We start from the raw sequence: 141,695 nt of genomic DNA, 5'->3' as shown, positions 1-141,695 counted from the left end.
CATGGGGGGCGCGGGCGGAGGCAGCCCTCTTCAAGCTGAACTTCTAGCTCTGAAGACTGGCCTTGATCTCTTATGGGAGCTGGGAGAGCGTCATGTCATTTGTGAGGTGGATTGCTTGGAGATTTTTCAGGTTCTTCACCAACAGAGGGAGCACTTTCATGAGCTAGCCTCAAAATTTTTAGAGATCAAACATAGCTTGGGTAGAGATTGGAACGCTCAACTTATGCATATCTCTAGGGACGCCAATATAGCAGCAGATTGCCTGGCTCACTTGGGTTCTAATTGTCAGTGTCAGCTCACTCACGTGCTGGAACCTTCAGATTAGCTTCATCCCATCTTGGCTAGGGATGTGTTAGCCTTATAGCTTTTCTTTATCTTGTTTTAATTTTCCGATGTACAAAAAAAAATATATGAGACGGATGTGGTTTACATGCCAAGAAACCACACAAGTCCATTATGAAAATAAAGAAATCTGCAAGGGTGATGGGCCAAGTTCTCAAGCCCAAATAGACAAGTCAAAATGATTCTCTTACTTATTTTTTTGTGTAGACAAAATGAAATCTTCGTTATGTTTAATTTTTAACAAATTTCCTTTTTTTTAAGCATTTTTTTAAATAATTTTTTTTGTAACATACGGAAGAAATATTACATTTTTTTAATGAAACATAGTCATAATTTATATTTTTTCATAATTTTAAAAATTATTTATTTTTTCAGGTCAAATATTGAAAGAAAGTACATAAAGATACTAAGATAACACACTTTAGTATCTATTTAATTTTTTTTACCAAAGACTGAGGATTCTGATGGCGTGCAGACAGGGGAAAGAAGGGCCTTAATCGTGAGTTGAAGGTAGGCGTGGTGTATAAATGTTCAGAAGAGGTTGTCCTTCAATGATTAATTAAGAAGTTGAGGCTCGTAAAGATGCTTAACGAGTCTCCGTCGGTTTTGGTTTTGAGTGGTAGGCTGAGCAGATTATTTTTCCTTTCATGCGGCTTATGTTATTTTTTTGAGCTTTTTCTCAAGTTTCATATTAATAATATATTTAGCTTTCAAAAACAATCTATTTAACTACATTTCTTATTTTAAATTTACAACGTAAATTATATTCAAAATAAAAAGTAATAATGATTTATAATTTTAATTAAAATATTTTTTCAGTGTATTGCACACATATTGCACGAGTTAAAATACTAGTTTTAATATTATTATAAGAGTAAATTAGGAAATTGAATCTGAGATACTTTTTCCACGTGTGTTTTTTTTTTTTGAAAGTAAACCTGAACTTGAACTGAAAAAAAGGGACACCTTCTCTTACTCTCCTTTGGAGTGGTGTTTGGATGCCTTATTTTGCTTTAGGCAAGGTTTGTGCTAAGGGACCCCCCCTATTTGTTAGTTTTGTGTGCGGAGAGACTTGTTGATAAGACCATTTCTTTTGAAGTTGAGCAGCATTCATGGATTCCCATCTATATTTCTAGAAACGGTCTTGCGTTTCTCATTTATTCTTTGCAGATGACATGTTGTTGTTCTCAAAGGCAAAGGTTTCACAAGCTCATGTGATTCAAGGTGTCCTTCGTGTGTTCTACTTGGCTTTGATGTTTGAAGTGAATGTGGAGAAATTAGCTTTGGCCTCAGCTCTTTCATATGTTCTATTGCTTTTACGTCTAATCTTGAGAAGTAGTAGGGTTTTCCACTTTTTCATCGCTTCCAGTTTGTCGTGGATAGAATGGTCGATGCCTAGTTTCTTAGAAATGCAGGTGGGATTACTCATATTAATTCAGTTATCCTTACCATGTCATGAAAGTGCACTAGCATCCTAAAACTCCTTACTTCTAAATGTGGCATATTTCTCTCTTGGTGGAATTACTAATGCGCAACTGATGAAAGGATATTTAATGAAGAGGTTTTCCTCAACTTACTACTATCAAATCCCTTTCAAGACTCAATCGTAGTATAGTATCGGGTTTTGTCGTCTCCACAGGGATTGTGTTGCTACGTATTAATTTCACCAGCTAAACATTGTTTGAACAGTTTAAACATAATATGTGTTTTATTTAAATTGAGGAAAAACTATAATTAAAGCGATAAAAGAAGTTTCACGGAGGCAAACAAAGAAGAAAATGTATTTGGAAAATGAGTTCATTGATTTACAACTTATTCTCAACCAATATACTCTTATAAGATGAACTTAACATTTAAGATGCCGATAAGAGTTATTCACCTACTAATTTCTTAGCTAAGTGAATCTACCAATTAAGAACCTAGCCTTAATTCCTTAAGTCCTAGTGATCATAAAGGAGCATTATAGCACATACATACTCGATAAGACATTCCCAAGCTCTGTTCCTAACCTAAGAAGTTCATGTCCTAGTGGATAGAATCTCTGACTGTCACTCAAGAAATCCTAATAGTTCCTACTAGATAATCATATCCTAGAGAGGTGAGTATCCCGACTAGTCACTCGGTTTAGACCTCTTTTCCAACTCATGATATTCATACCTAAGAGTTAATGTCTCCTATTGTCACCTAGAAAACCTCAACCCTACCTAAGACATGTCTTTCTTAAGATGACTGATGCAAGAGTGGTTTCTCTCATTAACTAAACTCACACCAACTTTTCAATTGTCATGCAAATCCTAAAAATCATCTTATTGGTAAAAGATACATGAACGCGCAAAGAGAATCAATAACCTAAGACATAGGAATTTTTCCCCTTTCTATGAACTAAGCCTACATCAATTCATATCAATTTTCCAATCTATTTATGAATTAATATAAACTCTTTAGAACACCAATTAACCAATTGAAGCATTAATCATAGAGAGAAACACCAAATAATGAAAATTCATACTTATAATTGCATAAAAGTATATTGAACAAGAAAGAAAATCAAATAAAGTCATCCCAAATACTAAAAGATAGTCAAAACAATAAAATAGGTAAAAAGAAAAGCAAAACCCAAAATAGAACGGAGTCATGGACATCCGGAGAAGCTGTCACCTCCTCCATGGCCCTGACACCGGCCCTCAAGGGCCTAGCCTTCCTCTCCACCAAGAAATTGCCTCCAAGTCTTCCAAAGGTTTTTTATTTGATTTTGGAGAAAAGAAAAATGAAAAAGATCCCAAAAAGTATGTCAAAAACGGAATTTATAGTAATTTTTTCGTTCTGGTCCGTCAGGTTCTTTCGCGGCGGTTTGATTTTCGCTACATTAAACAGCAGGTGAAATCTGGTGCTATTGCAGCGGTTTCGTCCGTTGGGAAAGATGCCAGGTACGAATTTCTCCTTATTTCTTGGATTTTTTCTATTTTTCTCCACATCACCTCCTAAAATAAAGCAAATAAAAATATATAAGAGATAAAAATAAGATAACACCTTAAAATAAACTTATCTCATCCTAAATTAAAGTAAATAAATCCTAATAATAATTAAATAGAATATAAAGCTAATTTAAATCCTAATAAAATCTAGAAAAATAATATAAAATGTAGAAAAATACTAAAACTAAATAAAAATATTAAAATGCATGAAATAAGCCTAAAGTGTCCTAAAATGACTAAAATATCTTAATTAATATATTAAAATGCAAGCAAATAAACTAGAAAAATAGCCTTAAATCCCGGGTCATCAGCAACCCAAGTTGATTTTTGTTTATGATCCTTTTTTGCAAGATGTAAGACCCAAGATTTTAGAATTAAATAAATAATTAATTTCCAACTCACGCATAGGATTATGTGTAAGCGTGAGAGGAACTTGACTCGTGTCTAATGTTTGGATTAGCGTTATGAAGAAGAAAGTTCAGGAAATGGTTAAGAATAGTTATATAGTCGCTATAGGTTATAACACGAGCTTTATTCACTTCCGCCTTAGGGCGAAAGCGTTAGTAAAAGGCTAATCCGCTCTTAAAGCACTGTAGAAGCGGAATTCAAAAATATTCAGAGGATTATAAGAATTTCTCTTATTCCTTTCCCCGACAAGCGTTTCGATACGAAACCCTGGAATGTACGAACGTCCGATTCTAGTTCTCGGAGGTTTGCCGAAACTAAAGCCCTGATAGCTCAAGGAACCTAGAATAAACGGTTGATGAAGACTTTTTCTATTCGGAGCTTCAAACGAAGATTCCACACGCATACACCCATTTCCTTCGATGTTTCTAATCTTTCTTCAGAAGGAAGTTTTCTCTTCCGACATCTACTACAAAAAGCAACTTTTCGGGTTAAACCGATTAACACCGTTAGCGAGTCGTTTGCTTAAATTCCAAGAAACCTGTTTCGAGTTCTGGAATTCTGTCGTCAGAACCTATCTTAGAATTCACAGTGGAATGCGCAGGAAAAATCAGAATCTCGAAATTTTCATTTTCCCGCATTTTCCATCACCTATAAATAGGTGGAAAAAAATAAAAAACTCCACCATTGCCATTGTTGAAGCCGCGAGCTTGGAGGAGAAGGGAGGAGAAAAGATTTTCGTCATTTCTTGCCTGATCGTCTCACTGACAGTTGCTATACGCGCCTCGAGGTACTGATGCTTTTCCTTACCTCTGATCATAAATTCTGTCGCTTTTCTCTATGTCTTTCTGTGCTCAAAGTTTTGAGCTTTTTGTAAAACTGTCCAAATAACTCGATCTCTCTATCTAAACTTATTCTCTGCGTGCCCAAGAGCATGTTTAGCGGATTACATTTCACCGAATCTCGCCGAATTGCCGCCGAGTTTCAATTCTGCTTGAAAAACCCATTTTTGACCAAAGCTTCGCCCTTTAGACTTAAAACTCTCGACTGAGCTTAGCGCTAGTAGGATTAGTCGTCACAATCGTCGTTGATGTCGACCCCATCTAATTTGTTTTTCGAAATTCTGATTTTGAGTTTCCGAGCTAAAAATCTTGACCAAAATACCCTTGTTCTAGTTTTCAATCCGATAATTTTTCTAAGAGTTTCCCTGGCCTAGATATCGCCTAAGAATACCTAGGAATTAAATTAGATCGTAGAAAAAGTTCGGAAACCCTATTTTTGAGAGTGGCCGAAACCTATTTGTTAGGGTACCGTGTACAAAAATAATTTTTGGGTCTCTATGACCTGAGCTATAGCGTAGCTCTTTCGATTGTCGAAATTTTGGCTCTGGTTTCGTGTCATTCCGAGTTCTGTAGCTCGAGTTATGCTCGTTTTAGCGAACGAAGTCTCCGTTGTCCATTCGTGCCCAAATGTGAACTCTGAAGCTTTAAAAGCTTTCTTTACGATTTCGATTAGTATTATTAGATCGTGTTGCTCCTAGTGAGGCTTGTATTGATGATTGTGTTTCCTTGTTCTAGGTTCACAACTTCCATGCACAACTTCTACTCACGAAGGTAAGGGTAACTCAGTTTTAGAGCGTCTTTGAGTCTTGCATGTTTAAATCGCCCCGCATGCGTTTGAGATGAAGATGTTTATATTGATTGGCAGATGATTATGATTAATATGTTGAACAGGGAAAATGTTTTCTAGAGGCTTTGGCCGAGTGAACTTATTGAGACATGTGTCTCTGTTTTCTGAGAGGCTTCGGCCGTTTACTGGTTTCTGTCACTACTGCTTTCTAGGGGATAAGACATGGTTATTGTTGATACCTTGATTGTTGTTATGTTGAAATAGTGAGCTGAGTTAGTATGCATTTTGATGAGACGTATGTTTGTTGATAATATGAATAACATGTGATTATGTTGAATTGATTATTGAATTTGAGATTGTTGTTTGAGTGACCACTGAGTTGGATGAGATGTTTTAGTTTGCTTGAAGTGGCGATGAGGTGGGTTTGTCCCACGGAATTGTCCCGTCTTTCGAGGCGTTATAAAGTGGCAATGAGGTGGGTGTGGTCCCGCGGGATTGTCCCATCTTTCGAGATGTTCTAAAGTGGCGATGAGGTGGGTGTGATCCCACGCGATTGTCCCGTCCGTAGTGGCGCTAAGTGGAGATGAGGTGGGTGTGGTCCCGCGTGATTGTCCCGTCTTGCGAGACGTTATCAAGTGGTAGTAGAGTGGATATTTTCACATGACTATCCCGTCCTTCGAGGCGTTACTTAGTGACAGTGGAGTGGATATTTTCACAGGACTGTCCCGTCTTGCGAGACGTTTTCAAGTGGTAGTGGAGTGGATATTTCACATGACTATCCCGTCTTTCGAGACGTTACTTAGTGGTAGTGGAGTGAATATTTTCACATGACTATCCTGTCCTTCGAGGCGTTACTTAGTGACAGTGGAATGGATATTTTCGCAGAACTGTCCCATCTTTCGAGACGTTATCAAGTGGTAGTGGAGTGGATATTTTCACATGACTATCCCGCCCTTCGAGGCGTTACTTAGTGATAATGGAGTGTATATTTTCACAGGACTGTCCCGTCTTGCGAGACGTTATTGTTTGATTGATATTGTTGAGGATTGTCGATACCTGATTTGATTTATATTGTTGAGGATTATTGATATCTGATTTGTTGTTATATTGTTGAGGATTATTGATATCTGATTTGATGTTATATTGTTGAGGATTATTGATATCTGATTGTATGTTATATTGTTGAGGATTATTGATATCTGATTTATTGTTATATTGTTGAGGATTATTGATATCTGATTTGTCGTTATATTGTTAAGGATTATTGATATCTGATTTGATGTTATATTGTTGAAGTTATTGTTATCTGAATTAACCTATGCTGTTAAGTTATTGATTTATGATTTAGTTTATGTTGTTAAGTTTTGTTGGTATCTGTTTTAAAACCATATCGTTGATTTTGCTGATATGTTTAATTCTGTTAAATATATGATTCAATTTCATGATCGATAGGATGAGTTGTCATCTATCCTGAGTTAAATTGGTAGCTTACTTACCATGGCATGTATTAGATTTGAATAACATGCTTTTCTCTTTATTATGTGGTAATTGCATGGAGTTAACCCTTTCTATTTGCTACTTGTTGTTTGGGCGCTTAACGCTATTAGGCGATGGAGAGCCTTCCGCTGAAGTTTAGCTGTTCGAGTTGGAGACCGTGACCGTGGGCGGTCGAGTAAAGGTGGATGAAGCAGTTGCTTCTCCATTTTGGTGGACTATGTCTGAGTTTCTTCCTCCATCTGAAAACTCTGTTGTTTAAACCTTATTTTCGCCACTTGTCTAAGTGAGCGTACTTATTTTGGAACCCCGTTTATGGTGTTGTGAACTACTCTAGGTATTATTATGTAGGGAAACAGGTTATTTAAATAAATTTATGAGATGTTTCCAACCTTTTAGCTGAAGTGTTTAGTTGCTTTTCAGAAAAAAATTCCCTTGGATTTTAGGGATTTCAGAATAGTCCTTAGACTTTGTTAGGTTACTAATGTGATTCCTCAGTTGAGAAATAGAAATTGGGGCGTTACACAAGACATAAAGGCTTGGAACACTAGCCTTATATTTCCCATGTTTCTGATTAGTTTGTTGAAATGATATTTTGTCCATTCCCCTCTCGGTTCGGAGAGTCCAAGATGTTTTATGTCTGGTTTGCCACCTACGGAGCTTCCATGTGCCTTTATGTTTTGTGGCATTTGTGCAAAGACGTGTTACCCGTGAGGACTATTTTACATCTTCGCGGCCTGGTGGCAAATTCTATTTGCCCAACTTTTGCTGGTGTTGAGGAAACCATCCTTCATGCACTTGTCTCTTTTCCTTGAAGCTTCGGTGATATGACATTGCAAATTTTTGCTACTGTCATCCCTCCGGAAAGTTGAATCGACACAAATGGTTTTGAGGGCACACGTGCAGCAGACTTCTACGCCTCTTCCTCCATGGTCCAAGAGTCCAATGGTATGGGCAAAGGTCAACATAGATGCAACTTTCATTGATGGAAGATGTGCGAGTTATGGGATGGCAGTGCATGACGAAAATGGAGCTCTTTTGGCCGCAACATCTTCCTTTTGTGGTTAAGTTGTCGAGGTATTGTGTTTAAGGTGGGCAAAGAACATTTGCCATGGCCTGGGTTTTTTTAGAGTTTTATTTGAGACAGATTGTCAAATTCCCCGTGAAAGTCAAGAATCAACCCTCCTTCCCATTTCCATACTATTGTAAGGGATTGTTGACTTAGCTCTAGTGCATTTCTTGAGATTTATGTTTTCTTTGTTAGGAGAAAGTGTAAGTAACCAATTGATTTATATCTTAGACTATCTACTCTTATCTTAATAATGTTTGGATAACGGAAGGACCTTTTGAGCTTGGAGCTTTACCGGCTCAAAACCTTAATAATGTTCTAGTTTCATCTTTAATAATTTCAGTTTCTCACCTTAAAAATAAAAGAAGAACTATTTGGTAAGTGTAGAATTCAATAAATAACATGTTTTAAAATGTCATAGATGTATATTTTTTCTAATGAGAATTATAGTTTTTCCAAGAGACATGCTACAAATTCTTTATTTCTTAGTTGGTCGAGCAAAGTATAGTCTCTCATATTTGATATGTTTTAAGTTTGAGCTTCACTACTTTGATGTGAGATAAATCATACATGTATGTCTATTGTAAATGTTATTTGGATCTTACGGTTAAGGTTTTCCTATCTTGAATTGAAACATCATCTCTCACCCTACTTTTATTAACCAACAAATGTCTCCTATGTTATTGAATGAAAATTTAATAAAAGGATCAATTTTTTGTCAAAAAAGTTAGAGGACTTAAATCAAGCTACAAAATGTGGGAGACCAAAACCACTCAAACATCATGCTAGGGGACTTAAAGTATAATTAAGCATAAATGTTTCAACAAATTGATTATATAATTTTCAAATTAATTTATTAAAACAGCAAAAATGCTGTTTTTTTAGTACCACTGAAAAGGTAGCTCAGATTCTTTGTTCCAGCGTCGCCACCATTCCAATTCCGATGGCTCTCCTTTCCTCCGCCACACACCGCATCCCTTTCCTCTTCTCCCAAAACCCTAATCCTAAACCCTTCTCTGCCTCCTCTCTTCATTTATGATAGCACCTTTGCAAGTGTACAAAGTTGCCCGTAGTAATAAGTTATCGATCCCTCGAGGATTGTGATTCAATACTAATTATATTAACTTATAGTATTTAGATTATGAAAATAAAAACCAATTTTAAGGATTTTGAAGATTGTAACAATCACTAATAAAAAGTAAAAGCGAAAATCAAATAGTTTATGAAATCAGATGAGAAAGATAGTACTTGGATCCTGTTTCACATATTCGGCTTATGCCTTTATTCTAACAATGTTCATATGAATTTAATAAACTCCTCTACGGCGATTTAGCCTATGTTCTAAGATGTTGATAACTCACACGCCCTAGACTTTCAATTCAATTACTAAGTCTGTTTTACGAGCACCTAGACCAGGGAATTGAAGATTAAGTTCTATTTAAAATAGCCAACGCAATTAGGTTCTACTCTTGAATCAAGCAGTAGGAACGCCTAATCTAATTGTTTCCTTGTTTCTCTAATTCCTAATCAACTTCCGTTCTCATAAGAATCAGTAAATTACTCGCATGGATTCAAGTATAATCAAGATAAATTGAAACAACTACGTAGATTAATAAATAAAATTCATATGAAGCAAAGATTCGAATCAAAACATAATCCTAAAAAGGATCCGCATCCCAAGTACTAAAAGAAGTTTAGCCAAGCATGACCATAATCAAGAATTAAAGAGAAAGAAAATAGCACCTAAAATCTCCAGGAGAAACCTTGCAAAAGCTCTCAAAACCCTAAGAAGTCTGTGCTCAATTCCAATCACCAAAAACCTCCTAAAAAATAAAATAACGTTCAATATATATATATGATCCTCCCTCGTTATCTCCCTTCTGTTTCTTTAATTATTTCCGTCTGCAATCACTGACTCTTTATTCAAACCAATCACAAAAGGAATTTGTCACGTGTCAAGTTCTGGTTGGACCAAGGTTTAAATGGTGGAATCTAGTGCTTCTCGCACAACAGTCTTACGCTGGGCCTGTGCCAAGATCGCGCCACATGGCGTGGAGGGAAACATCAGCCAACAATTTCCTGCATGTGTATGGGAGCTCACGTGGACCACCAGCACCGGATCAGATCATTTTTCCTGATTTCTTCTTTTCTTTTTATTCCGAAAATCCTAAATAAAATAACAAGATAAATCAAAATCAAATACTAAAAAGATAATAATTCAAAAATAAACAACTTAAATCCTAACTAAATCTATAATTTAAAAAGTACTAATTAATGATAAGATAAAAACTACTAAAATCTACTAAATCATAATAAAAAATCCTAAAATCCTAAAATAATTAAAAATCCGAAAATTACTTAAAAATATCATAAAAACTAATTAAAACTCAGAAAATAAATTAAAAATAAAATAAAAGACCCACAAAAATACCCTTATATCCCCGGGTCAACAATTTACAACCCTCTCTTTCTCCCCACACTCTCAGATTCCCTTCATCGCCTCCGCCGCCGGCGACGCCGACAAGGCCTCCGCCAATATCTCCAATGAGTGGGGCAAAAGCTCCAGCCTGAGCCTGAGCCCGAAGCATCGTCAACCCCGAAGCTTCCCGATGTGGTCCCTCCCAAGGATGAGGACGAATGGGGAGGAGTAGCAACGAGAGCAGGCACCGGTGGCTACGTCGACGTCGGTGGCTACGTCGACGCCGGTAATGGAACTCCAGCTACTCCTACCGAAGCTCCGATGGTGACCTCTATGGGCTGAAGCGGGCTCTGGTAGACACTGTGTTCGGGACTAAGCTCGGGTTTCGAAAACTTAAAAAGGACTTTTTAGAGAGTGCTTATTTATAAAATAATTTATTAAAAAATAAACTTTTTGACACACAACCTCTCATTCATTTTTTGAACTCAACTTCTCATTCATTAATCATGAATAAAGACGGTACATCATTCATTAAAAAATTAAACTTAAAAAAAAGTAATTTATAAATAATCATCATGAGATATATTTTAAAATTTATATCGAATTATTACATTGAAAAAATAAATTAATATGACGTTCTATAAAGTAATTATTTAAAATAAAATTTCATAAAAATTAATTAAAATTACAAAGAACTTCACTCATAATAACTATTTAAGAAATATTTAGAAATGTATCTCAAGTTATTATATACATTGCATACATAAACTAAATCATTACTAATTTAGTATATTAAAAATCATATTAATTTAAAACATTTATAATATATTTTTTATGACATTTAACTTTTTTTTTTTGGTGTTAATTGAGGTTTTCTCATATGTTTATAATCGTGAGACTAATCATCCGCCCTACTATCAGCGCAATAAGTGGCAATAGGCTGACCAAAGAGTCTTCATGACATTTTTCTTTCTACTTTTTTATATTTTAAATAAAATATATTCAATATTATGATAAAAAATTTAATGGTAGTAAAACTATTATTTAATGCTAGATATGTTTTTCAAATGAATTTTTTTGAATTAATTTCATTATAATTATAGTTAAAATTTTTTAGTGAATTAAGTACATTATTAAATAGACTCAATGAGCTTCAAAATAATTTTAATTTTTTTGAAAATCCAAATATTATTGATGATAGTAGAAGGGGTCACAAACCTAGTACATGGACTAACCAACCTGCTAAATCAACAATTGTGTGAGATAACATAAATAAGCCTAAGTAGGCGAAAAGATTAGATTCCTATCCTATAACCATTACAAGAGAAACTGAAGTTGTTGCAAGCCTAATTGCGCCACAAACAACATTGCACAAGAGAAACTCCAAAGTCCTTTTGACTAACCCTCAAGTAGATAAAAATTTCATGCGATCAAAGCCACTCATTTGGCATTAATTGTAGAGGTTCCTATTGGGGGCCTTCATATGAATTTCAACATACAACATGCAAGTCCAATAGAAAGTGCACTCATTTTGAAGACATGAGATACAAAACAAATACTACTAATGAAGTTCCACGTATAAATAAATGATAGTAAAAGGTAACGGAAAAACAATTTGCCTATGATAATACAATTACAATTTAATTGTAAGGATGGGTTGGAGTACTCCTTATATTCCCTTTAATGCATTACTTTAACTTATCAAAAAGATATAAAAAAATAAACAATTTAATTTTGACTGTCAAACAAAAAGTTGACAATAGTTAGTAGTGCAAAGTTCTCCAGCTTCTCATAGATAGTCAGTCTCACACTTCATTCTGATTTGAGTCTTCCAATTCAGCATTTTATGGTAGCTGCAAGCAGCCCATTAAACATTTAAGAAACATATGCACATAACAGAAGACCGCACATAAGATATCACAATTTATTTCTTAAACAAATAAAAATGATAGCATAATACTTAACAGGTATTCATTTTTAAAAAAAGAAAAATAATAATACTTAACAAGTATTTCCCTCAAAATATACAACCACATCGGAAGGCATTCACAAGCATAAGAATTCAAAGTCAAATTAAATCTTTAGGAAAACATAGAAGAGATTTTGTACCCGGAATTGAAAACTTGTTATTGTAGCTCTCAATAGATTATCTCAGACTATCAACCTCAACTCCTTCACAAAATCATCACGAGAAATATGCTTTGCCTGGACCATAACGACTGACATATTAGAAAGATCTCATTAATGAAGATAGACATGTAAAATTCATAGCTATTTTATATACCTTGTATAGTTCGTAATGTGCCTTGATAAGACTCATATCACTAGGAGGAGCCTTGTCAATGATAGCAGAAACAAGTATGGAAAAGGGTAGCCAAGGAGATGTTGGAACTTTTTTGGTGCTTGCAACCCCATTAGTAGCTATTCCCTAAGGTGTGTTCCACAATAAAAAAAAAAGTTATTCAAATATGCATTAATTAAAGCTGAACATTGTTGGAGTTAAACCTAGAAGAAAATTATAAAAAAGAGAAAACTCCTACAAGTTTTACATGAACACTTGAAGATGTTTATCAAGCAACCAACCTCACATTACACAAAAGATGGAACAAAATTAGTTAGTAAAACAGTTGCGAGTTAAAGAGCTACATTCCTTACGAATGATCAGAAGAATTAGATGTACCAAATCATAGAGAATAAATGTTTAATGATCATATGCTTAAAAGATGGCAGTACATTTGTTAGTTCCACGGTGGAACTTCACCAATGAATTCTTCCACAAAATAAAGGTATATCGAACTAACTACTTATATTTTTTTATAATAAAACAACAACGTCGGATAAATTTAAACTGGAAAAATCATATTTAAAATACAAGGTAAAATCATACTTAAATGAAAACAACGGTTAAAAATCCATAACAACATTGCCTTAACATAGAAAACTTTGAAAAACAAAAGATAGAAAACTCATATAAAGTAACTTACATTATCCACTAAAGAGTTTGATAGGTCACTAGAACCATAACTAGCCGAATTGGACCCAGAGGAATTAGCACCAAAGTCATTATTCACTACCAGAGTTCCACAAAAATGACCTGCAACAAAGCAGCATGTATTAGTGATCAAGAAGAAACTTTTTCTTGAAAGGAATAACACTAAATAGAAGGTTGGTTATTTCATTGAAACATAGTGAAGCCATCAATTGTTAAATATAAGAGATCTCAACCACAACGAGATAACAATTTATGGATGAAACCCTATTTTCTAATATCAAAATATTCTATTAACTTTCCATCCAAATGGAAACAATTGATCATAAATATCAATTAGTTTGTCTTTGATAAACCCACATGTGGTACTAATTGTATAATATCAACTTTTACAACTTATTTCTGCAAGGAAGACATATGTCAATAGCAAACAGACAAAAAAAGGAAATAAAAAAAATTGAGGTACAATGTATTTTACCTTCAGCATCCCCAGAGACCTTAAAACTAATAACAAATTCTGGATAAATATGAGTGTTTATATTCATATTCCGTACAACATAGTATCTTGGGCATTTGATGTCATCCACTCCAGTATCATATTCAGGGTTGCTGGGTTGAAACTGACTAGTAGCGGTGCCAATGTCCGGACGAAGAACTTCCATGTTCCCCATTATTAGGTGACAAAAAATCAAATGACGAACACCATTTTCGTCAATATCACAATAACGAGCACTGCAAGCATGGAAAATTTTAATCTTATTGTTAGCATTTAAATTTTTTTTATTATCAAAGTTGGTCATTTGAAAACTAACCTGACATAAGGGCAAGTAACAGATGAAAGATGAATACCAACACCGTATGAGCATTTGGTTGCACGTAGTCTACAATGCCCAAGTCCACATTTCATCATTGTAGATAATTCTCCTTTAGAAAAGGGAAGCCAAGCATATCGAACATTTGCATCCCCATGTAATTCTTTTGTGATTTTTACTTGAGTCGAGAATAGCTCCATCCGTTGTTGCATTGATGCACCTGAACAACGGTATGCCTCCACTATCTCGAAATCAATATTGCCAAAACTACTCATTCCATTAAGGAATATCTTATGTACACAATCCAAATCCAATTTTCCTTGTACATATTCAGCATAAGGAACTGAACCTACTTTATTATGCAGAATGGATTCACCAACATTTTGACAACTCAATCCTATCATCCTTATTCCAATTTCCACTTGAGTATCCTTAACTAACACGTTGGGATCCTCACTACACTCCCTCAACTCAGATTCATCATCCCCATTCACTTCAATTTTTATACATAAGTTCATACCCTCACGTTCGCATAAGTTATAAGATTTACCATCAAAAGCAACACAAGCTTCAGGGAAAAAGCAGCTCCCTGCCTCATCAATCCATGCTATTGGTTGTTGCAAACCAGTTTGCAAGTCCACCTGACACATTTGTAAAAAATCTAGTACAAGTTCACGTCCATTTAACTCTATTTCCACCGCTGCATTTTTTATTTCAAAATCATTCTTAACCAAGTTAACAACATCTCTAGGATAATCCAACCATTCGCAATTATTGTAGAACATCACACGTTTAGGTCTTCCACTATTCTTATAGTTCAAATAACACTTAAGAAAGGATTGTCCACTAAGAGAACCAACAATTGTCCTTTTGCTTTCATAATCTTCCAACCTCATTTTTTCGACAGCCTTGCTTGTGGGTGATGCAAGTGATGGTTGTTGATACAGTGTTGGACGTGAAGCTCGCCTTAGATGTGCAACACAACCAGTAGCTTGCTTCTGCTTCAATTCAACTCTTGCTTCCATTTACCTATACTGGATGAATATCTATAAACATACACAAATATAAAGCTCAGATGTAGCAAGCAAATAGAGCTGTGAGCCTTGAGCCGGTTTAAAGGCATTGTGGCGCGCAACAATAGTGTAGAAAATTAATCACATCAAGATTAAGAATATCACACAATCCTTGTATGTTAAAGCTTACGCCAGTGGAATAAGACTAACAAACCGACTATTGAGAATATTTGAACTAAATCATGTATAAAGTTGACATAATACATAATGAGTAGTCAATTAATAAAAGCAATCCCGTATGACTAAGCAAGTATCTGAAACACTCTTGCATGGATAAAATATTGCAAAAGTATCTCCAAAAATATTTGAAAACATAATGTCCAAAAAGAGTACTTAATACATCTAAGTTTTATGTTAACTTTAATTTTACTTTAAGGACTCATTCGGGCCAGGATATATGATAAGAGAGTTGGATAAGGAGAAGGGATAAAAAAAAAACATGTTCTAACAAACTAACAAAGTGAGCTCAAGATTTAAAAAAATGAAACAGACACCAAACTTTTGCAAACACACAAGAAATCACTCAAAGAATGGAAAGAGAATGAAATGTGAAAAAAATGATAGAAAACTTCGAAGTTGTACATACCTGAGCCTCGAAACACAACAAACAACACGCAGAATGCACCTTGAAACCTTACAAGTTGCACCACTGATTTTCTCTCTTATAAGGATTGTTTGAAATTTTCCATCAAATTGGGGGAGCACAGCGCCGCACAGGGTCTTATTTATAAAAAAACAAAAAACAAAATGTAAGGAGGGGATATCAATGAATTAGCAGGATCTGGAAGCACCGAGCGAGGCTGAAAAGGTAGATAGTTGATGCTTGAAAAGGAAGAAGGTCGATGGAGGTCTATGGCTCAGCTAACAGTTTAAGGAAAAGCTTCTTGTTATGAGAACAAAAGATCGGAATGGTTTCAAAATTAATATGATTGGACAACAATTCATTAAACAAAGGTAACTAATTAACTATAGTAACTAATGATGTTGCATATTTTAATAATTGAATGCTTCTTGAAAAAGAATTATTAAGAAATTTAAATATAATTTAATTTTTATCGCAAATTTATGTTGCCTATTTTAGTAGTAATATTTTTTTTGAAAATTATTTTAGTAGTAATTGAATGCTTTAAAGTATTTCCACTAACTATATGTTTCTATATATCTTTGAATTCATTTGTTTCTTTAAAAAAAAAAAGAATTCATTTGTTACACGTTAGAAAATATACTTTATTAGTAAGTTATACTATTTTAGACTTATCAAAAAATATAAAAATATATTTTTCGTTTATTTTTATTTTATTTCTTTGAAAAGGATTATGAAATTTTAAGTTTCACAATGTTATATTTATTATTAAATATATTCTTAAGTAACGGCTTCATTGAGTTATTTATTTTTAAATCGAGTAAAAGAGTTAGGTTAAATTTAAATTTAAAATTAATTTCCTATTCAAAAAAAATTAAAATTAATTTCTTATTTAATTTTTAGAATAATTCATAAATACCATCAAAAATATTATAATTTTTCTAATTTACTTGTTTAATTTTGAATTTTAAATTATAAAAGTTTAATTTTAGTTTGCTTCCTCCAGAAATAATTTGATATTTACTAATAAATATATTATATATTAAGCAGAAATTAAATTCATTAATTAATTAATTACTAAAAATTATACTAAAAATTCGAAAACAAGTTGAAAGAAAAAAATTATTAATTATATATAAGATAGTGAATTTTTTTGGGTAATTTGGTTTGACACTACTTCACACCTAAAAAGAAGCAAACTACGTTTGAGTCAAATTTAGAGATGGGAGACCACACAATGCAAGAAAAACAAAGACGTACCACAAAACCAGAACCAACCCTAACCATACAAATTTGGGTGATCTAACTCTTAATTGCTCTGAAATCAAAGTCTTGATAAAAATATAAAATAATTAATATATAGTCAAAATCATAATTTATAAGTAAGGAATGAATTTTTAAGATTAAGTAGTTACCTAAGTAATAAAAATTATAAAAATTTATTTAATTATTTATATTTTTTCGTTTCTTGGGAAAGCTAATTATTTAGATTTTACAATTTTACTAAGCTATAAATTAGAATCTTTTAGAATTATTCTAAAAATTAAAATTTCTTACTTTATTTTATTTCCTATATATAAGATTTTTAACATTTGAAGTTTAATATTATTATTAAATATAATTTTAAGTAAAACTTTCCTACAATAATTTATTCATAAATCCAATAGAGGAATTTATTTGAAAATTTAAACTAAATTATGATATAATAAATTAATACTTAATTTTATTTTTTTTGAAATAAAAATGATACTTAATTTTTTTTGAAATAAAAATGATACTTAATTTAATATTTTAATAAGTATTTAATTTAATTTATAAATATGAATAACAGTTTATGACATTATTTCTACTTTAGTAACTTATAGTGTTGAATATATTTATTAATGATTTAATTCTAAATTGCAGTTATTTCCTCAAAATTTTAGTTTTGAAAATTTTAAGTACCATAATATGATATTTATTCATAAATATATTATTATGAAGAATTTAAATTAATTAATTAATTGCATAATTAAATAAATGATTTAGATTAAAATTTAAATAAGGGTAAATAAATTTATTTTTTATTTTAAGGTTTAATATAATTTATAAATAATTGATTTTTTTATATAGTTACTTCTACTTTAGTCAGTTATATTTTATATTTGTATAATTTAGAGTTTTTAAATAATACTTTATTCTTTGCTAAGAATGAGATTGAAAATTTGAAGTTCAATAATTTTATATTAATTACTAAATATATAATTTAATAAAATTACAAAAAAATTATTTCATTCCAAACTTAAGGAAATTAATTATTTTAAAATTTATTTAATTTGTTTATAATCAAATTATAAGTAAATTAGTATTTCCAATTTAATTTTTTAACTAAACATAAGTAATAGGAAATTTTATTCAAGTATTTATATTTCAGTAAGCTATAATTTACACTTAGTTAAAATTAAATATTTAGAGTATCAATTTTTTAACTTTAGTTTATTTCCTCTAGTTATGAATTTATAAACTTGAATTTTATTAATATTATATAAATTACTAATTATATTCAATAAAATTTTTGTTGTCAAAAAAATTATATGAATTACTTACTATATTTTTAGGTAACATTTTAAGAAATTAATTTATTTCTAACTCTGAAAAATCAATTATTTTAAATTAATTTATGATATCATCGAATGATACGTAAATTATATTTTTATATTTGAATTTTAAAAAAATTTAAAATAATAGGAAATTTTAATTAATTATTGATATTTAGAGTTATATTTTATTTAAAAAAAACAAACAATTTTATTGAATAAGAGGAACCACATGAGAACCTCATGAAGTAGGGAAAAAACAACACAAACCCCCTTGAATATCCAACCAAAGAATGAGCTTCATTAAAACCTTACTAGGAAAAACCTAGTGAAGGAAAAAGAGTTTGTAGTTTTTCCTTTATGAAAAGAAATTGAAAACCATGAAGAACAACATGATGAAGATGATGGAATGATGTATGAAGAAGTGCATGAATATTTATGGATTTTCTAAAAATTGTTACTTTTTTTGCAGAAAAACAATGGGGGATTAAATCTATTGACGGAAGGTGACACTAGGGAGGCAAAGTGTTATTTTTAAAGTTTAGGGACCCCGTTTGCACATATTGTGAGGATCAAAACTTCTATTAAACCTATTTTTTAAAGCAAAACGTTATCAAAGAATAATTGCAAAAATATGTACATAACACGCAAACATCAAAGAAACTGCCAACCTCAGCTACAAAGAGAAAACAGCAAAACAAAACCCCCACTAGACAATCCCCCAAAGAAAAACAATCTCATGTCAACTTATGATGATTCTATCTTATCTGAGCATCTAGACCCCTAAGAATCAGCGCCTCGAGCCCTTAGTTATTGATCTCAATTATTTGCTTACCAACCAAACTGTCTTCGCCCTAGTAGGTAATCCCATCGTCACTTGGAACTAGCTCAAGAAGATCTAGCAGTAGCTTATCCTTCTTGTTGCGGCTCTCTTTTGGACAACCACGTTTTGAACCCTTTTTCCCAAAAAAAATTTGTGTAAGACAGGTGTCTTACTTTTTCGAAAGCAATCATGTTCGAGTCGGGAACATCCACATCATGGTGAGATTTCCCAACGAGGTTTTTTCCATCCACAAGACTCAAACTTGAGATCTTGCTTAAGGGGAATCAAACATGTACCACTTAAACCAACCACACGTTAGTAACCTTTTACAAATAACATTAAGAAGTTATATAAATTTATATTTTAAATTTAAATATTTAAAAAAAGTTAATATATTGCCCATGCATTGCACGGACTACAATACTTAAGGTGAGCTAAATCATACATCTATGTCTCTGGTAAATGTTATTTCAATCTTGCAGTTTTCCTATCTTAAATTAAAAAATCACCATCTCCTCACCCTATTTTTCTTTTACCAACAAATTCATCTATATTAGATCAGTCTCATGCCTTACTTCCAAAATTTAGTTTCTTTGATTTTTTTTTGGCAAAAAACACTTTTGGCCCCTGATGTTTTAAGTTTGTGCAAATTATGCTCCTACTCTATTTTTGTCGATGTTTCTACCCCTCATGTTTTCAAACAGTGCACCGTCTACCCATTTGTCAGTCAGACACGTTAAAAAACTAATGCAATGAGCTGATTTGGCTTATTTATTTATTTTTTGGACCTGCCACGTGGAAATTACAAGTGAAATTGGATAAAGGGGGCATGAGAGATTCAAACTCAAGACCTGTAAGTAGCAAAACATACATTTAACCAGTTCAGTTACATACATAATTGATATATACATCAAGCAAATTTAATTTATATCATTTCTTTGATCATCATCAACTTCATATACTCATCTTCATCTCTCAAATCCACTCAGGAACCTCTCATGAGAAAGTCTGACTGACAGAGGGGTAGACGGTGCACTGCTTGAAAACATGAGGGGTAGAAACGTCGACAAAAATAGAGTAGGGGCAGAATTTGCACAAACTTAAAACATTAGGGGCAAAAAATGCTTTTTAGCCATTTTTTTTTGTCGAGAGAAGTGACAATCAAGCTGTCGATTTATTTTTTCCTTGAATGATAACTCAAGTGGTAAGAATTAGGGGACATGTGAAGTAGGCGGGAGAGGTCCGGGATCAATTTATCTTTATGATGTACCCAAAAAAAAACCGTAGGTTTAGATAAAATATTAAATGAAAAATTAATAAAGGACCAATTTTTCATTAATAAAAGTTAGAGAACTTAAATCAAGCTAAGAAATGTGGGAGACCAAAACCACTCAAACATCATGCTAGGGGACTTAAAGTATAATTAGGCATAAATATTTCAACAAGTTTTATTATATAATTTTCAAATTAATTTATTAAAACAGCAAAAATGCTGTTTTTTTAGTACCACTGAAAAGGTAGCTCAGATTCTTTGTTCCAGCGTCGCCACCATTCGAATTCCGATGGCTCTACTTTCCTCCGCCACACACCGCATCCCTTTCATCTTCTCCCAAAACCCTAATCCTAAACCCTTTTCTGTCTCCTCTCTTCATTTTCAATCTTCTCTTTCTCCCAACCCTCTCAGATTCCCTTCTATTCGCTTCATCGCCCCCGCCGCCGGCGACGCCGACAAGGCATCCGCTGACATCTCCGATGAGTGGGGCGAAAGCTCCGAGCCTGAGCCCGAAGCATCGTCTGCCCCCAAGCTTCCTGATGTGGACCCTCCCAAGGATGAGGACGAATGGGGAGGAGTAGCAGCAGGAGCAGACACCGGCGGTGGCTACGTTGACGCCGGTAATGGAACTCCAGCTACTCCTACCGAAGCTCCGGCGGAGGATGGAGTGGATGGTAACCTCTATGGGCTGAAGCGGGCTCTGGTAGACACTGTGTTCGGGACTGAGCTCGGGTTTCGAGCTGGGTCGGAGGTTCGAGCTGAGGTGTCTGAGTTGGTGACTCAGTTGGAAGCGGCGAACCCCACACTGGCACCGGTGGAGGAGCCTGCCCTTCTCAATGGAAATTGGGTTTTGCTGTAAGTCTGAATGCGTTTTGCAAATTGTGAATTTTTTTTTTTTGCTTATAGTATCATAACATGAATATCTCTGATTTTGTAAATCATTTTATTTTCACATGAATTGATTTTCCAACTAAACTTAAGAGTATAGTTGAAGTGTGACACTTTGATTGACATCGTAGCTAAGAATTGTTGTATAAATGAATGGAGAGGTCAAGAATTAATGGTAAGATGGTTCTGTCTGTTTGAGTCTTCCCTGCTAGATTAGCCAAATTGCTTGTTTCTGAGCTCATATTGGTTTACTCTGTCAAAAACAAGTATAGTCGTTGGTATTGATGCATAACTCAAAAGGTTTTGGGTGTTATTCTTAATCGAAATCCTTACTGTTTCTTGGTCTATCAAACTGATGACAGGTACACCGCATCTTCTGAACTGCTGCCTCTTCTAGCAGCAGGAGCATTACCTTTGGTGAAGGTAGACAAGATTTTGCAAACAATTGATACTAGCAGCGCAACTATTATAAACTCTATTACGTTGTCTAGCCCTTTTGCCTCTCTCTCTTTTAGCGCATCTGCCTCATTTGAAGCTCGAAGCCCAACAAGAATACAGGTATTTCTCATGAAAACTTTTGTATTTTGCTGATTCAAATTTTAAATAGGCAAAAGGTTTGCAGGGTTTAGACCAAAGACATAAAAAGAGTGTAAACCTCATTGTTGAAAGTTTTTTATCGCAAAAAATGCATACCTCAACTGAAATCTTTGTCAGCTAAATGGATCAAATAACAGTGTATTGTTCTATCATAAATTTTATGTAAGAGTAAAATATTTGACTATATTGCATTGATTTTCCTTTTGAATTCATGGCTGTAAAATTCCTGAGTCTGTAAATTTTGTGGAGAATTCGTAAACTTAACTCGTGGGCCTGACTCATAAACTTATCATCACAAGCAAAGAGAATACAATACCACTAACATGACAAATATTAAACACCAACGTAGTCAAAATTGAGATCCTATGTAAGATTAGGAGGGGAGTGAAAATTGTAAATTGTGGGATCACAACACGGGTTGTAAGATCCTTCAAAATTCTTATAAATGCATATAAAATAGAATAAATAAGAAGTAGGACCCCTGAGTCACAAAACTTGGATAGACTCGCATAAATAACACAATCCATAATAATGTCATACGTAAAGCACCAACAGTAGCTTAAAAACTTCAAATAGGAAACATTTGACAAGGCATAAAACATAAATCCCCTTACTGGTTGAACCTTCATCAGGATTCTTAGCATTCTCTCCTATCACATTTCCAGCTCTCCCGGTGGAAAACCATGCTTGCCCAAGCTTACCACTGTCTGAGCAAACTTTTCCTGACTTTCCTTTAAATCCCCTTGCCCTCCCATAGCTTCCCCCCTCCCCCCCTCCTGCTGTGCTTGTCACCACCTCTATGTCTTTTGTGAATTGACCTGGACTTTGTCTCTCATGTTGAAGTACCAGTGAAAACCACCGATTAATATTTGGAAGAGGTTCCATAATCAAAGTCTGAGATTTCACTACACTAAAGTTTTCATCCTGACCTGTAAGAAAACCTATGATATTATCCTGCTCCCTATATAGCATTTCTCGCAGCATCACGAATACATTGAACTTCACAGTTAGATGATGGCCTGTAGTTTTCAAGTTCTTCTAAAAGAACTAGATCAGTGTAATAATCTGTCGCTGAAAGATTGACTTGCTTGAAGTCTTGATGTAACTCTGAAATGCTGATCAAATCTCCTTGACAGAACCGCTCCTTCGAATCTTTCCATACTTCTAAACATTCTCCATGTAGACTATACTTTGGGCTATTGATGGACTGACATAGTGAATGATTCATGAGTGCACAAGGTTGTTGCACCTTTCATCCAAACTCCGGATCCAAACACCTTTGGAAGGGGAGAGGAAATGCTCTATGTGGACATCGCAGGGCAAGGCCAGAGGTGGTGACACCCGAATGTTACATTAACAAGTTTGACAACCATGTTTAAATTTCTTGCAAAGGCAGTCATGCATAACATTCATTGCAAAAGCCTTACGTTGGCTGCTGTGACAAATAGTTTTCCCTATTTGTGTCAGACTTGGCAAGTTAGATGGCTGGTCCTCTTGGGTTTTGTTTTTTCAATTATCATTAAGTGTTTAAGGGCATGCCTTAAATCACCTATTCTACCCCCAAATAAAAGCACTGCACTTTTATTATGCTTGCCATATTTCATGTATAGTATATGCTGGTAATTCCAAGAGTTCATCCTATTGCATTTGTAATTGAGTAGTTAAATGAAAAGGTTGCTATTGTTGAGTTTATCCTGTTGCATTTGTACCAATTATGCACTTTTGGATGACTAGAAAACTGTTGCTTTAACATTTCTAACTGAAAGCAGGTCACATTTAAAGAAGGTTCGTTCCAACCTCCGGAGATTAAGTCTAAAACTGAACTGCCCGGAAGCATAGATGTTTTTGGCCAAAGGATTAGCTTACTGCCTCTGCAACAAACCCTTGATCCTCTTCAGGGTGTGGTGGCAAACATATCACGTGTCATTTCTGGTCAGCCACCTCTTAAGATTCCCATTCCTGGCGAGAGGACAAGCTCCTGGCTTATTACTACATATCTTGATGAGGACTTGAGAATATCGAAGGGAGATGGCGGTCTTTTTGTCCTTGCCAGAGAAGGCAGTCCCCTTCTCGATCAGTAGGAAAGTATACTCTTATTATTCCTTTCATCTCCCTCCACTCCATTCCTGCCCCTCTGAAAATAATGTGAAAGGTATATTCAAGATGTCTCATCTGCTTTCTTTCTTCTTTTTTATTCATCTCAAGCTGTTGTATATTAATAGGGCACTTGCTTCTGTTATCAGGATGTAGTTCAATAAATAGTTGTTGGAGATACGCTCAGTCCCCTGTCAACTTTGTTGGGGGACATATGATAATTTAATGAAACTACTTTTGAGATGATAAAACTTATATGTTATCTCAGCATGCGCGTGATCTGGATTTTAATCCTGGGCTACAGGGCCTTCCTTGTTTCGAAATGCCTATTGTTCATAACATTTGAAGTTTGTTGGCTTACCGAAACACGCGAAGTTACTAAGCTGTGCATCGTTATTGACCATTTTAGTAATAATAATTCATTCTTCTGTCCTCTAAAAAATTAGGGGGTTGTGTTTTTAAAGATTTTTATCTCTTCTAAAGAAATAGTGTTGTCATATGTGATTGTGTTATTCCCTTAGATAGATGAATTAAGTGGTGATTATTTGTTGTGGATTATTTTGGTTTAGAATTATGTAGTCATATTCTACATTTCTAATCGATGAGATGCTGATTTGCTGATAAAAAGTTAGAGGACTAATATGGTTGGCATTTAGTCTTTGGAAAACTGAGTTAGAGTTTTGTTGGAATTGAAATTTTCGTCATCACTCGATCAATAAGGTTCTGTTGGAATTGAAATCTTCTATACCCCGAAATTTTGTTTCATTCCTCATCTCACTAATAAAATTTTGATGTCATTTAAAAATCTCCACATAAATTCATAATTGCTTCACTCGTGTCTTTTTGATTGGACGATATTATTTAGAGAGAGAGAAGCTGAGAAGGTCTTGATCTTTTTTATTGATGCTCAAGCTCCTTGCCCTATGGAGTGACAAATACGTTGATCAAATCAAGCTTAATCAATGATTAAGCTCTTTCGTTCTATAGCCTTGAAGGGTGATGTACTGTCTAGCCCAAGCCCAGTACAAGTCAATCATATCACTCACTCCTTCATGAATCATTGTGTGTTGATTAGATTTACCTTACTCGGTCTGCCACTAATGTAAAGGTTGGCTACCCTCGAGGAATAATAAACCAACAAAAGTCTAGGAATGGCCGAGCTTGATGAACACTCAGAGGTCCCTCATAACCATCCTTCTAACAGCGAGGCAAGATGATGAACACTCATTACAACAATGGGAGCAAAACACCTTGGAGGAATTGATGCAAATCATGCAATAGATGAAGCAGCTTTAACGGGAAAACTAGTATATGTACTACGTAAGAGAAGTGAAGAGATTCTTGACCAGAACAGGAGTAAGAAGGAACATGGCAACATAATTAATGCAAAAAAAAAACACCGAGGAAAGGAAGAACCCACACTTGGAAGAAGATCAAAGCAAAGCTACCTTTGTCCACCCAGCACTACAGTAGTTTGTTTACTAGCCTGATGGATTTAATGTCTTCAGTGTATTTTTACAAGCATTGCCAAAGAAGGGGGCAATAGACAGAAGAAAGCAATGAGATATGCTTACGCAAAAGCAGAGAAAAAAACTATAATTTTTTGAAAGAAAATTATGACAGAAATGCACAATCTTCACTACAATTGATCAACATGCAGGAAGATTATCTGCGATATCAAGTTATTAACTAGTTCTTTCAACAAAAATTGAAAACAAATGCATAAACACCAGATATCCAAAGAAAGCTTGACAGACTATACATACAAAGTCGAAAGAGATGACAGCTAAGCTTCTGTCACCATCAGCTTCCGCCACACACACACACACACATTACTCAACCACCTCCCGTCGAGATCAAAAACTGTTCACCCAAAGGAAGCTACTTGAGGACAGCTAATTATGCATCCACTGCATGATGTCCTTCCTAATAACACCCTCTGACCAATTCTGTCTGTAATTTGATCTAACCACTTCAGGAGCATAGAAGCTGAGGTGCCTGCCTTGGACGGTAGTCCCAGCAGGATTTGGTGGTCTCATCATCCTTGCAATGGTAGGAAAAACCTTTGGCCTCAATGAGGCAAACAAGTGCCTATCAGAGTCTTTCTTGAACAATCCAGAGTAACCAGTGGGCTTGTGGCCGGAAGAGCCAGTTGCCTGCTTTGTTATGTTCCCTCTTGAACTATGGGGTTGTCCAGAAGGAGGACCTCGAATGTGTGCTGACGGCTTTGCTCGATCAAGCCATCGCAGAATGAAGTTTCCAAGATTCCGGCCCACTTCTATGTCTCTTTCTTGAATGCTCTGATGAACCTTGATCGCTACATCAAATACAGCACGGGTTCGTCTGTGAAACACCAAATCAGGAAAGACAGATAAACGAATTGGATATTGGCACTGCTGATTAGCTACCAACTAAAACCAATAAAATATAAAGTGGGTAGGGGTTTGTCAAAACAGTTTCCAAATGCTCAAATCCAGTGGATTAATTCATTGCAAAGCACCAGAGAGAGAAAATGCAAAACAAGTAACTCAAAAACATGTATCACAGAGATTGTTTCAAGTTGGATAAACAGGGGGAGTCCATAATCATTGGTGGGTGATCAGCATCATAATTCAGAATATCCACAGAAACCAATGCAAAAAATAGTTGATTTCATGATTTTAGGTTCGCAAAGGAATACAGCTAAATTATTGGCTCTAAAATTTTCATACTACATCTCATATTTGACTTTAAAATGTTGGATCTTGGAAGTGAAAACACTACAATTCTTTACTTAACATTTCCTGTTCTAAGCTATTTCAGTATGTTTGGATAGGTAGTCCAAAGCTCCAACCGTAAGTTTGCTCCTACCAGACATGATTTTGGTGAATTTTTTTATGTTTTATTACTTAAAATCAACATTGATTTTATCTCAAAATCTTAGTTGAGAAGAAGTAATAAAATGAAACTTGAGTAATTTGGCTTGAAAATTTGATTCAAAATTCTATTACAATCTTTCCTTAACATGGAAAGCTTGGAAGTGTGAGAGGATGAACAAAATCTGACTCACTATCATGGAAGTCAAAGAAGCTGTAAATCACATGGATAATGATAAAGCACTGAGCCTTGATGATATTCCTATTGAAGTATAAAGAGACTAGCATATGGTTTTTATTGACTTGAATAAAACATTCGATCGCCTGTATGGAAAATGTTGCTATAGAAAAGAAAGGCGTTCATGTGGCGTATATTCGGGACATGTATGAGAACTCATGGGGGCCTAACTAATGACATCTCTACATGGATAGGTTTACATTAAGGCTCAGCCTTCTGTTTAATCTGGTCTTGCACATCCATAGGTTTTATTTTTCAATATGCAATAATCAAACTCAAGCATGCATCTGATATTTTTAATCAAAACTAATTTTACAATAACAGCATAAGAAAATCTAAGCTTATAAATTATTGCAAAATTAATTTCCTACAAGAGCAAGAGTCAAAACAAAATAATCACTAAAAAATGCTGGCAAATAACTGAAAGCATTAATTAAAACCGTGACAGAAATACATAAATAAATCTGAATCCCTATTTCACCTTCGTTAATCACATTTTTCATCATCGATCAACAAACGAAAGACGAACCTGTGAAGAAATTGGCGAACCCTAGGGTACTTAGGGGTTATAACCCTACGCTGAATCCTCAGAGCAAGCTTGTAGGTTCGCTTCAGACCCAAAAAATACGCAGTTCCAAGCGTTATCTCCCACAGCACCATTGAACCCTCTCTGCAATTTTTGTTTTCTCTCTAATTGGATCGCATTAAAAGTGACATGATATTGTAGCTATGATATATAATTTTCTTTTCCTGTCGAACAAGTTTTCTGTGTTGTGAATTTTGGTCCGCGCTCCAGAATTTTCGTTCGCGGTGACGCCGCTATGTTTCTCTCACCGTTGGATTTGGAGTTTCTCTTCATCTTAAACCCTTCCTTTACTCTTATGGGCCTTTCAACTTTGCGGCCCAGCCCGTTGTGAAATCTGTGATTTGACGTTTTTTGGTATTTGGTTTGTGTGCTTGCGCATATTCTTCTATACCTTATTCATATTCTTTGTCCCCAAAATGAAAGTCATTAACGTCAACAATTTTTTTTAGTGAGATGTTATGAGATTAATCTATTTGAGATTTAGCGATCACGTTAAGTGGAGAATTGGAGATGTCTTTTTCAATAAACAATTTCTCAGCGCACGGCCTTGAGATTGAATTTAGACTAAATATTTAAGGAGTTTAGTTGTTTACTAATTGTGTTATCTTATTGGTAACATATCTTTTACTTACGCGTAGATATAATGAAATTGAGATTTTATGACAATGACAGGAACCAAATATTAGAACTTGAATGTTTTTACGTGAATACAAAAAAGAGCTAGATATTTTATGTATGTGATGGTTTTTTTTTTTTTGTCAAAGGATCATAGATTGATATTCAAAGGATGCTCAGCGGCACTTACAAGAGATACACTTACATCAGTGAGACTACTCTCAAGGACTGAAATTACAATGCATTACAGATAACACCATTAAAATCAAGGCATTTACAGTCAAGTTGACACAAGTAATCAACAAACTAACACCTACAGAGATCCAAAATTTTAAAGATCACCAATGAATCAAACTGACTTTCTGAGCAGTATTAATGTTCCATTTTAAACAACTGCTCAACTTCTTGCAACTCGACTCTGCCGGGGCTGCATCGCACTGAACGATCTTCAAGGCAGCTTAGATCGTGGCTCCAACAGCACTTGTAGGGAGTCAATCCAAAGACATTGAGATCCTAAAAAATAGAACAATTGTAGATCTACATATCTGAAGCATGTATGCACCAAACACAACCAGAACAGAGAGGGAGACAAGGATGGTGAGGGTGGATGCAAGGATGGTTACAGAGGCGACGTCGGCAGAGGCCAGGCGGCGGCGGCGCTTTAGCGGCGGTCAAGGGTGGGCGGAGGCGGAGGCAGGGACAGAGGGTGGAAGCCACCGAAGTGGCCACAAAAATGGAGAAACCCTACTTAAAAGGAAGACAAACCCACTAAATGGGTAGAAAATCCACCTAGTGTGGAAGAAGACCCACCTATTGTGGGAGAAACACCTACCTAAAAGGAAGAAAAACCTCCATGAAGGAGGAGGAACCTCCCAAAGGGGAGAAGCCCCAATGGGGGGTGGCACTGTTGTTGGGAACTTTCTCTCTAGCGGCTAGGGTTTTTTAAAATTTTAAGTGTAAGCAAAACTCTTGACCAAAAAATGTGATGGTTTAAGTAATGACAAAATTTATGATGTTTAATTTACTATGACTTTTTGTTTTGTTTTATATAGACCACATGTATCTTCTGTTTTTTTTGGTGAATAAACTCATTTAACTTACACTAGGCAATTTAGCGCATGATGGAATGCAGTTAGGGGTGTCAATTTGGATCATATGATCCTAGGTTCAGCCCACCAAATTCTTTATTATAGCCTTCACTTTTTAGCTCATTTTTAGTGGGGAATTTTTAGCATTCACCCTTTTAAAGCCCATTGAAGATGTGGGTTTTTTTTTTTAAAGTAGATGTGGGGTTAGAATAATGCTAAAGCCCTATCATTTTAATAGTTGATAAAAAATAAGAACATTATTCAAGTTTCAACCACTACAGTACTGTTGTTCCAAGCAGCCAAATACTGTACTTCTGTGCTTTGAAAAAACGCTCTGCTAGGGTTCCAAAACAGAGCACTGTTTCTTCTTCCCTTGGGGGCTCCTCCCCCTTGGGGAGCTTCTCCTCCACTAGGGAGGTTTTCTCTCCTGCTTGGTAGGCTTTCTCCCCACATTAGGTGGGTTTTCTTCCACATTAGGTGGATTTAATACCCAAATAAGTGGGTTTTTTGTTTTGGGTATTTTACCCTTTACTTGGCCACCACCTTCCTCCGCCCACCGCCGCCCTTCCTGCCTCCTTGGCCGCCTCCGCCTCCTCCTTCTGACATCGAAGCTTGCTGTAGATCCAGTGTGGAAACGACGCAGCCACCGCTCCTCCGTCACTGATGTCGTGAGCACCACCGTTGCCCAGGCCACCGTCGTTCGCCAGGCTCTGTCGTAACCCAGATCTGAGGCCTTTATCCCTCCTTTCTCCTTCTGGCATGGATTTGGACTGAAAGGTGAGAGCTTTTGTGTCATGGCAGGGTGTTGAAGTTGGGTTTTGGTCGATGTGGCACTCAGTAAGTGATTCCCACGTCCTCTGATTCGTTTCTTCACCGCTCACGACGGCTGGGTCCTTCCTCTCCCCTTGGCCCTTGCTCACGGCCACCACCTTCTCCGCCGGTCCAGTTGCTCCCGCCTCGTCACAGCAGCGTTCAACCCTCTGACCTTGTTCCTATGGTTACAGAAGCTTCCTTTCTCCTGTCTTTATTTTCAGAGATGCTAGTTAGTCCCCATTGATGCCGCTGAAGCCTCGTCTGTGCTCCTCCAATAGCCGCACAAGTTCAACTCCGGCAGAGCCGAAGAGTTTGCAACATGGGAGTGCTATTTAAATTTGAAGATGAAATTTTTCCGCTCAGAAGACAACTGGTGTCTCTGTTAATCTGCCTTGAGTCTTGTAAGGGGCTTTTGTTATACTTTTAGGGTTTTTTACATCATGATTTCAGCTGGATGTTTCAGCTCTGTATGAGTGTGCATGCTTGTCCTTTAATTGCTTATCTTGCGCATTGCGATATCGCTCGCTGAGGTTTCGCCTCACATGTTGTAAGTGCCGTTAGGCAACCCTTTAGGTATTGAATGAACTTTAACCTTTGACCAAAAAAAAAATAAGAACATTGATAAAAACTCAAACCCAAAAAAAAAAACCTAAAAGTAGACCTAATTTATGAAATCCAACCCTAATACCCAAAATTGAAACCCTAAACCCATAAACATTTTAATGATTCATTCAGCGTCGTGCTGAGTCAGGGTAGTTAGGCACTTAGGCCCATATCCACATGAATCAGGCTCGGGTCTAGTCAGGTTCCAAAGGGGTGGGTCGAGCTCAGGTCGGGCACATGTTGTACTCAAAGTCGGCCTATGTAACACCCCGATTTCGGTGGCGTCACTTTAGTAACCAAAATAAACTTAATGCGGAAAAACGTGAATATTTTTTTTCCGATAATAACTAAGACAAGACTGAATTAAATAAAACCCAACAATAACAATAATCAGAACTAATATACAATATATAAACAGCCCCCGCTGTAGTAGTAACCTCGTCACGAGTAAACCTCCAGTGACGGAAAGAAAAGTGTAACGCCCGAAGGTAATATATACAAACCAAAAGAAAAGGGTGAAGTGCCCGCAACACCATCCCTCAAAACTGAGAATCAGCTGACCCAATGGCCTGAAAATAAGACCTCCTAAGTCCAACCAACTCTCTGTGATTCCCGTAAGGAAACCACACAAAAAGCTATAGGCGGATCTACCCTGTCCCCTAAGTAACAAATGAAGCAAGACTGTCAGAGCTAAAACTCTACTCCTACACTAATCCTAACTCGAGGAGCTCATACCAACACTCAAAACTATGTGCTAGCATGATCGTCGTCTGAATCAGAATCCAGAACGACCAAGTCTACTAACCCTATCCGTCCTCCCCTCGCAACCGCAGTACGCTCCGATGCTGGACTCACGGGCTTAGGGCCCGAACCCTGATCATCGATGATCGCAACAGAGGGTGCACTAGACCCTGCCGAAGGCACTCCCACTGGAATCTCCTCTGAGGGATCCTCCTCCTCTGAAGATGACGGTGGCGGCGGTGGTCCTCCGAATCCTGGTCCGCAGTGAACGCCCGGTGGCAAGTTGAAGCTGATAGAGCATCGCCTCAACACTCCTGACCTCAAGAGTCCTCCACTGTCCACGTGGTCCTCCATGATGCGCCCCGAATACGTCGCTCGATGGCTCGCGGGGTCAACCACCCACGACCCGGGGTCGTCCTGATCGATCATCTCATACCTAATCCCCCCCGAAGGGTGGACCATGGTGAACCAATCCGCAATATTCATCTGACAAAAGGCGTTGTCCGCCAAAACACACACAGAAGACGCGAGGGTCAACTCTAAAGAACTATGTAGATAATAAACCCAATAGGTACAAATAATAAATAGCCACTTAGGCTTATAACTAGAGATGTCATTCCTAGGGTTGCATGTTCCATATCGAACGTAAAGGACAACAATAACAAATAGCATGTTCCAAATAGGATTGACAAATAACAATCACACTCGACAACTAAATTAGTATGTATGTTGCATGATATGCAATGCAGGTTAACCCAGTCAACCAATATGCATTCCGGAACGGATGGACATCATCGGATCAGCCCTAACACCAGCCACGGTGGGACCATTTCGGCCCGTGATGCCTCTTACTCCAACATCATCATGTAGTCAGATCAGCATAAAACCCGAAGGCCTGCCATTTCGGTCTGCTACTAAGAGTCACCTAGCAGCGCTCTTACGCGGAAATCCTGGTCTTATAACCAATTTTGGAATCCGCCGTGGTCCGGTATCTCGCCGTGTTTAAACCACTTAATGAGTGCATGCAATGCAGTGATTAGCCAAACAACGTCTCCGACCTCACTCGACACGTCGCCACGTGTTCTAGCTAAATTAATGTCTCTAAAAGCTTACCCTAAGGTAAAGTCGATTCTGCGACAAAATACAATAATCATAAAATGAGTGCAACCACTCACGATGACTCTTCGGGTCATCAATACTCTCACGAAGTCTCACGCTTCAGTGAAGTTTCATGCTCTCACAAGGTCTCACGCCTCAGTGGAGTTCCATGCTTTCCACAAGGTCTCACGCCTCAGTGGAGTATCCCGCATTCACAAGGTCTCACGCCTCAGTGAAGCTTCTCGGCTCATCCCTTGGATGGCTAACAAACTGCTCAACGAGCGAAGGAGTACCAACATACTCAGAACTTACCAAACTCCTCAACACTTGGATCCGACGACACTCCTCGCTTTTCCAAAACTATGATTTGACTTCCAATGCCTTCCTTCGAGGTTGTTATCATTACTTAAAGATTTTGAGGCTATTTAAGGTCTTATGAATTTTCTTTATAAAATAGATTCCCTTTTGTCTTATCGCAAGTCTTATACATTTGCAGGATCTCCCAATCCCAAGTCGCTTCCAGAGGATGTCTCGATCCACTAAACAAAATTAAGGCCCGAACCTCGTTCGTCCTATCAAACTTTCTCAAAACTCTCAAAATAAAATCGGCATGACCTGCCCGCTATTCTCACCATTCAGAATCTCAGATTCCAGTACAGAGCATATTTAAATCATCACAATCAACAACATGTCATATATCAATAAATCGCATCATAAACACTTAGCACTTAGCATATAAAGCATGCACCACACATCCTAGATTACCCACATAGCACATAGCATGTAAGTCAATCTCAAAAACATTCAGTAGATGAATCATCTACATTGTCAGCCGAAGCCTCAGAAAACATTTTCCAATCACACACAATTCCAGTGCATAAACAGTAAACAATGTCGAAACATCGACCCTAAGCATTAACTAGAGATTCAGTGAGAAGTCCTCACCTGAAGGTTCTCCAGTATGATCGTCAAGCGCTTCCTCGCACTCAAAGTGTTGTTCCTCAGAGAAATCCTCAAAAGCACCTTTACAACAAAATCACAGAATACTATAAGAATCTATCGAAAACTAAGCTATCGATACTTACTAAGGTTACTCGAAGTAATCTATACTCTAAGGTACGATAATCTAGCGCGAAAGGACAAGTTTTCGGAAAAGGAAATTTTCCTCCTCCCCCTATAGGGCTCGGCCACTTTGGTTAATTGTGGGGTTCGATTTTTCTTCGATCAAACTTGGTTCCTATGCTTTCATAAGCCGTAACTAAGGGTATTCTGAACTCGGAAAAATTATCGGATCAAAAACTGTCGCAGGGGTATTTTGGTCATGATTTTTAACTTAGGATTTTCAAAACTGAAATCCCAAAAATAAAATTTTGCAGGGACGTCACCAACGACGTTTATGACAACTAATCCTACTAGCACTAAGCTAAGGCGATAGTTTTCAGCCTAAAGGTTGAAGCTTTACACCAAAAACTCCAAAAAATGGGTATTTTAGGTTCAAATTGATTCCGGCGGAATTCCGGCGACATAACGGAAAATCTAACCCGGCAGAAGTGATCTTGGGCACATATAGAAGAGGTTTAGAATCAGAAATGAAAGATTCAGGATAGTTTTGCAAAAACCCATAAACTATCCGCTCAGAAAACTCTACAGAAAAGCTATGGAAAAAGCGATCGGAGGTAAGAATTAGCGACTATACCTCGAAGCCTTGAAGTAGCAACTGATTGATCGACGATCAAGCAAACGATGAAGAAAATCTTCTCCTCCTTCTTCCTCTTTGTGGCCGCGGGTTTGGGTGGGGAAATGGGTAGTTTTTTTTGGTTTTTTTCTTCCTTTCTTTGCTATATATAGAAGGTGGAAATTCGCGGGAAAATGAAAGTTTCGCGAATCTGATTTTTCCGGCGTCATTCTCCATGAATTATTAGATATGTTTTGGCAAAAGAATTCCAAAACTATAAAGAGGTCTCTTTGTATTTTTGGCAACTAAAGCATAGTCGGTATAAAACTATTTTACCCGATAAGTTGCTTTTTGCATCGAATGTCGGAATGGAAAACTTCCTTCGGAAGAAAGATTGAAATCATCAAGAGAAATGGGTGTAAGCATGTAGAATATTCATTTGAAGCTCTGAATAGAAAAAGTCTTCATTGTCGAGAAATTCTAGGGTTTTGAAATACCAGGGATTCGGTTTCGGCAAACTTCCGATGATTGGAATCGGACGTTTGTAGATCCTAGAGTTTCGCCTCGAAACGATTGTGATATATGGAAGAAGAGAAGTTCTAACATTTCTCTGAAGATTTTTGGAATTAACTGCCATCGTGCCTAAAAGTGAAAATTAGCTATATACTAGGGTTTCTGACCTAGGTTTAAGCGTGTAACGATCGTGCTATAACTTTTATCGATCATAATGCAATCCTTGAACTTTTCCTGAACTTTCTCCTTCATAAATATATTTCATTTAATAAACTTTCGTTCAGGTTTCCCTTCACATTACATCAACCCTAATCGTGAATAAGAAGTTTATTCACTTAGCATAACCTTAAAAACTCGGGCCTTACATTACTACCCTCCAAAAAGAAAGTTTCGACCTCGAAACTTAAGAGTTAGTAAAAAGTTCTGGATACTGTTCTTGAATCTTCTCCTTCAGCTCCCATGTCGCATCACCAGTGTCTTTATTCCAAATGACCTTCACTAACTCAATCTCTTTCCCTCTCAACTGTTTTATCCTGGTGTCACCAATGCTAATTGGCGGTGTCTCGAAAGACAGATCATCCTTCAACTCAATGTCATCCAGCTCGATAACATGTGTCGGATCCGCAATATATTTCCTCAGTTGTGACACGTGGAATACATCATGAATATTTGATAGAAATGGAGGTAGTGCAATCTGGTAAGCGACTGGTCCAATTCGACGAGTGATCTGATACGGTCCAATAAACTTGGGCGTAAGCTTCTTTGACTTGATTGCTCGACCAACTCCCGTCGTCTGAGTAACTCTCAGAAATACATGATCTCCTTCTTCGAACTCCAGAGTTCTGCGCCTCTGATCTGCATAACTCTTCTGTCTACTCTGAGAAGTCCTCATCTTCTCTCTGATCTGCTTGATCTTCTCAGTGGTCTGTTGCAGAAGTTCCGGTCCTACCAACAGATTTTCTCCGTTTTGGTACCAACACAAAGGTGTTCTACACTTGCGGCCATACAAAGCCTCATACGGTGCCATACCAATGCTCGTATGAAAACTGTTGTTGTATGTGAACTCAATCAATGGCAGTAAGGTATCCCAACTGTCCCTGTTGTCTAGAACGCAAGCGCGTAGCAAATCCTCCAACGACTGGATTGTCCTTTCAGTATGTCCATCAGTCTGCGGATGATAAGCAGAACTTAGTCTCAGCCTTGTTCCCAAAGCCTCTTGAAGAGCTCCCCAAAAATGTGATGTAAACTTCGGGTCTCGATCGGATACAATACTTGTCGGTACTCCGTGAAGTCGTACAATCTCCGCTATATATATCTCTGATAGTTTCTCCACGTTGTACGTAGTCCTCACAGGTACGAAATGAGCCGACTTAGTCAGTCGATCCACGATTACCCAAATAGAATCGTATCCCTTCTGAGTTCTTGGCAAAGCCACGACGAAATCCATCGATATGCTATCCCATTTCCATTCTGGCACATCCAAGCTTTGTAGCATACCTGAAGACTTCTGATGCTCCACCTTCGCCTTCTGACATGTCAGACATGCAGCTACATACTCAGCCACTTGTCTTTTCATTCCTGGCCACCAAAAATTCACCTTCAAGTCCTGATACATCTTCTTCATTCCAGGATGAATGCTTAACTTGCTCTTGTGACCTTCATCCATAATCAATCTTCTCAAGTCAGGGTTGTTAGGTACACAAACCCTATCCTTGCACCGTAGGATATTGTCACTTCCTACCTTGAATTCTGGGTCTTTACCTTGACTTACCAAATTCCTTTTCCCGAGCAGAAACTCATCTTGTAACTGTTGGTCTCGGATTTCTTCCATCAATCCATTGGTAATTATGATCATCCCAAACTTCAGTTCTCCCTCGGACAATTTCACATCCAAGCTCAAATCTCGAAATTGCTCTAACAGCTGCAGCTCCTTCACCATCATCGACGAGATGTGCATCTTCCTGCTCAAGGCATCAGCAACAACATTCGCCTTTCCAGGATGATATTGCAGAGTGAACTCGTAATCTTTGAGAAATTCCATCCACCGGCGCTGCCTCATGTTCAGCTCCTTCTGCTCAAACAAGTACTTCAAGCTCTTATGATCACTGAATATGGTGAAATTGCATCCATATAAGTGATGTCTCCAAATCTTCAGCGCAAATACGATTGCAGCTAGTTCCAAGTCATGAGTCGGATAATTCTTCTCATGCACCTTCAGTTGTCTTGAAGCATAAGCAACCACCTTCCGATGTTGCATCAGCACACATCCCAAACCTTGATGCGAAGCATCACAGTATACCTCATAAGGTTCCTCCGGTTGCGGTAAGACGAGTACAGGTGACGTCGTCAACCGTTCCTTCATCGTTTGAAAGCTAGTCTCGCATGCTTCAGTCCATGCAAAAGGATGGTCCTTCCTCGTCAGTTGAGTCAAAGGTCCAACAATCTTCGCGAAATTCTCGATGAAACGGCGATAGTATCCCGCCAAACCGACAAAACTTCTGATCTCCGTCACTGTCTTCGGCCGTTCCCACGACAATACGGTCTCTACCTTTGCTGGATCCACAACTATCCCCTCCTTAGAGATCACATGGCCTAAGAATTTTACCTCTTTGAGCCAAAATTCGCACTTAGAAGGATTGGCATACAACTCCTTCTCCCTCAGCACTTGTAAAACTTGTCGCAAGTGCTCCTCATGGTCTTCAGCATTCTTTGAATAGATCAGAATATCGTCGATAAACACCACGACGAATCGATCCAAAAATGTATGGAAGGTCATATTCATGTAGGCCATGAATATTGCTGGTGCATTTGTCACCCCAAATGGCATCACTAAGTACTCATAGTGTCCATAACGGGTTCTGAATGCCGTCTTCTGGATGTCCTCGGTCTCGACCCTGATTTGATGATAACCCGACTTCAGGTCGATCTTCGAGAATATTGTAGCTCCTCGCAGTTGATCCATCAAATCATCAATCCTAGGTAACGGATACCTATTCTTGACGGTTACTTTGTTCAGTTGTCGGTAGTCGACACATAATCTCGACTTCCCGTCCTTTTTCTTCACCAATAAGACTGGCGCTCCCCAAGGTGAAACGCTTGGTCGTATGAATCCCTTCGACAGAAGATCTTCGAGTTGGGACTTCAATTCCACTAGCTCCGCAGGTGCCATACGATATGGTGCAATCGAAATCGGCCCTGTTCCCGGTACGATGTCTATAGCAAACTCAATGTCGCGCACAGGCGGCAATCCAGGTACATCGCCAGGAAAAACATCTGTGAAGTCTCTCACCACTGGAATACTGCCAACTTCCGGGTTCCCTTTGCTCTCCAAGCTTAGCAAAACAGAATACTCCTGAGATCCCTCGTTCAAAGAGACGCTGATGTGATTGGCAGATAGATACTCGGAAAGATCCGAATCAGGAAATACCACTCTCTTTCGGTTGCAGTCCAAAAGACAATGATAGCGGGACAACCAATCCATTCCTAGGATAACATCTAGGTTCTTAAGAGTTAGGCATACTAGGTTAGCATGGTAGATCCTATTGTTGTATGTTATCGGACAATACATGCATGCTGAATTAGCAAGTAGAGTCTTGGCAGGAGTAGCAACTATCAGATCGAAGCTCAAAGCAGTAATAGGAAGTCTTAATCTGATCGCACACTCTCTAGAGATAAAAGAATGCGTTGCACCGGAATCAAAAAGTACGGATAGAAGATTACCGTCAATCTCGCAGTCGCCTCTAATCAGTCCATCGACTCCCTCAGCATCTTCACCATCCATGGTGTAGACTCTCGCCTTCGCAGCAGGACGCTTTCCTCTAGCAGTGTTGACGGTTGGTTCCGCCTTTGGTAGCCTGCACTGTGCAGCAGTATGCCCCGGTTTTTGACAATTGAAGCATTGGGGTCTCGTGTCGGGACAATCACGAGCATAGTGCCCCGGCCTCCCACACTTGTAGCAAGTCAGCTCCCTGTTCTGAGTCTGACCTCCAGAACCACCAGCAGCACCCATCATCGGCCTGTAAGATCCCGAGGCAAACCCTCAACCAGCAGGACGCTGATACGGCCTCCTGTTCTGAAACCTTCCCCTGTTCTGATTATTCTGGGAGCCCGACCTCATCGGCCCTCCAGTTCCAGCCCGGTTCAACCTCCGGTTCTTCATCAGCTCCACTTCAGTGGCTTTCTCCACCAATGATTGGAATCGCATGATTCCCAGTGGCCTCACTGAGTCCTCAATATCCGGCCTCAGTCCATTAACGAAACGCTTGCACATGTAGCGCTCGTTCACGTGGTCATGAAAGAATTGGAAATGCTTCGCCAAGGATTCCAGCTTCGAAGCAAATTCCGGCACCGACATACCTCCCTGACGGAGGGTCAGAAACTGTGACTCCCGCTCGTCCCGAGCACTTGTTGGAAAGTATTTCTCCAAGAATGCGTCCCGGAAAGAGTTCCAGTTGATCTCTTCATGGTTAGCTTCCATGATCCCCCTGGTGCCCTTCCACCAGTATTCAGCATCTCCCAGCAGAAGATAAGTCGCCATGCCCACCTTGGCACCCTCTACAGTCTGCAGAACGCCGAAAATCTTCTCGATTTCCTGGATCCAGAGATCTGCTGCGTCTGGATCAGTACCTCCAGAGAACTTTGGTGGGTTTTGCCTCCTGAAATCATTGAGGCCTTTGTTCTGGTCCAGAGTGACTTCCCTCTGGCGCTGATGCTGTTCACGTGCTTCTTCAGTAGCACGCCTCATGGCATTATCATTTGCCTGTGCGGTAACGGCTTGGGCCATAGTGGCCATCATCTCCGCTAACTGATTAGTGTTCACCATGTTCTGTTAAAGGAAGCAAACAGTCAGTACTCATCATAAGATAGCATCTAGCATCACTATACAATATGAGTAAGCAATAACTTCAATCAATTTTTAAGCGAAAAATCGCTTGCAGACAATCAATTTTCACTCTTTGCAGAGTCACACAACCTAGCACAGAAGACCTATTCCCCAACAACTCCCGAAAGACTCGACCGTGCTCTGATACCACAATGTAACACCCCGATTTCGGTGGCGTCACTTTAGTAACCAAAATAAATTTAATGCGGAAAAACGTGAATATTTTTTTTTTCGATAATAACTAAGACAAGACTGAATTAAATAAAACCCAACAATAACAATAATCAGAACTAATATACAATATATAAACAGCCCCCGCTGTAGTAGTAACCTCGTCACGAGTAAACCTCCAGTGACGGAAAGAAAAGTGTAACGCCCGAAGGTAATATATACAAACCAAAAGAAAAGGGTGAAGTGCCCGCAACACCATCCCTCAAAACTGAGAATCAGCTGACCCAATGGCCTGAAAATAAGACCTCCTAAGTCCAACCAACTCTCTGTGATTCCCGTAAGGAAACCACACAAAAAGCTATAGGCGGATCTACCCTGTCCCCTAAGTAACAAATGAAGCAAGACTGTCAGAGCTAAAACTCTACTCCTACACTAATCCTAACTCGAGGAGCTCATACCAACACTCAAAACTATGTGCTAGCATGATCGTCGTCTGAATCAGAATCCAGAACGACCAAGTCTACTAACCCTATCCGTCCTCCCCTCGCAACCGCAGTACGCTCCGATGCTGGACTCACGGGCTTAGGGCCCGAACCCTGATCATCGATGATCGCAACAGAGGGTGCACTAGACCCTGCCGAAGGCACTCCCACTGGAATCTCCTCTGAGGGATCCTCCTCCTCTGAAGATGACGGTGGCGGCGGTGGTCCTCCGAATCCTGGTCCGCAGTGAACGCCCGGTGGCAAGTTGAAGCTGATAGAGCATCGCCTCAACACTCCTGACCTCAAGAGTCCTCCACTGTCCACGTGGTCCTCCATGATGCGCCCCGAATACGTCGCTCGATGGCTCGCGGGGTCAACCACCCACGACCCGGGGTCGTCCTGATCGATCATCTCATACCTAATCCCCCCCGAAGGGTGGACCATGGTGAACCAATCCGCAATATTCATCTGACAAAAGGCGTTGTCCGCCAAAACACACACAGAAGACGCGAGGGTCAACTCTAAAGAACTATGTAGATAATAAACCCAATAGGTACAAATAATAAATAGCCACTTAGGCTTATAACTAGAGATGTCATTCCTAGGGTTGCATGTTCCATATCGAACGTAAAGGACAACAATAACAAATAGCATGTTCCAAATAGGATTGACAAATAACAATCACACTCGACAACTAAATTAGTATGTATGTTGCATGATATGCAATGCAGGTTAACCCAGTCAACCAATATGCATTCCGGAACGGATGGACATCATCGGATCAGCCCTAACACCAGCCACGGTGGGACCATTTCGGCTCGTGATGCCTCTTACTCCAACATCATCATGTAGTCAGATCAGCATAAAACCCGAAGGCCTGCCATTTCGGTCTGCTACTAAGAGTCACCTAGCAGCGCTCTTACGCGGAAATCCTGGTCTTATAACCAATTTTGGAATCCGCCGTGGTCCGGTATCTCGCCGTGTTTAAACCACTTAATGAGTGCATGCAATGCAGTGATTAGCCAAACAACGTCTCCGACCTCACTCGACACGTCGCCACGTGTTCTAGCTAAATTAATGTCTCTAAAAGCTTACCCTAAGGTAAAGTCGATTCTGCGACAAAATACAATAATCATAAAATGAGTGCAACCACTCACGATGACTCTTCGGGTCATCAATACTCTCACGAAGTCTCACGCTTCAGTGAAGTTTCATGCTCTCACAAGGTCTCACGCCTCAGTGGAGTTCCATGCTTTCCACAAGGTCTCACGCCTCAGTGGAGTATCCCGCATTCACAAGGTCTCACGCCTCAGTGAAGCTTCTCGGCTCATCCCTTGGATGGCTAACAAACTGCTCAACGAGCGAAGGAGTACCAACATACTCAGAACTTACCAAACTCCTCAACACTTGGATCCGACGACACTCCTCGCTTTTCCAAAACTATGATTTGACTTCCAATGCCTTCCTTCGAGGTTGTTATCATTACTTAAAGATTTTGAGGTTATTTAAGGTCTTATGAATTTTCTTTATAAAATAGATTCCCTTTTGTCTTATCGCAAGTCTTATACATTTGCAGGATCTCCCAATCCCAAGTCGCTTCCAGAGGATGTCTCGATCCACTAAACAAAATTAAGGCCCGAACCTCGTTCGTCCTATCAAACTTTCTCAAAACTCTCAAAATAAAATCGGCATGACCTGCCCGCTATTCTCACCATTCAGAATCTCAGATTCCAGTACAGAGCATATTTAAATCATCACAATCAACAACATGTCATATATCAATAAATCGCATCATAAACACTTAGCACTTAGCATATAAAGCATGCACCACACATCCTAGATTACCCACATAGCACATAGCATGTAAGTCAATCTCAAAAACATTCAGTAGATGAATCATCTAAATTGTCAGCCGAAGCCTCAGAAAACATTTTCCAATCACACACAATTCCAGTGCATAAACAGTAAACAATGTCGAAACATCGACCCTAAGCATTAACTAGAGATTCAGTGAGAAGCCCTCACCTGAAGGTTCTCCAGTATGATCGTCAAGCGCTTCCTCGCACTCAAAGTGTTGTTCCTCAGAGAAATCCTCAAAAGCACCTTTACAACAAAATCACAGAATACTATAAGAATCTATCGAAAACTAAGCTATCGATACTTACTAAGGTTACTCGAAGTAATCTATACTCTAAGGTACGATAATCTAGCGCGAAAGGACAAGTTTTCGGAAAAGGAAATTTTCCTCCTCCCCCCTATAGGGCTCGGCCACTTTGGTTAATTGTGGGGTTCGATTTTTCTTCGATCAAACTTGGTTCCTATGCTTTCATAAGCCGTAACTAAGGGTATTCTGAACTCGGAAAAATTATCGGATCAAAAACTGTCGCAGGGGTATTTTGGTCATGATTTTTAACTTAGGATTTTCAAAACTGAAATCCCAAAAATAAAATTTTGCAGGGACGTCACCAACGACGTTTATGACAACTAATCCTACTAGCACTAAGCTAAGGCGATAGTTTTCAGCCTAAAGGTTGAAGCTTTACACCAAAAACTCCAAAAAATGGGTATTTTAGGTTCAAATTGATTCCGGCGGAATTCCGGCGACATAACGGAAAATCTAACCCGGCAGAAGTGATCTTGGGCACATATAGAAGAGGTTTAGAATCAGAAATGAAAGATTCAGGATAGTTTTGCAAAAACCCATAAACTATCCGCTCAGAAAACTCTACAGAAAAGCTATGGAAAAAGCGATCGGAGGTAAGGATTAGCGACTATACCTCGAAGCCTTGAAGTAGCAACTGATTGATCGACGATCAAGCAAACGATGAAGAAAATCTTCTCCTCCTTCTTCCTCTTTGTGGCCGCGGGTTTGGGTGGGGAAATGGGTAGTTTTTTTTTGGTTTTTTTCTTCCTTTCTTTGCTATATATAGAAGGTGGAAATTCGCGGGAAAATGAAAGTTTCGCGAATCTGATTTTTCCGGCGTCATTCTCCATGAATTATTAGATATGTTTTGGCAAAAGAATTCCAAAACTATAAAGAGGTCTCTTTGTATTTTTGGCAACTAAAGCATAGTCGGTATAAAACTATTTTACCCGATAAGTTGCTTTTTGCATCGAATGTCGGAATGGAAAACTTCATTCGGAAGAAAGATTGAAATCATCAAGAGAAATGGGTGTACGCGTGTAGAATATTAATTTGAAGCTCTGAATAGAAAAAGTCTTCATTGTCGAGAAATTCTAGGGTTTTGAAATACCAGGGATTCGGTTTCGGCAAACTTCCGATGATTGGAATCGGACGTTCGTAGATCCTAGAGTTTCGCCTCGAAACGATTGTGATATATGGAAGAAGAGAAGTTCTAACATTTCTCTGAAGATTTTTGGAATTAATTGCCATCGTGCCTAAAAGTGAAAATTAGCTATATACTAGGGTTTCTGACCTAGGTTTAAGCGTGTAACGATCGTGCTATAACTTTTATCGATCATAATGCAATCCTTGAACTTTTCCTGAACTTTCTCCTTCATAAATATATTTCATTTAATAAACTTTCGTTCAGGTTTCCCTTCACATTACATCAACCCTAATCGTGAATAAGAAGTTTATTCACTTAGCATAACCTTAAAAACTCGGGCCTTACAGCCTAATATTTCAAAACTAGCACAATTAAATGCCTCCCCTTGGTAAAATGCAATAATTTTAACATTTTGATTCTCGAGGTTGGAAAACAACTGTTAATGCAAAGCAACACGCCATTTAGGGTTCTTGATATGAATCGATGACAATGAAATAAAATGTAAGACGATTAGAACCCAACCTTGGGATATTATAACTGAGTACTGACACTTCTTCATGAAAAAGTTTACTAACATATCGTAAAGTTCATTTTTGGAATGATAGGTACACATGCAAAGCTTTGAAGATACATAAGTTAATTAACCTATAGGAAATATCGGTTAGAAGATAAGAATGGAGTAAAGATGAAGTTGTGTCCAACAAAGAAAGAGCCAAATTGCAACGAAGATCTTTAAAGACACACCTAGACTTATCGATAGTTTGACCCATTCACATACAAAGCCAGGTCAAGAGGCTACCAACTCGCTATCACCAAACAAGAGCTTTAGAAGACATCTTCGCAAGGACTTAAGGGGTTGTGACATCACCATTAAATGTCAACCACATCATCATCATTACGAGGGAGGAGACAAAGGTCAAGATCAAGGCAAGATCTCAAGAGCGAATTTGAGTAGCTTTATCGTGTAGTTAATGCCTTAGACTATAAGAGGTAATGCGAGAAAATGCAAACGAGAGATTAGGGTTTTAGTCGTGCTGACTCTATCTTAATCTCTTCAAGTTCACCACATGAAGACATTATAAGTATTTTTTTTTTCACTTAAAGATATAAAAATATATGTAATTTATAAAATGTATATATATCCTCAAAAAATAATTTCTTATCCATTTCTTTTCTCCCAAAGGGGAGCATAAGAAAATGGCATAGCCCACATAAATGCGTATGACCTAAAATATTTTCCTTTCTTTCGCTAATATCTTAGGAAGCAAGAAATGGTACTTGTAGCGTTTTGATTTCCTATGAATATGAATCCTAAAAAGCAACACGAAACACAGCCCAAGTAAAAGTGAAAAGAGTGGCAATGAGTAAAGGGGAAGAAAGCCCAAAAAAGACAAGCACTTGAGCGTAGGATAGGTAGAAGAATGGGGTCACGAGACTCAATACAATAAATCAATAATCTCCTAATAAAATAATAAAAATAAAAATAAACAGAGCATAATAAAAATATAAAATTCACACTTGGACACTCCCGTGTGTCTCTGACTCCTTCCCCTTCTTCTCTCTTTCTACCAGCAGCCGCTCTGTGAGTTCGCCACGATGCACAGACAGTCGTTGGGCTCACCAGTTTCCAAGCTCCACGGCCATGGAGTTGCTATCGAAGACGCCACCGTCATCACCGCCGACGAACCTCCCAAGCCTCACCGTCTGTCCTCGCCTCTTCCCGCACCGCAACACAAGTTCATCCACATCATTCCAGTTCTCACTGTCCTCTGTTTCCTCATCCTCTTCCTCTGCTCTCACACTCCCTCTCCATCAGGTACCACCTCATCTATCACTCTGTTTTAGATTTTCATACATATACAGTAATTGAAAACAAAAAACCATAACAACCTTCATCTTGTTCTTCTTCTTCCAGACCTGGATAATTTTGCTGGATTCAAACACTCTCGCAACCCTCATTTAACAGGTACAATGCATTTCCAGATTCTTCTTTGATTTTGATTATTTAAGTAATTAACTAACCTAATTAAGCGCTTTCTCGATCTGTTTTAGATTCAGCGACAGAGATTAGCGGTGGCATCGAGCATTACATGGAAGCGAAAAGAAGCGACGTTTTAGCGATCAGAACCTTGCAGCAAATACCAAAACCTCGCCTCCACAGGAAACTCGCCGATTTTTAGCCGCAAAGAATCGCTTCCATGTCAACAACACGTGATTGTTGTTCCTCCTCACCCTTTCTTCTTCTTCCATTCTATATTCTTGTTGCTCCTGTTGTATATCACAGAGAATAAAATCAATTCATCGTGGTCTACTGGTCTCAGATCTTCTTCCATCATGTGAAACAGTGAATAATAATTTTCTTTAATTTTGAGAATTTGTTTCATTATTTTGTGTATATTTTTATATATGTATGTATCCGTTGAAATGTACGAACTGTGGGTTCCGGCGTAAGATAGCAGTCGGTGGTGGAATACAGCTGGATTGGGGGACCGTTACTGAAGCTGGAGTTTATGGTGATGAGTGCCAGCTGGAAATTGCAGTGTTTTTAATGATGATGGGTGATACTTGGGTCAGGTACTCCTCTGTTACAACCAGCAAGCACAACGCGCCTTTTGCTTTCCCATCATCACCGTGGTGGCATGAACAACGTCGTGCCTGTTTGGTTTTTAATTAGGAAGTCGTTCGATGCATAATTTTCAATGCGCACTCAGCCAAGACAATGCATTTATTGGGGTGAATGATGTGTTTTCACATTCACTAAACTGAAAATCAAACAGACTCCTCGTCGTTTTAATGTAGAGTACAACATGTTGCAAAATGTGTCGGTGGAAGTTTCAATGGACTATGGTATGGTGCCATGATCGTGTGCGGTTGGGATGTTGTGTGGCTGACACGTGGGACCCGGGTTTAGGGTTTATGATTGGTTGGTTGCTGATCATATTCAAAGATGATGATATAAGTGATAAGGAATAAGAGAGGATAGGGTAAGGGTAGGCAATCATTTATGCAAATTAATTAGTAGCATTTGGTTTTACTTACACCTTGATCGTTTATGTTGTGTTGAGGAGTCTATGGTGAGACACGTATTGACATGCAAGCGTATACTCATTGCCAAGTAGCTTATGTGGGTGCAATAATTATAATTGAGAGAATTGACGCAAAATCTTATTTTGATACAGAAATTGACTTGAGCATTCCAACAAAATTGTTTTCATCAATCGATGTTCATAATGGAATAGCATGTGTTTTATAATACGCAATCAATGTTAATTTGGGTAATTTGAATATGGTCATTATTTAATTTAATCAGGTTTCAAATTATTTATTAGCCAATCAATTAACCTAATAATGAGATTTGGTGTCGGCTGTTTGAATATTATAGCAAATAATTCATATATTCAACTGAATTTATGTCGACTCGTCGACTTATATTGCGATGATAGCCGGTTACATTGATAGTAATACATAGTAGTATTTTATTAAAGCATATGATACTTAAGTCTAAACGTGGCAATCAAAACAATGATAGTACAAGGCAATAGAACGTTCTCCTGCATCACCTTTTTTTGTTTTAGGGGAAACATATGCGTTGTGTGAAATAACCATTTAATTCCAAAAGCTTAAGCTGTTGAGTAATGGTCACTTTAATGATTTTATATTATATTCTAACACGTCCCCTCACGCAAGAGCCATTTTAGGCTTGAAGGGTGGATAAATGCACAGACCCACCTACCATGTGCTTAATTAAATTTCACTTTTTAATTAGAAAGTGAGGGGAGCAATGATCGAACTCTAGACCTCTCGGCCATAAAGGCTCTGATACCATGTCAAATAACTATTTAATCCCAAAAGCTTAAACTGTTGGGTAAGGATCACTTTAATGATTTTATATTATATTCTAACACGTTGAACCTCCCTTGACTTGTTTACTTAAGGAATAAGCTTTACCAATTCTTCAATCAAGTTAATTGACAGTTAAAATTTCCTGATATGATTTAGGGGTTTATGCCATTTCATCATTAGCAAAAAAAATCATTTCTACTTTGTTCTCTTCCCTTTTAAAATCCGTTAGTATCATTCGTTACCCACTACTACACCCACCACTACTTTGATTATTGGAAATTAAAACTTGATGGTGACACATATGGATAAAGCTAAAGGGAAACTGGACCAGACTCCATGGATTGATCACCAAACAACAATTTTATTTAATAAATAAAAAGCAAGTGGGTCACATTCACAAACTGCTAAATGCTAATGCACATGGCTAAGCCTAAGCAGGCTCGTGAATATGGACATTGAAGAGGTTTCATTTGCAGATGGGGTTTAAATTTGATTCCGTGGAAGAGCTGCAAGGGCAAGCTTATAATAACGGGAGTCATTCGTGCAACCCGTGGGGTGGAGTGTTCTTGTTTGCGCTCATTCGATCTTTGGATTTTCACATTTCATCCACTTCGGTCGCTATTTTTATTTATGAAAGGAGTTATCATCCTATCCTACCCATGTGTAGGGATGAATTATTTTCATAGGTTATACTTATATCTCAAATTGGGACTTCAATTAATTAATTTGGTCGATGGTACGGTCTCTAGTCTCTACTGCCAGCAATCACTTCACTGTGAATGTTCACATTAAGTAGAAAACTGGTCACTCCATTTTTTTGGACTATGATCAAACCTTCAACCATGTGCTTAGGGATAAAGTGAGCAACTACCACACCATATCTTATGATTTGGGACTCCAAATTTGTTTGCAGTCGCAACATACTTTCTTTGATTGTGATTAAATTAATAATATTGGATGCACTGAACAATAATGACAAAATGGTCTAAATATAAGTGAAAAGTGAAGCCTTTATAATTTTATTTTACCTTCAATTCTTTCACAATTAAGTATTAATTACTTTTGTACTAAAATCCCAATCCCTATTTTTCACTATTCCAACATATTGATATTCCTCGCTAAAGTTATCTTGTTCTTACAGGATACCCAATAACTTACCTTAGCACATGGTTTCTCTTCGACATTTCCAGTGCTTTAGCGGTTTCATTTTGGTTTCTGATCATCCTTAGCATTTGAGCCATTTGGATTAATTTGAGCTATTTGGATTAGCTTTTTCCGGCATCATACAAGTAACTAAAAAAGAAAAAAGACTTAGCTTTTCTAATGTGAGAGGAGTGCTTGACTAACCATTGATTAACAAATCAACTATTGAGGGTTTTATACAAGTGTTGGTACCAACTAGATATTTTGTTTAAGTGTGAAAGTTAGTGTCTTGAACTAGAGATATAAGGCTCTAGGACGGTAGCGGTATGAACCACTTATTGTTAAGTACAATTCGAAGAGATTCGTTCTCAAGATGTTACTGTGATACTATCTTATGTGCTATCATGCTGAGTATAACTCGAAGATATTTGTGCAAGGTCATTATTAGACTAAGTCATGAATGCTATGACGTTAAGTTCAACTCGAAGGGCTCATTTTCAATCCTTAAATTGGCCAAGTCTTGAATACACTTGTATGAAAATCAAAGTCTATAAGAAAATAGTAAAATTACCATGAGTTGTGCACACTGCACAGCTCGAAAAGACTATTTGTAAGAAACTTATTTTCAAGCGTTCAAGAGGTTGTCACGTTTTTTTTTTTGTCGTATCATACGTGATTTGAAGGAAAATTCACTTCCAAGATTGATTAATCTGACTGAGTCTTAGAAGCAGTTGATTGAAGATCAAAGACAAAAAATGTGTTCATGTCAATAAAGTTGTTGAAATTTAGCAGGTTTTTCTTCCATTTACGTTTCATGTGCTTTCACTTCGTTTAAGATTTTTTAATTCTTTAAGTGTCAAGCACTTTTTACATTAAATGAATCATTTCTTCTACTTTTAAAGATCCATATGAGCATTCTTCATTTGAGTTAGTTTCCCATGAGATTTCAAAGTTGTTGAACATTCCTTGAACACTAAAAGAATGTGCTCTTGTGCAAAAACAAAATAGGAGAAGCACATCATTTCGCACCTATAAAATTTAGTTTATCTTCCTACAGAAAGTCAAATAGTTGCACATTTGTCCTACATTCACTTTTAATCTTAAAAAAAGGGTCGGTGATCATCTGGAAACAGTTTGCTGGAGTTTCGGAGAAGATATATACACACATAAGAAACAAATCAAAGGATCAAACCTTGAGCAGGAGCAGGCTTGGAAGACTAGTGCTCACTTGCTGCTGCTGCTTTTGGTGGCCCAGAATCTCCAGTGTTTTGCTTGTGCTGCTGTTCTGCATTCTCTACTTTCTCTTTGGTCTTTTCACCTACTTCCCCAGCTGCCTTAGTAACCCTACTAAAAGCACCTGTTACCCAGGAGGCCCCAGTAAGAATGTATCGATTCTTCATTATGGCAGAACCAGCAGTACTGACTGTCTGTTCAGCAGCAGAAAGTGCTGATTTCGTCTTCTCTGAAACCTGAAACTTTTGATCCACTTCTCGAACCTTATCACTCACAACTGAAGCACCAGCACTAATTTTCTCACTAAGCCCAACTTTCTGGTCAAAAGATGCAACTTTTGCCGATGCTGTTGAAGATAACTGAAGCTTCTCATCGAAAGTCTTAGCTTTGTGAACAGCATCTTTCCCTAAGATGAAACCCTTGGCTAGCATACTGGAAACCACATCCTCTGCCTTCTGCAAAGCAGATTCAGCACCAGCAGGAGCTTCACTTTCTTTTACCTGCAAAAAGTTACATCATACATGGCTGTAAGGCGAAAACAGCCTGGGTATGCCTAGTTATTATGTACAATAATAAATAGATGAGGGGCTAAGGAAGGCTCACAGATGATGTCAAAGCAGCAGGTGGAAGCTGGTAAGTTGGATCCAAAGTTATTGTAACTGACATATCAACTATTGTTGCTCCCTGACATATGTGAAACTAGGTTATATTTAGTTATAAATCGCAGCTTAAACTAATTTGTTCACGGGGAAATAGAATGAGTTATAAAATAAACTGATACAATTCGACACATGTTCTAACACCCCACAGGCCCACACTATAGCTAACAGACCTTGCTTCTGATAGCAATTCTTTCCAATTACCACAAATAGATAACCCCATCAAGAAATAAGACAGCAGCTAGTTGGCCAGTAAAGCATGCAACACCAGCTCAGATAAGCATCAGTAAGATAATAAGATTCTATGATAATATCTGTCTAACTCTCCTCCATTTATGTTCAATCTCATACTGAATGATAATAAAAAATTCTAAGTAATTCCATGATTAGAAGAAATTCCAAACTAAAGAGGAGAAAAGGGAAGTATCCAGCATTATGTAACACAGTAACCATTAATCATTAATACATTTACTACATACATAATTTCATATCAAATAAGTATCAACAAAAAGACTAATGGAAGGCTTCTTATTAAGAGTTTTCATATGTAGAACTCCATGATTCTAAGATAGATTATTTTTTCAAGCAGGTAACTCATTAGTACTGCATTATCTTTCCAAAAAGTTAAATATTTCAACCCAATGTAATACCTTATGGATGATGGCAAACAGACCTATAATTCTATGGCTCTCTCGATAAGGATCACTAAGTACAAGACTTTTTGTTGTAAGAGTGAATTGATTAAAATATTGATATATATTTTTAATGATGGTAAGCAGATTACCGATAGCAGTACTGCAGTCTCAGCTCCCTGCGAATCCTTGAAGGTAACATAAGCAATTTGTGATCGCTCATCATGACTGAATCAATGATCAATAAATACATTTATGATTTGCATAACAAAATATACAGTGAAAGCACTCTAAAGACGGGATTACACAAAACCAAGCACGGTAACTGACCTGTGCAGTTCGACATATTCAATATCACCAGAAAAAGAAAAGAACTCCTTTATGTCTCGCTCAGTTGCTCCCAAGGAAACATTACAGACTTTAACAGTTTTTATCTGGAAAAAAATTGCAACGATTAGAAGTCCTTAACTGCAGAGTACCCACCCTCTGAATATGCAATAATTTCTGTATTGTCACTGTATGACAAATTCAATGCACATCACTCATCTGTACTCATATCTCTGGTCAGTATGTTTTAAGTGCAGCTACAATTGCTTCTTATAACAGGTTGCTGCTTATATTTTATGCCTTCTCATATAAACAGAGAGATAAGAGCAGGTGATACTGAGTTGAAAGATTCATAAAACCATGTTGAGAAATAGAAGCGTAATTTTTTAAAGAAGAAAAAAGTAATAAGAGCAGAACAAAAGAAAAAGCTAGAAATGACAAAGTAGGTATAAACTTAAGCTTATCATCAGGCAAAGATTACACATTTAAGCAACCCTTCGAAAAGGATAAGTCAAAAGTGTATATGTCTTTCCTAATTCCTATTAAACAATGTTATTTGAATTTAGTATACATATCATACACATAAGCTTATCTCAACATCAGATACAAGCTATAGTGAAGTTGTTAGAACATCAAGAAAATATCTCCTGATATCTTTATTGTATTAGAACATTGTAGAGCACCTTACATGATCTCTGAGAAGTTATTTTCAGTTACGAGTATAAATCAAGTTTATGCTTCGTATTTGACACATCACTGTACACACAAGAATAATGTTAAAATTTAAAGTCTCTTTCTCTGTTTTCTCCTTCCCAGACTAAACTACATAATTTCGACAGAAGTCATCAATAAAATCCAGTTTCTGATCTCTTTTCTCTGTTTTCATCTTCCCAGACTAAGCTATATAATTTCAACAGAAGACATCTATAAAATCCAGTTTATAACCATTCAATACTTCATGTAATTTCCAACTAATTCTAATTCCTGAAACCCTCAAACATGATCTAAAAGAAAAATCAGTGTCCATGATGAATTTATCATGCTTATATCATATACCATGCACCTCTAGACCTCTAGTCCTGATTACCAAGTGATGTAAGTACAATCCTATCCTCGTAAACTCAAAGAGAAGGTTGCAGCACAGTCAGTATTCTCACATGGCCAATCATTTCATATCAGTGTGCCATTTCTGATGTTGAGAACCAACTCCAGAGTCCAGACACTACCATTATCCAATTCATAAATTCCCACAAGGTAAGTCTACCAAACTGCAAAGCCTTAAATTCTCACAAGAACCCAAATTACCACTAAAAGTGAACTATAAGCTAGAAATTGTTGGCAGATTCAGATAATTTTATATTCTATTCACTTAAAAATTTGTAAGTGCTGGGTTCATATTTTCCCATAAGGCAAATCAACCAACCTTCAACCTTAAATTTTCACAAGTACCCAAATAAATAACCACTGAAAAGGAACTATAAGCATGATTTTGCTAGCAATTTTAGATAGCTAAAATACCAAATGTTAAATAACCATTAGCAATCCAAATACACAAATGAAACAGTCACAAATATTGTAAAACATTTGGAAAATTCGTTTATAGCGGCAGTTTCTACTGATAGAAATGGTTTATACGCATGCAACAAGATCTTCAGAAATCTTAACGATGGGAAAAATTATAGAATAGATGTGCGAATTCAGATAGACAGAGGGAGTTTGAGAACTCACCGACATCGGAAGATGATTTTAGGTCGAATCACCGATCACCGGAAACCGCCGCGAATGAGTTGCAGTCGGTGGAGAAAGACGTGATGTGAGGAGCGATGTTTCAGCGAAGGAAAAAAATGATGTAGGATTTATAAGAGGGATAGAAGGCACGTGCGAGCATCGTGGCATTCAAATTTCGTAGCACGAAACCGCGTGACGCAACATTGAAAACTGCTGGCCTGAGTGACGCTTCTTCATTTTTAAAAGCTGTTTTTTTTGTGTGACTATTTTTAAAAGTTTATTTAATTTTTTTTTGACAGAAAAGTTTATTTAAATTTTAAAATATACTCTCTAAATAATTAGAAGTTTTATTACTATTTAAGAAAAAAATCTGTTTGATGAAGATTAAATAAATCAAAAGACAAAATAAATAAATAAATAATATTTTTTTAAATATAAAGGTGAAAATGAGATGAAAGAAAATAAAATGCAAAAAATATAAGAGAGAATATGAAATTATTTTTTATTACTTGAGTTTGATTAGTACGTTGACATAAATTTATAGGAAGAAAAATAATGCTTTTGATTTTCGGGCTCTTGAGGCTTCTTGGTTAGGCCAACCTCATCGACCATCGTGTTTGGTCAAGCCCTCCATCATCAGGGGAAATAAGAGATTTAGATAAAATTAGAAACATATTAGTTATTTTAACCAATAGTTAAGTTATTTGCAACTTAACAGACACTAAATTAGAGGTAAGTTTTTTTTAGTTTAGACTTTAGAGTGTATATCATCGATGACTTTTGCTGTTTTCCTTTTTTTAGGATGATTAGATAGTTGTTTATTTTTTTGGATAGTTGATGATTTTTCTTTCTGACTTGTTATCCTTTTTGTCCATCCCTCTTTACTAATATATTTGGATTTTCAAAAAAATTACTCAGTGCAAGTGTTGATACTAAGCCTTAAACGACGGATTACGAAACGTCTATCATTTTCATGAGCGATTATCAAACTTTAGCCTCATCCTTAAAATACGAGGTGAGCAACTATCATTGTCACACGAAATAATAAATCTAATTTACACGAGGTGAACAACTATCATTGTCACATGGAATAATAAATATAATTGACGCGTATCAACTTCTTACTTGCACACGTCACTAAAATACCGGATTTGGATACCCTTATGTGTTAATTTTCACATGACCATGTCATGTGAAAATTTCAACCTTTAATTCTTTTTTAATGAAATTTAAGCTTTCAATGAATATATACAAAGAGGAAATTAAAATTGTGCGAGAAATAATACTGACCATCAGATTTCAGTAAAAGAATAATTAAAGGTTCAAATTTTTCACAAGACTATATATGTGAGATTAACACATGATGAATGATGAGATTCAAATATCTAAAATACCATAGCCATAAAAACTTCAAGAATGAGAGAATTTGCCATAAAAATTCCTAAGTTATACATTTAATTCAACCATTTTTTTAAAACATAATTCAACCATTATTAAAAAGACAACGGGTAATAAACACAAAATGTGGCTTGATAGTTGCTCACATGGTCCCTTAACCTTAAACTAACAGTTTGATCCTCGTACCCAATAAAGAGAGGTGATCCATGTTATTTTTTTTTTTGAGTCCTTATCCATGAAAATTAAATAATTTAAATTTAAATTAAATTGTTGAATTAAATACACCGGCGTATTTCAACAAGTACTCCAACATTTCTTCGTGATCGTCGTACAAGCAAAGATACATCGACGCTTCTAATCTAATAAACCCTCTCTAAATCGTATCAACATCACCAACTTTCTCTCATAATCTCCGCCATCTCATCCTCCGATACCTCTCTATTTCACCGATTTCCGAGCAGTTCCCCGGTTCAAGAACACCACTCTCTTTCTCAACAATCTCTCCCTGAATGAGCTTTCAGGACATCGAGGCCGGCAGGCCTCTCGCTTCCCGCCGCAACCTCATCAACGGCAACCAACAAGACCCCACGCAGGCGGTTGCCGCCGGCGTATTTCAGATCAACACCGCCGTCTCAACGTTCCAGAGGCTCGTTTACACCCTCGGAACCCCCAAAGACACCCCCGAGCTTCGCAATAAACTGTGAGTTTTACTCACTCTAACACCATCCATCGCTGTCAATGTCATCATCGTTAATTCATGTGGCAGTGTGGTTTGAATTGATAGCGCTTGAATTGAGCTTCTTGCTGTCTCTGAACTCGCAGGCACAAGACGAGGCTTCACATTGGACAATTGGTGAAGGATACATCGGCAAAACTTAAGCAAGCTAGTGAGATTGATCATCATGCTGGTGTTAATGTGAGTTCGGGGCTTTCATTTGTGTTCCGCTTCAATTGCATGTGGAAATTAGTTTGTTTTTTTAACTGCCAAATGTTAGTCGTTATTAATGTTAATAAATTAGTCCTCCTCCTCAGGGTTCGAACCTGGACACTTCATCTCACCCAACCCTTATGTCCCTAATTTTTACCCCTTGAGCTATCCTTCGAGGACGTGGAAATTAGTTTGTTGGTCTCATATACTTGTTATGATCGATTTCTGTTGTGCTTCAACTTATTTGAAATTTATGTAATTTACAGAATTTATTGCTTTGTTATATAGGAATGTCTGGCTCTAAATAGTTTTGGATTCATTTTGGGTGATGTGATCTTGAATTGATTTCTTTGATGTCTTTATTTTATTTGCAGGTAACCAAGAAGATAGCAGATCAAAAACTTGCCAAAGATTTTGAGGCAGTGTTGAAAGAATTTCAGAAGGCACAGCGACTTGCAGCTGAGAGGGAAACAGCTTACACTCCATTTGTTCCACCATCCAGGTGAGGTGACTGGTCAACTGTTATTGACTTTAAGATAGTGGTGTGTGTGTGACACACACATAGAGAAATAGACTTGTATGGATGCAACTTTATGGAGTGAACAGATTCTGAATAATGAATAATAGGTTTCTGTTGGTTAGTGGCTACCAGGGTGTTGTTGTTACTTGGTTGTACTAATTTTTGATTACCTATGCATGCATATATATTCAATGTGTTAGAGATAAATAGGCATAATATCCTACGGGATATTTCTTTATTTAATTATTGATTTACTTTGTAATATGCCTCAGAATATTCTTAGCATATTCTGTCATTTTATTATTATAAATAATATTGTCTACCTCACACACAATTTGTGGTGAGAGTATCCAATCTTACATGGTATCAGGTTTAGGTTGAAACCCTAGCCTCCAAGCCTCTGCTGCCACCTTCTCTTTTTTTTTCTATTCTAGGTACTGCCGCAGCTACCTTGTCTTCCGTGCAGTTGCCTCTCTTTCTCTTTGCAGTCGTTGACGTCACTTGCACATGTCTCTGTGCTGCCTCGCGCCCCGCGCCGCCTCACTTTCCGTGCGCTGCCATTTTTTGTCCCGTAGCTGCTTGGGTGGTCCACACGCGTCAAAGCTGCCTCCTTTTCTTGTTGACCACGCAGCTCTTGCTTTTCCGTGCGCCGTTCCATCCACTTGCAGCTGCCACGCGCCAGACCCTGTCAGCCCTCTGTCTCCCGCCGCCAGACAGCCTTCACTAGCCGTCAGACATCGTGTTTTGTGCGGTGTCTTCCACGTGACCCACACGGTGTCCTCTCTCCTCCGTTTCTTGACGTTTTCCGCGCCGTCAGACAGGATTCTGTCCTCCCAGGCCTCGTGCTTCGTGTCGCAGCCTTGTGCACGTGTGCTTTTGGTTCATATTTTTCTTGACAACTTGCTTTTCTCCCATGGCTTCCGATGCTACTCCTCCGACTTTTTCCATGAACACTTTGGTACATATGCTTACGGTGAAACTTAAACCAGATAATTTTCTTCTCTGGCGTAAACAGGTTACTGCTCTTCTCCAGAATCAGAACTTGTATGATATTGTTGACCCTACCGTCGATCCTCCGCCAGAATTTACTCAACAGACATTTGCACAAACTGTTGCTCAACCACACCGTACTGGTGCTCCTTCTCCAAATCCTCTTTATGCTGAGTGGCAGACTCGCGATCGTAATGTCAACAGTCTGCTTCTTTCCTCTCTCACTGAGGAAGCCTTATCTGAGACTCTCAGCGCCACCACTGCTCGTGATGTTTGGGTTGCTTTACACTCTGCTTATGCCTCACGCAGCAAGGCCCGTGAGCTACGTCTCCGTGATGAACTTCAACTTATGCGTCGTGGCTCTCTATCAGTTTCCGAGTACGGGCGGAAATTTCGCACTATCTGTGATCAGCTGGCTGCTATTGGTGCACCTGTGCCTAATGATGATAAAGTTCACTGGTTCCTTCGTGGTCTTGGCCCCTCATATGCAAATTTTTCCACGGGTCAGCTTGATCAGGTACCCCTACCTTTATTTACTGACATTCTTTGTAAGGTCGAGAGCCATGCTATTTTTCAGGCTTCTCTTGAAGAATCAGTAACTCCTCCGCCAGCTGCCTTCCATGCGAGCAATCAGCCCCGCTCTTCTGGTACTCAGTCTTCCACTATTGGCAACCGTGGAAATTTTGGTGGCGGTTCTCGTGGTGGAAATCGTGGAAACTCTAATGGTGGATCTCGCCAGCGTCGCAATAATGGTGGCTCTGGTCGTCGTGGCTCTTACACTCCTCGCTGTCAAATTTGTCGTGAGCAGGGTCACTATGCTGATAAGTGTCCGGTTCGTTGGGATCGTTCTTCTGAGTCTGCCAATTTGGCCCAATCCTTTGTTGCGGGTTGTTCGTTGGATAACTCCAACCATTCTGATTGGTATATGGATACAGGTGCCACCTCTCATATGACTCCTTCTCTATCTCAGCTGACGGACTCTCAGGACTATTCTGGTAATGACCGTGTCCTTGTGGGTAATGGGGCTGGTTTACATATTACTCATACTGGTTCTCGTTCTGTTTCACATTCTGTTCCTTTATCTAATGTTTTGGTTGTGCCTCAGTTAACTAAAAATCTTGTTTCTGTTAGCAAATTGACTCGTGACCATCATGCTAAAGCCATTTTTCTGGATGATTCGTTTGTGATTCAGAACCGAAAGACCGGCGCCGTTCTGGGAAAGGGCAGATGTGATCAAGGACTTTATGTGCTGAATCAGGACTCGCAGGCGTTGCTTACTACCAGTTCTCCATTACCCCGTGCCTCCTTTGAATTGTGGCACTCCAGATTAGGACATGTTCATTTTGATATTATCAGACAATTGCATAAACATGGTTGTTTAGATGTTTCCTCTATTTTGCCTAAGCCCATCTGTTGCACTTCTTGTCAGATGGCTAAGAGTAAACGATTAGTATTTTATGATAATAATAAGCGAGCTTCTGCAGTTTTGGACCTTATTCATTGTGACTTGTGGGGATCGTCTCCCGTTGCTTCAGTTGATGGTTTTTCTTACTTTGTTATATTTGTTGATGACTTCTCCCGTTTTACTTGGTTTTATCCTTTGAAGCGTAAATCCGATTTTTATGATGTGCTTCTTCGCTTCAAAGTGTTTGTGGAAAATCAGTTCTCTCGGTCGATTAAAGTTTTTCAAAGTGACAACGGCACTAAATTCACAAATAACAAAGTACAAACTTTATTTACTTCTTCTGGCGTGCTTCATCGTTTTTCATGCCCTCACACTCAGGCTCAGAATGGTCGGGTTGAACGGAAACACAGACATGTTCTTGAACTTGGTCTTGCTATGTTGTATCACTCGCATGTACCTACTGTCTATTGGGTTGATGCCTCCAGTTCTGCAGTATACATTATTAATCGTGTCCCCTCTAAGGTGTTATCTGATCAGATTCCTTTTCAGCTCCTATTTCAGGTTGCACCTGCGTATGCTAATTTCCAGCCTTTTGGATGTCGGGTGTTTCCGTGCTTGCGTCCCTACATGAAAAATAAATTTAGTCCTCGGAGCACTCCTTGTATATTTCTGGGATACAGCAGCAGCCACAAGGGATTTAAGTGCTTCGATCCGACGACTTCTCGCACTTATGTGTCCCGTCATGCTCAATTTGATGAATTTTGCTTCCCTTTTGCAGGTTCAAACTCTTCTCCCCATGACTTGGTGCTTTCTACATTTTATGAACCGGTTGCGGGATCCTCTCCATCTTCACACCCTGTTATTCCTGTTGTTCTGGAGAGTTCCTCCCCGACTGGTCCTCTGCCCTGTTCGTCTTGTGCTGACCCAGATGTTCTGCCGGTTCCTTCTGATGATGCACCACCTTCGCCGGTCCTTCAGGATGATGCTCCGCCTTCGCCAGCTCCTCCTTCCCCAGCACAGCCGGCCACTCCTCCTCCCGTGACTCAGGCTCCGCCTACTTCACCGCCGGCTACTCCTCCTGCTGCGGCTCAGATTCCTCTTGCTCCTGTTGCTGCTCGCCCGCAGACTCGCTCTCAGAATGGTATTTTTAAGCCGAATCCGCGTTATGCCTTGGTTCATGCTTAGCCTACTGGTCTTCTTACTGCTTTGCATACTGTTACTGAGCCTAAGGGATTCAAATCTGCTATGAAGCAACCTCAGTGGTTGGCAGCCATGGAGGATGAACTTTCTGCCCTTCATAAAAATTGTACTTGGACTTTGGTTCCTCGTCCTTCCACTACCAATGTTGTTGGAAGTAAATGGGTTTTTCGCACTAAATTCCATAGTGATGGCACTGTTGAGCGCTTAAAAGCGCGTTTGGTGGCTCAGGGTTTCACTCAGATTCCCGGGTTTGATTACTCTCTTACTTTCAGTCCTGTTATCAAAGCTACTACTGTACGCCTTATTTTATCTCTTGCTGTGCTTCATAATTGGCCGCTTCATCAGTTGGATGTCAAAAATGCTTTTCTTCATGGTCGTCTCACTGAAACTGTTTATATGGAGCAGCCTCCTGGATTTATTGATCCTCGTTTCCCGAGTCATGTGTGTCGGTTGAACAAGGCCCTCTACGGCCTCAAACAGGCGCCTCGTGCTTGGTTTCAGCGCTTGAGCTCTTTTCTCCTGCGTTATGGTTTTTCGTGTAGTCGGGCTGATCCATCCTTGTTCTTTTTCTACAAAGGACATATTACTCTTTATCTTCTTGTGTATGTGGATGACATCATCCTTACCGGTAGTGATTCTTCTCTTCTGACTCAATTTATTGCTCGCCTTCATGCTGAGTTCGCTATTAAATATCTGGGTAAGCTTGGCTACTTCCTTGGTCTTGAGATCACTTACACCGCTGATGGCTTGTTCTTGGGACAAGCCAAATATGCGCATGATTTGCTTTCTCGTGCTATGATGCTTGAGGCCAGTCATGTTTCTACGCCCTTGGCTGCTGGTTCTCATCTTGTCGGTTCTGGTGAGGCTTACTCAGATCCTACGCATTATCGCTCTCTGGTTGGGGCTTTGCAGTACTTGACTATTACTCGCCCTGACTTGTCATATGCTGTTAACACCGTTAGTCAGTTTCTTCAGGCTCCGACTGTGGATCATTTCCAGGCTGTCAAACGAATTCTTCGTTATGTCTGTGGCACGCAACATTTTGGTCTTACGTTTCGTCGTACCTCTCCCCCCGCTGTCTTTGGTTATAGTGATGCTGATTGGGCTCGCTGCACGGACACTCGTCGCTCTACTTACGGCTATGCTATTTTTCTTGGTGATAATCTCTTGTCTTGGAGTGCCAAGAAACAACCTATTGTTGCTCGCTCTAGTTGTGAATCTGAGTACCGAGCTATGGCTAATACTGCTTCTGAGCTGGTTTGGTTGCTTAATCTTCTTCATGAGCTTCGTGTTCGGTTATCCGCGACTCCTCTTCTTCTTAGTGACAACCAGAGTGCTTTGTTTATGGCTCAGAATCCTGTTGCTCATAAGCATGCCAAACACATTGACTTGGATTGTCACTTCATTCGTGAGCTGGTTTCCTCTGGTCGCTTAGCTGTTCGTCATGTGCCCACTTCTCTCCAGCTTGCTGATATCTTCACTAAGGCGTTGCCTCGACCATTGTTTGACCTTTTTAGATCCAAGCTTCGAGTTGGTCTTAATCCAACGCTAAGCTTGACGGGGGGTGTTAGAGATAAATAGGCATAATATCCTACGGGATATTTCTTTATTTAATTATTGATTTACTTTGTAATATGCCTCAGAATATTCTTAGCATATTCTGTCATTTTATTATTATAAATAATATTGTCTACCTCACACACAATTTGTGGTGAGAGTATCCAATCTTACACAATGCTTAATTTCTAACGGTGTGGGCTTTTCTTTCTGGCTTGCAGTGGTACAGCCAGCGAAGTAGGCATAAGTTCTGATAAGAGTCCGGAACAGCGTGCCCTTCTTGTTGAATCCAGAAGGTGATGTCTCGTATCTTGTTGATAGGGATTGGGGAATGAAGTGATATGCATGTTCACTTTTTTTTAGGTTTTTCTATGTAATTTTAGATTGAAAATTAGAGTTTCACATTTGCAAATTAATGAAGGTAGAATATAACTGATGTCAAAACATTTCCTTTCTCCTTTTTTTTTACGCGCTGTGATAGATTGGCAACATGATAAATGGCAAGATCCATGCATCATTAAATTTTGATGAAAAACTTAACATCAATTTAGTTTTAGAAGGTTGCTTCTCTAATTGGACCCATTGCATTATTCAACTGTACCTGGATTATGCAAAGCAATTGATGGCATAACCAATGGCAGGATTCTTCCATGTGTAATAAAATTTTATAAAAAAATGAACATGCTCTTGTACTATCACCAGGCTAGTTAATAAATTTGACAATTTGCATAATTGTAGTTCCTTAGCTCTTGCTTTGTTCATGCCACAGACAGGAGGTAGTGTTCTTGGATAATGAGATTTCGTTCAACGAGAGTATCATTGAGGAAAGAGAGCAAGGAATTCAAGAAATCCAACAGCAAATTGGTGAAGTAAATGAGATTTTCATAGATCTTGCGAGGCTTGTTCATGAGCAAGGAGCAACGATTAGTAACTTTTTCTCTCCTTTTTGCTTTTGCTATTTTAGCACCCTTGTATCAACTTTTAGACTGGTGTATCCGTGTATGGTATTTGATGTCATGAATTTCTATTTCGTAGATGATATTGGGTCCAACATCGAGCATTCCCATGAAGCAACTGAACAAGCAAAATCTCAGCTAGCCAAAGCTTCAAATACTCAAAGATCAAATTCTTCTTTGGTATATATAAGTTTTCTTACTAATGATTGGATTGTTGGTTCTAAGTCTCAACTTCCTCCCTTTGTATAAATTTAGATGTGGGAGTTCTTTAGCAGATATAGATTCTACGGGCGTAATGTATTGAAGCCTTCGTTACATATTGAATTGGACTTACATAAGACTACAGAGTACATGGTTCATAAATTCTGAAATGACATGCCCTGTCTAATATATGTGGGCGTTGCTTTCATCCAGTTTATTTTTCAGTTTGTATAGTGCATACCATTTTGTTTTCTGTTGAGGAAGGGATTTGTTTTTTGGGGCAGCTGTGCGAGGTGGTGGTTTACCTCAACATTATAATTATCGGAGTTGATGTAGATTATTAATCATCTTGATCTTTGACCACACCTTTTACTTTTTTCCTTTGAAAGCTTCATGTACTTTTCTTTGTTAATCTCTAATAATCTTGTTTTTCCCTCTCTATGCAGGCATGTTTGCTTTTGGTAATATTTGGAATCGTGCTTCTCATCATCATCATCGTTGTTGCTGCTTAGTCGGAGCTCAATTCCACTGTGAACCAAATGCAGTATGTACTATGTACTGAGCTGCTGATAGTCTCCCTTGCAAATGATTTCACTAAATGATGATTTACTAGAGCTCATGATTGACTATGGTTTGTCTCAGCTGGTTCCAGACTTTCAGTACAGCATGGGGTGGGAATTCACTTAGTGATCGTGATTTTGTTGTGGGGTCTCTATGTTGGTGTATCTTCTTATATCCTTAATAAATCATCATATCAAATTCTTTCTTTACCTGTAAATGCTAAATACGACTCGAAGAGTGGTATTGCTGACTCTTCTCAGCTATACGTCTTTGAGAATTTGTTAAAGGAAAATTAAATGTGCACCACTTTAACCAACCATACCTTGGTTGAATTTACTTTTGAAACACATTTACTTTTATGGTGTTGAACCTAGAATATGGTGGTGCATGGTGCAGTAGGAGAAACTGGTGCACCATGTGTTTTAAAATGTTAAAGTTTCTATTTTCTAATTCACAAATTTTATTAAAAAAGGGGAAATACTTTTTATTACAACCAATTCTGAGACAAAAGAGAAGAAACATGATGCATCAGTGACTTTTCATGGTGTAAAATCTCAAGTTTGCATATAAGAAAGACATTATTAATTCATGTATTCCTAATCCAAAATCTCTTAACAAATAGCACAACCGATAAATAACGGAACGGACAACATTAAAATAATGATTAGATTGTAATTTACGAAAATAATATTCCTCTCTCATCACTCTTTCTTTAACAGCACAACACATCTCTTATGTAGCTAACACCCACGTCTCTATTATCCTAATCCAAAAAATAGGGAACCCAAACAAACATTCACTTCAAATGACCGTAAACCCTAAAACCCTACCTACCTAGCCGACCATAAGACCCTAGCATATCAAAAAAACAAAAAAGTAGCCGCCTCCCGCTTGAGAGGAGGTTTCATTTCGTTTAGGGGCTGCTCTCTACCTTTTTAGGAGGTTTTTCTCTCTTTTTTCAATGAGAGATCCCTATCATTTTGGAATTTTTTTTATGTCTTTCATTTTCATTTTCTTTTCCTTCTTCTTCTCCACTGTTTTTCGCTTCCATGCTTGTTAAAGAAAAATAACTTCAAGCGAGAAGTCTATCTTTAGTGAAGTGCGATAGCACAACTACAACGACACCATATGGTTTTTTCCTTCCATTTTGCTTGTAAACTTTCTAATCTTCAAGTGATTTGGAACAGGCAAATATGGATTATATTGATATAATTGTTTTTGAATAACCTTAATTTGCAACTACTACCTGCCTTGAGTTAATACTTTTTTTTTGGGTTAAAGGCTTGAGTTTAAAATTTGAAGCCCATTAAAAGAGCCTAACGGATATCGAAACATGTTCTTAAGTCTTTTGTCGTGTTAGATTCGGAGTTCGATTCCACACTTACACTGAGCTCCAGCTCCAGCTTCCGAACGAGAAAAAGCGATTCTGAGGAGAACGATGAATAGTTCATCACCGGCTCATTCATCGATATCCACCACGGCGGTTGTGAGCGGCGGCGGTGCAAGTAACGCGGCTGTTTCCTTTGACGACCTCCATTTCCCGTTTGATCCCATTTCAACGCAAGAGCGAAAGGACGAGGTTATGCTAGGTTCATCTTTTCACACTCCATCATCACCCCTTTGCTTTTATCCGTTATTCCTGAGTTTTTTCTCAAATTATTGTTAACAGCTAATTGATTTTACTGTTCAATGGAAATTAATTGTTTCTTGATGTTAGTTTAGGGTTTCTCAGGTTTGAATATTATGTAGCTTTAAATTGGTTTAATTGCGTATGGTTCATCTCAGGCAGAACTTTTTTTTTATCTTGTCTTGTATGTTGAATTCACTATATATTATAAGGGCCAAGTTGAATCTTTGGTTTAAGTAGAGCAGTGTTGGCATTTTTCTGTGTGGTTATGGAACCTTATTATAATGGACTCATTTGCCTAGTCTTCCTGTACTTAAACATATTCGGATTTCCTATTTTTTGCAGTGTTAAAATCGGATATCATGGCTGCACTTGACAAGGAGGTTAAATCCTTGGATGAAGATAACTGGAAGTTTGAAGGACCTCGTTCTCGTATTAACCTTACATCACGTCGAGGCGGAGGTTAGTTTATCAATCACTTAATGACCTTATTAGAGTATCTTAGATTTCTTTGCAATTTTTTTGGATAATTTAGAGCATTACTGCGATACATATTGGTTTCCAGTAATTAAAACTTTATACCCTAAATCGTAGATGATTCTTACCTTATGTTAATTGATACTATCTACTTCAGTGGATACTTATAGTCATAATAACTTCATGGTGTTGAAGCTAGCTGAATGAAATTATTCTAAATGTGACTGAAAAATAGATGTATATATCCGCTCTGATGTGCATTTTTCATGACATGCATGCAGTTATGCCTTCAGCATGATAATCAAAATACATAAATATTCTATGAATCTGAATCCGAAACTTGTCATCTCTGGTATTTTTCATATCTTTTAATGATCTTTTAAGTAAAATTTTGGAATGTTAATTAAATCCAACCCAGGCATATCATGGTAAAAACATAGTGAAGCACTGGTACTTGAGAAGAGGCAAAGTACCCGTACAGGGTACGTACTCATTGCGGGTACGCGCTGGGTACGTTTCGGCTACGTACCCTAATGTGATTTCAAACAAACAAAAAATTGTGTACTTCTCGGGTACTCACCGGGTACTCTTTGGGGTACTTTTATCATCAAAACTACATAGTTTCATCATAGCCCCAAATGCTAGGTTTGGATATACCCATTCGCACATCCAAGCCTAAAAAATCAGCTCCTCTCTGCTGGGGCTCTGCTGTCAGTGCACACGATCTAACTCGCCGTCGCTCATCATGCTGTCCTCCGCGCATAGGACTGTCGACCTCGCGGCATGTCTTGGCTCCGACTCTGGTCTTTCTCTTTTGTTCTTTGCTCTGGCTCTGCTAGTTCCCTATTTATTTTCTTTTTGTAATTTGTGCTCTTTATCTATCTTTTATATAATTTAATTACATTTATATAAAATTTATATTTTATCGTGTTTTGTGTGTGTGTGTGTGTGTGTATACAAACACACACACTATCGTACCCGTACCCAGGGTTTTTTTTTTAAAATAAAAATTGCGTACCCAGTACCGTACCGTACCCGTACCTGTGCATCAACATACAAATACATCCATATATTCTTTGAACAACTCTATCATTATCTACCATTCTCAGCTATATTCCTTGAACAACACTACCATTTCAGCCTGTTCTGGATTAGCTATCATTTTCAGTTCTTTCTTGTCTTCCTCTGTTCCCTTGTTCGGATTATTAAACCATTTTTCTGTGTCCTCAACCTTCTCTTTTGATTGAGTATCGTACACATTACGAATCATAGGGGATCAATTGATGAATCTACATTTTTTTGACCCTGAATAAACTACTCTCCACTAAGTCACCATATTGATGGTCCCACTTGACACCTTAGGCCTCCTTGAGTAGGCTTGCAATGTTTCAGGGTTAGGATGCTTGGGTTTCGGCAGCAGTGGCCCATATGTTGTTGCTTGCTTATTTCTCCACTTTCAATTTAAAAAACATAGGAATAACTCAACTCAGTGCCTTTAACTCAGCCAATATATGTTATATGATATAATGATGAATTCTAATAAACAATCGTGCTCTTGGTACACGGTTGAAATCTGGTTTTGTCAAGCCACAAGATCTTTGGGCATTACTTTTCTGGTCAAAGAAAGTAACAAACGATTAAGGATGATTGGCTTTACTGTTATATTAAGTTAAAACACATCTATTTTTGTCAGAATTCTATCTGATAAATACATTCTGGTGTGGTTTGCTTGTATATGATGACATTTTCATTGCCCTGCCCTGCACCCCCCCCCCCCCCCCCCCTCTCCCCTATTTTTGTCAGGATTCTAAATGATAAATACATCCTGGTGTGGTTTGCACGTTTATGATAACATTTTCATTGCCCTTCCCTACCACCCCCCTCCCTTTCCTATTTGCTGATCTTTCTGACATATATGCCTACTGATGTGGAGTTTTGTATAGCTCATTTTATGGTCCTGACATCTTGGTTAATCTTGTTGAGCATTGTTTTCCTTTTCCTCTCCCCTTCTCCATATTGGCCTTGGAAACCTGAGACACTTGAACTTTCCTGCAGGTGGTCCTCTCCCTTGGCAAACAGAGATTTCAAAGAATTGGAATCTGCCTCCACCAAAATAGTTGGAACTCTCACCTCAAAGAACTGTACCTCTGTTCAATTATCAAGTGATTATGGTTGTGATCTACACATAAGTACTGTTATGCTGCATTTCATTCCCCCTGGTAGAAAGCCCAGCAGTTATACTACAACTTCTGGTGATATGTAGTTCTGGAGGAGCTTTGAGGAATTGTTGATTGCAAACATAGGTTCCTTCCAGGCATGATTTTCAGTCACAGTTTCCCTATGTCTTTCTAGTCTGGGTAGAGAAGTAGGTGTGCTTTAATGTATGCAATCTCATTGCTTTAGTTTTGACTCTTTTGAGGGATCAATGGTTAATTGCGGATGATTGTTTCAAATGTAAGGTATTTAAATGCAGGGAGAATCATTGTTGTATTGGAGTAACAATTAATGGCTAGTGTTAAATGAAAGTTATTGACAGGTAGCTAGTTGCATTACTTAACTATTTACCATTGACCATTTCCTACAGGTTCAACAATATTTCCATATTTTTCTATATTTCCATATTTTTCTATTTCTGTTTGTCTCTTCCTTCCTCCCTCCCTCTCCCCCAGGGATGGCAACGGGTAGGATCGGGCACGGGTTTTACAATTACCAAACCCAGAACCCAAACCCAAACCCAAACACAAACCCTTATGGGCGATAAAATGAAATCCATGCCCAAATCCATTGGGTTTCGGATTTACCCGAAACTCAAACCCAAACTCATTAGTTACGTAGCAACTCAATCCAGAAGTTACTTTCATATAAAAAAAAGTGAAATTCATATAAAGAAAAAAAAAACAAATACTATTCATCATCCTCATCCATCACTAAAGTGAGACAACAATAGTTTAAAGTTTACTTTCTCAAACATACAAAAGTACAATTAATCATCAAACACTAAGAACAAAGTTTATAAATATATATATGTACGAGGGTTTTTTTGTAATTTTATGTTTCGGATATCTTTGGGTTCGGGTTTGGGCGGGTATGAGCACGGATTTAACTAATACCAAATCCAAACCCATAAATGGCTACAGTAACGGGCAAAACCCAAACCCAAATCCAGTCAACTCGGATTTTGCCCTTCAAATCGGATCGGGTTCGGGCGGGTACCCATGGTTTAGGGCAAAATTGCCATCCCTACCCCTCTCTCTATATATATATATATATATATATATATTGAAGAGAAGTAAATGTGTACTCCAACCAATTCAAAGGAGTTATGTATTCACATTCTTACGTTATCACAAGTTTTCTTCATTTTGTCACATCTCTTGAGACCTGAGGTTTCATGTTTGATTTAGTTTTTATATTAAATCAAATCAGTATTTTATCTTCTTTAATTAATTATTTAATTGGATAAGTGTTTTACTTTCTTTAATTTCTTTGTTGATGCTAAGATATCTTCAATTATCATTTGATATGATGAGGTATTTGTAAGCTAATATTCAGCTAATCTACTAATATTTGAGATTTTTAACATAGGAAGTTTTACATATCTGCCTTTTTTATGTTTACTTTTTTTACTATCTTTAAATAATTATTATCAATTAATTTGATATTCTGTTTTTATTTATTTATAAAATTTTACCTATTTATAATTATTTGAATAATGCGAATAAGGATTTGTATAAAAATTTGAGTGTAAATAATCATTTTGGACTTTTGGTACTCGAACGATTCACGGTTTGCCATTGGTTTTTTGATAATGAAAATCAGCAAAAACTTTCATAAACTTTGGTCATCCTATATGACATTATTGATGTAAATTGCAAAAAATTCTTTCATGATGGTTTGAAACAATAAAAGCTACCAAGTTAAAAACCTCAGAACAAAATTGGGAAACTAAAACACTAGAGAAAAATCCAGTGAACTTCAGCCACAAAGAACACAATCTTCCAACCCTCTACTAGAACAGCAACAGTTTCTGTTCACAAAAGGGTGGTGAAGAAGCTCCAACACAGTTGCTCTCTTCCTCCAATCCTTCTCAAGACACCTCTTCACAAAACTTTGAAACTCCGGGGACGCCTCCTCCGGCATCTCCAACTTCTCACCAAAGCAAATTGCACACACCAAAGTTACCAAATCTGGTTTTTGCCCTGGATCAATGAAGGGGAAATGGCCTAAAAAGCATTCCAACATCACCACTCCCAAAGACCACACATCTCCTGCAAACTCATCAACATTTTCACCACCCCATCTCGAAAGATCGAATCTCTCAGGGCTCATGTATGCATATGTGCCATCATTGGAGTCAGCTTCCTCTTCCACTACATGACTCACTCCAAAATCTGCAATTTTCACCTCCCCTTTATCATTCACAAGCAAGTTTGAAGGTTTAATATCTCTATGCACAATTTTCATGCCATGTAAGTACTTAAGCCCTTCCAAGACACGGTTAGCCATGACAGAGATCACCTCCTCTGGCAATCTGTGATGTTCTCTCAAGACATCATCCAGTGACCCTCGTTCCATGTATTCCATGACAAAGCTGAGATCACCACCTCCATTGTTATCAGATTCACTGCAAGCACCATTGTCAAAAACTGCATGACACTTCACTATATATGGGGAATCCACTCGTTTGAGAATCTCAGCCTCGAGTGTCTTGAAGCGTCTCACTTTCAATGCATAGAAGGAATGGTTTTCCTTGTGATGGACTTTGTAGACAGTTCCACCATAGCCATGGCCAAGTACTGCTACTTTCTCAAGGTCTGAAATGTTTCTGATGTATGAACAAGAGTTTATTAAATGAGAGGATGGTGATGAAAACAATGGTGGTGTGTGAGTTTGGTATGGGAAATCAGAGGGTGGAATCTTAGGTTTTGGCAAGGAAAGTGTTAGAGCTTGCTTGTGTCTCCTCTCTCTAATAACCAATGTCATTTACCTTGCACAGAACACACTCTCACACACTCTCTCAGCCTGAAGAAAATGCATATAAAGGAGTGAAATGGAAAATGTTTCATTAGAGAAAGACACGTGCTTGATTATGATTCTTGGTTTATGAGAGTGGTGACAAGTGTTTTGTGATGAATCCGAAATGTATGGACAGGTGAGATTTTGGTGGAAATTTAACAACTAATAGGTGGTTGTCATGATATATAGTAGTTTGTTCTAAGATTTTAATTTTGTTTTTGCTGACATGTGTTATTATGGTTATTTATTATTATTCAATTCAGTTACTTCCTAAATTTTAGCTAAAACCTCAAATTTCATGGTTCTTATAAAACAAGTGTTTATTATGGTTAGGATGAAGCAGGATCATCTGAGCTACAACTAAAATAATGAAAGCAAGTACTTTCAAAAAAACTATAATAAGTAACAGTGGATGGATAAACCTACAATAAGGCTATGTTTGACATATTTAGCTGATAAGCTAGCTGAAAGCTGAAAAGCTAGTTGAAAGCTTATAAGCTAGCTGATAGTTGAAAGCTGAAAAGCTACGTGATTGAAACAAAAGTGTTTGGTAAAACTAGCTGTTAAACAAGCTGAAATTGTAAAATGACGTAAAAGGATATACTTGTATAATTATTTTTATATTTTACATTACTTTATTTTCACGTTAATAGCTATATGATATTAATATTAAAATTATTATCACTTTAAATATTTTTATTAACTCAAGTTATTTATCATCTTAAAAATATAATATTTTTAGTACTTATGATGCGCAGCGATGTGGCGGGAACTGCATACGTAAGTGTGAGGGGAAAATATGTTTAGTGTTTTTATAAATATATAAGGGTAATGGTGAAATTTTAATAAAATAATAAGGATAAAAATGAGAATAAATTTAATAAGTTATAAGCTTTAAGCTACTGAAATAAGCTCATTCATCAAACACTTTTGAAGAGTTTTTAAGCTAGTCAAATAAGCTTTAAGCTAGTCAAATAAGCTATAAACTAGCTGAAATGACATGTCAAACATAGCCTTAGTGTTAAGCATGCAAAGAAGTGACAGAACTGAAATGAAAGTGCTTGTAGTTTAGATTTTTCGGATTACAGATCGAAATTGAAAGCAAAATCATATAGCAATGTGGTTTTAACTTCAACTGAATTGAGCACCTTTTGTTGTTGTGTATCGGCCATCTAGAAGTGTGGTTCAAATATATAGTGAGCGATAATGGAGTATTGTGATAAAAACTAGAAGCTTACCGATCGCTTGTTCTAACTTTTAGCCGCAAAAGTCATATTTCCGTTTGGTTATAAATATAAAAAAGTGCTTTATAGTCGGGACATATCTCAAGAACCATAAGTCGCTTATGGATGTGCTTACAAATCGTCCACCACAACTATACAAACACAAGCCCTCACATTGACAACGAGAATCAAACAATCAAACACACAAACTTCTAAGAGAAAGTGCTCTGCCATTGTCAACTAAACCAACATGTGTTAGTGTCGTATGGAATTGCTAATTCCACTAATTCAATTTTCACTCACGAACGACAGAGTAAAATAAAATTTAATTTTCACTCACAAACGACAAAATAAAATAAAATGTCGTACCGTCATATATTTGAATAATTTATGATAACTCAGAAAGAACATTTCCATTCTGTAGTTTGAGTTGATCAAATGGTATAACGATAAAGAAACAAGTTAGTTCCATTCCATAACAAATGACATTCAATTCAATTCCCTTGCATGTCATATTTTTCCATCAATTGAAACATAAGAGGAACAAAACACCCTGCAGCTTAACATTGTAATCACATTGCCTCCATCCTTGTTCATGAAGTAAATCTTCCAAACAAGAACCAACGTGCATTTCTCAGACACCTTGAGCAATCATACACAAGTCTTCTCTTTTTCCTATTTCCCCCTCACCAAGGAAACATGAAGATCGAGGGGGAAAGTGCAAGATCATATTCACATGTATCAACTTTCACAGATTTCCTATAACATTGGAAGCACTGATCAGGGAAACGACAAACACTTCACAAGGATGTCATGACAAGGCCCTAAGTTCATAACTTGTTCTCAACATGAAGTCCAAGCAAATGTCAATGCAATTGCACAAAAAAGAAAAGTAGATTTACGTCTCGAATGCACAAACTATGCCCAAGAAAGACCAAATGAGAAGCTTCCGCTTTATCAGTGAGCAAGTGAGGGTAACTATATTATAGACATCACTTGTGTATTGATTGGGTCAGGGATTAAATTACCTTGGGTAATATGAAACATTAATAAAAATTTCATAGCCTATCAAACTCTTTCTGTATCAGAAGAAAGAAGACCCATCTGCTCTGTAAGTTGATCCATATGTTTTTTGTCCCATCCATTTTCGGTTGGCTGCATCTTATTCCCTTGGGATACTTCAGCAACATCCGTCTCGATACCCTCTGGAATTGGCGATCGCAAAAGATCATCCCAAAGAGAAGAATTGCCTAATAAGTCATCAATGTCTCCATCAGGTGAAATACCTTCAAAATCAAAGGGAAATTCATCAACTCCCAGTGAAGTAGGATCCATATATCCCTCATCTTTCTCAGGAGCCGTGTAATTTTCTTCAGGAATATCAAGAATACTTCCTGGCACTATCTCTGTTGGTATTGACGATATATCAGGCATGATCACATCTGCTTGAGAAACAGGCATTGTAGGCGCCTCATGTGCTCTGTTCTTTATAACTTTTTCGGAAACAGCAGCTTGTGGTACAGATACAATTACAGGTTTCTCAGCGGAGGGAATATGTGCTTGAGTCCCTGTAGAATCTGGAATGTGAGAAGGCTGCACTGAAGCTGGAGGAACCTCTTGAAGAGTTGCTCCAGAAGTCCAGCTTGAAGAGCTGCTACTGTCCATTGCACCGGATGATGAGTCATCACCAATCAAGTAATTGTTGGGGTTCTTATTAAAAGATTCTACACGAGAAGTATCCCATTTCATAATCTGCTTTAGCATTGCTTTTGCAGCTTCATTAATCAGAGGTTGATATTTAACAATTTGTCCATCAGGTGCAGCAGCACGCTCTGTTTCAGCATTGCCGTCCGGCTTGAGCCGGCGCTTTTTGCTGACTTCAGATATGCGCCTATTGCTCTCATTTTGCTGTACAAACTGAGCAAAGAAGCCAGGGCTCTGGACAGCTTTGGCCAGGAATGACATCATTTGCTGTTGTCGTTGCTCCATTCCCTGAAGGCGTTGAACCATTGTTTGCAGCTGGCTATCAGTGGTCTGTTGCTGCTGTCTCAACCTCACAAGCTCTTGCATGAGCACATTCTTGTCTCTTTTAAGCCTCTCAACCTCTTCCTCAAGCCCAAACTTCCCAACTTCTACACATGCCCCTACTGATGAACTCTGTCCATGTGGTTGTTGAGCCTGTTGAGTCTGGCCATGGGCAGGTTTACGTCGAGTTATACTCCTGAGCAAGTGCTTTTGACCCCTCAAAAAGCCTTCATTTGCAAATTCCCATCGATCAGGATCAACCTTCCTGAAACCCTGCTTGATGATGATTGTTGATGATATTAGAAAAGAAAACATAAACCATAAAATAGATATTACAAAAGCAAGCACACAGCATTTGAGTTGTTATAAAGAGCATTAAGAAAACTCCAATAATGGTCATTTGCATGTGCTCCAAAAGAGCAACTGGAACCAACCTTGCACTGAACGCTGTAATATTACACACGCAATTTCCAAGCCAAGTTTAATGAGAGGAGAAAATCTAAGATGCAGGTGTTTTACAAAACAGCCAAAGGATATACACCAGCTTTACAATCAAAGTAAGTACTGATTATTTACCCAGGTAGACATGTGAACCTAAAAAGCCCATGTCCACAAAATGGGCCTCAGGACAAACTCAGTTCAGTTGCATAACATACTATTTATTGTTAACTTAAATTAAGGTTCATATAATCATATATCAATAAGCTAAGCTTTTCAAGTATTTTGCCAGAAGTTGAATCCAAGACAAAGTTTATTAGCCACAAACAAAAACTAAAATACTTATGTTAAACTGATCTGCCAAAATGGATGTAAACGGAAAAAAAAAAAAAAGTGCATTCCAACCCCATGAGGGTAAAGCAAATCAGAAGAAGAATCATGCTGACATGTAGCTAGCTTTGGTTCACAAGGAAGAGAACAAAATTTATTGCAGAGTTTATGTCTTAGTGTTTTGATATAATTAACTGATGTTAATTCAGCAAGAGGCTATGTGAAGATTCCGATTATCCTCTAATTATAAGATGAATACTAGCTTAAGAGGTGGAACACAGCAGCCCTATACTACATAGAACATGCAACCCATGCAACTAAGGCAACAGATCAATTACTCAACATAGTTGCAAAGTTTATACATCCTAAATGAAGTCAATTATCAAGCAATATCATTGTTTACAAGCTCTAATCCTTATGTCACTTGAAAATGTACATAATATTCATTGCATTGATAGCAGTACTACTTTAAAAGTTTCAGCATCATTCATATATTGAATTAAGTTTCTGACTTCTAAGCACAAGACATCAACACATTATGATTATGTATAAAATAACAGTGACCAGGTGTATAATGTCATGACAGATTCAGAGCAAATATCCTTTCCTAGACCCCCAAATCCTCTTCACACCAATTTGAAATCTGCCTTACTTCAGTTAGGTTTATACTTTATATAACACACACATTTGTCATTTGATATATAATGCATCAATAAACCATAATCAAGTAACCAATGAACCTGAGCACTGCTTTCTTGGTCAATTTTCCCTCTTCTGCTCCATCTAGTTGCTGACACAATGCAGGAGGGACAAATATCAAATTTAAATTTCATATGTTATCCATTCTTTTGCTACAATAAAACAAAACAACAAATCCCACCCTTGCTCTTTCAGTTTAATTGAAACCTCAAGCAAAATTTCCTACTTCTTTGGTCCAGGACACTAGAAACACAAAACCCCAAAGCCAAAAAACAAAAAACCTTCCCACTCACTCCACTCCTCTGTATATCACAACAAAACAAGTAGTCAAAAACATCAAATCTTGCAAGCAACCCAGTTGCAGAAAGAGATTCAAACCCACATCCACAGCATAATCAAGACTAATCATGAATCAAACTTAAACACAAATTCTAAGACAAAGATTAAGCAGTTTCAAAGGATTATTACTGCACATCAACAACACAGTGTAACACTACCAATCAAATGAAAAATGCAAAGTCTTGAGTAATCAAATCAGCACACAACATCAATGAAGAAAATGCAAAGCAAAAGAAGAAGAAGAAGAAAACACACATATGTATTCAACTGCCTGACGAAGCTGGAGAAGTTGTTGTGCTTGAAGTACTTAGGCAAGAGGTCCCTTGCAAATTCCGGTGGATCCCAAACCACGAAGCTGTTGTTGGTTGCGCTCCAAGACACTATCGAGTTCGTTGCAGGGTCATCCACCATGTCATACGTCTTGCTCAGAAACGGTGGCGGCGCAGTCGAGTTTGACATCGGCGTCGGCACCGGCAACGGGGCTGAACCGCCGCCTCCATCTCCGTCCATGTCGGTAAATTGAAGTTTAAGCAAAAACGAAGAGGAATTAATCAGGAATCACTGTGCGAAAAACGTAAACCCTAATTGTAGGATTTCGAATTTTGATAATCGATTTGGATTTTGAAGAGGGAAAGAGGGATGGGCATTGGAAGAGAAGAGAAGAGAAGAGAAGGGAAGGGATGGGGCGACACGAGAAAAGAGAAAAGAGAAATTGGAATTTAAGGGTTCATGGCCTGTGGGTTAGAGTTGGAAATTACTAATTTACCTTCTTTGGGAAAAAGGCATGTGATGTTTTCCATTGAGTTCTGGGGGTATTTTGGTCACTTGGAAAATAATTTTGCGACACAATTGTGTGCAGATTTCATTTACACTTTTCATGCCAATAATTGATATTAAACACTATTAGCTTCTAAAATATAGTAATTTAATCTTAGTTAGCCAATAACCAATGCTCACATTGTATCATTAGTCATTTCATTTGACTATGGTGGACTAAGTTTATTGTGTATTCGGATTGGGCTCCCAAACTTCAAAGATTGTTTAATCTATTTTAACTTAATTTTGTGTAGATAATAAATGAAAAATAAAATAAAATAAAATTAATGGTGAGATGATGAAACTTGACACTCTCAAGTTTTTTTACACATGAGAGGATCCAAACCCTGTTTGTGGGGATGACAATTTCTATTTGCGTATGAGGATCCCTCTTGGGATTGCCCCATTTTAGGCTCCAATTTTGGAGAAATTTTTTCTCGCGGGGATACGGACGAGGAAAAATATCCCCCCAGGTAGAGATCAGTCTTTCTGCCCCTATAAGGGACTCGTGAAGAGATAAGGAACATGGATGAGGGAAAAGAACACCCCGCTCTGGGGATAAGGGATGGAGATGGGGACAAATGAGGGAAGTGGGGAAGAGGAGCAATGAAGCGCTCCTCGCCCCAGTGCCATCCTTTTTTTTTTTGTAGGTAAATGTTAGTGGTTAGTTGTTGTTAGTAAGTTAGAAATTCCCTTCAAAGTTCCCTTCCAGGATTCAAACCCTGGACCTTCCCCTCTCCACCCTTATGTACCATAGCTCTTACCACTTGAGCTAACCTTCGGGGACGCCCCAGTGCCATCCTTATTATATGGAACTTGTAAAAAAGAGTGTTTGTTAGATAATGACAAAATGAACGTAGATAAAACCACCGTAAACCAAAGTATTTTATTGGGCGTAATTAACTTTTTAAGCCTTAAAACTATATTGGGCCAGATATTTTCTATGGAGTCTAATTGTGGTTTTCCATTATCGCTATCATATTTCTTTTTTATCGGCCAAAATCCATATCATGTTTCCTATAGGGAGTCCTAGTAGTGCATCCCTACCCCAATTGTATGCCGCTTCATCTTGCTTAGATTGATTTTGTGGCCTCCCCCTTAAAGGAGGTTTATCTCCTACACTGGGAGAGCTCTCTACCCACTATGTGGGTTGAGTTTCGCTATCCTCCACCTCCTCCATGAAATAAACAAAGTTACACAAGAATAGTGGTGGAGCTTGAAAGAAATGTTTGAGGGAGCCCAACAAAGAATTTCTACTAATAATTTATTTTCATTTTTGATATATCGAAAAAGGACAAACAAACAAAACAAAAACTACACGATGCCAAACATATTCTGCAACAGGATGACTTCCAGCTCCAGTGGAGGGGATTTTACCAACACAAGACCTTGGGTAATATCATGACAAGCCCGTTTAGCAAGCCAGTCAGCAGTGGCATTACCTTTTTCTTAAAATTTACTATAGCTTTTCTTATTAACAGAAAATAGGAAAATTCAAAGGATTTAAGGGTCATTTTAAATTGTAAATTCTCATATATTATGATGAGTAAAATACACTCACCCCCTCAAGGTTTGCAAGAATGACACTCCACCCCATTGTTTTTTAAAATCTACACTCCACCCCATTTTTTATAAAGGCAAAATTTAGTGACGAAAACAAATTCGTCATTAATAAAAAATAATTACTAATTAGTTAAAATTTAAATAAATTAAATGCATATACACTATCATACATCAATTTATGAAAATAATTTTACTGAATTAAATTTAAAAAAACCACCCACTTTGTCTGTTAAGTCCACGTCTCATTTATCTCCAAATCGTATTTCTCACCACAAACGGTCACCACCAAACCTTTGCTCCCTTTAACACGATGACAACCATCCCAGAATGTGAAACCCCATGGCACCACCATGCCTCAAAGTTTTGTTGCGACCTGAACCCCAGAACGTGAATCGCACATCCCCAAAGCCACTTGTTCAACTACTTGTTGTGAACTTCACCCCTTTGAGTTGTGAGCGAACGCTTTGTTGGTTTAAGATGTTGTTGGATTTTGTTAAAAACGGTGCTCCACCGCATCGTTGGGTTCTAATAACCTCCGATCCACTTCATATTTCTTAATTTTGTTTCTCTATTTTCTTCACCCATTTGTGTTGCTTTTTGGGTCTACAATCCAATTTTAAAAATTGGAGGTATAAATAGATTATTTTGATTAAAATTGAATTATTACCAAATATGAAAACACAAGCATGTTTCACTATGTTCGAGATATGGTTTGTCAACCAGTCATGTGTGCTATTGCAGAATTTGCATTGTGAATTTACGGAGGAAGAACGCGATTGAGAGAATGAGGAGGACTGTGATATTTTCATTTTTATATTTATTGGATTATATTGAAATTATTTTTTGAAATTATTGATTAACAATTTAAATAATAACTAATTATTAATGAAGAATATTTTTCGTCATTAAATTTGCCTCTATATAAAATGGGGTGGGATGTAGATTTTAGATAAGAATGGGGTGGAGTGTTATTCTAACAAAACTTGAGGGGGGTGAGTGTACTTTACTCTATTATGATTGATATTCATCTTTTTTTATAATCTTAATATATGTAAAGGAAATAGGGTAATAAGAGAAATTATAAACTAAAGGGTGTTCAAAAAGTATATAAACAAATAAATGTACACATTAATTTTAAGATGTGCAAAAAGTAACCCTCCAGAAATTTACATCACAGTAAAGCGAAATACAATATTGGCCCTAATATTTCCTGTTGGCCCTGATTATGGCTTTCTAGAGTCCATATCTTACTTAGGCCAATAGTTAGTATTATTGAGTTTTGCGTTAGCATGTGTGACCCTATGCAAGATATGCTCATTATGCTGTCAAAACACCCAAAACGATATCAAATACTTCCAATGCAACCAAAATAACGTTGTAATATTAAAGGTAGAGAATGACTTCAATCAAAAAGAATAATTCAGTGAAATATTTATAGTCTGATAAGTGTTGTACATCAAAAACCTCATTGATTATCTTCCTCTTCTATTTGATTGTAGTTGCAACCGACCTTATTCCTATTCGAGCCCGTTTGAATATAGATTAAAGAGCATTTATTGGAGCTTATGTAATCAAAAGAATACTAGATAAGCTCCAATAATAAATGTTATTTGGTCCATATCCAAACGGGCATATACTATCCCTCAGTGTGCTGTTTGCAGCCTTTCGGACCATAGTGGTCAGTGTAGCGCCTGACAACCTCTTTGCATAAGTAACAGTAATGGCTTTGGCATGCCCAGCAAAACATGTGATTGTTATTTTCAATCTGTTTGATGAATTCAAAATGGCAGAAGAGAAAGTTGTTAGTGATAAAAGCTGAACTGTCTTACAACTGATAAAATTAGGACAATTTTATTCCACAAATAGAAGCTCTCAAATAGTGGACTAGAAACTAGAGGGAACAGGCTTGGTTCGTTTTTATGAGATCATGGGTTATAAACTTCCTAATCATTAAATAGAAAGAAAGCTCTTCATTGGGGATGCAAAAGGATGACAAGGTGAATAGAAAAATGTTATAGATGATTTTTTAGGCAATAGCAGATCTAGTTTAAATGAAGGTAAAAATATATTGAAGTATAGTGGTGAACAAGTGTGACTTGCTGGTGTGTCCTGTACTTAAAAACTGGAAGGTCAGTTCTTAAGCAGGTACAAAAATAGATGGAGTTTATCACAGGCTAATCAAATAGATTATCTCACTCAATCCATATAAATGCTCTGTCAATCCAGTAACTCAGCAATCATTAAATCCATTCAATTTGGTCTAAAACAGAAATTCTCAGGTCACATTTTTGTAAGAAACAAACAGAAAGCTTCACACACCTTTGCATTAAATTGGCGACAATTAGGACATGCTGCACCATGTTGATGGAGTTCAGCCCGTATTTGTGCTGCTGCCTGGCGATGATTCAAGCGCACTTCCCAGGTGGGAATCGGTGCTTTTGGTGCGAACAAGTCACATGAAAAATCCCTGGAATGAAAAAAAAAGAAGGCAAGTTGTCAAAGAATTCTAGAAATTGGAATCTTTAGAGGCGCAAAACTTACAAAAGAACATTTTCAGTGCTTTTTAAAAGCCACATACCCGTAATGATCATATGGATTTAATTTATCAAGCGCTTTGTTGCAGCGGTAGCAGAAGTACTGTCCACAATTACCGCATATCATTTTGTTGCAACCTTCAATTCGTGAAATTGCCATGTGACAAGAAGGGCACGGCTGAGAATCGCGCTGAACTTCTTTCATACTGAGCATTTCATTGATAATTTCAAGTTCCTTACGCTTTTGATCTTCCATCAGTTCAGATGATTTTTTACGGTCCTACAAGAAGTACAAAAATCAGTAAACTCTGAAGCATTTTTTTGATTAAAAAGTTGCTGGAAAACCAGGAAAAGAATAAGGAAATTGGGAAAAACACATGTCTTTGTAGACATGATCCCATAATGGGCAATAGCAACTGACAAACTCATGGCAAAACAATAAAGGGCCAGGAAACTACAACATAGCGCGTCAAACGATTTACCACATTGCTCGATAACAATTAAGAAAATCGCACAAGTACAACTGCTGGAGCATCCTAATTAAATTAAGATCCAGAAAGTTAGATGATTGGTGTAAGGAAAAACATTGACCATTGAGTACATAAATTGAGATTAATCAACAAAAACCCAAAGCCATTTCGCAAAATTAGTCTAGGAGGAAAAACAAATAACTCCTATTGAACTTATAAAGGTAAGTACCATAGATGGCGAGCAGTTAGAGTATTCTTTGCACACAACACAAAATTTGAGTATCCTATTTCTTTGCAACTCTTAAAACTTAAAAGTAATAGAGACTGGGCTGGTCATGAAGATATTAAAACTCAGACTTCAGCTAAAATAAAGGAAGCTTTATGGTAGAGGAAGTCTAAAACAACCAGCTAAACTATTTAACCAATATCAAGTCCACTTACTCGTAAAATCTGAAGTTTCATCTCCAGGGTCATGCAAGCTATGCCAACATGCCGTCGATCTCTGCAAAGGGTACAAAAGCTAAAAAAGCATTCAGGGCATTGAGCATGCTTGTCTTCATCTTCTATACAACGTGTTTCACACCTTGGGCAATAAACAACATCAGACATTGACGCAAGTGTTTTCTCCAACATCATGGATTCCCAGCGGTCATAATCTTCATCAGCCAGCAGGTGCTTTAAAAGGCCAGGTGGAATCATAACCTTACATTTTGTATCAAGACATTGAAGACTAGAAATAGTGCCTTCTTTTACATGTATCTGGGTAAAGGTCTGCAAACATTTGCGGCAAAAGAAATGCTTGCATGGTAACTGGACAAACTCAGTACCTGTTCAATGATAAAGAAAGTAATTACTTCCAAATTTTGGTAGATAGAGTGGTAGATAGATAAAGAAAGTGACATGAGAATCATATTCAATATAAATTCTACTTGAGAAAGGATGAAGAAAAACATGTTCAATTCAATTTGAAAAAGTATAATAAATTTTGGCTTTGTGTACCGTGAACCAAGAAAAACATGTTTAATTCACTTTGGAAAAGTATAATAAAGCATGTTGAAAAGAAAAATTCTTTAGAAGACACAATGTGCATGAAGTTATTCATGCATATCAATAGAATGAGGTAGCCCAAGGGCAGTATCAACTCAAACGGTATCACATCAGCTCTTCCACATAAAGAATTATAACGTACATAAGAAGAGATCAAGAAAAATACAATATACAGATACGTTTTGTATTCAGAGCCAGAAAACTTCAAAGGGGTTTAATATCTGGTCCATCAAAAGCAATGTCAGGATAGAAATAGCATGAAGCCATGAACTTATTTAAGAGAAAAACAGGTCAAAGACATGGTTTCATTTAACAAGATGAAGATGAACAACTTTATATTAAGCTATGACAACATAAGCTATTATAGGTTAGTCAGATTATGTTCATGCTTTGGTAGTAAACTTATAACTTTTAACTGCAATGCCTTTTGCAAACAAAATATAATATTATGGTACAAGCAAACATACATTTTGTTACGATATATTAGGGGTGCCTATATAAATAGGCTTAGGCCTAGTAGAATAGTTATGTTGTTGATAGTTATGTGATAATGAAACTCTTCTCTATTCCCTTATTCTCTCGGATCTTCTCCCTCTTTCTCCCTCTCTGATTCTTGGTCGTAACACATTTGGCTGTGAAATTGCCAAAATAAATTTATGTAATAGCCTACCCAACATAAATCACCCATTATTGCAGTTAATGAAGGCTGTTAATGACTAGAAATGATTAAAGAAGCAGTTCCAACAAAAGACAACTTTGTGGTGATGTTATGCTATGAGTTGAAGAATTTCAGATGAAGGGGGAATAAAAGTTGTGGATTGAGTCTATAGATTAAGTCAAGCATAAATTGGAAATTACCTGGATATTCACTATAGCAAATGCAACATTCATGCAATTCTTTGAGGAAGTTCTCATGTTGTTTCTCATTGTTATAATTTCGTAAAAAAGGAATATCAACATCAATGCCTTCGGTCTCTGAAACCACCCGCTTGTCTTCAACACGATTGACGCCATAAGGACCTAGTGTAATCTCCTTATCAAATCCCAGACGAGAAAGAGAAGAACCATGTATTGATTCTACCCAATGGTAAATTACTTCCTGCCCTTGCTGTTCTTCCCATATTGAATCCAACTCAGAACATAGATTCAAAATCTTTATGGGTTCCAACCACTTGACAGAGATTGTAAATATAGGTGGTTGGTGGCTTGGGTATGACTTAGGTAATAAACATGTCAAAACAATTGGTGGAAGATACTGAACTTTGAAAGAGTACAAGAAGTCATCTGAATTGCTGCTTAAAGTCTCAAGTTCATCAGAAGAGTTCAGCTTAGCTGTAATTGCAATTTCATCCAAAACATCAATGCATATGTGTATCTGAGGGGGAGAAGATTCAGAATTTGGTTTTCAGAAAAAAATTGTATTGCCAAAAAAGTCAAAAAAAAAAAAAAGGAAAGTTTGCCAAAATCATGTTATTGGTTTACAGCAAGACCTGCAAGCAACGAAGGCCTTTCCAACTCTCGAGGGTGACAAAGTTTTCTCCATAAATTGACTCCAGCACAAGCAACTGCATAACAGGAAATTCAGTGAACAGCAGGACAAAGCTCACAAAATTTCACAAATTGAAGGAACCCAACGCATTCAAGACTTTGATTGCAAAACCAATTAGTAACTCAAAGTTTTGGCAAAGCTCATGGCCTCATGCAAAATAAAGTAAGAATGCAATCAATGCATCCATCCCTAGATTATTATTATTATTATTTTTGGTTTTCCAAGTATTCCACGACCTACCGTCATGAGACTAATCCCTCGAGCCTCATAGATCATATTAAATCGGTAGGCCTCTCAGATATCACATTAAATAGGTATGTTTCTCACAACAAATGTGTTTCTCCATATGCACCGTCCTAGACTAGATGCTTAAGAAACTCAATTAACTAGTTGTCCTACACCTTCTTGGGCTTTGATACTAAGATACACCTGAAATTAAATTTACCTTACAAAACTTATTTGCTAAAATTAATCAATACCTCATCTTGCTGCAATTGGTCATTGATTGTGGTCTGCTCCTCGGACAATTCTCCAGGTTCTTCAATTTTACTGAGTAACTTATCAAGCCGACCCATGATATCATTATCATCATCCTCTTCCTTAGTCCCGCTTGAACTAGCCACGCCATGTTGCTCGACAACGTTGCTACTGTTCAGTTCAGGTTTTTCAATTTCATCTGAGGTGAAGTTTTCCAAAACGGTCATCATCAGGGGCAGCTTGTTCTGCCGGCACAGAGTTGGAAGGAGGAGGAGGGGGAACAAGTTCGGATTTGGGGACATAGAGGGGTTTCAATTTGGGGCGGGGTTGTGGTGATCTTCCTCGATTGTGGTGATGTGAAGGGGAAAACTTTGAAGTCAAAAACTGGTTTTGGTTCCTTCTCATGGTTGTAGGACTTTACTTGACAATCAAGTCACCACTCACAAGTGAATTAGGATTGCATAGATTGTGTGTATATAACTATATATCAAGCATGTCCCTTATATATACATAGATTTGTAAATATGATGTTGTAAAAGTAACAGATTTTATCAGAAGTTTAATTTTTATTTTTTTAAATAATTAGAAGTTTAATTTTGATATACTAACAACAATGTAATGAAGAGCTTATTTGAGCTTATCTGATAGCATAAGCACTTATGTAAGTGTTTAGGAGAGCTTATGCAAACAGCTTATGATAGCAGTTTTGAGCTTATTTTTATAAGTTACTCAAGATAGCTTATAAAAAAGAGCTTATGCTTATATATAACTTATTTTCAATTTATGAATCATAAGCGCTTATAGTATAAGCATAGGTGCTTAATTAAGCTGTTTTTCCAAACAGGGCCTCTATTGAACACAAATTTCCAATTATTTTACACACATTAGTTCACTTTCTAAAAATAACTAGGTAATTATTATTTTAATTCAGCTTAAGAATTATTTTCTGGCAGTCAAAAAAAAAAATTCTGACATGATAACAGTTGGTTGACGGTGTAAAGAAGTTCAACACAAATTTCTAACATACATATGCATATGCATTAGATATTACCTTAATTAGGAATCATTTGTAATGCCTAGGGTCTAGGGACTTAATTAATATTAGATACCTTAATTAGGAATCATTTGTAATGCCTAGGGTCTAGGGACTTAATTAATATTAGATTAAAGTATTGGTCACGCCATATTATTCTATAACACTCTGAACATAATTTGTTTGTGTGTGTGATTTTTTTTTTTTTTTTGCCTTTACCGCTCGCACTGTGATGACTTTAAGGAAGATAACCTCAATTAATTTCTTTATTTTTTCCGATCACATAGCTAATTCAGTTCAAGTCGGGAATATCACAACCCTACCTCTCAGTGTTTTTTATAAGGTGTTTATGTATTTTTAAATTTTTATATTTTTGGACAGTATAACTTTTATTCATAATTTTTATGTGATTTGATTTTTCAGCGATTGGATTTTTATTTTTATTTTTAATTAATTTGCCAATCCCTTTAGGATTCTTTTTGTGATTAGAATATTGTATTTAATTTAAACTCTTATTTTGGTTAAGATTTTCTATTTTATTTATTTATTTTAAGTGTCTTTTTTTTGGTAAGGAAAGTTCAGGATGATTTATTTCAGTGAGAATATACAATATTTGAATATTTTATTTAATTTAACTATAATTTTATAATTTCTTTGTCAAACTTATTCACAAATATTTGAATTAGTCTTGTTTAGTTTTACTTTTTAAAAAATAAAAATATTATTTTTATTAGATTTATTAAGATATTAAAAAAGTAAGAATCTGTTGTAAAAAAAATTATAAATAAAACACATTTTATGGTTCACCATTTAGTGCACGAGTATCCGTGATGAGAAGATTAGTCATTGTTCGTGGTTGATCTCAACTATAAAAACTAACCTATTATACCTTGATTTCAATAATTCAGCTTTGAGTTTCAGAAGTAAAATTATACAAGTAGATATACACATTCAAAGCTCAAAGTTATCGAATGATTTCTTTTGCCACTAACAGAGCTTGAACTTTGGAAGAAAACAAATTTCAATTTCAAAACTTGGCGTTCCAAAAGATCAAAATTATACTAGTTGAATTGCCCCTTCAAAGCTCCAAGTTCCATAGCTGATTTTTTTTCCCAGAACTTTTCTTACACTTCTTAGAGTTTAAGTTTCGGAAGAAAAACGAAATCAATTATAGAGGGATTTCGGAATAGCAAACGTAAGGGGACAATGCTTTTGACAGAGTTGTACAACAAAAACCTTATTGATTCTCTACCTCTTCTATTTGATCGCAATAGCAACAAACCTTATACCTATTCATACACTCACTGGACAAGTACTAAATGGTTTTCACCTTTGCGTTCAATCATGGTGGCTTCACCAATCTGGTATATTCTAATGAAACTGATACATTTCATATTGCCAAAAATGATCAAACAGAAAGAAAAATTCAATGTTACATTTCTACTCTTGTATAAGGCATTGTACTTATCGGTATACTATCCCTCACTGTGCTGCTTGCAGCCTTTCGGTCCATAGTGCTTAGTGCCGCGCCTGACAACCTCATTGCATAAGTAGCAGTAATGGCTTTGGCATGCCCAGCAAAACATGTGATTGTTATTTCCAATCTGTGTGATGAAATCAAAATGACAGAAATGAAAGTAGTTAGAGATGACAGCTGAAATGTCTTCCAACAGATACAAGCAGACTAGTTTATTCCAAAATAGAAGTTTTCAAATAGTGGATTGGAACTATAAACCCTTTCACTAGTGGTAACAGGCTTAATTTGTATTTATGAGATCATAAGTTCTAAACTTCCTAATCATCAAATAAAAAGCCTTCATTGGAGATGCAAAAGGATGACAAGTTGAATATAAAATTGACACAGATGATTCTTTAAGCAACAGCAGATCTAGCTTAAATGAAGGTAAAAAAGAAGTATATTAAAGTATAATGCACAAAGTGTGACTTGCTGGTTTGTGTCCGGTACTTAGGTATTCCAAAATATATAAATACATATAAAACTGGAAGGTCACTTCTTTAGCAGATACGAAAATAGATGGAATTCATCACAGGCTAATCAATTACATAATCTCAAACAATCCAACTGTGTCTCTGTGAATCCAGTAACTCAGTAATCATTAAATCCATTTAATTTGGTCTAAAAATAGAAATTTTAAGTCATATTATGTACAAAATAAAATGAAAGGTTTACACACCTTTGCATTAAATTGTCGACAACTAGGACATGCTGTGCCACGTTGAGGGAAGAGTTCAGCTTGTACTTGTCCTACTAATTGGCGAGCATTTAAGTTCTCTTGCCAGGCATCAATCATCTCGCGAGGGAATAATTCACATGATCCATCCCTTGAATGAAAAAAAGGTAAGTTCTCAAAGAATTCTAGAAATTGGATTCATAGAGACACCAAACTTGCAAAAGAACTTTAGGTGCTTTTGAGGAGCCATATACCTGAAATGTCCATATGGATCTGTTTCATCAATTGCTTTGTTGCAGCGGTAACAGAAGTACTGTCCACAATTACCGCACTTCATTTTGTTGCAACCTTCAGTTCGAGAAATTGCCATGTCACATGAAGGGCAAAGCTTGGAATCACGATGAATTTCTTTCATACTGAGCATTTCATTGATCATTTCAAGTTCCTTACGCTTTTGATCACCCTTTAATTGAGATAAATTTTGACGGTCCTACAAGAAGTTCAAAAATCAGAAAACTGGAAACATTTTTTCCGGTTAGCAACTGAGAACTCACATCAAAACGATTAAGGGCCAGGAAACTACAACATAAGACATGCAAGCAATTCAAACTATTTACCACATTGCTGGATAGCAATGAAGAAAATCCAACAAATACAAGTGTGCAACTGCTGGACCATCCTAAAGTTACATGGTTGATGTAAGGAAAAGCATTGACCGTTGAGTACATAAATGGAGATTAATCAACAAAACACCCAAAGCCGTTTTTACAAAATTGGTGTATGAGGAAAAACATAGAACACCTACTGAAGTTCTAAAGGTAAGTTCAATAGATAGAAAAAAAAAAGTTAAGAGTACTCTTTGCAGAATTTTCTTTTTATGCTGTTTATTTGCAACTCTTAAAACTTACAAACAAGTAATAGAACAATCAAAGAATAGAGATAGAGCTGGTCATTAAAACTTCCTCCAAAATAAAAGAAGCTCTATGGTAGAGGGAGCATAAAACAACCAGCTAAACTATTTATCCAATATTGAGTCCACTTACTTTCAAAATCTGAATCTTCATCTCCAGCGTCATGCATGCTATGCCAACATGCCGCCGTTCCCTACAAAGGGTACAGAAGCTAAAAAAGCACTGAGGGCATTGAGCATGATGGTCTTCATCTTCTATACAAGGTGTTTCACATCTTGGGCAATGAACAACATCAGACATTGACGCAAGTGTTTTCTCCAACATCATGGATTCCCAGCGTTCATAATCTTCATCAGCCAGTAGGTGCTTTAAGAGGCCAGGTGGAATCATAACCTTACATTTTGCATCAAGACATTCAAGATTACCAACAGTGCCTTCTTTTACATGTATCTGCGTAAAGGTCTGCAAACACTTGCGGCAAAAAAAATGCTTGCATGGTAACTGGACGAATTCAGTACCTGTTTGATGATAAACAGAGTAACTACTTCAGAATTTTAGTAGATAAAGTGGCAGACATGAGAACCATATTCATACAAATTCTACTTGAGAAAGCATGGGAAAAAAGCAGAATAAAGTTTTACATATATGTCCCCGAGGGTTAGCTCAAGTGGTAAGAGCTAGGAGACATAAGGGTTGGGGAGGGGAAGGTGTAGGGTTCGAATCCTGGAAGGGAAATTTGTAGGGATTTTCTAACTTACTAACAACTAACCACTAACATTTGCCTATCAAAAATTTTTTTTTTTACATATAAATATAAAGCATATTGAAAATAATACTTCTTTAGAAGCTATTAGAATTTGGGTTAGGCCGAACTCTAACCCAAAAGCTAGCTTCGGGGTGAGGGTTTCTCTATCCTTTATTAACACTCATTTGGCCATATCTCTAGAGGGACTTCTCAACACAACCCTCATGCCCAAGGCTAGACATCTGAAGCGTGGAATTTGCAGGAATGAACATTTGCAAGTTGCTCATATATGGTGGTCTCCAATAAACAGATCTAGAATAGGCTCTAATACCATATTGAAATTTGTGTTAGGCCTAACTCTACTCCAAATGCTAGCTTCAGGGTGAGGGTTTCTCTACCCTATATAAACAATTATTTGGCCATATCTCTAGTCAATGCAAAACTTCTCACCAGAAGCGAACAACGCAAATGAAATTATCCATGCATTATCAATGGGATGAGGTAGCCAATGAGCATATCAGCTTAGGTGGTGTCCCATCAGCTCTTCCACAAGAAGAATTTTAACGTACACAAGAAGAGATTAATCAAAATACAAGAGATAACGAGTACAAATACATTTTGCATTCAGAGCCCAAAAACTGTAAAGGGATTTGATATCCGATCCATCAAAAGCAATGTCAGGATTGAAATGGCATGAAGGCATTAACTTATTTAAGAAGAAATCAGATCAAAGACATGGTTTCATTTAACAAGATGAACAGCTTCATATTAATCTACAACAACATAAGCTACCATAGGTTACTCAGGTTATGTGCACACTACAATGTATTTTTCAAATAAAATAAAATGTAATATATTAAAAAAAACTTTTTGGATTGTACAAGCAAACATGCTTTTGCCTGTGAAATTTCCAAAATAAAAGTTATGTAATAGCCTACCCCACATAACTGACAAATTATTATAGTTAATCAAAACTGTTGTGATGGTATGCTGAGTTAAAGAATATTCAGATGGGGGGGGGGGGGGATAAAAATTGTGGACTGAGTCTCTCAAATACTAATTCCTGAAATATATCTAATGATGTCTATAGATTAAGTCAATCATAGATTGGAAATTACCTGGATATTCACTGTAGCATATGCAACATTCATGCAATTCTTTTAGGAAGTTCTCATGGTGTTTCTCATTGTTATAACTTCGTAAAAAAGGAATATCAAGATCAATGCTTTTGGTTCCTGAAACCACCCGCTTGTCTACAACACGATTGACGTCACAAGGACCTAGTGTAATCTCCTTATCAAATCCCAGATGAGAAAGAGAAGAACCATGTAACCATTCTACCCAATGGTAAATTACTTCCTGCCCTTGCTGCTCTTCCCATATTGAGTCCAACTCAGAACATAAACTTAAAATCTTTAAGGGTTCCAACCACTTGACAGAGATTGTAAATATAGGTGGTTGGTGGCTTGGGTATGACTTAGGTAATAAACATGTCAATACAATAGGTGGAAGATACCGGACTTTGAAAGAGTACAAGAAGTCATCTGAATTACTGCTTACAGTCTCAAGATCATTAGAAGAGTTCAGCTTAGCGATAATTGCAATTTCGCCCAAAATATCAATGCATATGTGTATCTGAGAAGGAGTGAGAGAGAGAGAGAGAAAAGATTCAGAATTTGGTTTTCAGAGAATTTGCATTGCAAAGAAAAGGTTAAAACAAAACAAGGGGAAGTTTGCCAAAATTATGTCGTTGGCTTACAGCAAGACCTGAAAACAACGAAGGCCTTTCCATCTCTCAAGGCTGAAAACGTTTTCTCCATAAATTGACTCCACCACTAGCAACTGCATAACAGGAAATTCAGTGAGCAAGCAAGGAAAAGCAAGACAGCCACCACAGGTGCCATAATATTGGTTCACCCAAACCAAGTGCACAACATTACACAACATTACACAAATTGAAGGAAACCAAAGCATTCAAGACTTTGGTTGCGCATCCCTCTTAATCCAATTTGCAACCGAAAGTTTGGACAAAGCTCATGCTTAGTAAGTTAAGTGAGCTACTAATAGAAGTAAGAATGCAACCAATGCATCCATCCTTGAAGTTTTGTGGTTTGATACTAAGATACACTTGAAATAAAATTTACCCTGCATAACATTATTTGCCTACTTTAAAACATTATTGTTATTGATGGCAGAAAATATAGATTAATAGCATGGCAAATTTGTATCAGTGGTCCAAAGCAGTCCAGAACCTAGACTGATAGTTTCTTCCCAGAAATGATTACAGTACTTGTAACGACAAAACCAAACAAACATTAAGACCAGTTCATAATTTCTTATGAACAAAAAGAGTTGCAGTGTAATTATTACCTCATCTTGCTGCAATTGGTCATTGATAGCGATCTGGTCCTCGGACAATTCACCAGGTTGATCAATTTCAGTGAGCAACTTATCAAGCCTCCCCATGAGATCATTGATATCATCATCTTCTTGGTTGGCCTCGCTTGGACCAGCTACGTGATTCGTCTCATCAATGTTGCTACCGTTCAGCTCTGACTCTGATGCACCTTTGTGGTGATTTTTCCCAACATGGTCATCATCAGGTGCAGCTTGTTCCGCCGCCACAGAGTTGGGAGCAGGAGGAGGAGGAACGAGTTGGGATTTGGTGACATAGCGGGATGTGAATTTGGGGCGATACTGTTGCGGTCGTCCTCGATTGTTAGCAGTGGAGGATTGATGGTGGTTTCTTCTCATGTTGATGCTGCACTGCACTGCACTGCAACGCCTCGATTGTGGTTTTGTGATTGTGTGGTGTTGTTGTTGTGAATCTAATCTAAAATCTAGTAAAATAGAATTGCAGATTGGTAGTAGTTGATTAAACAAACGCACGCGTTATTTAAAACCTTATTTTCTTCGAAATTATTATTAGCAGCCAACATGGTTGTTTGTGTTTTGCCCCTTCACCGCTGGACCAGACCAGTTTGGGTTCGCTGGAAGTGGAACACTGCGCCGGCTTCAAAGGAAGATACTTCAAGTGCATCCCAAAAATATACTTTTCATGCCTTCTTTTTTTTTTTTTTTTTACGGTTCTCACATATCAATCAATCAATATTAGAGCTATCAATATGGGTTCCAACCCGCGGGCCAGCTCGACGGGTTGGCTAAATGAGCCGGGTTGGGTTGGTTAAATTCCAGTTCGAAAAAAATTTGAGTTAGTGCAACCCGGCTCGTTTAACCCATGGGTTAGATGGGCCAACCCGTAGGTCAAGCGAGCCAATCCATCGGGTTAGATTGATTTTTTATTAAAAAAATTGTTTTTTTGTCTTTAATTTCAGGTTTCTTTTATGTATTATTTTTAGATAGAAAAATGAAAAATTTCATTTCTTTAAATTTGAGTCAATTTTTTGTGTTTTATTTATTTTTATTTTATTATTTATCTCATTTTAAATGTGACAGTAAAATAATTGTGTTCTCAAAACCTCTAAACTAAATTCTTTTTCTATATTTCAAATGTGAGATAAAAGTAATTGCGTTAATAAACCTCTTTCTTATGAGTTGGTACCAATTTCTCTAAGTATTTCTTTAATAACATTTTAAACATTTTCTAATCCAATTTCTCTATTTTTTATATTTATTTCACTCAACCCGCGAGCTAGCCCGCCAACCCGCGAGCTCGTAGCGAGCCGGGTTGGGTTCATATTTTCCTTGCTCGTTAAGACCCCGGGTTGACACAACCCAACCCGTTTTCAACCCAACCCGTTTTAAACCCAACCCATACGGGTTTACCCATATGGGCCGGGCTGGCCCATATTAACAGCTCTAATCAATATCAATAGAGTAAAATACACTTAGTCCCCTAAAGGTTTGCTAGAAAAACACTTCACCCCATTCTTATTCAAAATATACACTCCACCCCACTCATTTTATCATGTTAACTCCATCCAAAAGTACGTTAAACTTTCACTATATATGATAATTAACCTGAGAATGACACGTCGATTTTTTTTACGAGAATTAACGTGAGAATAACACGTCAATATCAATATATATGATTAAGTGACGTGTTATTCTCACTTTAATTCTCATAAAAAAAATTCACGTGTCATTCTCATAAAAAATACATTTTTAAATTTTAGATTTGATTAATATTTAGGTTGTTTATTTCATGATTTTATCTTAATTTATTTATTTATTTATTTTTAGATTATTAATTAATTTTTATGGTATTTTTATTGAATTTTCAGATTTTTAATTAATTCAGGATTTTATGAGTTTTTATTATGATTTGCTAGCTTTTTGTAATTTTTATCTATCCTTATTTATTACCTTTTTAGGTTGTTTATTTATTCATTTTACCTTAATTTATCTTATTATTTATTTAATGTTAATTTTAGAAAATATTTTATTTTATTTTAAAGTATAAATTAATTAGGATTTAGGTTGTTTATTTTTATCTTAAATTAACTAATACTCTAAAAAAAAATCTCACGTGTCATTCGTAGGTTAATTCTCATAAAAAAATATTTCACGTGTCATTCAATTTGATGGATTCTCTTATGTGTTGTTTTTTTTATCTTGAAATCGAATTTTAAAATATTTGCCCTAATTATTTAAGATTTACCTATATTACTCCTTACTAAATTTATTTCCAAAACAAATTTTGAAACCGTTTTTATTATTTCTTTAAATTAGGAAAAGTCTCAAGCCTAATTTACTATATATTTATAAAATCCCATGATTTCTCCTTTTATTCTTTCTCATGATCCACAATATAAAAAAAATATGTAATGTTGAGATTATAATCCATTAAAATTTAAAAGATTTTTCCTAATTATCTAAGATACTGCATCAGTCATCTCCTCCTCTATATATTAATTAATATATATTAGAAAATAATTAGATAACTTATCTTTTGTTGACACGTGTTTCCCAATTCCAAAACAGATATTGAAACCAAATTTTAAAAGATTTGCCATAATTATCTAAGATTTAAACAAACACGCATAATTACATTCATGATTAATTGATATATCAAATACAATAGACATATTCCTCGTGCACGAGAAAAAAACACTAGTACTTCTTTTATTCTGTCTAGTGTGTTTGTGGGGCTTTTTTTTACCTATTTAAGAACAAGCAAATTACTATAGGAATGTTTCAATAAATTTTTTTACCATATGAGTGTTGCTTTCGCACCCCTCTTTAATTTATATCACTTCGCATATCATATAACTTACTTCTCTCATTTCTCTTTCCATTTATGCAGTGTTTTAAGACTCGGCTCGGATCGGTCGGTCCAACCGGTTGGACCGGGATTCGGTGACCTGATCGGTCCTAGCCTCACATCAAACCGGTTGTGCAAGTCACTCGGCTGGAACCGGTTTGAACCGGCCGGTTTAATGGTCAAACCAGGTAATATGAAGGAAAACTACCACTGCACCACCAGGATGTTGTTGATTAAAATCGTATTTTATTTTTTTTATATTAACTTTATATTGCATTGGACATTTTTTATTATTTTTTAATATTAATTAAGTCAAGCAATCGAACCAGTGACCCATTGGTTCGACCAGTGACTCAATACCCCGAGCGAGCCGAGTTTTAAAACACTGTATTTATACAACTTGGTGGTGTATTATTATTATTATTATTATTATATCTTAAATCTCATTTCTACTCACGGTTTCTTCCTATTTTGTTTTTTTGTTTTTTAATCAAATCACCTACTTTTCTCCCTTTTTTCCCTTTCTGGTTCTGCGGTGCAATTCAGCAATTGTGAATACAGTGTGAAAATAAACTTACGGATGAACGAAACGCTTCCTATGCTTTGATCTGGGATTGCAAATCGTCATCGTTTTCTTCATTTCTGCTTCCATCGATCTACTTGTCGTTGCCACAGAAGCTGCCGGCGGAAGAATCACGACGCCCCGAAAATCTTCGTGCCTCAAACCCTATCTACCTGGGGTGAGTGATGATGATGATGTCCGAGTTCTCATTTTTATAAATATATCTGCAACGACAAATGAGTTCAGTTTAGCATTGATGCAATTCCTTACTCCTTTTCAAAATTTGATGATTTTCCCCCAATGTGATGGTAGGACAAATGTACCCTGGATCAGGTTTTAGCTTCATATATAACAAAACAAGCATGATAGAGTCATGTATATATCTGTTTCTTCCTATTCGAAATATAATAGAAAACCATTCATGCGTCGTTTACCTAATAGGTTAAGCTTCTGGGATAATTGGTTATTGATACGTCCCTTAGGATAGTCTCATAGAGTTGTAATGTAAAACCTAGTCTTCTATGTAGTGTCTCCATATTCCAACAATGCACCTTTCTTTTGTGTATATGTAGTTACGTAATCATGGGTATAGATAGATACATGCGTGTGAAATAATAATTTCTACTCCTCCTTGATTTTCTCCTGATTTTGTAGCGAATATGCAAGTGTAGCTCGAGCTGATATTTCGAAGCTGCCTCTGATGGACAAAGGCAGCAGCTGCTGCTTGTCTAGTGCATCTTCAATTACTATCCTTTCAAGTGTCATTTTTACTGTCTCCTTGATAGTGGTTCGAGTTCTTTATGTCCTATATTGTAGCAGCAGACCCTTGAGCAAAAGAGCTTTAAAGCCTGTTAGTACACTTATCATTTTAGGATCAGGTTCGAGCTTACTTCTCCCTCTCTTCCGTATCAAAACATTCTATGACAATTCTACAATTTATAGTTTTATTCTGCTGTAGGTGGTCATACTGCTGAGATGCTTAATCTATTGGCAGTGTTACAGAAAGATAGGTTTAATCCAAGATTCTACATTGCTGCTGCTACTGATAATATGAGTCTTCAAAAAGCTCAGTTGCTGGAGAACTCCCTGGAAGCTGAGGTGCTGCTATTTTTTCTTTTGCTATCTATATGTACCTTTTTATTTATTAAGTTCTGTTTTTCTTTTCTTTTTTCTCCTTTTTTCAAGGCGAAGAGGGGTTTCTGCTATATAAAATTGGATAGCTGGTCTGGATTATTGTATATGTTAGCGACTTAAACAATAGAAGTTCAACATTTATCTTATATTAGTTTTGAAAATTATAGGGATATTAAAGAGGATATTCCATGTACCATTTTTTGTATGGGGATAATACATTGGCGGAAGTGCTGTATATTTGGATATGAGAAGAATTAAACTTATGATTTTCAATGTGACTACTATTCTACTAATGGTTCAACCTACTGATGCTTAAATAAGTAGATTTGAAGGAGTGCTTCCTAGTCCCATGTAGGTTTCTTGCAGGAGTGTGTCCAGGGATCCAATAGCTAATAGTCATGAGCAGTTCATAGTTATTAGCTATCTGCCTATCTGCTATCAGCCATGGTGGGAATTATTGTCAAATGTCAAATAATAAATTCTCATCAAAATGAGTATTCTGTATGCCTAGTGTAGGGTTCCAGTATTATTTTGCGTTATCTGCCATTCTTTCTGGTTTGCAGACTTTGAACCTTTTCCAATTGTAGATTTAGGGACTGGAAATAGAGATTATATATCTATATATATATATATATATTAAATATTGCCTTTTGGTTTCCTATTTTCTTCGATTGGCATAGGTGCAAAGTGTGAATAAATTTAATGGGCTCTGAATTTTACTTCTGTTTGGTGTCATTGGGTTACAGATTCTGATCAAGAACATATTTTACTGCAGAATGGATCAAGTGTTACTGGAGCTGCACAGTTCATGAAAATATATCGAAGTAGGGAAGTTGGTCAGTCATATATAACCTCAGTTTGGACTACTTTAATTGCAATGGTGCACGCGCTGTGGCTTATGATTAAAATTAGACCTGAAGTGGTACTGTTTTTATCCTTATTTGATTCTGATAGATACCTGGTAATTGTACTAACAAGAAATAGGGAAAAATCTCCCCATTTTACAAAAAGAGGTTGCGGAACTTTGAGGGTCTGCACCTCCCTAGCCCAAAGGCCTTAATCCCTTACTCAGTTGACAAGATGATTTCCCATTCTTTCTTCCTATTATTTATATCCCATTATTCCTTTCTCCCTAAAACTATCTCTAACTAACTGGCTGACATACAGTGAAGTCTCCTAACTATACCCCTGAAACATTCACATTCTCCTCAACATGAATAGCTTGTGGCTGCTGAAAACAAAATCCCACCCTGGTCCTACTGTTTGAAACATGATGACCAAAACACAAATGAAATATAATAGTGCCTCTGTTCCCATTGATCTTCAGTGCCCCCAGCAATAGCTAGCTCAATGTTTAAAGCAATGGGTTTGAACTTTGAAGTTACCCCTCTCTCTCTCTGTCTCTCCCATAGTATCTCCAATTCCTTGTCAATTGGGTCAGTCATCCTCAATATTTTATAAGTTACACCACCCTTAAATAAGAGCTGGGTGGCTAGTACAGCCCCCTGCTATTCCTTATCTTGAGCTCTAGTTCAATTTTGTCCCATTTAGATGGGAAGATGAGGTTGTATTCTAACATATGATAAGTTGGCCCAACATCTAGTGATGACCTGGTTTTTCTTTGAAACAATTCCTTCTTTCTCGATGAGGCTTGTTCTACTCTCGTGTAACTGTACGACACACTTCTCATCAGTGGGTGTTCTTGGCCCATTTGTTTTGGAAGGGGTTCATATTGTACCCACTCCATTTTGCTTTTGCACCAATCTCCCTTTTCTGGAATAGTCACACCGATAATGGTCCACGGCTCCACGCTGCTTCAGGCTGTATTAACCATCTTTGTTTGCATCATGTTTCAACTCTTTTGTCTCCCTTTGTCCTCTGCATAAAGAGCTTCGTTTGATAGTTTTGTCTGTGGACATTTGACTAGCATGCTTAAAGTCTCCCTTCTCTTTGCTCATGTCACCTCACAAAGGATGTTGTCATTCTATAGCAGGATGGCAACCTGCTCTTCCTTTGTCCCTGCCTCCCTGCCATTGAAGAAGTGTTGGCCATTGCATGCATGTCTTTGCGCAGCAATTCCAGTTCCAGCAGAGAAAACTTGGCCAGCACTACTGACAGCCACAAATTACTATAGCTTTTGATGTCCCATCCTTCTCTATGAATGAGCCTGAGTTCGGCAATTCTGGCAGTGGTGCTGGGTTGTCTGGCAGACTGGCACACGCACAACTTACCCTTCTAAGGCTGTCACTGACTCACTGGTTTATTCCTTCTTTGTTTCATTTTCATTTCTCCTTTGTGACCCCCCACCAAGGACAAAAACATCTCTCCATTTTTTCCTCTATTTGGTTACTCGATGATGACTTTCAAATCCCACATTGACTCTTTTTTTTTGTCTTTGTTTCTCCCCTGCCAATCTGTTTTTAACTTCTTTCTCCCTATACCCTGGGCCAATCATATTCCTCCCCCACCATGGCCATGTATGCATCTATTTCTGCCATTGTTTTCCGCTTTCACCTCCCCACCAATTGTTTCTTCTCTACCACCATGGTTCTTGATCTCTAGGACTTCATCTTCCCTCATGTTTTCTTGCTCCCAAAGATAAGATCCTGATTCCTCATCTGTTCATGCTAAGGCTGAAACTCATTGATCAATTCCTTCAAGAAATCCATCATGTCAAGTTTGTTTTACACCAACCCCCATCCCATATACCAAGTGAGAGCACGTACTCTCGAAGCACCCACTCTTAACTTTCTTAATCTTTTGTGCCCCTTGTTTTGAAATGTTGTGTGAGCTGAGTTAATCCTCTGGTAAGCTTTCTGGCCTTGAAATGTTGGTATCTCCATAAATTCCTCCTTGAGTTCACCCCTGAAACTTGCAATATCTTTCCTCAGTTCTTCAAGAATGTGTTTCTTCATTCTTGCTGAACCATTGGCCCGTCCTGGATCAACTTCAAGATGCAATATCACAGCTTCAAAACCAGTTATAGACCTAGTATTGTATTTACCAGAAATAGGGAAAATCTCCCCAATTTACTCAAAGATATTGCAGATTGGGGTCCTTTACCCAAAGGACAAGACTCTTTACTTGTCTTCCTCCTATTACTTATATCATGTATCTCCTCTCTCCATAACTAACTAACTGACTAACAGTGAAGTCTCCTAACAGATTCTATCATTTATTTATGTTAATATGTTACAATTTGAGTAATCAACTCTTGCTACTATCCAGATACTTTGCAACGGACCTGGGACTTGCATTCCCCTATGCGCAATTGCTTTTATATTTAAGGTTCATATTCCTGTCATTAATCTGTTATAATTCCATCATTTCATTTATCCAATTCATTTGATAATTTATGATGCCTCTGAAGTGTGTTTAAGCTTCTGCGTAGGTGATGGGAATCAGATGGTCATCAATTTTCTACGTCGAGAGCATTGCGAGAGTGAGAAGGCTCTCCTTGAGTGGCCTGCTCCTGTACAAGTTGCGGATGGCTGATCAACTTTTTGTCCAATGGCCACAACTGCAACGACAATATCCCCGAGCTACCTATGTTGGTCGACTCATGTAACCAAGAGAAATTTGTATTCTGCAATCAGTGAACCTACAGTTTTGCCTATGATTAAGTATAAGAAAATCACTCTGTGCTTTATGTTATTGGATAAGTTCATGTAAGTGAACTTTCTGGGGTCCTTTTTCCTCTTTTAACATTCTGCTTTCTGTTACTTGCAGACAAGTTAAAAATATATAGAATGCTAGATGCTGTTAACTATGAAGCAACAAGGAATCATATCAAATCAACATTCGACGTTTAGTTCATGGTAAACAAATGATTGCTTGAGCTGCATTGTGCATTCTATTTGCTTCTGGCCAGTTTCTTTAGTGCAGAAACAAAAATGGAATATTAAGATTATTTGAAGAGATTTGAAACACATCTATTAATTTGAAAGACGTGAATGCATTATTCATTTGCTAACTAGTAACTAGTTAGGAGACTTTATTTCTTTGGTTGTATTAATTGGATGGCTTTCTTGATAACCAGCAACTAACAACCACATTTGAATGTTGACAAATTTTGGATACGACTTTATGAAATTATTTTTGGCTATGTACTATTTGAAAATTACTGGATATCCAAAAATTTGTTGCCAGAATATTCGCTTTGATGAATTGACATTGCTATTTTCTTTCTCTTACATAAATGAGTGGTTTTGCCCAGTTTCAACCTCTCCATAACTATCATTTGATTGGGTCCTCTTTTCTCTTTCATAGGCAACTTGCATAATTGCATTCACTACATGTGCTCTTTAGTTGCAGTTGAATTTGATATTGCCTGGAAGTGAATTTTACTTGTGGTATTAAGGGCTGTGCTCTTTAGTTGCAATTGAATTTGATATTGACTGGAGGTGTATTTTACTTGTGGTATTAAGGGCTTAAATCTTGGTCCTTGGAATCACCATTAAAAAAACTTAATCACACCACTTTCAGTCCAAAGTTTAGCTTTATGACTAGGTGAAATATTCAACAAAAGACTAAAAGGCACATGCACCTTTCTCTTTATAAAAGATGGAAAATAAGGACTGGAAGAAATTGAATTGTTGAGGTTGATAAGACAATTAGGAGTTTATAAAGTTTGTTTATTTACACTCTTCTATTTCCGGATAAATTTCATCAACAATTAAAGAGAAACAGAATGATAATAATAGTAATACATAATGTGACAATTTGTACTGAACAAGATGATAAACTTAAGGCTTAATTCCACTTTGGGCCCCTGATCTTTCAAAAATGAGCGATCGGGGCCCCCCGTATTTAAATGTAGCGGTCAGCCACCCCAACGTTTCAAAAACGTGCGATCGGGGCCCTTCTGTTAAGTTCCGTTAGTTTGACCAAACGGAGCAGTGATGTGGATTTACTTTTTTATTTTAAGATTATTTTTTTACCCAAAAATTACCCCTCTCATCTCTCTTTCACGCTTCTTTTTCTTTCTTCTTCTTTCTTCTTCCTCCTTCCTCCTTCCATGGCTTCCTCAACCTCACCCCAACATCACCCCACCCCACAACCCCAAATCTCTCAGACTCGCTCGCTCTCTCGGTCTCGCTCTCTCCTCTGCATCTCGCTCTCGCTCTCTCTCTCTCGATCTCTCTCTCCTCTGGATTTGGGCGCAGTGAGGATGGAAAGTGTTGCGGGAGAAGCAGAAGGGGCAGATCCATATCTTGGCGGTGAAGTCGACGATGCAGAAGGGGTTGAGGAGGGAGGAGCATGACTTGCAGCGGAGTGGGGTGTAAGGGACGGTGGGGATGTCGTTATGGTGGTGGTGGTGAGGGAACGCCTTCTGGATCTGCTGTGTTCGCCATCTCTCCGCCTCAACAGCGTTTCAATTTCTTCTTTCTCTCACGCCATGGAATCGAAATCAGGAGGAGAAAGATCTGAACTTCCCTTCCCATCCTTTCCTCCCTTGGAAGCAGAGGTGCGTGGCGAGCCAAATCCCTTTTGCTTTGAACTTATCCTCTCTCGTGAAGTAAGGCGCAAGAACTTCCTTCCACGGTGGCAGTTTGTGATTGTCAAGCTCTTGGATATAATGGTGGGTCACAAGTTCATGACTATTAGGCTTCATTGTCTGTGGCACCTGAATAGCACATGGAAGTGATTGGCTTGGAGATATGATTTTTAAGCTTGGATGATCTGAAGCGGGATTTTAATGGAGGTCCTTGGTTGATAGTTGATCAATATATGAAATCTGGAAATCTGGTTGTGATGAAATCTGATGATTTTCTTGCAATTTGGGGATGAAATTTTAGAATTTTTTTAATTAATAAAGGCTTTACAATTTGGGGAGAATCGTGTTTCTGATTTGGGGGGGGGGGGGAATTCTTGTGTAAAAAAATTAATGTTAAAATGAATAAGAAAATCCACGTCACTGGCTCCGTTTGGTCAAACAAACGGCACTAACAGAAGGACCTGGAACGCACTTTTTTGAAACTTTAGGGTGTCTGACCGCTACGTTTAAACACAGGGGGCCCAGATCGCCCATTTTTTAAAGATCAGGGGCCCAAAATGGAATTAAGCCTAAACTTAAATATGTGAGACCCACTCTACAATAAATTCCCTCCCATGGAGTCCAATCATTCAACTGTTAGTTCTTGGATATCTGAACATGATTTGTATCATCTTTCTTTTGTCAAATGATGTGTATCTAAATTGATGTTTTGACTTATGGTATAGGTGTGACAATGTTTCCAAATCCAATCCTGTCTTTTAAAGTCTGCTCTCAAATCCGTATTTTGCATTTTGATACATTCACACTCAATTTCTCTTCTATCTCATTTCCACGCACTTTTTATTCATTTCTTCCTTTTTTTTTTCTTCTTCTTTTCTTTTCATATTACATATTATATCTCTTACTTATATCTGTTTCTATGTCTCTCTGTATGTGGGTAGAACTGGGAAGCGAAGAGTGTAAAGTGTAAACCGTGCAAATGGTATGGCCTCTTATACAGTGTTTGTCTTTTTTATGTGCTATGGCCTCTTGCTCAGTCATGCAAGATGTTCATTTGGACACGATCCAGTGTCTCATGAATCTTTTTGAATGAAATTTTTTGAACCTAAAAAAATTGCAACTTGTATTTATTGTTTAAATTAGTGACTTTTCAAATTGGATCCGATTAATCGACATTATAAATGGATTATCTATTCAAAATATTTTCCATGCACAAGTGGCATGTAATATGATTATGTTTAGCATCATTGTCTTGTAAATTATAGAAAATAAATTGGCACGAGCAACAGAGCAAGCATTTATATTCTCACGTCCACACTTACCAGAAAGAAAGACAGACAATTGCATTATTACATTAAAGAGATGTGTTTCTAGGATATTTTCTTGGATAAGGATTGTCACCATAATGTTTTCATTACTACGCGGACTCTTGTGATGTATGGGCAAATTTTGTGGTTTAAATTTAACAACAGTGTGTTGAAAAAAGAAAATAAAGGATAGGAAGACTAGCAATCATAAAATAGTTATGGACAATGAATGTTATATTTAATAAACAACTTCAGAATTTCTACACGTAACTATTATTTCTTGTTCCTTAAGGAATGCGTATATATCTATGTTGAAAAATCATTCAGTAACAAAATCAATATAATGTTGAATATAAACAGGTGATAACAATATGAAGTATGAACTAAATGACAAAAATGTCTTTTCCATGTTGCTTCAAATTGTGAGGGTCTCTAAACCTCGACCAATTCGATTTCTCATTTTCTAACACTCTGGCATCATTCAAAAAGCGCTACAAAGTACTACCATTTTCTAGCTAGTTTTCTTCTTTAAAAAGAAAATGGATTTATCTAGTAGTAGTTTTACTCATCAATATTGAATCCATCTTGTCTTTTTCCACATTTTCTTTAAAAAGGTGATTTTGGCTTCAAATTGAGATTTGAGTAAAAGCCAGTCCCAATCAGCTTCCACAACTGCATTAATTGGCATTAATATTTTGGTTACTTTCGTAGCTATTAAAGCTCGCCGACCATTATTGCTTAACCAACTTTCCATCGCTCAACTATTTCATGCATGTTCAATTCATTACTGCTATTACCGTCACTTTATATCCATTCAATCTGGTATATATAAATTGCCAGTTTCTACTGAGTTTCTAGAGCACCATCCATCTTCCACTTTGCTTATAAATAAATAAAAAAACCATCTTCCACTCTGTCAAAAAAAAAAAACCATCTTCCACTTCTTATGACGTGTCTCGTCAGTATTTGAATTTGATGATTTGAGCCCTTCTACCGGTACTGTGAATTTGATGATTTGGTTGTTAAACCTGTCTCTAAAAATAGTTTAGTTTATGAATACATTGCATTACCCCATGTATGGAGGAAGGAGTGATTAATGCTACTAGACTACAAGGGACATAATGTCGCCAAAGTCAAGTACAATTTGTTCACGTGGTGATTATCATTATTAAAACCACATATCAATCGATCAACTGGAAATAAGTTTTTAAAGATAATAGGGCAATTCTCACTTTTAAAATAACATTTGATAATTAAGTCGAACTCTAATTCCAAACCAATATGGTATCAGAATATATTCATTATCCTTTTATTAGAGACTACCCTAACATAAATCCTCTGCAATCATATTTTCGATCTGCAGTTCTCTGCTATAAATTTTTAATAATTGGTTCTTATATTAAAAAATTGATTCATAAAAAATTTAAATTAGTCTAAAATATTATACACTTGTGATTTCGTTGTTGTAGATAGATAACGCAATAAGCAATGGCAATAGACCCACAAATGAGCCAACATATGTTTAGGTGTCCGCAAATTTATTATCTAAGAAATATCTCAGTTGAAAAAAAAAACTAGTTTATGAAAAATAAAAAAATTGGAGGTCTTTGTACATGTGACTGGATGGAAATTGCAAAGGACTACATAAATTAATTAATGCACGGCAAAAGTATAGGTAAACGGTTGGGTGGATGCAATTGAATTAAGTTGAATTTAGACTACAAGCCACACCAAAAATGCTTAGTTTACTTAGTTTCTGCCTGCACTTCCGAATTAATCAAAACAACGAATTAACAAAGGAGTGAATGAAATAGAATGATCAAATTTTCTTTTGTATAGTTTTGCATAGGTCAAATATCGCTTGAAATGGACGTGCATACGTCCTAAATAAGATGAGAGAGATTTATAAAAGGCTTAAATAAGTTTTTGGTCCCTAACCTTTACTAAATGCTTGGTTTTCGTCCCTCGTCGGAGCAAAGGTGGGTTTTAGTCCCTAACCTTTGCCACAAGATTTGGTTTTGGTCCCTCCGGAGCTCTGGATCAACGCCGGAGCTCCGGTGGCCCATGTGGCATGACCACGTCAGTTTAATGAACTGACGTGGAATTTATTTGTATTTTTCATTTAAATTATAAAAAAATGAAATTAATAAAATAATTAATAATGAAACTATTCCTAATCTGTTAAAAAAAAAACTATTCCTAATCATCACCTCGGTGGAATTTTTTTTTTTAATTCTATAAAAAAACCATGGAGCTCAAACCCAGATCTAGAAACCTCTGTCATGCACTGCTTGGGAACCAGATCTGGAAAACCCAAGCCAGCAACAAACCCAGGAACCGAATCCCTCCCTCCCTCTGCAGTAACGGAGCCTTTCATGCTAATTGTGAGGATGCTTCTACTGGTACTTGAGCAACAGTGTGTTTTTGGTGAAGGGATTTCTGGGTTTGCATCATCATCAATCTCCTTTTTTCTCATCAACCCACACCCAGATCTACAACCTCTACCACCATCCTCCTCCTCAAATCTGGGTTAATCATCTTCAACATCTATGTTTCACCAACACAACAAACAACCTTAACCCCCAAATTTTTCATACTCCACATACCCTAATTCCCCAGCCTCAGATCACGATGGATCTAAGAACCAAGACCTTTTTTCGCACAGATCCACGATGGTGAGGCTGGGGAAGAGGTCGCGATGGGCTCAACTTTTGCGGTGGTCCTTGCTTTGTTCGATGGAAGTCCTAGTCGTAGGCGGCGGGAGCGGAGGTCGTTGGTGCATGTGCAGCGAACAGAGAGAAGAAGAAGAGGGACGAGAAGGCAGGTGCAGCAAACAGAGAGAAGAAGAGGGACGAGAAGGGGATGTTGCAGATTGAGGGTTTTTGGGTTAATTTGCTTGAACAGAGAGAAGAAGAAGAGGGAGCAGAGGTCATTTTGTGTTTGATTGAAATGAGGAATGAGTATTTGATTTTGGGTTGCAATTGATTTCACGTAATTGCTAATTTTATGAATTCTTTGATTTTGGTGTTGAAACGCAATTGCAATTGATTCCTGTTATTCGATCTGAACCTTGATAAAAGAAAGCTTAGGATTTTATGGGTGCGGAAAGAATGATGAAGAAGATGGCTACTAGGTTTTTATGGCTGGAGAATGAAGTTTATTATTTTTTTTTTCTGAGTTTTGATTGTTAAAAGATGGAGGAGATGATGAAGAATAAATTACTTTTTCTGGGTTTGGTTGTTAAAGGATTAAGGTGATAATGAAAAATGAATATTTAGATTTTTTGTAGGGTGAATTGTGTTTTAATTTATTTTTAGTAGTAAATAAGTTAAGTTTTTTTTTTTTAGAATTTTAAATAATTTCTTTTTTAAAATTAATAAGGTTTTTTTAATTTAAAAGAAAACAAAATCCATGTCAGCTTATTAATCCCACGTGGCCATGCCACATGGGCCACCGGAGCTCCGGAGGGCCAAAACCAAATCTTGTGGCAAAGGTTAGGGACTAAAACCCACCTTTGCTCCGGCGAGGGACGGAAACCAAGCATTTGGTAAAGGTTAGGGACCAAAAACTTATTTAAGCCTTTATAAAAAGAAAAAAATTAATAAAAAGTGACAATTGAAAAGTAGTTAGAATGTAAAAAATGAATATGTATTTTATTAAATTTCAGAAAATTGGGATTGTTTTGCATGTGTTTTTTTCTGAATATGATAATGAATTAATTCTTTCAAAAAAGAGATAATGAATTAATGATCTTGCACATGGGTGTGGGATGTTCTGGGAAAAAAACATGGAGGCAAGGTGCGGTAAAAGGCTAGAACTAGAAGGACATGTAAATGACATTATGAATTGAATCACCAAAAAAGAAATGACTTTTATGAATATCCAATTATTCGGTGATCACTTTTATAATTTTTATGCATACATGGCATGGCATGACAGTCATGGTGAGATAACTATATGTCTTTGGCATGTTTATTTTTTGCCCTGTCCATACGTTACTGCTGTCTGTCTAAATCAAAATTACTCATTTTGGTTTTTCTTTCATCGTTTGGGTAGTGGATCTAACCAGAATGTGGTTTGTATTTTCCCAAGTAAGAAGTAAGAACCATACATTTCTATCGCTTTTTCAATATATATATGGAACTAATTTTGGTTCAAGGAAGAAATATTTGTTATGTGAAAAATGCAAGTGCATGGGCTTGGACCATTCATTTACACCAATTTTTTTTCTGAAAAAAATGCATTGCCTGGGCTTGGACCATTCATTTACACCATTTTGCCCCTCATGTCTCTTTTCCACCTTTTTCTCAGTCTACCTCCTTCATCATTTCTTAATTTTCATTACATCCCTTCATTAATTAACCCTCTTATATATCCCCACATTATCTTTTCAAACCTCATCTTCATGCAGTAATGGAACTTCTTTCCACCGAAATTTCCCTTCATTTTCCTAATTATCTTCCTCTTGTTAGACATAACTACAGTATAGTCATAAGTACTTATATTCACCCCAAGCCCAATTAAACTCACCATGGAGCCTACATTCATATGGCAAACTCCAACAACTCTACCTCAATGCAATTTAATGCATGGAGAGAGACTCTCTCACTCCATGTGTCCGCATTTTCTTCATTCTACCTGCATCATCAATTCATCATAAGTCACAGCTCACAGCCAGAGTAATGAAAGCTCCATAACCGCAAAAACAATCTAACAAACCAGTTTTATTAAGCTTATTTATCATTACTACACTCAGCTTAAGAATAATTAATGAACCCTTCTTTCTTTCAATCGATGCTAGCTTACAATAAATATCCCATCTTCTTTTTTCTACCGTATATTATGACACATCCACTACTACTTCCTACCCCATTCCCTCTACCCTCCCCACTCTCTAGCTAGCTTCTTCAAATCCAATCACAATCACAACGTACCCACCTCTTTTTCTTTTTCTCTTAACTTCTCACTTACCTTCTATTTCTCCTTGCTTAATTTTGATACTACGTTAGTACATTCTATTTCAGTTGCAGGTTCACTTCACTTTATTAGATTGTTCTTTCATTTTCTCTCTTTTTTCAGGCCAAAATGTCAGACCGGGGTACCTTCTCCGGTGACTCGGCGGCCGTGGCAGATGTTGTTGTTAAGGAAGGAGAGACAAAAATGGAGCACAAGGTTCCATTCTTAAAGCTGTTCTCCTTTGCTGACTCTTATGATTGGGTGTTAATGGCTATTGGATCTGTTGGGGCGTGTATTCATGGTGCTTCTGTTCCTGTTTTCTTCATCTTCTTTGGGAAGTTGATTAATGTCATTGGCTTGGCTTATCTTTTCCCCAAGGAAGCTTCTCACAAAGTTGCCAAGGTAATTTGTAACTAACAACTTCCTCCCTTGTCTTCTTCCTACCTGCTTGAACCATTCATTGGGTGAAGGTTTTTAAATTGCAATTGCGGTCACATTATTGGCCGATTGTTGATATGGATAAATAAAATTGATAGGAAACATTTTTGAAAATTCTTCTACCATTAATTTTATAATAGTACAATTGATTCTATAATAGTACAATTGATTCTATAATCAGAACTCAGGGAGACTTTTACTGCTGATTGTCAAATTGATTTTATGGAAATGAAAATCACTTGTAACAACAATTTAAAATTATTCAGCTCTTATTGATTTGATTCCTCCCTAAATAACCTTTTTGGGTAACAAAATGTATTAAGTAATCAAATAATAATATTGGGCTCAATTTCATAATCGTATTCTTCTTTATTTAGCTGCAAGTTTTGATTGATGTATTGGTTGTTTGCAATTTTGCAGTACTCGTTGGATTTTGTCTATCTAAGTATAGCAATTTTGTTCTCGTCTTGGATAGGTATGGAAGTGAAATTGAAATCACTACTCTAATTAATCTCAATTGATTGATTGAATTCTTAAGCTTAATAATTAAAATTGTTGGATTGAATATTCTATAGAGGTGGCTTGTTGGATGCATACCGGTGAGCGTCAAGCAGCAAAGATGAGAATGGCGTATTTAAGGGCCATGTTGAATCAAGATATAAGCTTATTTGATACAGAGGCATCAACTGGGGAGGTAATTTCGGCCATTACAAGTGACATCATCATTGTTCAAGATGCGCTATCAGAGAAGGTACACATACATACATTCATTCCTCCATTTTTTTAGTCTTTTAAAAATGTAATATATATTTACTTTTTTTATAAGAAATAAACATATTTTATATCAAAACTGTTTTTAATTTTTTAATCTTTTTATTACTAAATCCAGTAAATTTAATTTAACATTAAATCATTAAACATCCTAATATTTTAATCTATTTAATTTGTTATTTTTTAAGTCATGCTAATTAGTACTACCTTGTTAGAGGAATAAGAAATATCACATTTTCATTTTCCGATGTATAAAAAAGAGGAATAAGAAACAACTTTTTATTAGAAATCATAATATTCAATACACTAATAGTTTCAAAAGCTTCACTTTTCAATATTTTTTATTCCTTAACATGTGTTTAGGGACATTGGGTGGCATTTGCAATTTTCATAATTTTCTTCTTTATTGATTAACTAAGTATAGAATATGACTATAATTAATAAAATAGTAACTAACATTGTATTAATTTTTTATGACACAGAAATTTTTATAACAAAAAAAAGTTCTCTGTTATAATAAGTTGTTTGTTTGTATTTTTCTTTTAGTAAAAGTATGGTTGTGGTGAATATAACACAGAAGTGAGGTAAAAAATTTATTTTCATCAAGAATTATTTTTAGTGTCAAACTCACTCACAAAACATAATATTTATTATTCAGAAGCAATTAATTCTTCATGTACCTAGCTTTACCTAAAAAAAGCAAGATTTTGGGATATACTTAATTCATTGACTTTGAAGTAAGTGGTTCGGAGTTAAATATTGCTGTCTCATTAACATATTTTGGGGTCCATGTTCCCTCATTGACTTAAAAAATTCATTTTAATCCATAGGTGCATTGAATTGGCTTGTGGATTGTCTATGAAAAAATCTAACTAAGCTTGCACTAATAAGTAATGAATGGAGGTTTTCCAAGTGTAACAAAAAAAACATGTTGTAATAAATGGAGAAACTTGCACAGATTGTTGTATTATTGGCAGTCCAAAGTCCAACGATTGAACATAGCTTCAGGTTGAGGAGTGAGTTGACCAGTCTGGTTCCAAGTAGTTGAAAAAATTTAATACTACCATAACCATTGACACCTTGTTCTGCTTCATGGACTCGTGTTGTTATGCATGCATGCTTCGTTTCTCTCTGTTGTTGTTATGTTTCGTGGACTCGAGGCAAAAAGTAAAGTTTGCTAGTATTTCTGAGTTCTGACACCACCACCATCACCATGAGAGTCTAACTTAGCGGTATCAGTAGTATTTATAACTTCGGTGGGATGGCATGGTATGGTAGTAGTAGCATTCATTTTCAAGATCTTTGCCGCTTTTTCCGCTGTGCCTCCATGGATGCAATAATGGCTACCACCGGTAACAGTCACCGCTCTCCAATCACGTAAACATCACAGTCACCGATAAAAAACATTTCAAGTCTTTAAATTTTCTGACAATCAAATCCTGCACTCACCGCATTCCTTCAAAAATTGGTGGTGGGCAATTTTCTTTTTGGTCCACCGGTGCTCCATGGGCATTTTAGACTTTACATTCAGGGGCTTTTAGACTTTTTCCCCTTCTCTCCTTCTCCCTCTCACTTCAATCATCCCCAACAGCACCCTCTCATGGACTCTTTGTTTTCTCTAACCCCAAAACTCTTATAATTGAATTGCAACCCTCTTGTTCAAAATTAACCCACTATCACTATGTCGATTTCATAACAACTCTATGCAGGAACCAATACTCATAACGTTATCTCAAAACTCTTACTAAATGAAAGCACAATCCAAATAACACTTGAGAGCAGCAAGAACCCAGCAAAAAAAAACGAACAGGACAAACTCTGCAACATTACTCTGTAAAGATCAACTAAGCTTCATGGGTTAAAACAGTTTTTGCATAAACTTAACATCAATTTCAAGTTTCAACCTCGCAAAACAGAAACACATGGCTTTGGTACAGAGGTTGGGAAGTGAGGTTATGATGGGGTATATGACAAGGTTGATGGAGGCGAAGAACCTCGTACTGCTGCGGTTAGGGTCACGGTGGCTGGAAGGTGGTGCTGGGTTCTTGCCTTGGTGGTTTATGCGTTCTTCCTGTGGTGGTCAGGGTCAGTAAAGATTGGTTGGGAAAGATGAGTTTCTCATTTACATTTTTGCCCTTTTATCATCCATTAAATCCTGGCCATTTAATTGAAAAATATTCCAAGATGCTAAGATCCGATCACCGGACCCAACCGCCACTCAAGCTCATCTTCTACACCCGCACCGTCCATGAAAGGAGACCCTCGCTTAGCTCTGAGTCCTCGTGATTACTGGCACGGTTCCTTAGCCCCGCCGCCACCATTCACGCCCTTGGCCTCTTCTCTTGCAATAACTATTCTCGTCCATTCTCAACCCGCATCTCGCCGCCTAGATCGCGATTCCATAGGCTCCGGGTGCCAGAACCTGAGCGTCACCTGGATCAGGGCGCTTGCTGCGAGAACCCTGTTTTGTATTTTGATCAGTTTTGTTCTCCTTGCCCAAATCTGAAATGTCTGGCATGAAATTCTCATACCGGTGGCTATTAAATAATTTTGATCATGCAATGATTTTGTTAATTAATTCTTCTCTAATGGTTAAGATGGATCATAGTTATAAAGATTAATGGATTTTACAGGTAGGGAACTTCTTGCACTACATAAGCCGATTCATAGCGGGGTTTACTATTGGATTTGTCAGAGTGTGGCAGATTAGTTTAGTGACACTTTCAATTGTGCCTTTGATTGCTCTTGCTGGAGGTCTTTATGCATATGTCACAATTGGTCTCATTGCAGAAGTTCGAAAAGCTTATGTTAGAGCTGGTGAAATTGCTGAAGAGGTAAAGTTAGCTATTGTTCTGTCCCTCTCATGTTTGACAAAATGCTTGAATGAAACCTAGTAGTATCTTCTATATTTTTTCCTGTACATAATTGTTCGAAATATAAAACTATTCATGTGACCATACCCAACAACTTAAACTTTTGAGATAATTGGTTGTTTAACATGGTATCAGAGATTCTATGACCACAGTTCGATCCTTGCAACTCTCATTATTCTAATAAAAACGTGGAATTTCAGCACTTGTACATTGTCCACGCTTCAAGCCCAAGTGCCCTCTTGCGTGAGGGGCGTGTTAGAAATAATAATATAAAACCATTTTGCTTGTTTGAAAATAATCAAATGTGGTTTGAATTTGTCATTGTTTGGTTTCAGGTGATAGGCAATGTTAGAACTGTACAAGCATTTGCAGGAGAAGAAAGAGCAGTGAAATCGTATAAAGAGGCTCTCATGAAAACTTACGTCAATGGTAGAAAAGCAGGTTTAGCTAAGGGTCTGGGACTAGGCTCAATGCATTGTGTCCTTTTCCTATCTTGGTCTTTGCTTGTTTGGTTCACTAGCATTGTTGTTCACAAGAATATTGCCAATGGGGGAGAGTCTTTCACCACCATGCTCAATGTTGTCATCTCTGGCCTGTAAGCCCTTGTTAACTATTGTTATGTTGGGTCCTGATCATTTTATTGTGTTTTATAATGCATGCTGTTAGAGCAGAATCAGCAGATAATAGTAATACTTCTTCATTATTATGTTCAAAAATTAAATAGTGTAATATTATTACCTTCTTTGGTGACACTGCAACATTTTTAAAATTGTCATTCAAATACATAGCTAGTTTTATAATATGAAGTGTAGAAACCAAATCAATATGTGGTCCAAATCACATATCCTACTGCTACAACTCCTGCTTTTAGTCCTATTTTTTTTTTCCTTCTTCAATAAATTGCATAACATTTCCATGCCGATTCTTAATAATGGATTTTTACTTTATCACTCTGTAATGGACATTGTTTAATGCATTAGTTGTAGTATAGGAGAGTAAGGAAAATCCTACCATAGCACTTCGGTATTTTATCTGTTATATTTTGTGTACATATTGTCTTTTCTAAACAAAGGAATGTATATTTTGTTTCTCAGGTCACTTGGGCAGGCTGCTCCAGATATCTCTGCATTTATACGAGCAAAGGCAGCAGCTTATCCCATTTTTAAGATGATAGAGAGGGACACATTAAGCAAAAAAAGCTCAAAAATTGGTCGAAAATTAAGCAAATTGGAGGGGCATATCCAGTTTAAGGATGTCTGTTTCAGTTACCCATCTCGTCCGGATGTAGAAATCTTAAACAAACTCTGTCTTGACATTCCTTCAGGGAAAATTGTAGCTCTTGTGGGAGGTAGTGGTTCTGGAAAGAGCACTGTCATATCATTAATTGAACGGTTTTATGAACCCCTTTCTGGTGATATACTATTAGATGGAAATGATATCAGGGACCTTGATCTCAAATGGCTTAGGCAGCAAATTGGGCTAGTTAACCAAGAACCTGCCCTTTTTGCTACAAGCATCAAGGAAAACATACTGTATGGAAAAGATAATGCCACTCTAGAAGAGCTAAAACGTGCTGTTAAGCTTTCAGATGCTCAGTCTTTCATTAACAATCTTCCTGAAAGACTAGAAACTCAGGTAAGATGTTTGATCTCTGCATCATTTAGATTTTTGATATAAAAACAACATCCAAATAAATTCCAAAATATGTGTTGATATATTTTAATCATGATGATCATACATGTTATATAAATGGTTGTACTTCATTCCTATTGCTGTAATTGCAACAATGGTTTGACAGGATTGCAAACAGTTGAAGATAAATATTCATAAGTTGTCTATTTGAAGAAAATCCTGCAGGCAGCTAAGACGTCACTTCTTTGAAAAAACCTGGGTTTTCATACTAGAATGTAAAAATAGCATTTTGATAATACTGTATGATGATAAGTGATAAGTGTGTCCAGCTCATAATTTGTCAAACTACTGCTGAAAAATAGCTTCTATAACAAAGAAACATAGGATGGGCATTCTTTAAGAGGCTATACTTAATTTGTATTTCAGGTTGGTGAGAGAGGGATACAACTATCAGGTGGGCAGAAGCAAAGGATTGCGATATCTCGTGCCATTGTGAAGAATCCCTCAATCCTTTTGTTGGATGAAGCAACCAGTGCTCTGGATGCTGAGTCTGAGAATAGTGTACAGGAGGCTCTTGATCGTGTCATGGTTGGTAGAACAACTGTGATAGTGGCACATAGACTTTCTACCATTAGAAATGCAGATATGATTGCTGTTGTACAGGGTGGGAGGATTGTTGAAACTGGTAACCATGAAGGGCTCATTTCTAACCCAAGTAGTGTATATGCATCTCTTGTTCAACTCCAGGAGTCAACTTCTGTGCAAAGCCTCCCCTTGGATGATCCTAGCTTGGGACGGCAATCAAGGTACTTCATTCTCAATGGGTCACTTAGAAGTTGTAACATTTGCAATTGCCATTAATGAACTGTAATTAGATGAAATGATATTACTTCTGAGATTTAGTCATGTCAAGTTATTTTGTCATCATATGAGGTATTAATATCCATCCATTGATAGTGTTGTTAGAAAAATGAAACATTTCTCTATCTAAAATTTTTGTTGACTGAAGTGGCTGTAATGGAGAAACCTGATATAGGAAATTCAAGCTTCTTTTGCAGCTGAAGTTCGGAATTGAAAGTGTTTGTAGACTATTTTATCTATCACCTTTTATATATGTTATAGGAACACATACCAATTAGCATTTACTTGTAATTTCAGCATAACCTACTCAAGACAATTATCCCGCACAACAGCAACAGCAAGCTTAGGTGGTAGTTTTCGATCAGACAAAGAATCTATTGGCAAGGTTGAAGCAGAAAAGGGAAGCAATTCAAAGCATGTTTCAGTAGCAAGACTATATTCTATGGTTGGTCCTGACTGGTTTTATGGGGTTTTTGGAACGTTATGTGCATTTGTTGCTGGAGCACAGATGCCGCTTTTTGCCCTTGGAATCTCTCACGCACTTGTATCATACTATATGGACTGGGATACAACACGTCATGAAGTCAAAAAAATTTGTTTTCTCTTCGTTGCAGCAGCAGTGATAACTATCACCGTTCATGCCATTGAACATCTTTCTTTTGGAATCATGGGCGAGCGACTCACTCTTCGTGTGAGAGAAATGATGTTTGCGGGTAATTTTGATAAACTTATTACTTTCTCTATCACTCATCTTATTGTCTTTGTATGAAACGGTTCCTTTCATGATTCTTGCACCTATCAATTTCACACAACATTATATCAGAAAAATAAAATCTGATGTGATTTGTAAATATGGATGTGTGTGCTGTTTTACACATTTTTAAGGTTTGAGTAATGTTTAATCAATACTATTGATCAATCCATTTTCTGATGAATTCTGTTATAAAGGTGCATTGCATTTTCAATACATTGTCATTTTTACTTCCAATGTATGTAATGCTTAAAAACAACATAATTATCACAGGCTTAAATTTGATGATAATGCCTGTTTCACTTAAATTGCCTTATTTATCTGGCTGCAGCTATTCTGAAGAATGAGATTGGCTGGTTTGATGATACAAACAACACAAGTTCTATGCTTTCATCACGTTTAGAGAGTGATGCAACTTTATTACGGACTATAGTTGTTGATCGCTCTACAATTCTGTTACAAAATGTTGGTCTGGTTGTTGCTTCATTTATTATTGCCTTCATCTTGAACTGGAGAATAACACTTGTTGTCATAGCCACTTATCCTTTGGTCATCAGTGGTCACATCAGTGAGGTGAGGTTCCTTCTTCTATATTTCAAAATTATAAATTAGCATACTTGTTTGTGTCTTAATAGTTAATACCCTCCATCATTTCAGAAAATTTTCATGAAAGGCTATGGTGGCAACTTGAGCAAAGCATATCTAAAAGCCAACATGCTTGCTGGGGAGGCTGTGAGCAACATGCGCACTGTTGCTGCATTTTGCTCTGAAGAAAAGATCCTTGACCTTTATGCTAATGAGCTTGAAGGTCCTTCCAGACGTTCATTTCAGCGGGGCCAAATTGCTGGCATATTCTATGGCATTTCCCAGTTCTTTATTTTCTCATCTTATGGCCTTGCCTTGTGGTATATATGCTTTAACTTCATTCTTTAATTTGTTATAAGATAAATGTCACACCAAATGGTGGTTGAGATGTTTATACCTTGTGCAGGTATGGATCTGTTTTGATGGGAAAGGAGCTTGCTAGCTTTAAATCAGTAATGAAGTCATTTATGGTTTTGATTGTAACTGCACTGGCTATGGGGGAGACTTTGGCACTGGCCCCAGACCTTTTGAAAGGGAATCAAATGGTTGCATCAGTTTTTGAAGTGATGGATAGAAAGTCAGGAATAACAGGTGACACTGGAGAAGAGTTGAAGACTGTTGAGGGAACAATTGAGCTCAAAAGAATCAATTTCAGCTACCCTTCAAGGCCAGATGTGATAATTTTCAAGGATTTTAGTTTAAGAGTTCCTGCAGGGAAGAGTATAGCCATAGTGGGGCAAAGTGGTTCCGGTAAAAGCTCTATAATCTCCCTTATACTCAGATTTTACGATCCAACATCAGGGAAGGTGTTAATTGATGGTAAGTTGTTTTCACTATCAATATTTTATCTATTCAGTCCATTACTAGTGCAAAAGGGAGTTTTAGAAGTTTTTAAGAAGTAAAATGAGTTAAGCTCAACACATATTTGCATGCACAAGTCAATGACACTAGAGAAGGTTTATTGACTACATGCACGGGTGCCATAAAGGCTCTGTTTATTTGAGCTTATCTTATGGTATAAGCGCTAATGCAAATATTTGGGAGAACTTATGTAAATAGCTTATAAATATTTGGGAGAGCTTATGTAAATAGCTTATAACCTGCCTATAAGCTGTTTTGAGCCAATTTTCTTAAGCTACTTAGCTTGTGGACAAGCGTTTATACATACCTATAACCTATTTTGAGCTTATTTCAATAAGTTTCTCAAATTAGCTTATGAATAGGCGATTATGTAATAAATGCTTATTGCTATAAGCAAGCGTTTAAGTAAGTTGTTTACCCAAACACACTCAAAAGTAATTATGTGCTACACTAGTACCATAAGATGCAAATTTTTCTAACAATGATGGATCAAATTGTTACAGGAAAAGACATAACGAGACTTAATTTGAAATCTCTGAGGAAACATATTGGTCTTGTACAACAAGAACCTGCTCTGTTTGCAACATCAATATATGAAAATATTCTTTATGGGAAGGAAGGCGCTTCTGATTCAGAAGTAATTGAAGCAGCTAAGCTTGCCAATGCTCATAACTTCATCAGTGCTCTTCCAGATGGTTACTCTACTAAAGTAGGGGAACGAGGGGTGCAACTATCTGGTGGCCAGAAACAAAGGGTAGCCATTGCCAGAGCTGTTTTGAAGAACCCTGAGATCTTGCTTCTCGATGAAGCCACTAGCGCGCTAGATGTGGAGTCGGAGCGCGTGGTGCAGCAAGCTCTCGACAGGTTGATGCAGAACAGAACAACAGTTATGGTGGCGCATAGGCTATCCACAATAAGGAATGCAGACCAAATCTCAGTTTTGCAGGATGGGAAGATAATTGAACAAGGGAGTCATTCAAGTCTTGTAGAGAATAAAAGTGGAGCATACTTTAAACTAGTTAGCCTTCAACAACAACAGCCTCAACCATAGATTGATGGAAGACATGACAAAAAAAACATGAAGTTTTTCATACTGTAACTTTGTATGTTCTTTTGTTCTTCCAACCCTCATCAATGATGTGGATTGGGAGCTGGTGTCAGACCGGAATAATTTCAAATATATGTATGTGCAGGTGAGTGTTAACGTATTATAAACATGTAAAATAGCTTTCTGTATTTAGCATATCACCTCTGGTTATAGCATACAAGAAAGAGTTGCCTGACTAGCACTAAACTTAAAATTCATAAATTATCATCCGATTCATTGAAGAGCATAAAAAGTGTTGATATTGACATCATATCCACCATTGAAAACATAGTTGAGTTATTGTATACGAATATGATGAAGTTCAGTAGTAGTCTAGTAGATATGCTATGCAGGATTTGGCAGAACCTAAGTGATCTTTAAGATTATAGCCCTTGTAAAAATGGGTAACGGCATCATTTTCATGCTTTAGAACTGCTGCTATATTGGGACTCTCATATGAACACTACTGTGTCACATTAATGTATTCAAGGTTCAGGAAACTTTGTAGCATGTGTTGAGTTTGGTCTTCGGTCACCATTCATGTATTGATGACAGTACCATGATACCATCCAACCAAGCAAATAAATTGCAGTGGCCAACTTTGCAAGTCCAGTGAAGACACAACAAATTTGAAAGTCGAACAAATTAGAATGCTAGATTATAATTTAATTTTGACTATCATATTATTCAACTCCTTTTGGTATATCAAACCTACCATCTCCCTCTAAATTTCTGCTCACCTTCTACCACCTGAGCATGATGTATGTGAGGCCAAATAATCCCAATTCTAAGTTATATGTTTTTTTTTGCGGGTAGAAAATTTGTTCAAGATATACATGTTAAGTTGTTAACGTTTGCCTCGAAAATAAAAGAATCTGCAGTCTTATTTATTGCATATAGGCCAAAAATGCATTCAATGTCAGGTTCTGAATTTCCAAGTCTTTTTTTTTTGTACATTGGAAAATCTTGACACATTTTGATTTCCAAGTCTTGACACACTATCTATATCTCCTTCTATGACTACAAAAGAAAAAAGAGAAAAAATTTAGCCATGGCTATGTGCGTAAAAGGTTCGTGCTTAGCGGGATAATACTCAAGTAGCTATCCTATGTGAGGTTTCCATTCATATTTGAATAATACATTTGGATTTGCGGTTCCCAGTCAGATTTTGAAAGAAGAGAATTTCTCATATGTTATGTGCGTAAAAGGTTCGTGCTTAGCGGGATAATACTCAAGTAGCTATCCTATGTGAGGTTTCCATTCATATTTGAATATGATACATTTGGATTTGCGGTTCCCAGTCAGATTTTGAAAGAAGAGAATTTCTCATATGTTAATTTATGAGTTTTACAATAAGGATTAACAAGAGTTGAGGTGGTCATTATCTAATATACGTCTTTTTCTTCCAATGCCTGTTTATACAACACACAAACAATTGTTTCTTGCTTTGTCTAGAGTGATGTCTAGAAAATGTTTTGAAATATTTGAGTTTGCATAGTGAAGAAAAAAAACATGTAGTAGTACAGTAAATGTTATCTACAAAAAAGTTTTTTTTAATGTTTGATCATTATTAACTACATTATTTGGGATCCTTCAACTAATGTTTATATAAATTTTATTTTTTATTTATAATAATGAGCTTTCATTATTTGTATTTATATTAAATTCACATTGATTTGTGAATAATTTTTTATCATTTACACAATTTTTTTGTGCAAGATTGAGTACTATTCACAAAACTTTAATCAAAGACCACAAATTGGTCAAAACAAGTCATTCACTTTTGACAAAGTTCTAATAAATCTTATCTGAAATATTTGACAGCTTCGAATGGGTAGATGACACACAACAATAACTGGTTATTATTTTAACCATTTTTCATACGACATTTTAGTCTATAGTCAATTGCCTATAATCAATAATCAAAGTGCCTATAAAATGTGATTGTGAAGACGGCTGTTCAGCCCTATAGGCTATAGCTAGAGACTAGAGTCGTCTAACTATATGGCGGCTCTCATCCGAAAGTACTAGTAGTCTCTGAGTTTATTTTTAACTGTTCAGTAAGAAAGAAAGAAAAAAACATATTCAGACATCTCTAGTGTGCGTAGGCACGGTTAAATAAAATCAATTTGTATACTATCTATTTAAAGAATATTTTTAAATGTAATTTTTTCATTATAATTTTCACTTTTATGGTGAGGTTAAGGACCTGACTGAAATTTTATTGGACTAAAGTATTTTTACAATTGTGATGAGACTATTATTTCATTTTATGGTCAGCACACTTAGCAGTAGATAGAAACTGATCAATGAATGCGGGATGGTTAATTTTACCAAAGGAATAAAAATAACTTCAAAAACAATGGTTGAATTTATTGAAATGAATAACTGTTTATTTAGAAACGTATACATGGTGGTACACTTTTCAAGGCAACCAAGAAGGAACGTATACATGGTGAATGATAACAATGTCATGTGATTATCAAATTCAATTGAATTATATTAATCTAATTTGTGTTGAACTCTAAGTTATATTCCTAGATAGTGATCGAGTAGACACGTACCTCGCCACTACTAATGTGTGGTGGTTTGACTTTTCAAGGCCCTTCTCACAACTAAAGTGCAAAAATTTAAGCACATTGAGAAATAAAAGAGAACAAACAGAATAGAGATTTGCCAGATCAGAGTTACTTAACTTATAATATATTGACATTGTTCTTATATTAGGTATATACCGTTAGAACTTATAATACACATAAACACGCATTTCTTTAAATTAATTCAAATTAAGACCTACCAAACCTTCGTTTTAAGCTAGGTAACTTTTTTGAGGATGTTCCCTCTCATGCGTAAGAAAACACGTTACGTATTAATCCCATGTTTCCATGCTCTTCAAGTTGATATTTGTTACTGTCGAAAGAGACAAACAGATCGAGCGTATGCATATGTGGCATTTCTCATTTGAGGTAACCAAGTTTGATCAGTTAATTGGTTCATAAATCTCATTTAATTTAAAAGGGTTTGGTATTGGTAGAGTCTAGATATATACTCTATATTGGTTCATTGATCCTTAATTTCAATATTACCATGAAGCCTTTTGACTTTTGTAATGTTGAGTATATTATATATACTATATATCTGGTTGGTTATCCAAATAAGAGTAAAAAACATTGAAAGCTAATGAGGTAAGAAGTTGAAGAATTGCATTGCCGGCATATCTTACCAAGTTCATATTTGCCCATTGACAAAATCTAGGTTGTGATGTCACTCCTCTTTGAAGATCATATAAAACCTCGACCATGTATTACTTTTGAGAGGTCAAAATCAAACCGTGATCAATATGTCAAGCATTTTTCAGTAAAAATAAAAATAAAAACACATGTATATGTGTCCTGTATTATTTTTTTGGGTTAAAACACCAATATTTCCAGTGAAACAGTTTATTCGAGTCAAGTAAAATTTATCACATGAAATACTCAAACTAAAGACTTCTATTTAAACTAGAATAATTTCTCGTCAATTAATCTAAATGCTAGGTGGTGTGTCTCTGAATTCTTGCACATGTGATGAGGGGTTGGCTTGGTGGGGTGAATCGTGTTTGTAAAAGGCCTTAGGGTTCGAGGATGAAGTGAGTCGTGTTTTTCTATTTAGAGCTTATAATCCAAGTCAATAAAGGATCGTGGGATCGGATCGGGATCCCACAATCCAACTCCAAATATCGGGATCCCACCACAATCCGTTGTGATTTAAGATCCTAGTCGCGATCCCGATCAAAATGACTTGGACCAAACCAATGACTTTACTCAGATCAGTTATATATATTAGGTTTTGCTGATAAATTTTAAAAAATTGAACTAGATTAAAATTTTATTTTACCTCAAATCTAAACCAACCAAACCCATGAGCACCCCTACTCAAAACTTTAACGTTGTGTGTGTATGAGTCATTTCACTTTTATATTATTAAACACTTTTTTTCATTCAGTGTGAGACTTTTCTTATTTTCACGCTTCCCTTATGTGGAAGTTGTTGGTTGTCGATAAATCAAGATTGCACCATCATCTCTGATATCAAAGTTGTACTGTTATTGGGCTTACAATATTTGTGTCATGTGGGCTTACCGAATTTGTACTATAGGGCCAGGCGACCCATGACCCGAACGGGTCAAAACTTCATAATATATAAAGGAAACACCGCCCATGCGGTGGGAGATCCAATACTTTTTACTCATTTTGTTACTTTGTCTTGTTCTACTTTTATTGCCTAATTGCTTAGCCCTAACCGGAGATTTAGACCGGAACATTGGCGCCCACCGTGGGGCCGAGGAATTCAATCCTAGGCTTCAAACTCACTGAAAATGGTGAATCGATCTGGAGCAAACGGAAGGGACAATCATGTTAACCATGAAAATGTTCCGCCCGACATTTTGCAACAGATCATGGCGGATCTAACTGATCTTCGTCAACACAATCAACAACTGCAAACTCAACTTGCTGAGATCAACCAAGATCGGGGCTTGCATGAGGGCGATCGTAGAATGGCAGAGATGGTGGTAGATTTCCAACCGTTCACAGAAGACATTGCAAACACAACTGTTCCAGATAATTTGAAGACTTTGGTACTTGATTCTTACTACGGAGATTCTGACCCCAAGGATCATTTGGTGTATTTCAACACCAAGATGGTTATTGTGGGCGCTTCAGATGCTCTGAAGTGTAAAATGCTTCCTTCAACTCTTAAGAAGTCAGCAATGACTTGGTTTACAACGCTCCCACCGCGTTCAATTGCAGGGTTCATGGATTTATCGGCGAAATTCTTGTCCCAATTTTCAACTAGTCGCGCCCAGAAAGTGACTCCAGCAGCCTTGTTTAATTTGCAACAGAGGCATAATGAAAGCCTTCAATCCTTTATGGGGCGTTTCAATCAATTGTCCGTGCATTTGGAGGATAAAATGCCCGAAATTTGCATTGCGGCTTTTGAATTGGGTCTTCAATCAGGAAGTTTGAACAGCAGTTTGAGTCGTAAGCCCGTGGAGACAATGGCGGAGTTGCGAAGCAGGGTACAGGGTTTCATTCGGGAGGAGCAAAGTGATCGCATAAAGAGAAATCGTAAAAGTGCGGCGGTAACTGGCCAGCAACAGCAGTTAGATTCGAAAAAGGCGGTGGTTAATGATCAGCGTTCGGGCGGAGCGGTTACAAAGGGAGAGAGAGGTTACAATAATTCAAGTCGTTTTGATAACCGCTCTAATTTTCGCAATCGTGCTCAGCCTTATGGAAATCGTGGTTATGGATCGATGACGTGGACCAGAAACCAACAGGACAGGTCGACTCCACTCGCGGTCAATTTAACTGAAGCATTGCACATGTGTCTGGAGGCGAACACAATTCGTTTTCCTAAACAACCAAAACGCCCACCAGGCAACGTGGACAGGAGTAAGTGGTGTGAGTACCACCGAATCGCGGGACACAATACAGATGATTGTTTTACCCTAAAGAAAGAGATTGAGGCATTAATAAAAGCAGGCTACATGCGTCAATTGGATGGGCGAAAGGAGTCGGAGGGAGCTGGAACCTCAACGAAGCGTGATGATACAGGGAAGGAAATTGAAGAGTCTGAACCAAAGAAGCAAGCTGGCGCTGAAACTAAAGGGCGCATTCATTCTATATTTGGGGGATTTCGAGGAGGAGGTATGACTAATTCTTCAAGGAAAAGGTATGTTCATTCCATTAATGCTGTCTATACAAACGATTGGGGAAGTTGGGGAGTCAATCAGCCCGATATTACATTCACTGTTAGAGATTTTGAGGGAGTACAACCTCATGAAGATGATCCCATTGTGGTGATGTTAAAAGTTGCTGATTACGAAATTGAGAGGGTACTGTTGGATCAAGGGAGTTCTGCAGATTTGATATATGGCGATGCATTTGAAAAGTTAGGGCTTACGGAAACTGATTTGTTACCGTATGATGGGGCATTAGTTGGTTTTTCTGGTGAAAAAGTATTTGTTAGAGGATATGTGGAGCTGAATACTGTGTTTGGTGAAGGTAAAAATGAGAAAGCCTTTGCCATTAAGTTTCTTGTGGTACAGTGCACATCGCCGTATAATGTGCTTATTGGAAGACCATCGCTTAACAAGCTTGGGGCGATTATTTCAACAAGGCATTTAACAGTTAAATATCCATTGGATAAGGGCGGAGTTGGAGCTTTGAAGGCTGATCAGGTGGTTGCTAGGAAGTGCTATTCTGACAGTTTTAAACAGTATGGTCACATGGGAAAAAGAGCAGTGAAGGAGGGACATAGAGTTTTTGGAGTTGAGGTTGATCAAGATGAGGTTAGTTTGGACCCAAGAGAGGGCTTTTCAGATTTTAAGGTGACTCCAGAAGAGGAAACAAAGACAGTGAAGGTGGGCGAAAGGAATTTGAAGGTTGGGGTAAACTTAACTCCAATCCAGGAAAGCAGACTGGTGCAATTGTTAGCTGAGAACATGGACTTGTTTGCTTGGAGCGCCCAAGATCTTCCAGGAATTGATCCAGAGTTCATTTGCCACAAATTGGCATTGAACCCTGGAGTGAAGCCGATCGCCCAGTTGAAGCGTAAAATGGGCGAAGAGAAAGCATTGGCGGTGAAAACAGAGACTAATAAGTTAATTGATGCAGGTTTTATAAGGGAAGTGAAGTATCCTACTTGGTTGGCTAACGTTGTCATGGTCAAGAAGAGTAATGGAAAATGGCGAATGTGCACAGATTATACGGATTTAAACAAGCATTGTCCAAAGGATTCATATCCATTGCCGAACATAGATAAGTTGGTGGATCGGGCTTCGGGATTTGGAATGTTGAGTTTGATGGACGCGTACTCGGGCTATCATCAAATTCGAATGTATGCGCCAGATGAAGAGAAAACAGCATTTATGACGAACCAAGCGAATTATTGTTATCAAACCATGCCGTTTGGGCTTAAGAATGCAGGAGCAACTTATCAGCGATTGATGGACAGAGTCTTTGAAAAGCAAGTGGGGCGTAACATGGAAATTTATGTGGATGATATGGTGGTCAAGTCAGAGGAAATGGGCGGTCATTGTACGGATTTGGCTGAGGCTTTTGGAGAAATCAGGAAGCATAACATGCGTTTGAATCCGGAAAAATGCTCTTTTGGAATTCAGAGTGGAAAATTTTTAGGCTTTATGATTACTCGGAGGGGAATTGAAGTTAATCCGGATAAATGCAAAGCAATTCTAGAAATGCAGAGCCCAACATCGGTGAAAGAAGTACAGAAGTTAACAGGAAGGATTGCGGCCTTATCACGATTTTTACCATGCTCAGGGAGTAAGGCGGCTCCATTCTTTCAGTGTTTGAGGAAGAACAAAGCTTTTCAATGGACAGATGAGTGCGAGCGGGCTTTCCAAACTCTAAAGGAGCATCTAGCTAAGCCTCCCATATTGTCAAAACCAATTCCAGGTATTCCGTTGTCAATTTTCATTTCCATATCAGATAATGCTGTGAGTTCTGTCTTATTGCAAGAATGTAAAGAGGGGTTGAGAATTATATATTTTGTGAGCCATGCTTTACAAGGGGCTGAGACAAGGTATCAAAAAATAGAAAAAGCTGCACTAGCTTTAATTATCACCGCCCGAAAGTTGAGGCCTTATTTTCAAGGTTTTCAAATCAAAGTCAAAACTGACTTTCCCTTGCGCCAAGTACTTCAAAAGCCTGATTTAGCAGGGCGTATGGTTTCTTGGGCGGTCGAATTGTCAGAATTTGGTATAGTATTTGAGAAGAAGGGACAAATAAAGGCGCAGGGCTTGATAGATTTTGTGAATGAGATGTCTCCGGAAGAAAAAATACCAGAAGAAGTGGAATGGTTCTTGTCTGTTGATGGGTCATCAAATCTGAAAGGAAGTGGAGCTGGTATAGTTTTGGAAGGACCAGGTGGAGTAATTATAGAGCAATCTCTTAAGTTTGACTTCAAGGCGAGCAACAATCAGGCAGAATATGAAGCAATAATAGCTGGGGTGAGGCTTGCTTTGGAGATGAATGTACGTTGTATTGTAATAAAAACTGATTCTCAGCTTGTGGCGAATCAGATAAAGGGAGATTATCAGGCGAAGGATGTTCAGTTGGCTAAGTATTTAGTAAAGGTTCAAGAATTGTTGAAGCAGATGGACAAGTTTCAAGTAAATCATGTTCCGAGGGAGGAAAATACAAGGGCTGACATATTATCCAAACTTGCAAGCACGAAGAAACCAGGTAACAACAAGTCTGTAATTCAAGAGACTTTGAAGGGTCCAAGTGTGAAGGAGGATGATGTTATGGTGGTTACGGGCGGAGCAGCATTAGATTGGATGGATAGAATTCGAATGTGCCTAGAAGCGGATGGGTCAGATTTAGCTCTGTTTTCAAAGGACCAAATACGAGAGGCGAGTCGTTATACTATGATGGGCGGACAACTTTACAGGAGGGGCGTAGGAGTACCGTTGTTAAGGTGTGTTAGCAAAGAGGATGCAGAAAGGATTATGTTTGAGGTGCATGAGGGGGTCTGTGCCAGTCATGTAGGAGGAAGATCTTTGGCTTCGAAGGTGTTGAGGGCAGGATTTTATTGGCCAACTTTAAAGGGCGATTGTATGGAGTATGTTAAGAAATGTGAAAAGTGCCAAGTTTTTGCTGATCTTCACAGGGCACCTCCTGAAGTTTTAAGTTCAATGAGTTCTTCATGGCCATTTGCAATGTGGGGCGTAGATATTCTGGGTCCATTCACTCCAGCAGGAGCGCAAGTCAAGTTTGTTTTGGTGGCGGTGGATTATTTCACAAAGTGGATTGAAGCAGAGTCAATGGCGAAGATAACAGCTGAGAAGGTTAAAAAATTTTATTGGAGGAAGATAATCTGCAGGTTTGGAGTGCCAGCAACCGTTGTTTCTGATAATGGAACACAGTTTACAAGCAAGAAGGTCAGAGATTTTTGTGCAGAGATGGGAATTGAAAACAGGTTCGCCTCAGTGGAACACCCACAATCTAATGGGCAGGTTGAAGCAGCAAACAAGGTGATTTTGAATGGTGTGAAGAAGAGATTGGGCGAAGCAAAAGGATTATGGGCTGATGAATTGATCACAGTGGTTTGGGCTTACAACACAACACCCCAATCCACTACTGGAGAAACACCTTTCAAGCTTGCTTACGGAGTTGATGCAATGATTCCAGTGGAAATACAAGACATGACTTTTCGAGTGGCTACATATGAAGAAAACCAGAATCGGGAAAATGTTCTAGTGGACTTGAACTTGGCAGATGAGGTAAAAGCAGAAGTTCGTTTAAGGGAGGCTGCAGTCAAACAAAGGTCAGAAAGGCGTTATAATACACGAGTGGTGCCTAGGAGCATGAAAGTGGGTGACTTGGTATTACGCAGAAAGGCAAAAAGTCCAACCGATTCAAAGCTGACACCTAACTGGGAAGGTCCATACAGAATTCTGCGAGATTTAGGGCAAGGGGCTTACCACTTGGAGGAGTTATCTGGGCGCAAGGTTCCAAGGGCATGGAATGCACAACACTTGCGCTACTACTACAGTTGAAGTTGTGTTCTGTTTGTTTCGTTTCAGTGTGTTTTTATTCTGTTCAAAGACTACGTCGTCGTGTTCATTGTTTGTGGTTTCTGTATTTGCTTAAGTGTCAAGACTATGTGGTTTGTCTATTAAGACTTGGTAGCATGCACTCTTTTCTCTACCCATTAGGGAGAGTTTTTAACGAGGCATGATGTTAAATTTTAATGAAAAAACAGGTATGTACTCTTTTCTCTACCCCAGGCGGGAGAGTTTTTAATGAGGCATAACCTTTAAAAATTTCTTGAGTGCTTTGTTAGCATTTAAGTTACTTTTCAACTTAGGTCTATCAATTGGGCGATTCCAGACAATTGAGAAAGAGTAAGTCTCTTGAAACTAGAGCGTTTGGCCACGAATTCATAAGCATAGCCTTAACTTGGATTAAGCTTGTCCAACTTAAGCACAAAGTCTCCAAGCGAGCAAATTTCTATATCAGAACAAATTGCGCTTCTGATCTTTTTATTTTTGATTCACTTCAAAATACAAAGGCCTTATGAATTCAAAGAATAGTTGTTAAAGAAAAATCAATTTTTTCTTGATACAGAAAATTTGATAAGCCCAGGGCTTTGAGTTTTGTAAGAATTTGTCAAGCCTTCTTCATAAGGTAGACAACTTGTTAAGATCAACACCTTCGTGGATAAACGAATCCAGAAGAAAGGTATTTTCGCAGTACATTATTTTCATATTCTTATACTGATTACAGCAGTACTTTAAGTTTAGAGAACACAATAACTTTTGAGTTAGATTACTGAGTTATTACCTTTTAAGAAGGAATGGGGGATTTTAGAGGAAGATAAGTAATTTTGAAGCGTAGACTAGGGGTGACACTTAGATTTTAAACTTAAGCTTTGTTGCATTAATACTAGAGGGGGGCGTTACACTTAATTGAAAGCGGGAAATGCAGGAAATAAAAAGCAGGAAACTAAGTCAACCGTTTGGTATAAGACCAACGGAAACAAAACATCATTTCAGTTTTTCTTGGGGAAGGATCAATTGCTTTCCCCTTCGCCCTCTTTGTTGTTGTTGTTGTTGTTGTTCTCCTTGTCTTCTTCTTCTTCTTCATCATCAAAGTTGGGCGTGATTAATTTTCCTTCAATGATCCTAGCATAAGGATCAACGCCTTCAGTCTTGATAGGCACGTCAGGATTTAGGAACAAGATTTGCTCCTTAGCTTTGTTAAAGCCAGCCTCAAGTTGGGAAAGAATGGAGGCTTTCAAAGATGCCGTTTCGGCAGTAAGATCATCAACAGTCTTGTTCAAAATTTGTTTTTCCGAGGCCAAGGAGTTCGCCGCTTCCTTCAATTTTTGTGTTTCTTCTTCCTTCGCCTTCAGTAAGGCTTCACCTTCTTCCACAGTCTTTTTCAATTTTTCAAGTTCTAAAGCCAGGTCAGCGGCTTTCTTCTCGTTGGCTTTGTTAGATTTTTCCAACAACTTCATTGTGGACTTCAGCTTTTCATTTTCTTTTTCTCTATCTTCCAGCTTCTTAGCGTTAGAAAGCCCATCAAAGTGGCTGGACTCAATTTCTATCATCTTGGAAATGGCAGCAATTTCCAAACTTTTAGTCATGACGGCCTGGCAGGCTTCTTGAAGCCCAATTTTCCTCATCTTTTCCTTATCAGCTTCAAATACAAGGTTGGTCTCCACAAGAGAGTTGAAGTTGATGCGGGAATCCCATAAGGAAGTAATTTCTTCTGAAGTCATGTCCTCGAATTCTTTCAGTTCGTTCTTCCACGAGGGAGGTGGAGCGCTTGAGGAACCATATTGGTTCGCCCCTTTGGTTGTGAATTTTTCCAGCGGAGTTTGAATGGTGGCTTTCTCAGCAGCCTTTTCCGAACTTTGGTTTTTCTTTCTTCTTTTTGGGGCGGGATTCTTCTCCGTCTCAGAGTGACTCCCTTCAGGTTCGGTTAGGGACTTGGCAGGAGATTGCTTTTTCTTCAACGCCTGTTGCTCGCGGCGGAAGCGGAGAATATCGTCTTCAGAAAGGCGAGACATCTTCGCTGCAAAATGTAAAAGCAGAAAATAGCAGTTAGGAGTTTTGCATTAATTTTTGGGTGAGTCATATTAAGAAGAAAAATGTTCTTACCAACAAAATAGGATAAGTTTCTTTTCTTGAATGCTTCATAGAAATCATAAAGGTTCAAATGAATTGTGGATAAGAAATCAACCTCATATTTCTCATCGGGGCTAAGAGAGGATTCGGGAATATTATGGATAAGTTGGGGCTTATCAGTCCAATAGAAAGGGAATCGTGGGGTTCCGTCATCAAAGTAGAAGACATCTTTACTTTCTTCGTTTTCCTTTATTTTGAAAAATTTGGATTTCCAGTGTTTAAAATTACTCCTAAAGAGAGTAAACACCCCACGCCCCCTGGCAGAGGATAGGGAAACATATTCGCCCTTCACCTTCATGCCGGAGGTTTCGAAAAAGTAGAAAAACTTCTTGCAAGTTGGTATTATGCCTAGGCAGACACATAATAATTCAAAGGCTCGAAGGTAAGCCCAACCATTAGCAGAAAGCTGGGTAGGGGCGATGTTCATTAAGGTTAAGCAGGAACAGGTAAAGTCAGGAAGGAGAAGTTTGTATTCAAGGTCTTGGAATAGGGTTTTGAAGAGGTAAGTGTGATTTTTCCCATTCGGGTCAGGTTCACCGAAACAACAGGGTTCATCAGGGGCGTAGACGACTATATCTAAATGTGTATCATTACCGTCAGCCCTAAAATTATATTGGGTTATCAAATCCATCACTTTGGGAATAGTGTGGAAGTCGCTGTATCTAGTAGCAATTGATCGTGAGATCCATAGGGAGTCAGCAACTGGAAGTTCTTTACGTTTCTTAGGTGATTTACGAGGATTTTTGGCAACCATTTTTGAGAGCGAAGTTTCCTGAAAATTAAGAAGAAATGGGGTTTGTCAAGTAGGAGTTTTTGTGTGTAAATGGTGAAGTAGGTTGGGTGAACAAGTTCTAAGTTTTGGGGAAAATTATTTATCCTTAGAGAAGTGATGGAGTGATTTTAAGTTAAACAGGAGAGACAGGATAGTAAAGTTGAAAAGATGAGTAAAAGTTTGAGAGAAGAAGAGATTACCAGGACGAGAGGTGATAAGATCTGGAAGGAGATGGGAAGCGTTTCTGGTGAAATTCCCAGAAATTCTTCAAGTACTCGAGGCAAGGCAGTGAATATTGTTTAGAATTATAGAGAAAGTTACTAAAAAGTTGGGAAGGTAGAGAATGGTAAGAAAAGGATTTCGAGTCACGTTTTATAGTGTTGGTGGGTTTCAGGCGCGTCGATTCATCTTTAGGCCGAATCGATGAACTTTGAAACGTGTCTCTTTAGGGGCCTTTAATTTTTACTTTGAAAACGTTTCGGGAAAGGGAACGGGTTTGCGTGTGATAGAGTTGAGAATAGGTAATTATTACTTTTGTGCCGTTTGATAAGAGTTATGTCAGTGGAAATTAAATGCTGAGTGGAGGTGAATTTTGGGAAACGTCAGGCGTCGTTTCACCATGGGGTTTCAAATTTCAAAATATTTGCATATCTTATCTGTGATCATGGCAGGAATATGACAGTGAAGTGACAGGAAAAGATCTCAGTTAGAATCTTAAAAGAGAGAGCAGGTGGAGTAATTTCAGTAATCGATAAGGGCGAAGCTTCTTTTCGTTCGCTGAAAAAGGCGAAGCTTCCTTTGCTGGTTACAAGGGCGAAGCTTATGTTGTTTATTATGTGACATTTTTTGCATGTAACAGTTACTTAAGTTTAGCGTTACTGACTTTATATGTTAAAGGGCTTTGAGTATTGTATTGTGGGCTTACTTAAAAGACACGCTGCCCCTTAAAATGGCTTTTAAGCTTAGGTGTCTTGTGGGCTTGTGTACTGTTATTGGGCTTACAATATTTGTGTCATGTGGGCTTACCGAATTTGTACTATAGGGCCAGGCGACCCATGACCCGAACGGGTCAAAACTTCATAATATATAAAGGAAACACCGCCCATGCGGTGGGAGATCCAATACATTTTACTCATTTTGTTACTTTGTCTTGTTCTACTTTTATTGCCTAATTGCTTAGCCCTAACCGGAGATTTAGACCGGAACAAAAGTTATGTGTGCTTTTCAAAAAGAATCCATAGTAATATCGTGGGGTGGAGCTCTCACTTCTATGGCATAAGAGGAGGTTTATATTTTTATACACCACACTGGACACCATATATCAATGAATGACATTACATTTTTTTTTTTTTTGAAAGCAGAAATTTATTGATAAAAAGAAATGACATTACATTTTTAACCAAATTTTTTAAGGCTATGAGCTACATGAGCTTCATTGTTGTGGAATGGGAGGATGCACAAATATACTTTTATGACATTAGACATCATACTAGTGAAGGACACTATAACTTTCACTAAACACTTTAAGACTAAGACTAGGTGTGTACATGGGGCTTTCGGTACGGCTGTGGCATGAAATTAAAGGAGACATAAGATATACTTTTATACACCACATTAGTGATGTACACTGTATATAAGTTACACAAAACTTGAAAAACAATGTGAGTTTTTTCACAGCTGAACATTTTCTTCTTTTAAATCTACTATATGTAAGACTTCTCATTTTCCCCCTTAATTAAGAAATACCTTGCAGAATTCTCAACGTAAACAAAGTTAGATTTGACTGATCTGAATGTCTCCGAAAAAGTTTCTTTGGAGGTATCTAACTCCTGATGAGGAAACACTGTTCTGGCGTCTGAGAAATTTGAATGAAAAAGGCGATGAACCCTGCAATGAGGACAATTCATGGGTGTGGAGCAGGTGGAGACTGCTTCAAGCTTTAGAATTAAGTATTAATCAACAAGACGTGAGTTTATTGGTCATCACCATGCATTCGATCTATGCATGCAAATGAAAAGAAAGGACAAAGCTGATGAGCACACTGATGAGAAAATCAGTACCTCATCAGATATTATTATGCGTGAAGAAATTAAGTATCCTATGTTCTATGGTAAGGAAATTAAACCATCTTGCACTATACGCAGAGAATTTCCAATGTCAAAGGGAGCAGTTTATGCACTTTCTGCTGTTTTTACATGTCGTATTTCAGATTTTTCAAATTTTTATTTAGTTTTCCCTTCCCTGTCATTCAGAAAAATATGTACTGCAGAGGACATTATCATCTGGGTGTATGTTTGAAAATATTTTCTACATCAACTATGTAGCATGGATATGGAAAATAGCATCTCAGATTTATATATGTACCTAACTAACCATAGGTATTTTTTTATCGGTCAAAATTTTTTCCGGAAATTTAATCATGGACCTTTCCCTCAGTAGTTCATATGTACTCCAACTCTTACCACTTAAGTTATCATTCAAACCTTATTTAATAACTATGAATCAGATAAGTATTAATGTGTAATTACCTAAAGCTAGTTTTAAACTCCGTCATGCATGGCGCTAGATACGTCATGCCACACACCATTATCCTAGGTACATTCATACAATATCTCTGTTATGCTTCAGAAAACCTCTACTTTCATGTCTCGTTTGTATCGCAAATCCTTAAAAGTTGAACCAATTGGTCAACCCCACAATATGTTAATGATTTATAAGTGTGTTTAGACACATTAACTAAGTTAACATGAGCACATTCACCTCAATTCATAATGTTAAGTCTCACTTGATTAGAGATATGACTAGTGAAGCGTATATAAAATGAGAAGACAATTCTCACATCTTGAGCTAACTTTTAAAGTAGAATTATGCCTATATGAATCAATGTGATTTTCAAACCACATGTAACATAGGCACCACAAGAATTTCATGGAACTTGCCTTGCTTAATTAAACGACACCTATGCTACCTAATCCCCAATTAATTTCATATAGCATCAATATTTTTCTGCAAATAATTTTCCCTCCTTTGCTGAAATATGCCAAGGTTGCGTGTGCCTCATTTGCCTAGTACGTGTTTCTACTTTTGATCCTGAATTAACTAAATGTAATTAAAAATTACAATAATTGCATCACTTGTTGATTTTGCGTATACAGTTGCACCTATAAAACCACATATATCAAGAGCTACATATGCTAAGTTCCTAACATAGCTTTTCTTTTGGAGCAGACAATTCTGTTAAATATCTGTTATCTATTATTCTTTCTGTTGGAAGTTCTGCATTATGGGGAGGTCACCGTGTTGTGATAACGAGAGTGGTGTGAAGAAAGGGCCATGGACACCAGAAGAAGATGAGAAGCTGGTTGATCATATCAACAAGCATGGCCATGGCAACTGGGGAACACTTCCAAAGCGTGCCGGTTTGAATAGGTGCGGCAAGAGCTGCAGGCTAAGGTGGACTAACTATCTCAGGCCAGATATCAAGAGAGGCAAATTCACTGAAGAAGAGGAGCGAATCATCATCAACCTTCATTCAGTTCTTGGAAACAAGTATATATATCTTCCCTACTTTTAATGCATGTTTTAGTTGGTAAAGACATACAGATTTTGCGGACATACACCAGTCCTACGCATTAGCACGGGTTTTTAACCACCAAAACATTTGTGGTTGTTAAACACTGACGCTAATGCGTATGTATGTCTGCAAAATTTTGTATGCCCAACAATCATTTTTAAATAATTGATTCTGAATGCAAAATCAATTCTTGAAAGAAACTTCAGTGAGAAGATACTGAATGTCAAATTTGGTTGAGGCAAAACAAATTGATACTAGTTGACATGAATTAATGTTGTGCAGCTTAATTAATTGATATAAGTAATATGTGCTAATTACTTTTATGTTTGTGTTAGGTGGTCGAAGATTGCAGCCCATCTTCCAGGAAGAACTGATAATGAGATCAAGAATTTCTGGAACACTCACATAAGGAAGAAGCTTCTGAAGATGGGAATTGACCCTGAAACTCACAAGCCAAGGACTGATTTCAATCACCTCATGACTCTTTCACAGTTGCTTGGCATGTCAACAAACATGGGAAATGCTAATTGGGGCAACAATAACCCTCTTGGTGATATCACTCAGCTAGCCAAGTTGCAACTTTTGCAAAATCTTATGCAAATTATGGGTAGCAACAATTCACTTGTGAACATGGGGAACCCTCATAACCTCTCAGGAATTCCCAGCCTCAACCCATTCAATGTGTTTACAAATACCCTTCAAGCTAAGGAGCCATTGGTTTTGAGTGGTGAAGAATATGGAAACAATGGTTTCTGCTCTCAAGCACAAAGTGGGTCCCCCTCTCAGCAGGATATTTCAAAATCAAGGGCAGATTTTGTTGATCAGGGTTCATATAATCCACAAGTTCTTGATCATAACAAGAAAATTAGCAGCACTACTTCATGTGAAAAACAAGAAGAAAAATCATCACTTCCTGCATTAGTTGAGGGAACCTTCAACCAAATAGACAATTGCTATAACACAGCTCAAACATCCACAGAGTCACCTTCTAATACAAACCTTGATGATTGGGAGAATTTCCTCATTGACAATGAAACTAGTGGTTCCTACTGGAAAGAGCTTCTAGAGTAAGCCCTAATTTTCATATGATTTGCTTTGCTCAATTGCTCTAGCTTCTAGTTGCATAAATTGCAGCTTCACCAAAACTCATAATTTTCAATCACCTTATTTTTTTCTCAGAATCAATTCTGTCAGCTAGAAGCTATTTTTAGAAACTTATATTGATTGTTGCTTCAAAATCAATTATAGAAAGATATTCAAACTTGTTAATGCCTTTTTCCTTCCTTCATTTACTCAGATATTTCCTTTTCATTTTGCAGCTTGACATCCACTTCTGCGTCGCCAATTTCTTGGTAGAAGAATCACTGATTCTCTTTCTGCATAATCTCATCAAGAAAGACCTATTGCTTCATTCATTCATGGCTTCTATTATTGTTTAGATTATTTCAAATGTTATACATAGGAGATTATAATAACTGTACTTTCTGTACAAAACAACAAGATACACTAGCATATTGAATATGGAGAGTATAAATTACTAATGTATGATTCTTATGTTCTTCAGACAAACTTTACTGGGTTGGTTCTATTGGTAGCTTTGTTAGAATTAAAGAAACATATAATTGTATTGCAATGCAAAATTATAGCTATTTCTTTCAATATCTCTTCTACTCTTCTGGTGATCTAGGACTACATATAATTATATTCTGGTTATATGCATGTTTGAAAATTGATTCACATGAGAAATTAGCTTCTGACTTTCAGAATTGATTCTAGTAAAAAAAAAGAAGCTAATCTAAAACAGAGTATATTTGTTTGACGCTAGAGTCAACGCACGTGATTTCACGTATCTCAATACAATAACAGAGATGCTAGAATTTGTCATATTGCGTTTAACTTGTATCAGAGAAGGAGTATTATAACACATTAGCTTTAATGTAATGTTTGCTTTGCTGTGTTAAAGTTGTGACAAATCATGTATCGTCTAGTTGACTCTCTCTGCAGTTAATGGTTTAAGTAATCCAGATCGTTAAGCTGTTGACTTTTACTATATTGTAGAAGTCCACCTTGTCGCAACAATTTCTTGCCAGCTAAAGAAAATTTGCACTGTTAATTAAGTATCACATCAAATGATGAGCATAGAAACCACAAGGTAGAAGCTAATCCATGAAAATTATTTGTCATTGAATATTATGATAAAAAAAAAAGAAAAGGTGCAAAAAGGGCACATCCAGGGCAACCACCCATTTGTTTTCAAGTTCACTACCGCATTAAGATAATGTTTTAGGTAGGCTTTACGATGCAACTTGTTATTAATCAAGGTCGACATCACAAAAGTTATCCTTCATTCACAAGATTAATTTGTTTTCTTGGACAATCGTGACTTGATGAATTGTCTAGGTAATTGATTCTAACAAGAAATCTCATCTTTCTGTATCATGTGGAAAAGCAAAAGATAAATGGTAATATGGCATGTCAACAGAATTTAAGGATGAGATTACAAAAATGGCTTAAATGCATTTTTGGTCCCTAAAAATATAGCATATATTGGTTTTAGTCCCCGGAAATTGTTAACAAGCTTTCCAATGCAAGTTCAGTTAAATTGAAACTATTTCCCCAACCCCTATATAAATTGAAATTGTTGTCCTATTGCAAAATATAACAAATCATAACACTCCATTGTTTAGGGGTGTTCATCGGATTGGATTAGTCTGACGAGATCGACAAACCAAACTAGGGGTTGGGGAAATAGTTTCAAACCCCTACTGAGATCGGTAAACCAAACTAGCAGATCGACAAACCTAATCAAAGCATGGTGCTCATCAGAACCAATATTTGATTATTATGCAAGTTCTTTTTTGCGAGATTAGGTTTGCAACTTTGCATCATCAGCTTGACATATTGGGACCCCTTTTGAGAAGGTGTAGTTTTTTAGTTGGTTTTTGTTTTTCATTTTCTTTCACCTTTGGTGTAAAAAAGAATCTACAACTCCACCAAGACAACAATATTTTTTAACTCTTGTATTGTGAAGATCATCTTTTCACACAACATATTTAGCCTTCCGTCACGGATGAAAATTCGCAAGTTCATTTGAAAAAACCATGGTTAAAGCTTACACCATGGTCATGCTGCGATTTACTTGTCACAGTGCAAGTGGTTGTCAAGCTCAAGGGCCACAGTTTTGCCAAGTTTAAGTCACGACTAGTTCAAAAACTTAAGGCGATGGTTACCTTTATACCACATGAGAAACCGCTAAATGACAATTGTGGCCTTAACCCGCCTTATGAAACCGTGGCTTCGGAACTTTCAGCCACTATGGAGATGAGAAAATAGAAGGATTATGTTTGGCGTCAATGCATTGTGCTACGATCAATAAAGTCACTGCAAATGTCAATGGAAGGGTTTTATTCTTTTTTCATTTTCCATTGGTTTGACATAGTATACTCTAATAGTGTAGCTACCCAGAGTCAGTTCTGTGATAGTCATCATATATTAGATTATTGACTCTGATTGGTACACTACACTATTACAGTATTACTAAATCAAACTAATGGAAAATGAAAAAGAATAAAACTTTTCCATTGAGATTTTGGTGACTTCATTGAGCACAACACAATGCATCGACTCAAAACGTAATTCTTCTATTTTCTCATCTCCATAATGGAGTCGGAACATGAGCACAAAGGAAACTCAATGATAAACAAATACAAGGCAATTGTTATTAGAAAATAAAATGAAAACTACCAATCATACACATTAACTATTAAGAATCCATATTTTATATACCCTCTTAAAAGAAATACCAAAAAAATTCATCATATAGATCAGATAAGTACCACTCATACAAGGCACTGGGTATGATCTCATGCCAGTAGCAGAAGAAACTACATGCAAGACATCTTAAAATGGAAAACTAACTAAGCTTGATCAAAGAAAAACAATTGAAATAGAACACCAGGCCTTTACATTAAACCCTTTTCAATCCAAGACCTAACAAAAGAAAACAGAAACATGCAAGTTCAAGATAGTTTGTTAAGAATAACCAAGGCAATATTGCTAACTGCTAAGCACATTTTCTCCAATGCCCACTTGCCCAATGAATGATAGATCTCTAATAAAGTAGTGAGTCTGCATTTTAAAAAAAGAAAAGCACCAACTAATACTTCCAGAAAGACAAGATTTTCATCTTACTCTTGATGAATTTATTCTTTCATAAGAAAAATATACAAGGGTCACAAGCAGAACATTCACTAGCAGGTTCAAAAATTAAAGCCACAAGTAGAGCATAGTTTGCAATTAAATGCGGCAAAAAATCCCTGTAAATTAAATAAAAAGATTATTTCAAGTGTTCTTGATGTCACTTCTCTTATAAGAGTAATTATTAAGGTGATGCATTTTATCAGAGGGTTGCACATTGCAGTATAACTAATAAGCCATAACCCTACCCAAATAGATTTACACTAATTCCTTTCAGTATGCTAAAAACGAATGAATATGCATATAAATAAAGAAATCATTTGCACAATCATACATGAATCAGAAACAAGCTTGAATAAGCAGTATCCTGACAACAGTTGGACCTGTGAAAGCAAAAATAGTTCATGGGTTTAATCATGTTGTGCCAAATCTTTAAACCCCCTCTTCTTTTAATCAGACTTCAGATAACTGAAGAGGTTGGGCAACATGAGTAGTCTATGTCCTTTTTCTTTTCTGAAAACCATTGAAGAATATTCATTAGCAGTTTTGTCATCCAAAAATAAACAGTCAAACTATTTAAATAAACCAATTAAGGAACATCAAGATCAGTGCCATTAAATGGCAGCCGTGGCCGTTTTGAGGCAAAGCAACATTTCAAGGCCATGGTGTGGCAACATATACATGGTGCCGGCTATTTCAATTCCAAGCATGGCGGCCGTCCACAGCAGCTGTGGCGAAAATCACGCAAAAACCAATGTTTATAAAAAGAGGATCGGTAACTCAGACCTGATCACCCTAAAAACCCATTGTACACCCAAGTAAATGTAAAATCCCTGCCATCTCTCAGCCTCACATCTTCCAGTGATCGGTCAAGCTCTGATAAACTCAGTTTTCTCAGGTATATCTTTGCCAACGAACTGTTTTTCTATTCCATTACCTTCCTCTTTTTCTGTTCTGTAACTTCCCTTTTCTAAGTGTCACCATTCCCTTCTCTTCCTTCTATTATATTCTGTCTATCTCTCTTTTTCTTTCTCAAAATTTATGACTTTCAGGGTCTCCTATGAACAAAATATTATCACTGTCCTATTTATTTCTCCAAATTTTGAGTTTCTTTTCTATGATTGTCCTCTTTGTTCAGGGGTTCTCAATATTTTTAATTTAATTTTACTATATTCTATAGTTTTTTATATACTCTATGTATACATATACTTTTATTATAGCCACCATCCACTATATTATGACGGGTTTTCCGCTTGTCGTCACGTTCGGCATAAATAACATTGCTCAATATAGGGGGATACTAGAGAAAACCAACAATCAGATTTAAGTTCTACTGCGCTGAAAAAGGAAATTATCCACAAAGCAATAAATCAAAGAAATGAGACTAGAAATGAGAAAATCAAGAATTAAGGCATTGAGTTAAAAGGCAAACTTAAAAGAAAAGCAGTTTCTAGCATGAAAGCCTAAAAATACAGCTTTCCTAAATCTTCAGAGTAATGCAGAAGTGCCTATCTCCAAAAGCAAATGCGGGTGGAATATACATGTTAAGAGGTTAGACTAGTCACAATCGACCTATACCAATTGCTACCTAAATAGAATGTGCAACTCATGTCTACCCACCAATTGGCTAATGAGTCCAACGAACAAATATAAGTTACCTAACAAAAGCACCAATTAATGATAATGTGATAGAATGAGAAACACGTTATTCAAACATAAAATTTCATACTTGCACAGAACTCTCTCTCTCTTCCGCGCCAAGAGGCGAAACTTGAAGGCTACCCTCATCCCCATCACCGCAACAAGTGTTGGTTTGAATCCTTCTTATATCGTAACCGCGCGAACAGCTACCGGAACCAGGATTATCCGAACTGTCCTTTAGGCCGAGTCCTTGCTGTTTCTTGCACAACACATCACAGAAAAAGTCTGTCAAAACAGTCTCATAACCGGGCATTTTCGCATACCCGGGGAAGTAATTGATATCAATGATAAGGTACCGATTCCCACATCTAGAATCCCGAATCACGTCGAAGTTAAACAGGTTCAGCTTCATCACACGCCTCAATCCACAAGCAATGTGGGTGATAAACCCCAGAGGAGGCATCTCCGACTTATCCAAATGCATCATCTTATAATACCTATCATCAATCCTCTCATCGGTGGCCAAATTCGACACCTGCGAAAACGACAACAAGTCCTCTGTAACCCCCACCAGCTCGTCCTCCTCAACATCCGGCAAGGACTTCCTCTTCACGCACCTCACATGCTCCCCAACCACATACACCTTGAAGATAACACCACCATGGTTCACAAACTCCTGCAGCACAATCGGCGGCTTCAGCTTGCCCAACCCGCCGGCGTTAAAAACCAGCGCCATTTTATGCGACTTGGCGCTGCCGTCAGCCACCAACGGCTTCGCAATCACCGGAAACTTCAGCGCCTCCAAGTTCCGCTGGTCGGCGAGCGTTTCCTTATCGTACACAACAATCTGCTCGGGAATCCCAAACGTCTCGCTCCGGTCGTCGATTTCAAGCTCGGACACAACCTGCAGCATGGAAATCCGGTTGTGGAGCCTCTCAATCGCTTCCGGCGGGTCTAAGACCACCGCATTCGGGAACCTAACCGCGAACTCCTTCAGCTGGCGCTTCCAATCGTCGCCGTGGAGCTTGTGGAGGACGCAATCAAACGGGCCCTGATCCGCCAGATTCCGGTCCGGGTCGACCCGAACCATGTCAATACCTCGCGATTTCGCGAGGGTGACGAGCGAGTCTCGGATGAAGCTGTTCCGCTTCTTCGGTGCCAGAGCGTACCCGATGCGGAAGCTCCTCTCGTCATCCGCCATTGATGGTGATTGCTGTTGCGATTCCGGTGGTGAGAATGGTTACTGAGGGAATGGCATTTTGGTGAGGGTAGGGTTTTGGTGCGGTGGTTCAGGCTCCGACGACGTCGTATGGTGGAGGGAATCGAAATTTGCAGAGAGAGGGAAAGAAGAGGAAGAGGGTGGTGTGGATGAATATATAGAGGTTAGATTGAACTAACTAGGGTTAGTAAGTGGGTTAGTTATTTAGTTAGAGATGAGAGGATCAGATACACGTGGCATATTCTTTGGGGAGCTATGTGGATTCGCGCCGCATTTATGAAACACGTGTGGCTTTAGGAGGGTTGAACTTGAAGGGATAATAATAAGGGGAAGAATTGTAATAAAAAAAATTAAGGGAAAGAATTCAGAGAAGATGGAAATGGAAATGAGGCGTATCTTTATATTTATTTTCCCAAGATATTCCCATAACTGACAGTTATTCAGACTAATCTTTCAAAACTCTGAAAAATTATGTTAAGTTGATAGGTTTTTCCCAATAAATGTTTCTTCATACTCACCGCTTAGAAATCGAACTATAAAAGCATCTCCAATGGAGTCCTTATTTTGAGATCTTAAAATAAGATCCGGATCTTATTAGATCTCACCATTGGAGCTATCCTACATGGCATGAGATCTTAGCAAAAGCTAAGATCCGTGCCTTAGCTCAGGTACTCTCAAATGTGGGATCTTAAATAAAATAATATTTTTTCTCTCTCTTCCAATACCATAACCAAAGTGAAAAATAAGGAGGGAAATAAATAATATAAATATATTGGGTATTGTGGGCCCGGTCAAAAGTAAAATAAGATCTCAACCACTAGAGTGAAATGTGCATAGAGACCTTATGAGTGTCTTAAATCCTATGTGGCAATCCGGTCCCACAAAAAATTAGTAAAGTCCCAAAATAAGTTCCTACCATTGGAAATGCTCTAATTTAGATGTTTAAGGAGTTCAATTATCTATCAATTGTGCTACATCTTGTTAGTTTATCTTTATATCTTTAAAGTTTTGTAATTTGCTCAGCTTAGACATTCCACAAATATTAAATTCCGTAACACTTGCTAGTTGAGGTAATTGTGAAGCTTCATGTATATCATGATTGGAATGAAGACTTGGTGGGTGAGACCGAGACCATGGTGAAGTGAAGAATAGAAAGAGAACATGGCGTCAGGAGCATTGAAAATTCGAATATCCAAAACTCACAAGGCGACTCTTAAAGCTTTCGAAAGGACCATAAAACATAAAATATGCATGGCAGTTCATGCATTGTAGAGATCATACATCAGTATATGCGATAGAATATAGTAAGAGGTGCTTCCCATTATTAGTTGCATCTACAAGTTGCCACTTCTTCCAATTAGTACTTGTCCTTTGATATCCACTCAGAGTGAAATGCTATGAGTTTGAATTGGTCCTTCCAATGTTTGGAGCCAGAAGCTCAAATCTCCTTTTTTGTTTCTGGCTAGCTACCATTAAAGTCACGATCACTTGGACCATTCCCTAGCACTAGCTAGCAAGTTGAAGCAAACGGGAGATTCTTTACGTTATTCCTCCTGACCCATAGTAGTCTCTG

The 141,695-nt window shown here is 37.3% G+C and overlaps 15 protein-coding genes across 20 annotated transcripts; 7 read left to right on the top strand and 8 right to left on the bottom strand.

Moving 5' to 3' along the window:
* Positions 1–14,413: 14,413 nt before the first annotated feature.
* LOC130737105 (inactive poly [ADP-ribose] polymerase RCD1-like) lies at positions 14,414–15,159 on the bottom strand. The gene is made up of 2 exons (XM_057588875.1): positions 14,511–15,159; positions 14,414–14,424 (listed from the first exon to the last, which is right to left on the bottom strand). Exons 1-2 carry the CDS (start codon positions 15,157–15,159, stop codon positions 14,414–14,416), a joined length of 660 nt encoding a protein of 219 aa, XP_057444858.1.
* Positions 15,160–20,675: 5,516 nt separating this feature from the next.
* LOC130740166 (plastoglobulin-1, chloroplastic) lies at positions 20,676–24,292 on the top strand. Its single transcript, XM_057592679.1, has 3 exons — positions 20,676–21,317; positions 21,713–21,908; positions 23,717–24,292. The coding sequence occupies exons 1-3, from the start codon at positions 20,752–20,754 to the stop codon at positions 24,026–24,028; spliced, it is 1,074 nt and encodes a 357-aa protein (XP_057448662.1). The 5' UTR covers positions 20,676–20,751; the 3' UTR covers positions 24,029–24,292.
* Positions 24,293–25,624: 1,332 nt separating this feature from the next.
* LOC130740167 (uncharacterized) lies at positions 25,625–27,977 on the bottom strand. The gene is made up of 2 exons (XM_057592680.1): positions 27,664–27,977; positions 25,625–26,384 (listed from the first exon to the last, which is right to left on the bottom strand). The coding sequence occupies exons 1-2, from the start codon at positions 27,792–27,794 to the stop codon at positions 25,937–25,939; spliced, it is 579 nt and encodes a 192-aa protein (XP_057448663.1). The 5' UTR covers positions 27,795–27,977; the 3' UTR covers positions 25,625–25,936.
* A 17,310-nt stretch (positions 27,978–45,287) lies between these two features.
* Positions 45,288–46,074, top strand: LOC130740165 (uncharacterized). Its single transcript, XM_057592678.1, has 3 exons — positions 45,288–45,507; positions 45,607–45,657; positions 45,744–46,074. Exons 1-3 carry the CDS (start codon positions 45,288–45,290, stop codon positions 45,869–45,871), a joined length of 399 nt encoding a protein of 132 aa, XP_057448661.1. The 3' UTR covers positions 45,872–46,074.
* A 3,608-nt stretch (positions 46,075–49,682) lies between these two features.
* On the bottom strand, positions 49,683–53,410 carry LOC130740164 (binding partner of ACD11 1-like). Its single transcript, XM_057592677.1, has 5 exons — positions 53,257–53,410; positions 51,532–51,635; positions 51,354–51,429; positions 50,514–50,594; positions 49,683–50,410 (listed from the first exon to the last, which is right to left on the bottom strand). Exons 1-5 carry the CDS (start codon positions 53,260–53,262, stop codon positions 49,895–49,897), a joined length of 783 nt encoding a protein of 260 aa, XP_057448660.1. The 5' UTR covers positions 53,263–53,410; the 3' UTR covers positions 49,683–49,894.
* A 1,552-nt stretch (positions 53,411–54,962) lies between these two features.
* On the top strand, positions 54,963–63,291 carry LOC130740163 (syntaxin-22-like). 2 transcript variants are annotated; one of them, XM_057592676.1, is made up of 8 exons: positions 54,963–55,354; positions 55,477–55,570; positions 55,957–56,084; positions 61,476–61,550; positions 62,024–62,181; positions 62,290–62,390; positions 62,858–62,955; positions 63,054–63,291. In XM_057592676.1, the coding sequence occupies exons 1-7, from the start codon at positions 55,164–55,166 to the stop codon at positions 62,921–62,923; spliced, it is 813 nt and encodes a 270-aa protein (XP_057448659.1). In that variant the 5' UTR covers positions 54,963–55,163; the 3' UTR covers positions 62,924–62,955; positions 63,054–63,291. The 2 variants fall into 2 exon arrangements, with proteins under 2 accessions (XP_057448659.1, XP_057448658.1); XM_057592675.1 differs by having other exon boundaries at positions 62,858–63,291.
* Positions 63,292–64,304: 1,013 nt separating this feature from the next.
* Positions 64,305–67,628, top strand: LOC130740162 (protein SAMBA). Its single transcript, XM_057592674.1, has 3 exons — positions 64,305–64,561; positions 64,945–65,061; positions 67,132–67,628. Exons 1-3 carry the CDS (start codon positions 64,411–64,413, stop codon positions 67,191–67,193), a joined length of 330 nt encoding a protein of 109 aa, XP_057448657.1. The 5' UTR covers positions 64,305–64,410; the 3' UTR covers positions 67,194–67,628.
* Positions 67,629–68,758: 1,130 nt separating this feature from the next.
* On the bottom strand, positions 68,759–70,308 carry LOC130735764 (mitogen-activated protein kinase kinase 10). The gene has a single exon (XM_057587661.1). The coding sequence runs from the start codon at positions 70,057–70,059 to the stop codon at positions 69,052–69,054; it is 1,008 nt and encodes a 335-aa protein (XP_057443644.1). The 5' UTR covers positions 70,060–70,308; the 3' UTR covers positions 68,759–69,051.
* Positions 70,309–71,663: 1,355 nt separating this feature from the next.
* LOC130740161 (heat shock factor protein HSF8) lies at positions 71,664–75,837 on the bottom strand. Of its 2 annotated transcripts, XM_057592672.1 has the most exons (3): positions 75,402–75,837; positions 72,344–73,613; positions 71,664–72,074 (listed from the first exon to the last, which is right to left on the bottom strand). In XM_057592672.1, exons 1-2 carry the CDS (start codon positions 75,654–75,656, stop codon positions 72,384–72,386), a joined length of 1,485 nt encoding a protein of 494 aa, XP_057448655.1. In that variant the 5' UTR covers positions 75,657–75,837; the 3' UTR covers positions 71,664–72,074; positions 72,344–72,383. The 2 variants fall into 2 exon arrangements, with proteins under 2 accessions (XP_057448655.1, XP_057448654.1); XM_057592671.1 differs by having other exon boundaries at positions 71,664–73,613.
* A 3,071-nt stretch (positions 75,838–78,908) lies between these two features.
* Positions 78,909–84,089, bottom strand: LOC130735763 (uncharacterized). Its single transcript, XM_057587660.1, has 7 exons — positions 83,605–84,089; positions 83,067–83,141; positions 82,435–82,951; positions 80,971–81,356; positions 80,104–80,339; positions 79,845–79,992; positions 78,909–79,290 (listed from the first exon to the last, which is right to left on the bottom strand). The coding sequence occupies exons 1-7, from the start codon at positions 83,902–83,904 to the stop codon at positions 79,162–79,164; spliced, it is 1,791 nt and encodes a 596-aa protein (XP_057443643.1). The 5' UTR covers positions 83,905–84,089; the 3' UTR covers positions 78,909–79,161.
* A 1,766-nt stretch (positions 84,090–85,855) lies between these two features.
* LOC130740160 (uncharacterized) lies at positions 85,856–91,494 on the bottom strand. Its single transcript, XM_057592670.1, has 7 exons — positions 90,854–91,494; positions 90,251–90,325; positions 89,602–90,118; positions 87,871–88,256; positions 87,082–87,317; positions 86,831–86,978; positions 85,856–86,239 (listed from the first exon to the last, which is right to left on the bottom strand). Exons 1-7 carry the CDS (start codon positions 91,235–91,237, stop codon positions 86,111–86,113), a joined length of 1,875 nt encoding a protein of 624 aa, XP_057448653.1. The 5' UTR covers positions 91,238–91,494; the 3' UTR covers positions 85,856–86,110.
* Positions 91,495–94,191: 2,697 nt separating this feature from the next.
* Positions 94,192–102,064, top strand: LOC130740158 (uncharacterized). Of its 3 annotated transcripts, XM_057592668.1 has the most exons (8): positions 94,193–94,447; positions 94,924–95,147; positions 95,228–95,367; positions 96,179–96,325; positions 98,632–98,691; positions 98,795–99,026; positions 99,133–99,221; positions 101,842–102,064. In XM_057592668.1, the coding sequence occupies exons 2-6, from the start codon at positions 94,970–94,972 to the stop codon at positions 98,969–98,971; spliced, it is 702 nt and encodes a 233-aa protein (XP_057448651.1). In that variant the 5' UTR covers positions 94,193–94,447; positions 94,924–94,969; the 3' UTR covers positions 98,972–99,026; positions 99,133–99,221; positions 101,842–102,064. The 3 variants fall into 3 exon arrangements, with proteins under 3 accessions (XP_057448650.1, XP_057448651.1, XP_057448652.1); XM_057592667.1 differs by lacking the exon at positions 101,842–102,064 and having other exon boundaries at positions 94,192–94,577; positions 99,133–99,508; XM_057592669.1 differs by lacking the exon at positions 101,842–102,064 and having other exon boundaries at positions 94,263–94,447; positions 99,133–99,508.
* A 4,922-nt stretch (positions 102,065–106,986) lies between these two features.
* Positions 106,987–117,221, top strand: LOC130740157 (ABC transporter B family member 2-like). 2 transcript variants are annotated; one of them, XM_057592665.1, is made up of 13 exons: positions 106,987–107,137; positions 107,287–107,565; positions 108,022–108,076; positions 108,177–108,352; positions 111,006–111,206; positions 111,581–111,840; positions 112,340–112,880; positions 113,304–113,683; positions 114,036–114,451; positions 114,821–115,062; positions 115,147–115,394; positions 115,481–115,893; positions 116,439–117,221. In XM_057592665.1, exons 2-13 carry the CDS (start codon positions 107,293–107,295, stop codon positions 116,984–116,986), a joined length of 3,753 nt encoding a protein of 1,250 aa, XP_057448648.1. In that variant the 5' UTR covers positions 106,987–107,137; positions 107,287–107,292; the 3' UTR covers positions 116,987–117,221. The 2 variants fall into 2 exon arrangements, with proteins under 2 accessions (XP_057448648.1, XP_057448649.1); XM_057592666.1 differs by having other exon boundaries at positions 107,091–107,211.
* Positions 117,222–132,681: 15,460 nt separating this feature from the next.
* LOC130740156 (transcription factor MYB39-like) lies at positions 132,682–134,659 on the top strand. Its single transcript, XM_057592664.1, has 3 exons — positions 132,682–133,040; positions 133,401–134,132; positions 134,385–134,659. Exons 1-3 carry the CDS (start codon positions 132,775–132,777, stop codon positions 134,419–134,421), a joined length of 1,035 nt encoding a protein of 344 aa, XP_057448647.1. The 5' UTR covers positions 132,682–132,774; the 3' UTR covers positions 134,422–134,659.
* Positions 134,660–138,653: 3,994 nt separating this feature from the next.
* LOC130740155 (inositol-tetrakisphosphate 1-kinase 1-like) lies at positions 138,654–140,282 on the bottom strand. The gene has a single exon (XM_057592663.1). It carries the CDS (start codon positions 140,102–140,104, stop codon positions 138,986–138,988), a length of 1,119 nt encoding a protein of 372 aa, XP_057448646.1. The 5' UTR covers positions 140,105–140,282; the 3' UTR covers positions 138,654–138,985.
* Positions 140,283–141,695: the final 1,413 nt, after the last annotated feature.

The sequence above is a fragment of the Lotus japonicus genome, chromosome 2 (assembly GCF_012489685.1).
Source record: "Lotus japonicus ecotype B-129 chromosome 2, LjGifu_v1.2".
NCBI lineage: Eukaryota > Viridiplantae > Streptophyta > Magnoliopsida > Fabales > Fabaceae > Lotus > Lotus japonicus.
The sequence above is the reverse complement of the archived record's forward strand: the minus strand, read 5'-3'. Positions and strand labels throughout refer to the sequence as shown.

Coding starts and splice junctions, on each gene's coding strand:
- LOC130737105 (XM_057588875.1), bottom strand. CDS start 15,159: ATGGAAGCAAGAGTTGAATTGAAGCAGAAGCAAGCTACTGGTTGTGTT.
- LOC130740166 (XM_057592679.1), top strand. CDS start 20,752: ATGGCTCTACTTTCCTCCGCCACACACCGCATCCCTTTCATCTTCTCC. Junction 21,318..21,712: donor AATGGAAATTGGGTTTTGCT/GTAAGTCTGAAT, acceptor AACTGATGACAG/GTACACCGCATCTTCTGAAC. Junction 21,909..23,716: donor GAAGCCCAACAAGAATACAG/GTATTTCTCATG, acceptor AACTGAAAGCAG/GTCACATTTAAAGAAGGTTC.
- LOC130740167 (XM_057592680.1), bottom strand. CDS start 27,794: ATGGTGCTGTGGGAGATAACGCTTGGAACTGCGTATTTTTTGGGTCTG. Junction 26,385..27,663: donor GTTCGCCAATTTCTTCACAG/GTTCGTCTTTCG, acceptor GGTGTTTCACAG/ACGAACCCGTGCTGTATTTG.
- LOC130740165 (XM_057592678.1), top strand. CDS start 45,288: ATGCACAGACAGTCGTTGGGCTCACCAGTTTCCAAGCTCCACGGCCAT. Junction 45,508..45,606: donor TCACACTCCCTCTCCATCAG/GTACCACCTCAT, acceptor TTCTTCTTCCAG/ACCTGGATAATTTTGCTGGA. Junction 45,658..45,743: donor TCGCAACCCTCATTTAACAG/GTACAATGCATT, acceptor GATCTGTTTTAG/ATTCAGCGACAGAGATTAGC.
- LOC130740164 (XM_057592677.1), bottom strand. Junction 51,430..51,531: donor GAATATGTCGAACTGCACAG/GTCAGTTACCGT, acceptor TCATTGATTCAG/TCATGATGAGCGATCACAAA. Junction 50,595..51,353: donor AGACTGCAGTACTGCTATCG/GTAATCTGCTTA, acceptor CACATATGTCAG/GGAGCAACAATAGTTGATAT.
- LOC130740163 (XM_057592676.1), top strand. CDS start 55,164: ATGAGCTTTCAGGACATCGAGGCCGGCAGGCCTCTCGCTTCCCGCCGC. Junction 55,355..55,476: donor CCCGAGCTTCGCAATAAACT/GTGAGTTTTACT, acceptor CTGAACTCGCAG/GCACAAGACGAGGCTTCACA. Junction 61,551..62,023: donor CTTCTTGTTGAATCCAGAAG/GTGATGTCTCGT, acceptor TTCATGCCACAG/ACAGGAGGTAGTGTTCTTGG.
- LOC130740162 (XM_057592674.1), top strand. CDS start 64,411: ATGAATAGTTCATCACCGGCTCATTCATCGATATCCACCACGGCGGTT. Junction 64,562..64,944: donor AAAGGACGAGGTTATGCTAG/GTTCATCTTTTC, acceptor TATTTTTTGCAG/TGTTAAAATCGGATATCATG. Junction 65,062..67,131: donor TACATCACGTCGAGGCGGAG/GTTAGTTTATCA, acceptor ACTTTCCTGCAG/GTGGTCCTCTCCCTTGGCAA.
- LOC130735764 (XM_057587661.1), bottom strand. CDS start 70,059: ATGACATTGGTTATTAGAGAGAGGAGACACAAGCAAGCTCTAACACTT.
- LOC130740161 (XM_057592671.1), bottom strand. CDS start 75,656: ATGGACGGAGATGGAGGCGGCGGTTCAGCCCCGTTGCCGGTGCCGACG. Junction 73,614..75,401: donor TCAGGCAGTTGAATACATAT/GTGTGTTTTCTT, acceptor ATCATCAAGCAG/GGTTTCAGGAAGGTTGATCC.
- LOC130735763 (XM_057587660.1), bottom strand. CDS start 83,904: ATGTCCCCAAATCCGAACTTGTTCCCCCTCCTCCTCCTTCCAACTCTG. Junction 79,993..80,103: donor AATCCATATGATCATTACGG/GTATGTGGCTTT, acceptor TTTTCATTCCAG/GGATTTTTCATGTGACTTGT. Junction 79,291..79,844: donor GTCGCCAATTTAATGCAAAG/GTGTGTGAAGCT, acceptor TTCATCAAACAG/ATTGAAAATAACAATCACAT.
- LOC130740160 (XM_057592670.1), bottom strand. CDS start 91,237: ATGAGAAGAAACCACCATCAATCCTCCACTGCTAACAATCGAGGACGA. Junction 88,257..89,601: donor ATGCTACAGTGAATATCCAG/GTAATTTCCAAT, acceptor ATCATCAAACAG/GTACTGAATTCGTCCAGTTA. Junction 86,240..86,830: donor GTCGACAATTTAATGCAAAG/GTGTGTAAACCT, acceptor TTCATCACACAG/ATTGGAAATAACAATCACAT.
- LOC130740158 (XM_057592668.1), top strand. CDS start 94,970: ATGGACAAAGGCAGCAGCTGCTGCTTGTCTAGTGCATCTTCAATTACT. Junction 95,148..95,227: donor ACTTATCATTTTAGGATCAG/GTTCGAGCTTAC, acceptor ATTCTGCTGTAG/GTGGTCATACTGCTGAGATG. Junction 98,692..98,794: donor CAATTGCTTTTATATTTAAG/GTTCATATTCCT, acceptor GCTTCTGCGTAG/GTGATGGGAATCAGATGGTC.
- LOC130740157 (XM_057592665.1), top strand. CDS start 107,293: ATGTCAGACCGGGGTACCTTCTCCGGTGACTCGGCGGCCGTGGCAGAT. Junction 111,841..112,339: donor AATGTTGTCATCTCTGGCCT/GTAAGCCCTTGT, acceptor TTTGTTTCTCAG/GTCACTTGGGCAGGCTGCTC. Junction 115,063..115,146: donor TCAGTGGTCACATCAGTGAG/GTGAGGTTCCTT, acceptor CCATCATTTCAG/AAAATTTTCATGAAAGGCTA.
- LOC130740156 (XM_057592664.1), top strand. CDS start 132,775: ATGGGGAGGTCACCGTGTTGTGATAACGAGAGTGGTGTGAAGAAAGGG. Junction 133,041..133,400: donor CATTCAGTTCTTGGAAACAA/GTATATATATCT, acceptor TGTTTGTGTTAG/GTGGTCGAAGATTGCAGCCC. Junction 134,133..134,384: donor TACTGGAAAGAGCTTCTAGA/GTAAGCCCTAAT, acceptor TTCATTTTGCAG/CTTGACATCCACTTCTGCGT.
- LOC130740155 (XM_057592663.1), bottom strand. CDS start 140,104: ATGGCGGATGACGAGAGGAGCTTCCGCATCGGGTACGCTCTGGCACCG.